This window comes from Hesperophylax consimilis, chromosome 29, assembly GCF_061612785.1.
Source record: "Hesperophylax consimilis isolate HC1 chromosome 29, BYU_Hcon_1.0, whole genome shotgun sequence".
In the NCBI taxonomy this organism is placed as follows: domain Eukaryota; kingdom Metazoa; phylum Arthropoda; class Insecta; order Trichoptera; family Limnephilidae; genus Hesperophylax; species Hesperophylax consimilis.
In genome coordinates, this window is record NC_142864.1 from 7,042,262 (window position 1) to 7,186,440 (window position 144,179).

The 144,179-nt window shown below is 35.8% G+C and overlaps 2 protein-coding genes across 3 annotated transcripts; one reads left to right on the plus strand and one right to left on the minus strand.

Moving 5' to 3' along the window:
* The first annotated feature begins 8,860 nt into the window (after positions 1 to 8,860).
* apolpp (retinoid- and fatty-acid binding glycoprotein apolipophorin) lies at positions 8,861 to 78,332 on the plus strand. The gene is made up of 59 exons (XM_089649088.1): positions 8,861 to 9,092; positions 23,019 to 23,045; positions 23,942 to 24,141; positions 24,860 to 25,024; positions 25,695 to 25,844; positions 26,030 to 26,219; positions 27,023 to 27,183; positions 27,705 to 27,793; positions 28,152 to 28,317; positions 28,892 to 29,080; positions 29,691 to 29,843; positions 30,493 to 30,640; positions 31,056 to 31,176; positions 32,564 to 32,726; positions 33,372 to 33,578; positions 33,857 to 34,036; positions 34,692 to 34,879; positions 35,754 to 36,008; positions 36,519 to 36,784; positions 37,554 to 37,829; positions 39,180 to 39,457; positions 40,425 to 40,548; positions 40,904 to 41,070; positions 42,119 to 42,324; positions 42,407 to 42,629; positions 43,220 to 43,374; positions 43,547 to 43,712; positions 44,386 to 44,610; positions 45,252 to 45,439; positions 46,622 to 46,736; positions 47,172 to 47,331; positions 50,331 to 50,509; positions 51,221 to 51,372; positions 52,750 to 53,010; positions 53,194 to 53,335; positions 54,031 to 54,175; positions 54,304 to 54,495; positions 56,754 to 57,001; positions 57,620 to 57,814; positions 59,090 to 59,239; positions 59,802 to 59,973; positions 60,941 to 61,119; positions 64,121 to 64,341; positions 65,796 to 66,097; positions 66,557 to 66,675; positions 67,624 to 67,752; positions 67,958 to 68,104; positions 68,893 to 69,058; positions 69,881 to 70,086; positions 70,230 to 70,358; positions 71,073 to 71,177; positions 71,890 to 72,107; positions 73,003 to 73,225; positions 74,411 to 74,561; positions 75,140 to 75,405; positions 76,384 to 76,507; positions 76,720 to 76,835; positions 76,998 to 77,189; positions 77,852 to 78,332. The coding sequence occupies exons 1-59, from the start codon at positions 8,861 to 8,863 to the stop codon at positions 77,873 to 77,875; spliced, it is 10,386 nt and encodes a 3,461-aa protein (XP_089505214.1). The 3' UTR covers positions 77,876 to 78,332.
* Positions 78,333 to 85,777: 7,445 nt separating this feature from the next.
* Positions 85,778 to 142,059, minus strand: LOC149409833 (polyamine-transporting ATPase 13A3-like). Of its 2 annotated transcripts, none has more exons than XM_089649269.1 (19): positions 141,479 to 142,059; positions 120,547 to 120,819; positions 118,606 to 118,773; positions 115,990 to 116,054; positions 115,663 to 115,775; positions 114,108 to 114,264; positions 112,472 to 112,676; positions 109,531 to 109,768; positions 108,102 to 108,237; positions 103,759 to 103,924; positions 102,589 to 102,789; positions 101,939 to 102,379; positions 99,088 to 99,216; positions 98,035 to 98,188; positions 96,195 to 96,437; positions 95,526 to 95,677; positions 94,721 to 94,886; positions 93,351 to 93,518; positions 85,778 to 91,756 (listed from the first exon to the last, which is right to left on the minus strand). In XM_089649269.1, the coding sequence occupies exons 2-19, from the start codon at positions 120,673 to 120,675 to the stop codon at positions 90,747 to 90,749; spliced, it is 4,041 nt and encodes a 1,346-aa protein (XP_089505395.1). In that variant the 5' UTR covers positions 120,676 to 120,819; positions 141,479 to 142,059; the 3' UTR covers positions 85,778 to 90,746. The 2 variants fall into 2 exon arrangements, with proteins under 2 accessions (XP_089505395.1, XP_089505394.1); XM_089649268.1 differs by having other exon boundaries at positions 120,547 to 120,885.
* Positions 142,060 to 144,179: the final 2,120 nt, after the last annotated feature.

Sequence of the window (144,179 nt, forward strand, 5' to 3'; positions counted from 1 at the left end):
TCGCTTGAGTAGAATACAAATGAAAAAAAAGAAATTACTCAATAAAAAATATAAATGAAAACTACAAAAAAAAATTTTTTTTCAATAGAAATGTATGAACGCGTAAAGGAAACAACTTTAAAAAAATACAGTGTTATAGCTTAGATTATCTTTGACAGTTTCACTTGATTAACTTTTTTGCATTCTTATAAAATTATTTAAAATAATAAATAAAAACCAGTTTTGTGCTTGAAATTGAACGTTTCTAGACTCCGTGTGTCTGGCGATTTTAACGCCTATTACCTACAATATAAAGTATACCAAGAATAAATAAATTTTTGGCTTGTAGCTTCCTCTTAATCAATATCGCACTGATATTGGGTTTTTCGATCGACTTGTTATGCTAAGGAATCCGAAGTCTTTAGAATTTACGGATTACAAATAGTACTACAAATTCGAAAATCTAAATAATGTTTTAATAATTGATAATATTACCTACAATCGTGAATAATGTTTAAACATAAATGAATACGCATTGTTGAATTAATGATAAAAATACATTATTATGCTAGAACTTTGACACGGGGTGATACAAAGCATTATATATTCAGATAAAGTTTATCTTGATACAATCGTAATAAATGTTAAATGTTAGTATTTTTGCAACAGTTATGTACATAATATTAATATTATATTATGTAGGAATGATTATCATTTATCATATAATAATAATAATCATTTTCTTACGAAAGTTACTTATACACTGTGAACTGAAATTTCAAGGTTTATCCAATATTTTATTTTTACATTTACTTAAATATTAACTCCAGACATGAAATAGTTAGTCTCCAGGGAAATAACTTCCCTCACAGACTATGTCATATGTTGGAATGCTATGTGGAGGGTATTTATTAATGAAAAGTCTTTCCACAGCCGAGCTGTCGAACAAAGGAATTAGACTTAGTAGCGACCCGTTCTCGCTAGCCAAATTAATGTTGGGCGCGCCTTTGGCTAATTTGGGAGGCGGGTATAAGTACCGCCGCCCAGGGGACCATTTATTGGATAACCAACAATTTATGAGAGAGACCCTTTGACCTTTCCAGCAGGACTATATCAACCCTGCACCGCAGTGCGATGTCACTCCTGGACACACTGACTCCAGATTCCTACACACCCCTCATACCTGAATCCTTCCCATAACTTCCTCCTTCATTTCCTTGAAATACCCTCCTTACAGCATCCTAAAAGAGACGACATAAACCCTTAGGGAAATGATTTTCCTCATGGCCACCTGTGTGGAACTAATGTTTAATAGACTATTTACCATCGCCGAAAAGAATTATGCGTGTTCCTCTGAGCATCTTCCATTAAAATACCGCTAAAACAAAGACAACATTCCCACATTTCGTATGTGCTCTAAAAACTCCAATAAAGATAGCCTCCGTGATTGAGTGGTTACTATCGTTGGAGGTCGTAGGTTCAAATCCCGGCGTGCGCAAGTAAATTTTACTTTGTTAATTTTTGCTGTCACAATTTATTTATTAAAATAACATGTTTGCGTCACGTTCCAGAGTGAAATTTGCCTTTTTTTTCTTTATTCGTAAAATATATTTGTATACAGTTTTTGTACATGCTTTTCGACTACCACACTAGACACATGTCCGTATTATGGTAGTCGAAATTTTCATTGCGCTGGTAAAAGACCACTATTTAGAATTGAAACGTCTTTGGTGGTTTTAGTGTAAACGAATACTTGGAGAAGGTGAATGAGTTTGTGTATTTGGAAAGTATGTTTACGAAAGATAGGAAGGCTGATAAAGATATAGGAAGAAGAGTAAATATAGGATACTCCATTAATGGAGGACTGAACGCAGTTGGCGCTAGCAAAAATTGTCCAAAGAAGCGAAGCTAGAAATTCACAATCGAGTGCTGATACCTACCCTCCCTAAAGCATGGCAGTGAGTCATGTAATTGGCAGCGGAAGGATGAAAATAGACTGAAAGATGTAGAAATGAGATCCCTGAGGCGTGTGTGTGGTAAAACCATATACGATCGTGTGAAATGTGGAGCTTCGCAAATAATGCAGGGCTGATGTAAGCTTAATGACCAAGATTATCAAAGGGACGCGTTGATGGTTTGGTCATGTAGAGCGAATGAACGAAGAAAGGTGTGTGAGGAGAATATATGACGCGAATGTAATAAATGCTAGAATAAGTCGGGGACGTTCGAGGGAGACACGGAACGATCAAGAGAACCAAATACTTGAATACTAATTTTTCATTTTTTTTAGTCATTTTCGCTGTTTGTTATATTTTGTTTGTATAAATTAATTATTTTTTTTGAAAATTGTTAAAAACACGGAAAATAATGATACGCATGTTTTATTTTAAAAACATTTTGTATCAGTTAGAAAATAATGAGAAGTCAGTATTTAAGTTTCCGAAAAATGAAAATAATGCATTTTAGTAGCTTTTTCGTTAAAAAAGCGGATAATTTGACATCTTTTCTTCACGCCATGTGGTGACATAATAATATTAAAACATTTTTTTGGGCTAGTTTTGTTATTTTTTTTTTAATTAAACCTAAACTAAGAATCTAAGAACCTATTTTCGTATCATAGGTTTAGTATTTTGGGTTAAGTAAGACGAAATAACTATTAAAATGCATTATTTTCATATCTAACTGATACAAAGTGTTTTATTTACTAAGCATGTACAGGTTGATGACCGGATAAATCATCACAATGATAATTGATCACATCTTTAAAAAGTTATATAAAGTCATGGAAAGTGATGAAACAAAAACTTTATTTACTGGGTTAAGTAGGTTAGGTTAGGTTAGGATAAAAAAATATTTTTTCATCGTTTCTAATGACTTTATATCACTTTTTAAAAGTGTGTTGAATTGTCACTGTGTTGAGTTATCATAGAATCGTCCAGGTTATTTCTAAACTTTGTTTAATTTGAGAGTCTTTTACGGTGATTTATTTAAGGTATGATTTATTTTATTTTATTTTATATATTTTTTTTATTTTTTATTTTATTTAATTTATTTTATTTTAACTGACCGGTCAGTGGTTGAGTGGGCATAGCGCTTGGGTCTCACCCGAGCGTCGCGTGTTCGATTCCTCGGCTGGCTAAGTCCTCCATCACAACACAAGCAAAATTTTCAGCTTTCTGTGGTGGTAGTAGGAGATTTTCAAATATTGTCAGGTTATTCGTAACCCGGGAATGTTTGTCTTTCTTTAAAAAAAAAAAAAATAAAAAATAAATAAATTATTATTAAAAAGCCTACCCACTGATAATTTATTAATACTAAACATTGCTATGTAATTACAACTACTTTCATAGTACCTTTAGTACTTATTTTGTGCTCTTGTTATTATATAAAATTATTGAACTCTTTTGTACACCTCTCTATGATGACTTGTATTTTGTACCTGCGTATATTGTTCATACTGAGTTTATTATGTTATAAACTAACTAACTAACCATCACGCCAGTTCCCCACAGGAATAGGCAGAGAGGACGGACCGCCAATCAAATAGGTCTTGGCACACACTCCTTGCCTCATTCACATTCATACATACTCTTATATTATTCTGACATGGCCCGTTATGAACTATATACTTATTATTATACTCCTGAACAACTTACCTGTAACAATGTACATATGTGTAAAAGCCTTCCAGGCATGAATAAACGGATAAATAAATAGTGCATTTAAATGACAAATGAAATAATAATATTTTTATTCCCAGCTGCATTAATGGATTTCCTTTTCAATTTATCCACAATAATATGGCGACAATAGACTGTAAAAAGTAAGATACAACAAATACAAAGAAGAGAGAAAACATGTATTGATTCCTGACTGGAGTATATAACAAAAAATGTATTGATGTATTGATACCTGACTGGAGAATATAACAAAAAATGTATTGATACCTGACTGGAGAATATAACAAAAAATGTATTGATGTATTGATACCTGACTGGAGAATATAACAAAAAATGTATTGATGTATTGATACCTGACTGGAGAATATAACAAAAAATGTATTGATACCTGACTGGAGAATATAACAAAAAATGTATTGATACCTGACTGGAGAATATAACAACAAATGTATTGATGTATTGATACCTGACTGGAGAATATAACAAAAAATGTATTGATACCTGACTGGAGAATATAACAAAAAATGTATTGATACCTGACTGGAGAATATAACAAAAAATGTATTGATACCTGACTGGAGAATATAACAAAAAATGTATTGATACCTGACTGGAGAATATAACAAAAAATGTATTGATACCTGACTGGAGTATATAACAAAAAATGTATTGATACCTGACTGGAGAATATAACAAAAAATGTATTGATACCTGACTGGAGTATATAACAAAAAATGTACCTATTGATATCTGACTGGAGTATATAACAAAAAATATATTGATACCTGACTGGAGTATATAACAAAAAATGTATTGATATCTGACTGGAGTATATAACAAAAAATGTATTGATACCTGATTGGAGTATATAACAAAAAATTTATTGATACCTGTCTGGAGTAAATAACAAAAAAATTATTGATACCTGACTGGAGTAAATAACAAAAAATGTATTGATACCTGACTGGAGTTTATAACAAAAATCAGCATTAAAAGAAAAAGAAAGGTATATAGTAAATATTTACATAAAAAGTAAAGTTACAGATTATGTGTGATAATGTTAGCGAAACAAATTGTTAGAAATATCTGCTTTAAATTTTAGTAATGGAATAAATAAAAAATATCAACGGAACTGATTCCGAGCCTACGTAGCCTTTGGACTGGTTGTTCTGGCTGAATAAACAAAGAACAACTAAGGAAGTCTCGTTACGATTTGGTACTCGGAACGTTATAAACTTAGTTAGGCCAGGTATATCCATTAGGCCGTTGACTAATTTATATAAAATTACGATATCGCTCATGTACGAGTTCGGGTAAGTTAGGGTAATTAATCATGAAATGAATGGCCATTATAATATTACCATATTTCAACGATGAGCACCAATTTATAATACATTGTAAAATTATTAATTTTAAATATTGCACACAGTATCCGGAAACTATTGGTACAAGCGATGATCGTAATTGACGACAAACTACATTGGGATGCACACATCGAAGGAACCTCAAAAAAGCTAACAAAACTCATATATTTCTTCAAAAAATTACGAAATATTTTGTCAACTACAGATCTAAAGAGAGCATATTATGCTCTATGCCACTCTCTTTTGGAATATGGAATAATAGGATGGGGCTCAGCATCATCAAACCATCTTAAACAACTAAAGAAAACTCAAAATTGGATCATAAAGACCATATCTCCCCGTAAGGACGCCAACTACTGATATTTTTAATCTGTTTGATGTTCCAAGTTTACAAAAAATCTATGCTAAAAATATTCTAGTTCATCACCTAAAAAATAAACCAGAGGCAAACCCCTCACACGATCATAAAACCAGAGCCAAGCAAACAGACATACTAAATATACCTAAATGTAATTCTTGGACAAAGAAGCTCTGAATTTTTAGCAATAAAATTATGTAATAAATTCCCTCTCAACATCAAACAAAGGAAAACGAAAAATAACTACATTAAGGACATCAAATCTTCGCTTAGGGAAATATCGGAAGAAGAACTAGCTAATATATTAAAAACATCATCTTAGTCGCTGAAAACGTATACTAACATATATAGTCCCCCTCAGCACAGGATCTCCTAGTGACGAGGACTTCAATGATCTGTTTTTATTTTGTTTTATTTTTTCATGTGCCATACAAAAATGTACCTAATTATTTAAAAAAGTAACTAAAATAAAATAAAAAATAAATAAAAAAATGCGGGAAACTGGGGAATCGAAATCACAGAGAAAACTGAAAAAACTTTTTTTTAAATTACTTTACTTTAGTGGGGTTAGGAACTATGGGAGCCGGGTCTACGCTTTGACACATTTTAAATTACTATACACAGCTGATAGTAACCCCGTAGCTTTTTATTTTTATTTCAAATTTGACCTAAAAAATTTGGACTTCGGCCACCATGTAATATGGTTCATTTTTCTTAGGGTAGGCACAGCTTTTCAGCAATTATGGAATGCACGCAACTGGTTGGGTTATTCACGTCTGATCACCAAACACGGCTAAAGCCATTTAAAGCCACAACGTTTTGAATCTGAAAGGTGAACTTTCATCAGGAGGAAACTGAAAGTATTACCACACTGCCGGAAAATACAACGTCTGAAAGAACTTTCTAGATTTCTAGAGTGTTTTTATGTGTCGTTGATACTTGTTACGAACGAAGCGATGTTAGTATTGCCCTTTGCGCTCCATATTTCCAGTTCGTTCATCGTTCAGCAGCTTGTCTTCAGTTCAAAGAATCAATTTTGTATCTGCATGTTGACACTGTGATTAGCTGGAAACGGACCCGTGCGCCGATAGATTTCAATTAATCAATATTTTTTAAATTACTTTGTAACTATAAACGATGCGAATACCAGACAGCTAAGTTCCTTCTGCCTGGAACTGATGGGACTGTGAAGGGCCAGCCTTGAGCCAAACAGCGCCTGGCGCGAGTTAAATGTTGACTCCCCTTATCAAAACCAATAGACGCCTAGATAGATGATCACTGTAATCAATATTATGCGGATGTTTTTTTATTTTTGTGTGGCGCCGTTTTTGTGAAAAATAACCTCAAAGCCGATGTGTTAGAACTGTTAGGTTTTAGGTATTATCAGCGCCTGAGCGCCTTGACAGTTCTGCGCCCGGAGCGGATTGCTCCAATTGCGACCGCGAGAAACATAACAATGTAGCTTAGCAATGTCTGAGGTACTACATAATGAGAAACATAAAAATGAAGCACAGCAATGTCTGAACTACACACTACATAATGAGAAACAAAACAATGAAGCATAGCAATGTATGAAGTACACACTACATAATGAGAAACATAAAAATGAAGCACAGCAATGTCTGAACTACACACTACATAATGAGAAACAAAACAATGAAGCATAGCAATGTATGAAGTACACACTACATAATGAGAAAAATAACAATGAAGAACAGCAATGTCTGAAGTACACACTACATAATGAGAAACATAACAATGAAGCACAGCAATGTCTGAAGTACACACTGCATAATGAGAAACATAACAATGAAGCACGGAAATGTCTGAAGTACACACTACATAATGAGAAACAAAACAATGAAGCATAGCAATGTATGAAGTACAAACTACATAATGAGAAAAATAACAATGAAGAACAGCAATGTCTGAAGTACACACTACATAATGAGAAACATAACAATGAAGCACAGCAATGTCTGAAGTACACACTACATAATGAGAAACATAAAAATGAAGCACAGAAATGTCTAAAGTACACAATACATAATGAGAAAAATAACAATGAAGAACAGCAATGTTTGAAGTACACACTACATAATGAGAAACATAAAAATGAAGCACAGCAATGTCTGAAGTACATACTACATAATGTAAAACATAACAATGAAGCATAGCAATGTATGAAGTACACAATACATAGTGAGAAACATAAAAATGACTTTGATTTACGATTCTATTAATAAAAAAAACGATAATGTGTAAATATATTCAAAACTTCTTATGAAAGCTCAATAATGGAACAGAAAGTCTGATATTTACAATAAAACACCAGTGCTTTCAGTTCACTAAAATATTTAATTTTATTTATTCTATGAAACAAGCATGATTGAACCAAAAAAATCAGAATTTAAAAGTAATGCATTGTATCGACCGGTCAGTGGCAGGCGTCGTGTGTTCGATTCCTCGATTGGCTAAGTTCCCCATCACAACACAAGCAGCATTTCCCGCTTACTGTGGTGATAGTAGGAGATTTTCTCATATCGTCAGGTTATTCGTAACCGGGGTATATTTGTCTTTCTTTAACAAAAAAAATGTAAATTTAGGGAATGTGGACATAAATGCTGTGATCAGATACGAATAAAGATTATTGTATAATAAATTGATCAAATTTGAAAAATTGGTTTAATAAAAAATATGCAATTTATCCTTTCCGTAGAAATCATTTCGTGGTTTGAAAAAATGTATAAGAATTCAATAATATCTTATTTTAATATCTGGGCAGTTTGGCGTGCTGAAAGACGAGCCGAACCTTGAATTGTGGAAAAGCGATCCGCTTGAGGTTGGTTCGTTCCTTACGACATTGACAGCATAAAAATTTGAATAATTGATTGGTTGAAATGATTTATCTTACTTTTTTGTAAAAATAGCCATAATGATATCCTCACTTGGATCTCCGGTGCTGAGAATTTCACTTACATGTTATTAAAATTTAGAAGTAGGTATTGACAGTATGAAGTAACTATTTGTAAATTATGTAGTGTTTTTTTCTGAAATAATTATAAATATATGGTTTTGGTGTACGTCTGTATTTGGTATAAGTATATTATCTATTTCTGATCTCCATTTGTTTTGTATCCAGCTTTTTATATTTTTGTTGTAAGTTTTGAATGAGAGTGGGATTTTACTGTAGAATTTAATACCATGCTAAATTAATCTTTTATGTAGTGATCGAATGATAATCGGTTAATTTATATCGCGCTATTTAGTGAAAAAAATACATCATTTACGTGTTACAAAATAGCATATCCCAATAAATTAAAATTTAACAACAATTAACGGGTATTTCATAACATCACGGGAGCATTAATATATTAATATTAATAAGTATATTAATACTCTAAGAAAAAATATTAAAATTTGTAATGCATCGGCGCACAGTTCTGACCCCCCACCGCCAAAAGCAGTATAAAATCGGAATGTCGGACGAATTCGAAGCATTTACCTCCCGAGTTCGTGCGGGAGCTGTCATCGCAATAGCATCTCAGCACACGGAACAGTGCGCCGAGTGTCACGACGAACACATCAAATCAGTTACAGTCCCACCACACGGAGAAGGCGAATACAGAAGAACAATGGCGTCCACCGGCGCTAAGGCAGCCGCCAGATTTTTCATAGTTTTCTTCTTTATCACACAGACCTACGCTAGTGGTGAGTTTAAATATATTTCTATTTATTAAAGTGTCGTAAATTATTATTTTTTTATCAGTGCATAAAAGTGCTTTACAATTTCGTTATTTATACTTTAAACTTTCTTATAGAGCTTTTTACAGTGAACGATATATATTTCTTATAGAGCTTTCGTTTATTTAATTTGTAAAAGCTGTGAAAATAATTTTTTTTTCCGCCGTTTGCAAAATGTTAAGGCGATGCACTACATCGTGTTATTTTTAAGTTATTTGCTACGGTTTCTTCGTTGTTCGTGTTTAAGGCGATGCACTACGTCGTGTAATATTTTAAATCGAGCCGCTATCAATAACACCCCTTACGTATTTGGCGATAAGGTTTAAATTCCCTCTTAACACCATTTTTTTGTTTTTTTTTGTGGATGTTCAGATCATTTTATAAATAACTTAATTTACCACATTATACAATAAAATCATAACTGAAAATGGGTTCGTAAGTAGGAGATTTTGAACTTTAAAACAGTTTTCATAGGACTTTACACTATTTTTTCTGGGCTTATAAAAAGACTTATCTAAAAAATACTCGATTATTTCAAAGGCCAAGATGTTTTCTACTCGCAGTATTTAATTAAAGCATCTGAAACATTTCTAGGCGAGCCAATTTTCAAACCAAAAACACATGATTTTGGATTACTACGTATGGCATCGCCTTAAGTATTCCATAATCAACGACTATCATGTGCGTATTTTTTTCAAATTCAATTCAATTCATATTAAATTCTTCATAAATTGGAAAGTGAAATAAACACGCTGAAAGAGATGATTTAACCGATTTTTCATCACTTTTCATAACTTTGTATCACTTTTACAAAGTGTGTTAAATTGCCACTGTCCTTAGTTATCCGGTAACTAATTTTTTGATATCCAGCGGTGTATTGCTGAAATTAGTAATTTTTGCTAATTAAAAGACAAACCAACTATTATTTTCTTCTGCTGGTGCTTTTCCTATCTGAGGCTAGCTAACATTTTTAAACCAATTAAAAGTAGGTACATTTAAAAAAATATTAAATGGAAAACATACTTTGTAACTCACCACTTTTATTGAATTAATAAATGACAGACAACCAGGTTTCGTTTAACTCAAGATTCATCAGGGATATATTGTATTAATTAGTTAACATAATAAGCCCAGATGAAGCTTGAGATACCCAAAAAACCTAGTGGGCTATGATTTATTAATTCAATAAAAGTATTAAATTACAAAAGGTGTTTTTCATTTAATATACAAGTCCCAGTCCCCACCCCAAAGAATTTGCTTCCTTCTAAAAAAATTACAATTTTTATATCTAGATTTTTTGCATGTAACTCTCCACGTATTTGTATGGAAAACCGAGATTAATTAACAATTTATTGTTATGAAAACTTCTACATATCGTAGAATTATGTGTTTGATATAAAATAACTTTTTAAATCAAATCAAAAATTGTCTAGGATAATGATATATTAAGTGTAGCAAAATAATAATTCCCATTTCTTAATAGATGTGTCTACCCAAAATTGTTTGAGCCGTGTTTAGTGATCATATCTGAATAAGCCAGGAACTTTCTTTTCTTTTTCTGCCTTTCATTTGTTTCCAAGAGCATTCGCCTAACGGGTGCAACGAATTAATAAAAAATGGCGAGAAATCATGAAAAAATATTCTTATCCTAGGCCAGTAATAGCCTTTGGCCTTAATTATCTCCGCTTAACACTTCGGAAAGTTATAGCGATGATACATAATTACACTGTTTATACTTAAACTTACTTTTATCTACATTATCATATCAATAAATGCTGCGTTTTGGTCAACAGTGTCCGTCTTTCTTATCTAAGACAAATAATTAAATATTCCGTTATTTTAAATAAATCATGTTATTTACTCTCGATTTAATTAGCTTTATAAATAATAAAGTCAATACTTTGGACTTTTTGAAATCAACATTAATTTAGTTGTTTGTTTATCTGTCGTAGATAGGAAATAAATAGATCCTGATTAAACCATCCGGTATAAGGTATTGAAATAAACCCACACGTTACCTAGTAATACAGCTTGACATATAATTATGTAACTAGCTGAAGTCCCCGTCGTTGCCCGGGCTCGACGCAGAATTTTTTCTAAATCAGATATACAGTAATAATTTTCCTCTTATTTGGGACGTTAAGTGTGCAAAATCAAGTATCAACAATTTGCTTTAAGGCGATGCACTACGTCGTGTAATATTTTAAATTGAGCCGCTATCAATAACAACCCTTACGTAGATGGCGATAAGGTGTAAATTCCCGCTTAACACCATCCGCCTGTTTTGATTTATGCAAGAAAAAAACATGGTCAAAAAGTGCCTTTTATTTTATTTTGTGGGTGTTCAAGCATAAATATTTAAATTTTTTTCTATCATTTTATAAATAACTTAATTTGCCACATTATACAATAAAATCATAACCGAAAATGGGTTCGTAAGTAGGAGATTTTGAACTTTAAAGCAGTTTTCATAGGCCTTTACATTATTTTTTTCTGGGCCTATAAAAAGACTTATCTAATAAATACTCAATTATTTCAAAGGCGAAGATGTATTCTACTCGCAGTATTTAATTAAAGCATCTGAAACATTTCTAGGCGACTAAATTTTCAAACCAAAAACACACGATTTTGCATTACTATGTAGTGCATCGCCTTAAAGGCCTATTTTACGATCCGTCTCAGCTTCTATCAAATTGTGATCAGCAGACAAACGTAACAAAATGACAGTTGTGTTTTCTGCTGACTTGATATAAACTTTTCAGATGCTTTAAATAAATAGCGCGAGTATAATACATCTTGGCCTTTGAAAGAATCGAGTATTTTTTAGATAAGTTCTTTTATAAGCCCAGAAAAAAATAATTTATAACGCCTATGAAAACTGCTTTAAAAGTTCAAAATCTCCTACCTGCGAACCCATATTCGGTTATGGTTTCATTGTATAATGTGTCAAATTAAGTTATTTATAAAATGATCGGAAAACATTTAAATATTTATGCCTGAACATCCACAAAATAAAATAAAAGGCACTTTCTGGCCATGTTTTTTTCTTGCCTAAATCAAAACAGCTGTATGGTGTTAAGCGGGAATTTAAGTCTTGTCGCCATCTACGTAAAGAGTGTTTGTTATTGATGGCGGCTCGATTCAAAATATTACACGACGTAGTGCTTCGCCTTAACGAGGACAAAAAAAAACAAAATGCCGCTTAGTGACCATATTTGAATTTTTGTTAAACACTCCAACCTTACCAAGTTGCCACGATCTTCACAGATGGCGTTAAGTGACTTAACACAACCAGTTATTTTTTTTAATGATATCCCCTGTTGGTCCTTGAACCAGCCAGTAATAACCCTTGATAATACCACGGGTTTTACCTAACTACATGGTTTCCTTCTTCCGTCGTTTTAAATTACCTTTAGATGTTGGGTCTTTGTATATGGTATTCTGGTTATGGCATTTTAAGCTGTTTGTAAAACCCTCGTTTTAAAATGACATGTGTTTGATTTTGCACCTTTTTTTACCAAAGCCGACGTTAACCATACCCTTTAAAATTCTAGACTTGGTCAAACTGGTTTTTCCAGGCATTTATCTTTGTCATCTGCCACTGTGCAACCGAAATTTTTTTTTTTGCATATCACAGAGCATGCAGCATAATTTTCCACATAACAATCAAACTCACTAGGTCTAATAGCCTGTTTCGAGGTTAACAATTTAAACATTTGTGTAAAGCAATATAAAGTAATCACTACATACACATGAACACAAATACAAGGAGAAAGAAAATACGTGTTACGTAATTGGCCAGTTGGGTACAGTGAGAATGCATTGTAACAATATTTTAACCTTAAATAAATCAATATTCCCGATAAGAAGCAAAGTGAAACTTAAGAACAACTTGGGGGACAATTTGATTTTAGCAATTTTTGGCGCCAGTGAGACATGGGTATTTATGTTATTAGGCTGAAGGTAGTGGGGACGGAAAGATCGGAAGAGGAAGGTGGGAGAGTATCTAGCTATTCATATCTGGTCACCAAAAACGGCTAAAGCCATTTCAAGCCATGTTTCAATTCTGAATAGTGGTCTTACACCAGGGCGATACTGACAGTATTTTCCACTCTGGAACGTGCCTCAAGGATACTAAATATCATTTTAAGTGAAATAACACAAATAATCAACAACAAAAAATTACTTTCGCACGCCGGGAATCGAGAGCCTTTCCTCTCATACAAAATATAATACAAAAATATAGACTAAATAAACAAAATCTTATGAAGGAAAAGAAAAGACTTAATATTATAATCGAGGAGAATATTAAACACTAGCTGACGCACCCGGCGTTGCTAGGGGTTATCCTTAGGAGATAGACATATACCACCACGCACTTTTCTGTAGACCTTTTAAAGATATACAATTCCGTAGTACATTATTTTGATGTATCTCATAAGGTTTAGCCAGGGTTAACAATGTTGTGCCCGAAAATATATTTGAACGACTTGATTATAAAACATCGAATTTTCTGTACTTTCTATAAATATAATATGCATGTATTATATATGTAAACCTTCTGGAAGAAATTCTCTAAATGATAGTAAAAACCTTATCACAATGCGTTTCGTGGTGAAGTCTGATGAAAATAGTTTACTTTACCTATAGATGTTTTTAGTATGTACCCTACCAGCTTACAAGCTTTTAATATCTCTTTGTCCAATATATGTCTATTTTATTTAAAAATATATTTAATCCTCCTGATATTATTTGGTAATATATCGATATAATCGTTATATCAATCTTTACACCTAGATCATTATGACCTAGATTAATTATCGGATCCCTAGGATAACTACTAATGCATTTTATACCGATTTCCCAAGCATTTTATAGTTAGCCAGACCGATTGCTCATGGATCGCACGGAGAAAACTTACTGATATAAAATATTGTTAATTTATTAAAAATTTGGTCAAATTATTCGTTTTCTTGTTAAAAATGGGACTGGAGGCTTAAAATGATTGATTTGACAAATTTCATAACAAACTTTCAGTAAAGCACGAAAATGTTTTGATGAAGTCAGAACACGTGTTCTTCTTAGCATTAAAAATATTATCGTATCTCGTTCATTATATTCATCCGGACAAAGCCACCAGCACGAACGCGTGTTGAGATATAATCTGAATGACTAATATTTTATTAGTAAATGGTCATGCAGTCACATTTTTAAAATTATCTTGATAATGAAAAAGCCGTACTCATTTTTCTCAGTGCGTGCATACGATTTCTATCAGTTCTAAGAGCTTAGTTGGTTCAGCCCCATTCATTAATAAACCAGCTATTTCCCTTGAAGTTTTGCGTCTATAAGTTGTGTTATCCGACACCTTGGAGGCCGCGCTAAAAGTAGCGGCTTTTGTCTACGGACTGTCGGAAATGTATTCTGACCGTGCTCGCAAATATCGCTATCTGACGATAGTTGATGAATTTCGTCAATATCGTAATGACATAGGGCTTTATCGATTGTCCATGCTAAAGCTTCTGATAGAGTCCACACTTTCTAAGAGGTAGCAATTACAATTATGTATAATTAAATTGGCCATCAATTTTATCGGTTATCAGCTGAATGGACCTTCACCTAGCCATCTAGCCAAGTCCTCCATTTGCCATCATTCTACTAACAACTTATAATGATGGAAGTAGGAAACACGGAGTAAACTTATTAACGTATTGCTAATTTACTAAGAATCCCTTCAAACTATTCGTATTCCTGTTAACAACGGGATTATAGGCCATTAAAGAATGAATTGCTAGGTATGATACTAATGTTTTGTCACTCTGTCCGGACGTATGAAGACATCGTAAAAATATTAAGACAAACGCAGTTGGATGAGCACGTGTTTCGATATTATTATGAATTTACTAACACTTTATCAGGAAGCGTCCAACAGGATTATTTATACATTTTTCTCCGTGAAGAGTTGAAATGTTGTCAGGTATTCCTAACACGGGAATGTTTGTGCGTAATTTTATTTTCCATACTCCATTCTTTCGGCTGACTTCCTTAATTGATTCGTCTTCGTTGCGTTCGTTAATTGTTGCAAATTGCATTAAATGGTGGTAAGTGCATCGATCGTTCGTGTTCATGCACTAATCTCGGGTTCAATTCCATCGAAACGAAACCCAACTGAGGTATTACTACAAGACAACAGTGACAGACGAAGTTTTATTGAAAAATTGCTGCAATTATCGAATTGTGAGCGTTCAATTCGTTATTCGAACCCCCTGGCTCTCATATCACCAACACCAGGACAGGACTAAAACTTTACAAATTGGAATTATAATTAATTATTACTTATATTCCGTGATTTTTCTGAGCTTGTCAAACATACTATTTTTGGTTGTCTGTGCGTTAATTATTCCTACGAAGCTATGTACAGAGCATCAGTTCGATCCTGTACGAATGACTTTGAAGCCATATCTAGGGTGAGGAGAAATTGCCTGGCAGCCATCTTGTATGACTAACTTTTGAACTAATTTGTATGCAAAGTGATGCATAATAAACAATTATTATATTATTTTTGTGTCATTAATGCGGTTATAATTTTTTGGGGAGTATTGGATGAGACAAATAATGGGATACGTCATGATTAAATTTAAGTTGGTTTTTGCAATTTTCATTTATCTTTACACTCGCCCCGCGTCTTCAAATTGTTCTCGAATTGCTCTGGGGATTTTTAGGTTCAATGAACTCAAATCTGCTTTGAATTTAAGTGTCATTTTCTAAATCAGTTGTGTGAACAATGACAAGCGTTCAAGTACCTACCTACAATATGATTTTATGATTGAAACTGATTTGTCGAGAATCGAGAATTCAGATCTCGTGATATTTCACCTGTCTGTATTTCAATAAAAAAAGCTGCATCTTTCAAAGTTGTCGTACCAATTTGGGACTGGCAACTGCGCAATGTTCGACCGTACCGTGTAAAAAGGACAAACCCATTAAAATCAATATGCATAGTAATAAAACAGCCTTTTGACGCGTTGACAAATTATTATCTTTTTTAACTGTCGCTCTTCGGGACTTCTTGCGGAAGGGTGATTATTCATTATTAATGGATAGTTAATTAACCCTTTGATTTCCCAGTGATTAAAAGCACTGATTGTAAACATCCATTTTGTCATTCTCGTTCAAAATAATAGTATGTACAAACCTCCTACTAAGTCCCCGAAGGTAAAGCAGGTAAAACAATACACAATGCCACTCGGTTTCGCCTCAGATCCCAACCTTTCCGGCTTTCGAAAATAAATTTAACTACTTATCTGTAATTGACATAAAAAAAATACTTATTGGCTGATTTCACTCGACCGTTCGGAATCTTATCTGTCTGTAAATTTGTTTGTTACGTTCCGGTTCCGTTTCAAGATGGTGGATGAGTTGGATACTTTCTTTATATCCCGCAAGAGTTCCATCTGGTTCAGTTGATCGTGCCAAGCTTTCCTCGGGCGTTCATGGAAAGTGATGAAACAAAAACTTTATTATCTAGGTTAAGTAGGTTAGGTTAGGTTAATTTTTTTTTCGTCGTTTCTAATGAATTCATATCACTTTTTAAAAGTGTGTTGAATTGGCACTGTGTTGAGTTATCATGGAACCACATTCGCTATAGATGCCCGAACCATCTAAGTGTCCCTTTCTTAATCTTACCGATTGTGTAGAATTTGCTTAAATATTTTTTTGATATTAATATTTATTTATTTTTCATGTTCTCCATAAAACGGTTATACACCAATATATCGTGGAGAAGATTTCAAATTAAAAGGTTTACACAGGCAGTTTTACTATTTTGTCACATGCGTTATAAGATAGTTACTGAATTGTCTGTAGGTGACATTGAAAATGTCGATGGCTAATGCAGAATCGTTAAGCAGTTGAGTCGCTCTGTTTATTGGCGCGTTCTGATAGGCAGAAGTCCTCGCTTTCGGAGCATATAAGAGTGCATGGGATCTCCCTCTAGTATAATTGTTAGGGACATAAAAGTTAACCTCTTTCAACATAGGCGGATTGTGTATTGTACCAGAGATTAACTTAAAAAAGTGTTTGCCTAAAAATATTTTTCTCCGGGCTTCTAATGTATTGACATCGAGCATTCCTGTTAAGAACAAGGATGGATACAGGAATGGATATTATGTATATTCCCTCATATACAGGTAACGCATCAACCTTTTTTGTACCTTTTCTATTTCTAAGATATGGTTTTGTTCATAATATGCGTACTAAGGAACTGTCTATGAATAAATCAAATATGTATTAGATCATGGCGTATAAAATTTATACATAATAGATCCGGTTGACGAGTCATTATTTACAAAATAATAATATAAAATTAAACGGAAAGATAATGTTTATTTGTCAGTTCGTTTGTTTTTACATTTGACCGGGTCAAATAAAATCATTTAATATGTACAGAAATAAGTATTGATTTAAACAGCCTTATCTCTATTATGTTAAATTCTAATTTATAAAGAAAGACACCGTAAAATGGAGCCAATTATCAACTTTGAAACTGAATAACTTATTTCATAAATTATGGTCGAAGGGTAACGCTCTCGTCTGTCAAGCCGGAGGTTGCTGGTTCATATCCCGGCGTGCGCAAGTAGATTTAATATGATTAATTTGTGTTATTTCACAGTTTACTCATTAAAAAATATATATAGTATATTTGCGCCACGTTCCAGAGTGGAAGATACTCTCAGTATCACCACCATTCAGAATTGAATCGTTAAGGAGATGCACTACGTAGTAATGCAAAATCATGTGTTTTTGGTTTGGAAATTTGGTCGCCTAGAAATGTTTCAGATGCTTTAATTAAATACTGCAAGTAGAATACATCTTGGCCTTTGAAATAATCCAGTATTTTTTAGATAACTCTTTTTATAAGCCCAGAAAAAAATAGTGTAAAGGCCTATGAAAACTGCTTTAAAGTTCGAAATCTCCTACTTACGAACCCATTTTCGGTTATGATTTTATTGTATAATGTGGAAAATTAAGTTATTTTTAAAATGATCGAAAAAAAATTAAATATTTATGCCTAAACATCTACAAAATAAAATAAAAGGCACTTTTTGGCCATGTTTTTTTCTTGCAGAAATCAAAACAGGCGGATGGTGTTAAGCGGGAATTTAAACCTTATCGCCATCTACGTAAGGGTTGTTATTGATAGCGGCTCAATTTAAAATATTACACGACGTAGTGCATCGCCTTAAGCCCTCTTTAGCCGTGTTTGGTGATCAGGTTGCTAGGTATTTCCCCACCTTCCTCTTCCCCATCTTTGTCCACTCCTCTACTACCACTACCTTCAGCCTCACAACATTCCCCAAGGATGCCATAGTCTCACTGGTTCCAGACGATTGGGAGCAGTTGGTATTCTTTGCGGTTTCACATTTAATTAAAATTGTGCCCGAAATAATTATTTCATAACTAGCTCACTTGTAACCGGTCTTCAACTCAACTTTTCTCTACTTCAATAATTATAATATCCTTGTATTTCTTCCGGAAGAAATTCTCTTAATGATGGCGAAAACCCTAGTTAAGAAGAACTAAGCGCACAAACAGACAGACGCGGATAGTGACTTTGTTTTATAATATTTATAGATACTAATGTATTGTCACGATTACGAATTAAGGCGATGCACTACGTCGTGTAATATTTTAAATTGAGCCGCTATCAATAACAACCCTTACAGCGCCTTTGAGGTGATTTCTCACGAAAACGGCGCTATATAAATTAGCCAAATATTATTACGTAGATGGCGATAAGGTTTAAATTGCCGCTTAACACCACCCGCCTGTTTTGATTTATGCAAGAAAAAAACATGGCCAAAAAGTGCCTTTTATTTTATTTTGTGGATTTTCAGGCATAAATATTTTTTTTTTTCCGATCATTGTATAAATAACTTAATTTGCCACATTATACAATAAAATCATAACCGAAAATGGGTTTGTAAGTAGTAGATTTTGAACTTTAAAGCAGTTTTCATAGGCTTTTACATTATTTTTTTCTGGGCCTATATAAAGATATATCTAAAAATTACTCGATCGTTTCAGAGGGCAAGATGTATTCTACTCGCAGTATTTAATTAAAGCATCTGAAACATTTCTAGGCGACCAAATTTTCAAACCAAAAACACGTGATTTTGAATTGCTACGTATGGCATCGCCTTAACTAAAAGTTTATCAGGAAACGGCCTCTAATGCCGTTTTTAGTTTACTATGATCTGGGATGTTCCGGGATGTTCCCGAACCTTTCAGACTATTCCACAACAATCCAGAATGTTCCGGAATGTTCTCGAATACTTTCGAATGTTCTGGACTGTTCTAGAAATGTCTAGAGGGTGAAACTTCCAGCCCTTATATCTTCAAAAGCACGCCGTTCAGGTAAAAACGGGAACCTTCTTCGTGGATGGGGGATAGAGGGCTACCACACCATATAACTCTCTTGATCGTTCCGGGACTCATGCGTGCGTGCATGGGGATCTAAATATTTAAACTATCGAATATATAAAAAAAAAAATTAATTGGACATAATCTTAAATTGAGTAATACCAAATTTTGATAAACTCAAAGTTGACCTGTAAGTTTTAAATTTAATTTTAAACATGATTAAATTATTTAAGGTTCTTGCCATAGATCTATTATTATATAGAATATTTATTTTAAGCAAGGCCTTCTAATCCTGGCGCGCGCAAGTAAAAATAAATAAATGTGTTATTTCACAAATTACTAATTTTGAAATTATATAAAGTATATTTGCGCCTCTTTCCCGAACGGAAGGATAATCTCAGTGTCGTCCTGGTGTGAGGCGACCATTCATAATTAAAACGTTGCTTGAAATGGCTTTGGCCATGTTTGTTGACCAGATCTGATTATCCCGGTTTTAACCCACCTTCCTCTTTATCCCCTTCCCCTACCTTCAGCCACACAATATACTGTCCTTCTTTAGCCAACATTTCGGACAGCATTACAGAGTCCATCATCAGGGCGTATGTGTGAAAATATATAATGATTCCTAAAGAGGAGGTAGCGTTACACAGCACAATGCCCCAAAAATAAATCACTTTAATACTTTTGGCCGTGGAAATCTCAAATCACTGGTTGTGGAGTTTATTAATTTCAAAATGACTCTAAAAACTCCATGACAGAGAAACTGGGAGAGGAAAAGATGCGTGGGTGAAGGTTGGGAAGTATCTGGCTATGGAGATCAGGTCACTTAACACGACTAATTCTAAGCAATGTTTCAATTCTGAATTACGCTTTTTTTACTGGGGCGATACTGATACTATATATCACTATTTTATTATAAAACTAGCTATACCCCTAGCTATATACTAGTGTTTGGATTTTATGTCAAACAGATGGCACCATATTTGCAAGAATAGCATGTTTGTCCAACAGTTTACGCTGTTTATCAAAAAAGTATGTTTTTCCTGTCACGGGTGACATTATACAGGGTGTATCGGCACGTACCCTACAAACTATAACCAGCTTTTCCTTAGCACATTTGGAGTAAAAAATGTTATGGGCACTTTGCTGTCCGGTAACATTTTTTTTTCAATTAAAAACAAAAAATAAATAAATAAATCCACACTCCGTCACTGTCATTTGCATTGTTTCTCGTGTTCAACAGCTGTTATTAGCAAGTGTGTCAAAAAGTGTCCTCGCTCTTTCGTACACACTAAATAATAATAGTTAAAAATGAGACGAATGGTGCCATGCCATTTCGTTGTGATCGTAAAAGCGCGCTAATGTAGGTACGTACGTATATTATTCAACGAAACTCGAATAAAATATTGCCAGGTGGGTTTTAAAACTTTGACAAAGGATAAAACAGTGGTGACATGTGGTGAAAATATGAATAGTAAATTTTTTATTAAAAAAAATGTTACCGGACAGCAAAGTGCCCATAACATATTTTACTCCAAATGTGCTAAGGAATAGCTGGTTAAAGTTTGTCGGGTACGTGCCGATACACCCTGTATAATATATAAAAACACACACGTATACGAATGCAAAGTTGTGTCAAAATTTCAAAGCAATCTGTGAAGAACTGTCGGAGACTAAACATTTTGAACAAACGAACATTTTTATTTATGTAAATTTGTGAAATAATACAAGTTACATTAAATATAATCCGATCAGCCGGGGATCTTCATACTAATTAATTATTGAAGACAATATTAGCAACCATACCATCTAGGAATTGAACCCAGGACCCAGCCTTGTTGGTGATTTGCTCCCCAGCCCGGGCAAGGCTGGGTTTAATTCCTAGATGGTACCGAATCTTTTTCGGTTTCAAATTTGTGTTCAAGAATCGCTAATATTGTCTTCAGTGATTCAATTATACAATTTGTTCAAGAATCGCTAATATTGTCTTCAGTGATTCAATTATACAATTTGAGGTCTTACTTATTAAGTTATTCCAAAAATAAAATCAAATATTCATACTAACGAAATTAATTCGATTCTTACTCGCCGGTTCAACGTTGGTGTTGTAAAGTCAGCCTCGAGCCAGGTTTAAGGCAAAGCTAAATGCCAAATCACTATTTTGATTAATCTTTATAACGAATTGGTGTACATTATGAATACCAAAAAAATGCTTTAGATAAATTGAAGGTTTTCCTATCGTTTCGCTTGAGTAGAATACAAATAAAAAATAAATTACTCAAAAAAAATATAAATGTAAACTACTAAAAAATTTTTTTTTCAATAGAAATGTATGAAAGGAAACAATTTTGAAAAAATACAGTATTATAGCTAAGATTATCTGTAACAGTTTCACTTGATTAACTTTTTTGCTTTCTTATAAAATTATTTAGAAAATAAATAAAAACCAGTTTTGTGCTTGATATCGAACGTTTCTAGACTCCGTTTGCCAAGCGATTGTAATGCCTATTACCTACGATATAAGGTATACGAAGAATAAACACATTTTTGGCTTGTAGCTTCCTCTTAAGACAGTTTCAACCAAACAAACGTCAGTTTAACAAGTTCTAATCTTATGCGCCGCGTAACATTTACACTGCGTTTATAAGTAGGGGGGTTATTTTTTTAATTATATCAAACCGGTCAAAATTGAACCACGTTAAATATATGACAAATTAAAATGTTCTCAGATTTCCAAAACTCGTATATATTATTTATTAAAAAAAAAAACCGTATAATTTTAGTGTTCAAAAGGTGCCAATTTCATGCCACCCCGGCGCCTTTTGCTTGAGGGTCAGGGCTCCCTAATACGGGACTACATTGTCCTAATAACGTTATATTTGACCTTTATATATCCTTTATTATGCGGAGAAAATTGAGGGTCAACATCAGAGGTCACTTTGGGTCGAAGACTCTTATCTCGGAAGATAACTTTCCAGTTGTTATAATTTACAATTCATATTACTAATTAAATAACATTATATGTTTTTCTGAACAGAATAATAATCATTTTAAATGCTGACTTAAAACTAAATACATTATCGTGAATTACGATTACTTCAGGAAAATGATTTATACTCAGGGAAAACCGCAATAAAATACAGTTTATATGAAGACACGTGTGTAAATTGTTCTTTTACATTTATTGTATAACCAACCCAACATCTCCATCATAGGTCGCCCAAAGAGGTGGTTTCATAAGTCCATCACTCCTGGATTCCTACCCTCCCCTCATACCTTTTTCCTTCCCTTCCTTTCCTTGAAAAGACCCTCTACACAGCATCCCCAAAGATGACACAGTGACACTCCTGTGTTCATTTATTAGTGTATTGTCTATTATTCCGTCATCACAATAAACATTAATGAAAGCCACTATATTAAATATAAAAAATGAAATAATTTTACTAATTATGTTTTGTTCTTTCTTTACAGATATATGCTCAGCCGGATGTCAAGGAGGTAAGTTCTCCACAGAAAACAAACATCCTCAAAATATATTTCTTTTTATCAATACTATCTTCCACGTTTTGACTTGAAACATCCCCTGCTATCAAAGTAACTCCATTTAAGAGTTTTTATTTATTATTATCAATTATTCAGAATGATAAGAAAATACGAAATTATAAAACTAATGTTTATGAGACAAGGTTTTTATGCATAGCACAAAGGATAACATATTATTTTTAAGCAGTAATTATTAACATATAAATTGAAAAAAATCTTCCGATAAAAAATACATGCCGCTAACAGCAATTGAACCCACAGCCTTGTGATTGCCGGTCAGGTGCTCTATCAATATTAAAAATACCAGTACACGTTGAATAATTTGACGCGTTTTGAATAAGCCAACGTAGCGCAATTGGTAGAGCACCTGACCGGCAATCGCGGGTTCAATTCCCGTCAGCGGCATGTATTTTTCAGTTTATCTAGGAGTAAGGCTAATAATCATTGCTTAAAATAATATTGAAAGTATTATGTTTGAATACATATATTGTGTTAGGTAGCCAATTTATTTTCATCGGAACCCAGGACATTGCCCTAAATAAGAATGTTTTCTTTAAAGATAATTTATGAGAATAATAATAATTGCACTCGGAACATTGGAATGGTTTCTTTACATGGGTCACATTAACATGAATCTTTAAATATTGCACTTTTTTAAAAAGTGCATATTTCACACTGGAAGGGTTTATTCTTCATGTGCAGAGTCTATTGCTTGTTGAAGTTCACCTTCGAACTGCTTTTGCAGTCGCGGTCAACAGATATTTTATGAAAATATTAATAATTACACTCAGAACATGGGAATGGTTTCTGAGTGAGGTTCTGGTCCGTAAATCACTTGACCTTTCTTGCAGGATCATCCCCAAAGGATGGCTTCATCAAAGGTAACACATACGTGTACTCCCTCGAGGGAACTGCCACCATCCAACTGTCCGGAGCGGACAAACAAGAGACCACTGTCAAGTTGACGGCTGGTGCTACCGTGGTGGCCCTGGGAAATTGCGCCAACTTGCTGAAAGTGACGTCTCTACAGATCACTGGGAATGATGGTGCTGTAAGTATACATTGATCTTTTTACTATAAATAATGACATGAACGGTTCCATGACAACAAAGACAGAAACAATAAAGTTAACCTAACCTAACCTATTATTTTATTGTTTAGTAGTCATTGTTTTGTTTAACCTGGTTAATGACATGAAAAAGGTGTAACTCTCTCAGATGTTCGGAAGACCTTGACTTTGCGGAGTGAAAGATAAGTGTGCAAATGAATTACTAGAAACATACGTTTTCGTGAACATCTGAGAAAACCTGCATTAATGTATTAAGCCAATTTAGAAGAGTTCGGTAGAGAGAGTTAAGATTTTCAGAAATCATCGGAATATTATAGAAATTTTATACGCAATATTAAAGAATCAGGTTTTTGAAGCTTATTGTTAAAACCAACAAGAAAATGTTGTCACGTGTTATGGAACCACCATAAAATAATTTATTTTTTATGTAGGCACTAGGATGTTTGTTAGTGTTCCTATGTTTAGTATAATTTGTCAGTTGTTCCAAAAAGGCGCTCGATATCTGGCCAATCGAAATAGGTCACAATTTCATTAATCTGGAGCAGCTCAGTCATTTTACATTACTCACTTCTGATACCTAACTCAAATCTGACATATATACTTACAGCAAACTCCCAGACGGTGATTGATTTCTTATAATTTGTTCTTTGTTTAAAGTACCGCAAACCTTTTTTCTAACACTTTTCATATTTATTTTCAGAAATACCAGAAGCCCCGTGACATGGAGAAGCTGATCAGGTTCACCCTGCAGGACGGAGTTCTGGGCTCAGACATCTGCGCTGAAGAGGGAGATTCTCAGAGGTCTCTCAACATCAAGAGGGCTCTGTTGTCCCTTCTGCAGACTGCCGTCAAGCACAACACTGAGGTAAACATCAACAATTACATATTAGGACAATATATTACCCAGTCCATCTATGAGGTCCACGGGGCGACTCCTGAGGTTATTATATTAGGTAGGTGATTCTGAACTCCCATCGTACGAAAGAAGAACAATCAGGTCAATGGTCACTTCATGTTGGACTGCTCCCTGGATTCGACAGGTTCGAAACCTGAAGTGCAGACATGTTTTCACTGGTTTTATTACCAAAAAGAACAATGACATAAAATAAAATTGAAGAAAAAGAACAAACATCAAACCTAACCTAACCCATTACTTTATTATTTTCTTTTCTGACATTTTTATTTTTTATCCACCAGTTAACGTTTGCAACACCTTCCGGTGTGATCGATACCCTCCCCTCAGTATCGTCTCTGAATAATTCACAATCGAATCATTTGCTTAAAATGAAATCAGCCATATTTTTTAAACCAGATCTGAATAGCCAGATAGTTCAATTACTCCAGTTTTCGATACTTGATGTTGTTTAAAATGCGTTTGTCCTACATTTCTTTTATCCACGAACATTCTCCAACGGGCATCAGGTATTCTTCAGGGTCCTGTTGTGAAGACCTGTGCTGTTTTCACACAAAACAATGATCAATAATTCCAGTAAATTTTAGCAATTCCTGAACTAATTTAATTATTTTTCCCGAAGGTCGACGTTTTTGGCATTTGCCCCACCACCTTCTCAGTGAACAAGGAAGGCAGTGGTATCTTGGTTCGCAAGAACAGGGATCTCAACTTCTGCGCACACAGAGAACAAGGAAAGCAGGATCTGCTCACATACATCTACAACCCTCAGTCTGTAAGTACCCCTTTTTACTCTATGTCAATTTTATTATAGATGGATTTATGGATAGATTATGGTGATTCATACATTATGATGTTAATCAATTTCAAACATTTTAGAGAAAGGTTTTTTTGATAAACTGAATTACTATAATATGTAATCGACATTGTAAGAATATTCGTTCTATTTTTTTCTTTCAGGAGATCAAGAACTCCCACATATTGCAGTCTGACTTGCGAGTTGATGCTGTCTTGAAGAAAGGAATCGTTGAGAAGGTCGAAGCCAAGGAAAACTACCTCTACAGACCCTTCTCCGTTGGACAAGCTGGAGTCAAGGGCTCCGTGACCACAAAACTGAACTTGAGGGAGACCAACAAGGGAACACTAGCTTGTGAGTTGATGGCTTTTTAATAAATTGGGACTATGGCCAATTGCGATAGGATTCCAGGGTTCCACAACAGTGTCTCTCGGATAGATACTATAGGATAGATTATGATTTTGTAATCCAATAGTGGATTGGTTGTGCCTGTGATTGTGACTTGTGATCATCTAGCCACGGATATATTGTGACTGACATCCTAAAATACTTGATGTTACTGTTTCAATCTGTTGATAGTGGTTTTTTTTTATCAAAATATGATAACTGGATCATCCTGCAGTGGATACATTGTAACTTCTCCTAGCAGTGAATAGTTTATGAATTATGACCATGTAATCCAATATTTAATGGAAATGTTTTGACTGTGTCATTATGTGGTGGATGGAATGTAATTGTTCAATTCAACTATGGGTAGATTGTAGATGCTTCATCCTGCAGTGGATGTAGGGTAACCATATCATTGGAAGCGGATAAATTATGAATATTTAATCTAGCAGTGGATAGATGTGACTGGATCATTGAGCAATACATAGATTATGACTTTATAATTTAGCAATATTGTTAAATTATGACAGGGTCATCTGACAGTAGATAGATTGATCAAATCAGCCAACAATGGATGGATTGAGTCTGGGTCATCCAGAAATGGAGAGATTCTAACTGAATCATCCAATAATCTATAGATTGTAACTGTCTCAGCTAGCAGTGAATTAATTATGACTGTCATCTAGCCATACTTAGATTGCCACTGGTACATCTGATATTGAATATATTGCAGCAGATGACAGAGAATAATGACCATGTTATCTTTCCAGCCAAGTGTGTCGTACCCAAGTCCATCATCTTTGAGAACCCACACATCGTCAGCACAGAGCACAACATGGATAACCTCAACCTGGCTCTCAAATCTGCCACCCAGGCCCTCAATGGAAACGTACAGGAAAAGTCTGCCGCTATCTTCGCTGGACTCGTCAGGGTATGTAGAACTCTTCTTATTATTTTTCTACCCTTCCACATTATTATGCTTCTTTTGGATAATTATGCAGATCGACCTCCATTTCTCCTGTCTAAGAATATTTCCAACCAACATCAGGCATACCACAGGGTCTTATTGTGGAACTTTTACTATTTTTATATAAAATCTAGGAAATTTGACCTTTATATTCCTGAACTTTTGTACTTACTTTTCCGCAAAGTTAATAAGTAAATTAAATATGCCAGTTTTTGGTGGAGATTCTCATCCGTCGGAAAGATGCTTCATTTTTTAGGTTATTCTGCAAATTTTAGCTGTAAGGGCTTGCTCCTATTTCTCTCATTCATTTATTTATGTATATTGCAAGGAGACACCTAGGATGATTCTTACCATGGCCTTTTTGATATCAATTTATGTGACGAAGTTCTTCATGAATGTATTTACTTGTGTGTACTCCAAACGTTAGTATAGGTGGTGTTCATTCATCAAATAGACATAACTAATTAAACTTCATTTTATTTCAGGTTATGCGAGTATCAAACAAAGACGACATCTCGAACGTCTACAAGCAGATCAAGTCTGGCTCAGCCTTCAAGGATAACAACTTGGCCAAGTAAGAATACCCTTAATTTCCATGAATGAAAACAATTTCTTCTTCAATCATTTGCTCATTGCTGGGGATAGTGCCATCACTTCAATTCCCCTGTTGGACAAGGCTCCTTCACTCCTCGCAGTCCTGCGCCGCGTGGAGAGCGAAAAACACAGAATTTCCAGTCAATATTTGATAATTGATTACTCCAACACATTGGTGATCTTTCTCCAATTCTCGTGTCTTCTACTTAGTCAGTGACCATTAGTTTTTCGAGGCTTGATTTATCAATTTGACGAGCAATGTGTCAAAAGTAACCAAAGCATCTTTCACTTAAACACTGCTCGTACATATTACCTAATACATCATATTGCTCTTCTAGGAAAGTATTCCTGGATGCACTCTTCCGCACCGGAACCGGAGACTCCATCGAGGTCCTTATTCAGCTGGTGAAGAACAAGGAGCTGACACCTCTGCAGCAGAAACTGGTGTTCATCTCATTGAGCACTGTCAGACATGCATCGTCTAACTCTGTGAAAGCAGCTTCCGTGAGTGTTTCTGATTATTATTATTATTCTTCCATGTTTCACCTCATAGCCATTGACAGTAGACCAGACCCTTTAATAAAGTTCTGCAGGGTTCCCAAAAGTTGTTTGGCCATATCTCTGGTTCCACAACATGGTGTTACTAACTAAAACGTCAGGTATCTGATCCTTCTTCCCATCAAGGACATCTTAGATAAATAGCTATTTCTTCATCCTCCTCACATGTAACTCCTGAGGTGGCAGAACCATACTTATAATAATTGTCCTAGTAGCTCTCTCAGTTTAGGCACCAGATATAAATTGCTGTTTCTTCATTATTTGTACACTCCCTGCAGCCATTTATTTCTCTCAACGTTTCTGCTACCATATAGCAATCAATCCTATTCCCGTTTTTATTATTCTCCTAATATGGCAGTATCAAGTTAACAGTCGAGTAGCTCTCAGTGTTGACGCCACAGATAAACTAATACTTCTACATCCTTTCAAGATTTCCTATATCCATTTAAGCAGTTATGTGATTTTTACTATTTGTATATATGTTTTCCACTGTATCATCTGACCATGGATCCTCTTCCAGTCTCTCCTGGACTTGCCTGATGTCTCCAATGATGTTTTCCTCGGAGTGGGAGCCCTCGCCGGTGCTTTCTGCCGAGAGCACTCTTGCCACGGACCTGGTGTCCAAGATCCCGGAGTAGCAGCCTTGACTGCCAAGCTGAGCTCTAAGTTGGGAGACTGCAAGGCTGCCAGCAAGAAGGCTGAAGACTTGGTATGTATTACATATATTTTGTGTTTATTTATTTTCTCATCTTTGTTCAAGAACTGTTGATCAGCTGGTTTCCCAAATTCAAAAATTGCAAATCTGTAATCAAGTTACGTTTATTCTTTTGACAGACAACTTTCAATTATTTATTATAGTTAATGAAATATAATTATTGTGTCCCGTAAAAATAAATATTATACTGAGGTCCATTTTTGAACCGCCATCAAATTTGACATTGTTGCAAATCGATGATCAGCACCATTTTTCACGATGGCTGATCCAATTTTGATCAAATGTTGATATGGGCTGAGAACCGGTGGTTAACGGAGGGCATTATTTGAAGTGGCAACTGAAAAAATATCAAAATGGTGCTGATAGTCGATTTGATGTCATATTTGACTGATATTTTATACGATAAGGGCCGGCCGTGTGGATGCGCAATTGGAGCAGTCACCTTCAGGCCCCGAGCCAAGGAGCCGCTAATAATACCTAACACCTAATACAAAGCCCTTGAGGTTTTTATTAGCGCCAGGAGCCATTTGACTCAGGGCCAGATATACATTTAACAACCAAACACATTCTGGAACATCAACTAACTTCATATTCATCTTTACAGATCGTCACAGTTCTGAAGGGAATCCGAAACATTCAACACTTGGAAGATTCAGTGATCCCCAAGCTCGCCAACTGCGCCGCCGATAAGACCGTACGCCAGAGGGTACGCGTTGCCGCTCTTGAGACCTTTGCTGCCGATCCCTGCACTGCTAAGGTTTGTACTACCTGTAATTTCAGCTAAATCAATACAACACACACTTGGGAGACTGATCGAAATTTGCAGGAGAAACAATACGACAAAGTTTTCAGTCTAAAAGATGAGTAGATGATATGTATATAAGAGAGACGGATGATAGGTTAACGCTTTTTTGGGTTAGATATTGAATAGGATGGTTGGCCATTATAATATATCTGGCTTTGAAAAGGTCAACTCCCTTTATTGAAACGATTAGAGGACTTATCCAAATATAACACATACAGCCAACTTGTTCTATACTACGTATGTACTGGTCCATCACCCATCTCTCTTGCAAACATCACATCACCTACTCCTTTTAAGTCTAACATGCTGATGCATTTTAAGCTTCATTTGAAATTCAAACAATTTATTTATTTCCTCTTTTCCTTATTACGCCAAGAGTCAAATGAAATGAGTGCTACAGATGTTCCACAAGGGATTCAATATGAACCTATCTTATTCAGTCGTTGAATAAATAACTTTCCTTTCTTTCTGCCGTTGAAGTAATATGGCTCAATGCCTCAAAAGTCAAACAATGTTCTTACATTCTTAGCTCTTGCTAGCGGTGTCCCACAAGGGATTCAATGTGAACCTAACTTATTCAGACTTTATTTTGTTCCTGCAGTTGAAGTCCACCGCCCTGGACATCCTGAAGGACAGACAGCAAGACTCTGAAGTCAGGATCAAGGCTTACCTCGCCCTGCTGAACTGCCCAGACACTAAGATCGCTGATGAGATCAAAACCCTTTTGGATACTGAACCTGTTTACCAAGGTACGATTAAAAAGCCAACATACCAAATTATTTATTTATTTTTATGTGATTCCCCTAGGAGCTCCCATTACTTACAGTTAGTGGTAGATACTCTCAGTATCGCCCCAGTGAGACCACCATCCATGATACAGCCTAGTTTTTCACTGCCCTATAAAATCTAGCCATCTACCCACATCAACAGATGGGGCCTAAAAGACTCAGCGATGTGTGAATGCGGTGCGGTACGGACCACTGAACGTGTGATCAACGAATGCCTGCTTCATTAATTCCTCGATGGAATAAATGAGGTCCACAGGGCGACGCCTGTGGCACTTGATTGGCTCGAAGACCTGGAAGTTTCCCTATGACACCAAAGAAGAAAGTATGTATTTTGTTTAATCACAGATAAATAACAAACATATTTCTTATCTTCTAGTTGGATCTTTCATCACTTCTTCCATCCGTAACCTGAAAGCCACGACCAACCCCTCTCGCGAGAATGCCAAGAACACCATCGGTGCCATCAAAATCGTCAGCAAGTTCCCATTGGATGCCAGGTACAAACTTATTCTTGTTATTTGAGTTGTTCATGTTATCATTGAAGTCATCATTGGAGTTACCATTGTAGTTATAACATTAAAGTCATCATCAATATCTCCTATTTTAGCCTTCTGACCAAATGTTTCGACTGTGTAATAAGACAGAGCACATATGCTGAAGTAGACATTTTCATTGATAATTTATACGGATTCAGAAAAAATGTCATGCTATTGCTAAAAAATAAATATGTAACAATTGTTGAGCAAATTATATTATATATCAATTGTGTCTCTCTTTGTGTCTATTTGTATTATTTTACATAATTTTGTAATTTTATTTAGATAATAATATTTATCCTTTGACTAAGTACATTTTTGTAACTTTACCTACCTATTTGTATATTAACTGAGTTTTTGTAACTGGATTGTTTTCACCTAAGGGAAAAGCCAGTATAAACAAATTGATGTGAAGTGTCTATTGAAGTCTCTGTTTTTATCCATTTTTTTTAATTAGTTTCAATGGCAATGACTGAACGGTGGCTGAGTTACATCGCGTTTGGGTCCCACCCATGCGTAGTGTGTTCAATTCCTTGTCTGGCTGAGTCCTCCATCACAACACAGGCAACATTTTCCGCTTACTGTGGTGGTAGTTGGAGATTTTCAAATATTGTCAGATTATTCGTAACCCGGGAATGTTTGTATTTCTTTTTAAATTTTTTTTTAAAAAATGGCAAAATTTGTACATGATGTAGGTATAAACTTGATATATAAGTATAAATGAAGGCCTCAGCACGGGCAAGCCACCCAGTGAGGCCTACATTACTGGAAAACTTAAAATGTAAAAAATATTGTACCAAATAAAAAAAAATAAAAAAAATAAAAAAAAATTAAAAAAATTCAAATGTTTTCACAGTCCTCTTCACTAGGGAGGACTGAGGCTGTAGTTTTTTGAACTTTTGTATTAAGTTTCGTGTTGTCTTTACATCGTCTTCATGTTTGTAAATTGATTATCACTCTGTTCTCTCAGCCGTGTTTTTACTCTTTGAAGTCATCTTTTTGATCAAGTGAATCAGATACTCGAGTCGGGCCATGTCAAGAGTCAGAATAATAGAAGAGTATGTATGAGACAATGTATGAATGTGAATGAGGAAAGAAGTGTGTGCCAAGACCTTTGGCAAGAGTTGTTTGGCGGTCCGTCCTCTCTGCCTACCCCTGCGGAGAAGCGGCGTGATGGTTAGTTAGTTAGTTTAGTCATCTTTCCATATTAAAATACCTCACAGTGCTAATCATTGATTTATTCTGTTCAATCTCTCTTCACATCAATTCTCAATACATATACCACATTATTTCTATAATTTCAATCACGATCACTGTTATATTGTACCATTTTATCCCTTCTTCCCAGGAAATACTCGCAGAACTATGAGTTCAGCTATGAAATCGACACCCTCGGAGTGGGGTCAGCAGTTGATGCCAACGTTATCTTCTCACAGGACTCCTTCCTGCCCAGATCTGCTAACCTCAACCTCACCGCTGAGATCTTTGGCAGACAGATCAACCTTATTGAGGTTTGTAATAATAATCATTTTTGTTTCTTCATGTTCATTAAATTTGTAAACTAGCGTTAAACCTTTTGAAAGCGATAAGTAACTCATGTTTTTTAATACCTAATGATTCTTTAACCTCTTGTTCGCCAGCACATCCTTAAGGATACTATTAAAAAATCTTTTTTTTTAATATAGCTAGCTATTCGCGGAAAACTACTTATGGTATAGTAATTTGGTATATTATCTGGTAAGACAGTACAAAAACATAATTTAAAAAACAAGTACAACATTATGAAAATAATGGTGAAAATTTAGCGTTGGCGATCAACTTAATTAATCAAAAATATACAGCATTTTAACTTGGTATGTATATCTCTCCAGGTAAAGATAAATTATTAAAATTTACATCCAAATGAAAGCCGGCCTTTATAAAAGTAAAAAATAACTATTTGTACTGACAACGTAAATTGATAGAAGTGTTATGTATACCGATTTGATATCTGATGTCGCCAGTTTGCATCAGACTTTTCGACTCCCAGTCCCCAAACAGTTTTATGAAATTTTTGGCATACAATCTAATACATATTGTGTCACTCGTTTTCGAAAATGATGTGTTGGTTTCAGTGTTGGGTTCCATACTTATTACGTTAACATTTTGGTTTCCAGCTCGGCGTTCGTCAGGGCAACCTGGACCGCGTCATTGAGGAGTTCTTTGGTCCCCATGGTGTGATCAAGACCCACACGCCCCAGCAGGCCTTCGATGGCTTCAAGAAAACATCCATGAGCATCATCGAGAAGATCGAGGAGCGTCTGAAGGGATCCTCCAAGAGCAAGAGAGACGTCATGAGGCAGATCAGTGCTTTCGGACAAAAGGTAATTATGATGGATGATGGATTCACACATCCGTCAATCCTGAACACACTGACCCCCAGATTCCTACCCACCCCACATACCATTTTCCTTCCCAGAACTCTCCTTCATTCCCTTAAAAAGACCCTCCACACAGCATCCCCAAGATGACACAGGTCCAGAGGGAAATAAGAACTAGAGAAGCAAAACTTTGATACCATGTTTCAATAGGTCAATAACCCGATATCTAGTAAAATAATTTTCCTCCAATTATCGCCACAATAATGTGATTTTTATTCTAGCTCAAGACCGACGCCCAAGGCTATCGAGGAAACCTGGACATTGACGTGTTCGCTAAGTTGTTCGGAACCGAGAGTATCTTCCTTTCCCTGGGAGACGATCAGCCTGCATCCATCGAATCCCTCATTGATCGAGTGTTTGACTTTGTCGACAGTGGTGTTAAGGATGCCAAAGATTTCTCTGTAAGTAATCCAAATGTATTGATTTATGAACAAGTTATTTTTAGTGAACGAATCTATTTTAATTAACCTTTAGGGATTTATAGTTCAGCGCTGATATTATGGTGTCTGTGAAATTTGTGAGGGTTAATCTCTTGTTCGCCAGCGTATCCTTAAGGATACTATTAAAAATCATTTCTCTGAATATAACTAGCTTTTCTGCGAAAATAATGACGGGAGATTATATACGATTTTTATAAATATATGAACACATTAACTGGTAAGACAATTTACAAAAACTAAGCATTGGCAATCAATCATTTTGCACAGCAAAAATTTATCATGGGCGATCACAAATTTAAAAGTCGTAATTCAGGTGGTTTATTATAAGGTTTACTGCATTTAATAATTAAGATCATAATAGATTTATAATTCAGATATTGGATACATGATACAAGATACACAATATACTCATCCAATGCAGTTGAAAATTCCATGGTTTTTGGATAACAGCATCTGGAACAGTTTCTGCTTTTGGCTCTAGGCGGGGGTTAGTGTATATGTAGTAAATTGTTAGGTACAAGCCATTCTACTTTTAATTAAGTTGAGTGAAGAGTTTTCATTGAACACAGCCAAGACTTTGATGACACATTATTCTAATCGGCCATTGTTTTTACAGCACGAACTTCGCCACCACATCATATTCCTGGACATGGAACTGGCTTACCCCACTGCCTTTGGTCTACCTCTGAAACTGAACCTCGAAGGAGCTGCCACAACCAAGCTGAACTTCGGAGGAAACTTCGATATCAAGAAGATCTTCAAGGATCCCAAGAATGCCAGAATTGAGCTCAAGGTCATCCCAAGGTACCAACAAAACATTTACTTTTACTTACTATGGTTAGGCACGTCAGTCGTGTTAGCATAACATCTAGAAAGAGAGAGTCCTTACTAGTAGGAACGGTGTGCAGAAATGGACAATAGATTTCCGTAGCAACTACTCGATATGGACAGAAACTCGCTGAGGGACCTGATAGGACTACTAACGGGACACTGCCATCTCAGGAGACACATGCAGATATTGGGAGTGGAAAACACCAATAGATGCAGGAAATGTGAAGAGGATGAAGAGACTCCAATTCACCTATGGTGCCAATGTCCTGCCCTGGTGGGAACTAGGCTCAGATACCTGGGGAGACATACAGTAGAACCAGAAGACATAGCCACATACCCAATGACAACCCTGGTGAACTTTATTAAAGAGACTGGGTTGTTGTTAAAGGATTGAGGTAAAATGGGAGATAGCACAATGGGCCTATGGCCTAAGTGCTCACGGAAACTAGATGTAAACCTTCTCCGCTTTAAAAAAAAAAAAAATTCCATAGCGGTATTTGGAGCACAGACATGTGGGAATGCTGTACTTTTTCTACAGGTATTTCAATGGAAGGTGCTTTGAGGAACCAGCGTCATTGATCCCTTCGGCACTGATGCACAGACGGGAAACATGCCAAACACGTGCCTAACATTTGTTCACGGTTGACACTTGTCACATGAAAACAAGCCGATTGTGATCTGCATCTTGGCTGTGGAATGAGTTGTCATCTTGCTTTTCTTTATCCTGCAGATTCACTCCTTCCTTCAAAAAGACCCACCATACTGAATCCCCAAATATGAGATAACTGTGCGGAGTTAAAGAAAAAAAAACCTGACATAAATTTTTTACATTTTCTATTTTTTCCAGTGCCAATATCAAGGTCTCCGGAACACTGGCCATCGACGCAGACGTGGTCTTGCACGGCCTGAAGGTCGTAGCAACCTTACACACCTCCACTGGAACACACCTGGTTCTCAAGACCCTCGAGGGCGGCTTCGACATTCAGCTGGGCCTGCCGGTAGAGAAGCAAGAGCTGGTCACCGCTACCAGTGAAATCTTCTTTTATAAGAGGGAGAAGGGTCAACAGGATGTTGAGACCAAGGTTACCTTTGATTCTGGAAAGTAAGTATCTTTTCTTTACATCTTTCTTCTTTTCTATGGTTCTAACGGGTTTAGAAAGAGAGAACAACAAGCTTTCGGTTTTCATTCAAAGGTATTCCTTATGCGTCCAAAAATTTGAAATTTAAATAAAATATTTCTTAATAAATCTCTAATCTGACGACAGATTGTTTAAACTTAAACAATATTATATTGTTTTCAATATTTTTATAATTAAATTTTTAATTGCATATGTCGATTTTACAAAAATCTGAATGAGTCTTTCATCTGCTTTGAAGAACAGTATTTTATTTTTAAATAATTCAAAAACAGAAAATTTTGTCTGGAATCAAATTTAATGTTCTCTTAACAGCAGTATGTATATTGTAAAATGTCAGTGGGTTTAGGGGTTAATATGACAGAGTGAAAAAAATAGATTCGGGTCAAAAAAAAGAAGTTATTTATCAGTTGATGAAGCCTCCATCAACTTTCCAACGATAGGAAGAAAAATATGATTTTTCATTTTTTTTCCAGTTCAAGAAAGGACTACCACGCATGCTTCGATCAACTGTCCGCAGCCGTCGGTTTGACCCTGTGCGGAGAGGTATCCGTCCCATGGAATGACCTTACCAACAATGGCAAAGGAGGTCCAATCACCCTGAAGCCCACTTTCCCTCTGAATGGTCAGGCTAAGATCTCCTTCAGCTTGGAGAAGGACCAACTGAGTGGTTATCACATTCATGGAGGCAAAACAAATAAGAACGGACAACACCAGTTAGAGCTGTCTCTTGATGCTCAAGGTAGGTTCTTATGAGTCTTCGTCTTATCTCTCCTGGACCAGACTCCCCCATCCTCAGGTCCTTTGATGCAGAGAGAGCAGAGGACACCAGAATGTTCCGATTACCTTTTATCGGAACATCCAGTCCAAAGTATCGGTGATCTTCCTCTGTTTCGCTTATCTTCCACTTTACTATCATGTCAGTAAGCATGAGATTTTCCAGGTTCAAGTTCTCGATTTGGCGAGCAACATATCCAAACTATCTTAGGATACGTTGTAGGCAGATAAATAGCCCATAGAATAATTGACAAATAGCCTCTAGAATAAAAAAGAACACAAGAAATGCGATCGAAAAGTCTGGTCATTCGAACCTTAAATTTCCAATACAGAACTGTGTTCCATCCCTATTGTTACCCTCGTAAACCACATTCCCCCATTTGACATCTTTTCCAGCCTCAAAGATAGATCCCGCATTGTTTGTACAGAATATTGGCACATTGCTAGTCAATCCAAGGGAGCCTGCTATGCAACAATACAAAAGACTATCCCATCAAAACCGTGCTTTCAACAATTCCCCGATTTAAAAAAAAGAATTTTCCTCACTTATTCGAATGAGAATTGGACATTGTTCCATTCTTTCCGCACATTTTTAAAATTCACCTGCTTGACTTCCCAGATTGTATCTGTTAGCCATTCTACAAACACTTTACATGTTTATATTCTGCAGTTAAAATAAAATAACCGAAATTTAAAAAAAAATCTAATTTAACTAAAATGAATATTTTTTCCAGGTGGCAAGAAAGACCGCAAGGTATCATTCCTTATCGACGTATCTGCCGTTCCCCAACTCTACTCCGTTAAGGCCGTCATGAACTCTCCCATCAAATATCTGGAGGCGAGGGCCGCCCTGGTCAACAGCGAGAAGGAGAAATCCATCTCTGCTGGAGCCAAGGTCGATAAGGAAGATTACGGCGTGAAGGTCGGATTCATCCTGGCTGGAGCCAATACCTACAAGCCAGTCCTGGATTATACATTGCCAAATCAACGCTCATCAGTGAGTCTCGAAGGTAAAAATAAATAAATTATTATAATATTTAAAAAAAACATAATATTACAAACTGTAATAGACATGCTGTAGAGATCTGAAAAGTGGAAAATGAAAGACATAGATATACATACATAGTACAAACCCTATTGACAGTTATATTTCTTAAAGACGCTGTCAGATAGTCAAAGGATTTGTTTGTATTTTCGCTTTGCAACAAAATCGAAATGAAGGGAATATTTCTGAATGCATCCAAAAACTAAAATTGTTTTTAAAATGTGATGAAATACGCTTTCAAATATTAGAAATAAACATAATTTTTGACAGTACGTTTTAAATATTGAAGCAAATTTTTTCATTTTAATAAAAATATCACAAAGTTTTATAATTTTTTCTCAAATTTCGATCGAAACCTTTTGTTTCACAGAGGTGTACATTTTAATTCTTCTATGGTTAAATTTTAGAATATAAAGCGTGGTGTTTTCTCTTTCTAACACTGTTCAAATCATATTTCTCACCATGACAGTAAGAGACCATAAGAGCTGTTCTCAAAAGCGAACAAATTTGCCTGAAGAGTTAAAGAAAGCGAGATAGCGAACACTGCAACACAGCCTCCTGGCAGTAGGTCGTCTAATATTCATCTTAGTGTAAGCGAGTAAGCGCAGGGTCCTCTCATTCACACCCATTATGTAGGATATACAATTAAATTTAAATACGAAAATGCATCCTATACCTATTGTGTTCATACATACTTATATTTGTGTGTCTGTCTTTGTCATGTATGAACAAATTTTAAATTAAGAATTTACTATACAACAACCTGATGTAGAACAACAACCCTAGATGTTTTGCAATGTCATCCATTTGAACAAAACACCGACCTTGATAGTTTACTTAGTTTAGCAAAGTCCTATTTTAACTAGACCGTTTTGCATTTCTTTCTGTAAATTTGTTTGTACGTTCCGTTTCTGTTTCAAGATGGTGACCATGTTAATAAAGATTCTTTTTTCAAATGTGATATAGTCGTGTTTGTTTGGACTATCTCATTCACATTTCCTCAATATTACGGTACCCACCTACCTGAATGAAGAAAGATTGAAAAATAAATATTGTTATTGATATGGCGATGTTTCTTTGGATGAATTGTTTAATTCCTTATTTGATTTTTTTTTCAAATATTACCTTATATGGTTTATAATTAAGTAGGTAGGTATTTAAGTACCCGCTTACAAATTTTCCGATTTTAGAGGAAATTTTGAATTTGAAATTAAATAAGAGAAAATTGGAAACAAACTTTTTTGGACGAAAGGTCTACTGTTCACAGAACTTCTAGTTAATATCGTTTCAATGACTGTTTTTTTTTATTCGTCAGGAACCGTGACAACACCTGGAGGTGGCCAGAAGAAGATCACCTTCAACAACGTGTGCCTCGTCTCCGAGCACCATCGCTTCAGCCTCAACGGGTTCATCTCCTTCGATAAGGACATCGTCACTGACCTGAAGGTGACTTCGGGAGAAAACTTCGCCACTCTCTCCGGCAAGTTCCATAATGAAGGCACCGGATTTGACGCTGATGCAGAATTCCACAATGACATCAACCCCAATGTCGACTTCTCGCTGAAGCTGGCTCGCGTCAACGATAAAGACCTGGTGAGTGAGAAAGTAAATTGTTGCCGTGGTTGTGGAGTTTAAGGTTAACTTTATACGTTGCCTTTCCTTTCTTTTTCTGCAGCTTCACAACATATCCCAAATTGCAATTCAGAGCAGTTGGGTCTCTTGTGTGTTCTTACAATACCTCTCTGTCTCTTCAGGACTCAGGTTCACTTCTTCATCCCCAAAGATGACAAAGGTAGGTATGGGAGGTATGGAAAAACTAATAAATAATAACTTCTGTTGAATCCGCAAATTGAGTGCACAAGAGACCCAACATTTCCCAACCTCCTGCAGCTAGTGACTCCATGGATTGGGGCATGATAGAGGGAAAGGGAAGGAGATGAAGGAGTGAAAGTACCTGTCTATTCAAACCTGGTCACCAAACATGGCTAAAGCCGTTTAAGGCAACATTTCGATAGTGGCGATCTTTCACCAGTGCGATACTGAGAGTATTGATCATTCTGGAATATATTATTTAAAGTGAATAAATTGTGATTTAACACAAATTAATCAAATAAAAATTACGATTTGCAAAATTTGTCGTAGCTCAAGCATAAATTATTTATAAAATCCATTTCATTCTTTTTTAAATTCCTTTTTACCCACTCAAGCTATTTTTACCCACTCAAGCTATTTTTACTCACTCAGCTAGTTTCAAAAACCTTTTGATTGATCGCTTGCCATAATGAGCCAAATTTATAGAAATATAGAATAAACGGAAAAATCTAGGTGGATTCATTGACTTTAAACTGCAGTAAGCAGTTTCATGTTTCCATTTTAATATTTAGAGGAATAGTATTAATTAAATAATGTTAAATGTATATATATATATGACACCATTTGCAGGAGTGTTTACCCAATATTCTGTGTCGTGCAATAGTGTAGATCCTTGACCCGTGATCCTGTTATATTTATTATCGATAAATACCACAAAAGTAATTGAATGCATCTTTTTCTGTTTCAGAAAAAAATTGACTTCTCATTGGTTTATGGCACAGACTTAAAGTCACAGACCAACAAGATCAGCCTCTATTCTTGTCTCAAGGGAGAGCTGGACCCTTTCACTCATTACGAATACGAAAATAAATGTAAGTACAGTATTATTTTAAGGTTTTTTTTTAATAAATCTTCCACATAGGAAAAACTAAACCCTTCCACACACTTTTCCACAAATGATCATCTAGTCAATCCACATTATGCAAGTGCATTATGTAAGCAAAATAAATACAAAACAATACAAGAACAACACGTCAACTCACCAGAGATCAAATGGGAAACCGACTCCAGATATTTTCATATCAGAGGGTTTGGCTCGGTAGAACTCCTAACAGGGCCTATAAATCCTACTGATTATTATTATTATTTTATGTGATTTGATCCTTCTCATCCCATCCTACTATTCTATATTCATCATTATCAGTTGTTGATTTTTTTTTTTTGCAGTCTCCTTCCCTGCGCAGAACATTGCCTTTAAGACAAAATCCGAAGTGGAAGCCGGAAAGAAATTCAGCCTCGACCTGGATGGAAAATACGAGAATTTGAAGGGTGAATTCGAGGTTGAGCTGAAGAAGGCCACCAAGAACGAAGGAGATTTCTCTGGAAAACTCAAGGTAATAATTGATTTAAATTACCTACTTAACCTTCATGTGTCTGCTCTTTCATAGATGGCTAATTTAATTATTTTAGGAACAAACCACTTTTTGCAAGATGTGCTTTAAAATATCAAAATGAATTACTAGTTTTCGCTCGTACATATGCAATATGAATATGTATGTAGTTTTTTCCGGATACAATCTCAATTCTTTCAAGAAAGGCATATAAATATAATATTGGATTGAATCACCAATACAATATTGTACTGTACCGGAACCAGTGAAACTATGTTATTTTAATACGTTAAAGTACATTGTGATACACCTTTTTTAGAGAAAATGCTCGTGTTAAAAAGGCGGAGAAACGCGTGTAAATAATAATTTAACATATTTTTTCAGAGAATGTAAAGATCAAAAAAAAAAAAAAAAATTTTAAAATAACAAAATTAAAATTTTATATATAACAAAATTATATCAAATAGAAAAGAGAAAAGGATGTAAAAGAAGGAAAGAGATAAGAATAAGAAATAAGAGAAAAGGATTTCAACATAATAATAATTGAGAGATTATATTATATTTTTAAGTATAAACGATTTTAATATGCTATTGATTTAGTGTTTGGGGTATTTTGTGAGACCGAAGGCAGTGGGGAGGGAAATGATAGGGATAGAGTAAGGTGGGGAAGTATCTGGACATTTAGATCTGGTCTTTGATATATACTACTACTAGTGATACATACTACTCTGAAATGGGTAAAGTATGCTATATGTTATTTTATATGAATTTAATGTGAAATAACACAATTTAATTATATGAATTTTACTTGCATACGTTAGGATTCCAACCCGCAACCTCTAGATTCGTAGTCGACAACCTTACCCGTTCAACCACGGAGGCCTTCAATTAAAAAGCATCCAAACAAACGTATTCCAAAACAGTTCCTGTTTGGCTGATGATTTCATGACGAAGTAGTTTACTTGTGCCACTAACACGAACTGCAACCGGTCAACCTAGAAAGTATTGAAAAATTCGGGAAATGTTATTTATAATTTTATCCTTTTTCCAGACAAAACTGAACGACAAAGGATTTGACACTGAATTCAACTACAATGCTGATTCCGATGTCAAGGGCAGCTTTGACGGAAAGCTAGAAATCATTCCCGGAGGCAAGTACGGGGTGTCCGGAAGTGTCACACACAAGTACAAGCCAGGAGATCTTGACTACGGACTCAACGGAAAATACACAGCTTCTGGAAAGTCCGACGATTACAAGTAAGTAGTGTTGTCGTGCATTTTCTTCTTCTCCTTTTTCCGCTAAAAGTTAATGAATTCTAATGAATATCTTTCCTCCCAGGATCGATGTTGGAGTATTGTCCAACTCCGCTCTCTACAACTCCCACCTGAAGCTCTCGGTTGGAGACAACGCTATTCTGGACTCCGTTGCAAATGTCGTCAAGGAACCAAACCTCAGCGTAACTCTGAAGGTCATCATCAAGGACATCCTGGATGCGCACGGCCAATTCAAAGTCAACCCGGACAAGAAAGGAAACGGTGTGGTCGTTGTTGAACTGGAGAAGGTATGTTGGATTTCATTGGATTACGGACTAGCATTCTACTAACATTCTCACAATAAACTAAAGTTACCAGCTCAGATACGAGGGGTACCGTTGAAGCAAAACTTAATTTCGTGTCTCAAAAGTTGTGTGAATGCACGGAGCTTAAATAGTACCTAGATTACTGCAGATCCATACGTAATTGTACGTAATTTGTACAAGTATGTTCCTTTGTTGAGTTAAGTGACATCTTTGTCATTAATTTACTCCTAGATTCTAGGATTGTAATATTGATTCGAATGATACTATAAAGAAGGATTGTAATATTTGAAACACAACCGTCAAGAGGGAATACATTTTTACTGGTCGTTGTGGGATTAATAACTTCTGCTAGCCTCCAAAGTCCTCAATCATTGCACTGCCACTTTTAGTGCTTGTATTGTGAGTTTTTCAAACTATTGTCAGGTTATTCTTAACCCGGGAATGTTTCTTTCTTTTAAAAAAATAAATTAAAATCATACTTTGTTTTTCATTTGTCTCCTTAAAAAAGTCGTTTAAATGAATCCTAGCTGATATTATGAAGTTCCTTCATATAAATCATTATTGTTGAACAGGTCGGCAAGAGAGTAAAGCTCGAGACGAACTTCCTGGTGGCCGGGCCGCAATACAACGTCGCCATCGATCTCTTCCCCAACTTTGGTAAGGACAATGCCAACAAGATCAGCTTCGTCACCAACAACAAGAAGGTCGAAGACATCTTCGATTCCAAGTAAGTATTTTTTCTAAAACGTTTCTAACAAAGATCCGTCATGACCAGTGGAGCAGCTACCACTTTCACATGTTCGACCCCAATGGGGGGACAAGGGAGAAAAGGAGGGGGGTTTCGAAAATTTATTACAAAGTTTTTTGGGACCTCTACTTACACCACTTTATTTTCCCAGGAACACCCTGACCATCAACGGAGACAAGACCGAGCTGAACTTCAAGAAAGACGGCAAGGAAGGCAAACTGGACGAAGGAAAGTTCTCCAGCTCTCTGGAGATCGTGAGGTCCAATGGCAAGTCTCTCAAGGCGGACTGGCAGAGGGAGTTCACCAACAAGGATGAGGTAAGAATCATAGCTTGTTGTTGCAAAATGATTTCTGATCTGGGATCCGGAGACTACCTCCTGATTGTAGATTTCGCTGCAGGTTGAGTGAATAATTCTCTGGCCAATCTGGTGGCTACATTCTCGTAATTCTTTTTTTCTGGTGCATTCTTCTATAGGAGGTTTGATATCATCAGGGCAATCTTCACATTGCCTGAAATAACTCGGACGAATTGCACTGATATGGTTTAGAAGCCATATAGTTTTTTAAACTCTCATCACAATAACTTTTGTTTTTGGTTTCAATGATGATGTCCCTGTGTCGAGAAATGTAATTTCTTACTCGACTGCGTCCTGTGTCTTCCTACAATCTCTCCCTGGATTATCAGAGAGTAATAATTATGCTCCTCATAATATGACCAAGATATTTGAATTTTCTTTTTTATAATATATATTGAATACAATTTCTCAATTTTTAGCCATTCGATAAAAAATCTACTTCTCATTTGGTTACCATGCCCGACCGGGGTATTTTGTGGATTTATAATATATTTATATATCTCATTTGCCTGTCTTCTGCGTTAACGTGTGATTTAATATACATTTCGATTTAGTTTTTGTTTGGCTTTCTTTCATTCTTTCCTTACTACCTTGTAAAAGACACCAGAACTTATAAAATAATTAAAAATTCCAGGATCTCAAGAGGGTCTTGTCAGCAAACATTGTATACGTGAAAGATTCCGGCAGTCAGCCCCAGAAGCTGGCGTACAACGGCCGCTTCTTCATGAACCAGAAGACCAGCCAGCGCGAAGGCGAACACCACCTCAACGTTCTGAGGGAAGATGGCAAGGATGTCGACATCAAGTTCGCAGCCAAGAGTAGCCGCGGAAAGGAAGGACGAAATAATTTTGAAACCAAGGTAAGAACGCATTCGAACTTTTACCAGAGAAACGATGGTACCTCTGTTTTTCTATTTAATGATGCTACAAACCTAAAGATAAACTAAGTAAGAACCTTTTCAATAACAATGTAATTTTTGTTGAAATGGGTGTAAGGCCTAGTTGGAACATCCCGTTAATTCATCATTTGCTTAGTTTGGATTTGGTTTTGCCTTTACTAAGGTTGGGTTGTTTCAGCCTGGATCACTTTTTTTAGTAATGTGATTACAGATTTATATACATCATCCTAAAAACATGACATAACTTTAAATATTTAGAGTCCTTGCCTAAAATGACTCTTGAAACCTTCAAAGCCAATGCTGAAAAGACTTCATTTAGCAGCACCATACCTCTTGTCATGCTATGCTGAGCCAGAACATCCGTTTTGCTATGTGGAATATGGAGCAAGTTGTGATGTCGACCCTGGTGGTAGTTGTTATCGGTACAAACAATGTATAGCACTCCAGGAGGTGTCATAAGGGTAGTGTACTATCAGATACCCACCATGCACTCTCTCATCCTCTTTCACACAGTCTGTCCATCTCTTCCTCAAGCTGTTTCCACCGGAGCACCCAATCAGTCATAATTCCCATTCCTGATACGCTTTTTGATTTTTTTCCAGTTTGAAGTTAAGGGAGGCCTTTGCAGCGATCCTTTGGTCTTCACAACCAACTCCGACGTCTACTTCGACAGTGATACGATGAGCACATACGACGCCAAGTACAGAGCCAAGGGAACCTACGGAACGAAGACTTCTTTGGATGTGACTGGATCCTACAATATAGTTGCCCCTGATGATGGAGATGCCAAGTAAATTATTTTTTAACATTTCGTAACCGCTCGAGTGAGGCTACCCAAATAATTTTATGTATGGGGAGATATAAATGTGTAAATAAACTACAGTAGTAATACTATGAACAATAGACCCTTGTCTAAAGTAGTAATTCTGTGAACAATAGACCCGTGTCTAAAGAAGTAATACTGTGAACAATAGACCCGTGTCTAAAAAAGTATGTTTTTAATTTATTCTTATTAATTTAAAAATCAAAATAAAAATTTCAGCTTTTGAAGATATTGTGATAAGTTGTAAAGCATAACAATGTGACAGTTGCAATTTTCTGCTGATCACAATTTGTTGAAAAGGTGAAAAGGGCCTAGAATCGGCATTGGATGGGAACACGGAGGAAGCAAGGGAGAGGAGGTGGTATTATGATCATTTCCTTAGAGATTTTTGTCGCTAACTTTGGGAATTTCAAATTGATGCGCCCATTCATCACAGTACACTTGCCAAGTGTTACTCAAATTAGCAATAGATGGCACTAATTTACGCTTTTGAATAAAACTGGTTGTTAAGTGCAACAAAAGAAAGAAACAAATATCTAATTCATAAAATAATATTAAACATGCCAGACGACGCACACTAGATAATAAAATATGTCGAAATCAACATTGTTTACCGTCTGTTTGGAATAACAATGATTCATCTGACAAGCCAAAACTATGCGATTGTGACCTCTTAAGTAACCCATTATCGCATAACATTGCTGAACAAAGGAGGCTGCTACGACAAAATGCATCAAAAATACGTGACAGAAATGCGAACTATTTATTACAAAAATAATTAATGCTTGAAAAGTAATGCCATTCCTGGTTTTTAACTTTCTTCCTTATGGTTTTTACAATATTTCATACTGCATTTGATGGATTAAAGATAACGATTATCGATAACACTTTATAGCTTGTGAAGGAACAGTCTACTTATGCCAAGCGGTGAAATCATACTCACCTAGTAAGCCACACCAGTTCAGTGTGATTTGCCCAGTTTCCCTTCTTGCCTCCATGGACGGGAACCTTTCATATGTCCAGAAAACAACATGGCGCCGATTGGCCATTTGATGACAATGTTACATTTGAATTTTTGTAAAACATCCCATACATCTATCTCTGTGTCGGCAAACAATCCATTTTGTAATACTTGACTCTGTTTCATAGATTTGAGAACGATGTGGTCCTCCACTTGGTCCTGCCCTTCGACAAGGCCCATGATATCAAGATTTCATCTTCCGACTTGTTCGTGATCCCTCATGCTGACGATAAGTTCTTCTCCGTAAGTACAAACCATCCGAATTATTAAATGTTTAACTTTTCCCCTTGGCAAGAACTTTAGGCTAGATCACTTGTTGTATCACCTGTACACAACGTGCGTTTCAGCAGTATTTTGTGTTCAATTCAAAAGATTGGGTGACGTGAAGGGGAACAGGTTTTACCGGCCTATTAATAGCTTGTATTTTGATAACATATATTTCCAATTTAAGATTTATTTCCGATTTTGCACAGACTATCAAAGTGACTACACAATGAAAGTTAGATACAAAAGCAAGGCACCGCTGTGTGTAGATTCAGGCAGTAGTATGGGTGAATGATTTTGGCGACAGACACAATGTTGTGCCTGTCTCATCTCTTCGTCTCCAATGTTTCTATAATTGTTTAGTAATCTGATTAAAAGAATATGTTGTCTTATCATTATTATGTAATTTTACAGCTGGCCTCCAAGAACGCAATTCAAGTTAACGCTGATGCGTATAACTACGATGTCGACCTTGACTTCTCCGATGACCAAGGCAAAGTTAAGATCTCTGCCCATCTTCCCAAGCAGGAGCCGTTCCTCTTTGAGACTTCCTATTCCAACCAAGATTCTGAAGGTAAGTTGGCAAAATTCATCAAAACATCATTCTCCGGTGATCACATATTCTAATTTTTCCCTTTAAGATCTAATGCTAATTCAAATGAACATTGGATTTTCATTAGGATAAGACAAAGCAAGAAAGAATACATACATGGCGTCTGCGACAAACCCTAAATTTTAAAAATATTATCTTCAGACTTCAGACATAGGCGGAAATAATTTCCCTAAGTGTTGTTGAACGAGAATAATAATTCTGTGAAAATATAAAACACATCACCAGTTCGTATCTGGAGATTACAAGTAATAAATCAAAACCCCCATCAAGAGTCCGAGCCCTACTTGTTATGCTTATACCAATTCCCATACTCAGCGAGCGTGTGAGATAGTGAGAGTGAGATGGCTGTGGTTTGGAGATGTCAAGTAATAAATCAAAACCCCCATCAAGAATCCGAGCCCTATTTGTTATGCTTATACCAATTCCCATACTCAGCGAGCGTGAGAGATAGTGAGTGTGAGATGGCTGTAGTTTGGAGATTTAAGCAACTGTTCATATTGTTTACTCGTGAAAGCAGTGATGCCATTCTTACCGAAATTTCGGTTGATTTACTGATTTCGGCAAAAATTTACCGATATTCATAGAAAAATTATCCATATTCATAGAAAATCTACCGAAATTTTATGAAAATCTACCGAATTCAGTTAAAATCCACCGATATTCACAAAAACGTACCAAAGTTTTTGTAACCATGTAGATGTTAACATAGGGGAATGTCAAGTGTTTTTTAGAGCTACAAAAGTGGCTGTAAAACTCAATAGCGTAGTAAATGTCATGTCATCGCAAAACGGCATTCAACAAACGTACAATATTAGAATAAGAAAAGAATTCTTTCGACGCAAGAGAATTGTCCTACAAAGAAAACTGTTTCACCGCTCATAGCAGTACCTAAAGATTATCTCCACATTTATGCGCCTTAAGTCTGCGCCCACAGTTTATTTATTTATTTATTTATTTAAACGCCCATAGGGCTTTTACAGATAATAATGTACATCTTTATTTATTTATATATTTTTTTAATTATACAGATCTTATATCTTATATGATAAATATATGTTATACAAAATAATATAAGAAAATATCCGAGTTAACAAAATATAGGTACAAATAATTGAGATTAAAAATAGAGAATCTGCCAAAATCCTCCAAATCAATGGTAATGATTATAGGAAAGTATAAAAATAGTTTGCAGAGTTGTAGAAATAGTTCGCACATACCCCGTTTAATGTTTGTCAAGTTCATATTTGACATACAGATTTAATAATAATGTGTTTATAGGCTGATAGACATTCAGTACCGTTAGTGTTCACGCAATATTTATTCCCTGCACTGTGTAGTCGGTTCATTACTGAATTTATTTCTGCTTTGGTACCTGCAATGTTACAATGGTAAGGTACCTTCTGACGAACCATTCTACTAGGCACATGAAAGTCCATCAACCTAAGGAGTTCAGGGGAGTCAAACATGTTATTAACAATTTTATAAAGAAAAAATAGATCGGAACATATTCTTCTTTCTTTTAATGTGGCAAGGCCCATGACTTTCAACAGTGAGGTGTAGTTAATGTTTTCAATAGGAATACCTAATCTATAATTTATGTTTCGTAAAAATTTATGTTGGATTCGCTCGATAGATTTTTCATGAATATTGTAAAATGGATTCCAAATGGTTGAGTTGAATTCTAAATGGCTTCTGACAATGGATAAATACAATATTTTTAAAGTTTTTAAATTTTTGAAATCTTTTGAAGTTCTTAATATGAAACCCAACATTTGCATCGCTTTAGTGGTTATATTGTTAATGTGGGAGATAAATGTTAATTTGGTGTCAAATATTATCCCCAGGTCTTTTATTTCGGGTACAGATACTAAGACTTCATTATTCATACAGTATGTGAAAATAAATGGGTTTTTCTTCCTATAAAATTTCATGACTTGACACTTTTTTACATTAAGGGTTAATTTATTTAGGATACACCAATCACAAAAGCTAATGAGATTTGATTGTAATAATAAGCAGTCATTAATATTGTCAATGATTCGGTAAATTTTCATATCATCTGCGAACATCAAAATAAAGACACGTTTAAATACATTTGTAACGTCATTTATAAATATGTTGAAAAGAATAGGTCCTAGATGTGACCCCTGGGGCACGCCGCTTGTAGCTGTAAAAGTGTAAGACAGTTGACCTTTAATGCAGACAGTAAGCTCTCGATTAGACAGATAATTCTTAAACCAGGATAGTACGTTACCGGTTATGCCAATTTTCGCCAGCTTGCTAACAAGAATTTTATGGCAAACCTTATCAAACGCTTTGCTGAAATCAGTATATATAGAATCGACTTGTTGTCTATTAGCAAGTGCATTTGTTATATAATTTTCGTACAGGGATAGATTGTTTAAGGTTGATCTGTTTGAAACAAAACCATGTTGGCAAGTTGTAATGATGGATTTCACGCTGGGGTTTATCTTTAGAAGAATTAATTTTTCAAAAATCTTGGGTATTGATGATTGGATACAAATTGGACGATAATTTTCAATTGCAGATTTATCCCCGCATTTAAATATTGGAGTTAAGTAACTTTTTTTCCAAAGTTTTGGGAAAATTCCCGTTGACAGAGACTTATTAAATAATATGAACAACGGAATGGATAAGCTGTCTGCACAGTTTTTAATCAAAATGGGTGGAATTTGATCCGGCCCGGAACTTAATTTTGGTTCAAGTGTTTTAAGGTAATTTGTAATGTCGGTGATGTTAATATTAATATTTGATAATTGCAAGTTTATATCAGAATTAAATTCCGGAATTTCACAGGACAAGTTGACACAGGAAGAGGTAAAAATGTTCCCTGGCACTACATATTTACAAATGTTACAATACATTAATGAAATGCCCAACATTTGCGTGAAATCGCCGCCAGTTTTTGTCTCTCATACCATACTTATTATATCTTTCAGACTCCCTAACCAGCAAATACAACAGCAACCTGAATGTGGTATACGGAGGAGCTGGCAAACAGCTACAGGTCACCGTTGAAGGAACTAGGCACCAGAGCAAGGAAGGTCAATTCACAATCGTTGTTGTCCTGCCCGATAACCTCAAGGCAAAGAAGATCCTGAGCAGCTTGAAGTTCAAGGTTTGTTCATGAGTTTTTATTTTTGCTAATGCTTCTGATATGCAATAACAAGTGTTATTTCTTGATATTTGAACAGCCAGCGATACACAATTTAATAATAGAGCACACTTGGTCTACAGCTGTCAAATTATGTACCTAACCGAAATAATAATTAGCTTATAATTAGCACCGACCGAATTCGATAGTTTCCGGTTGTTTGGCGTTGGAGGTCGCTAAGGACTAATTGGAGGTAAAAAAGTGCAATCGTTGTTCTCATTTCTTGTCTCATCTATATATAAAACAACCGAATTCTCGAAAAATCAGTTCCTATTTTGAAAATGGCAATTGACAAATTTTGTAAAAATATTTATATACCTTTACTGAACTTTATCCCTTTACTGAATTCTCTAAACCAAAACTTTTAATTAAACTTAAATTCAAAGCAAAATTTCTAGAGTTCATTGAACCGGCGTTACAGACAGGCACAATCGAAATTAGAATTTTTTATTTCATTGTCGAAATGTCATGTGTTATGATGTTTCCATCGCAGTAGACCAGTCCTTAAATAAAGTTCAGCAAAGTTATCGTTGGGCATTCGGCTGTCTCCTGTCAAACTGAGTACCTTCTCTCACCAAGGCGGAACATTTGCACTTAGAAGAACGGGCATTTCTTCCCACTCTTCATATTTCCATTTGACTGCATTTAATAATTGTTTAATTCTTGTTTCCTCAGCGACCAGAGCTAGGCTCTCTCTCCACCGACGTGAATGTGGACATTGACGGAAAGAAGTACGCTTTCTCCTCGGAAATCGACAGTAGCAAGGTCGACAGGACCCTGATCGACATCAAGGCTATTTGCCCCGACACAACAAACAAACCCGCCAGGTAAACTAATCATTCCATACTTATGTCCTTTATAAATATATATTAATAAAGACATAATTACCATTATATGGGATACTAATAACTTTTGAATCGGCGGGTGACTTTCATGGATAACCCCCCATAGAAGGCCCTGGAGGATGCTATGCTGTATGAAGCTTCTTTTTGAGGAAAAGAAGGAGTGAACCTCATGTTGTAGGAGGGAGGAAACACAGAGGCAAGCAAATCGTTCCACAGCCAAACTGTTGAATTCAAGAACGAGTCATAGAAACGACCCATTCTCATGTCCGCACGATTTTTGCTACCTCTTAAATTACTCGCATCTTTTTAATTATTTTTTTCCAGGATGACTCTTGAAAATTAGTATTGTAATGTGAAGAAACCGCGTTACCCTGAATATTAACTCACTAATACTTATTACAGCATCCCTATCTACGAACGCAGGACACTGCGGATCTCCTACTGGTTACACAAATTATTAACCAACTAATCATAGGCCAGCGCCACGCTTCCTACCAAGTGATACATACGTACCACGGACGGTCTATATAAGCGGATGCAGGGCCTTGAACGAGCAGAGATCCTGAGCCAGTTGTAGGCTCAAGACCTGATCCTGGTAGTGAAATGTGTCTTCCCTTCCAGCGAGGTTGAAGAGTGTCTAGAGAAAGTCTTTATCTTTCGTATCTAGTCTGGGTTTGGCGCGCCGTGTCGCCATTTCCGAGAAGTTTGTTATATTCGTTATGACTGTTACATAAAAGCCCAAACGTGAAGCCATGATAAAAAATGTTACAAAAAATTTGTTGTGGTATCAAATTAGTTGAGTTCTAGTTATATTAAAACATTTTGATGATGGTTGAATCGTTTTTTTTATATTTTTTTGACATAGAAAAATGTAAAAATATATTTTATTATTTCCTTAATGATTATAATAGTTTTGTGTGATTTATATACATTGTAAAGTAAATCAGTATATGTTGTTATACATGTAGCATACCTACTGTTGCAATAAACTTATTAAAAAAATGTATATTATCAAATTATTTTTTTTTTCATTAATTCGATATTTTAAACACTATAAATATGGCATAAAATTTTCCAACGCAAAAGTTGAAAATTTATCAGTTACCCCATTTTATGATACCAGTATTTTTACCAGCTTGACAATATTTGAATTCTTTGTACTAACATCATTATAGTGGGAAAATGTTGCTTGTGCAATGATGAAGGACTTTGCTAGCATTGGATTGAACATAGGCATTGACGAAAATTATCTCCATAGTTAATGTAAAAATATATACATATATCTGATCATGTGATGATTGAGAAGATGGTTTGATAGATTTTAAATGTAGGTAATCTAATGGTTTGTGTTGATTTCAGATTATACATCCTGACTCAAAAGACCGGCGAAAACACGTACAAGGGAGACTCCAAGATTGAGAACTTCGGCGACTTTAGCTTGGTGCTGAACATCGATGCCAAGCTGACGGGACCGGAAGAATTCGACATCAAGATTGACGCTGACTCAGCTAAAATCAAGCTGAACAAGATCCACTTTGAAGCCAAGAGCGAACTGGCTGGCAAGGCCAAGAAAATCCAATTCAATGCCAAGGAAAATGGCAAGATTGTTCTCAGCGGAACGTGAGTTTAATGATTAAGTTTAGTGAAAATATGAACATATCGTATCGAATAAATATATTTATACTTTCTTTGTGCTTCTATGGAATATTTGCATGCCTAGCTCGGAAGCACCCCACTTGCTAAACACTTACTACTGTGTTATTGGCTGGATAACAATTTGTTCATTTATCATTTCGTCTCCAGAACCACCTACCAGAGCAGGAACGAAAGCAACAAGTTCATAATGGAAGGTTCCGGCAGTGTAAAGATCAGGGGGGAACAGAAGACAACTAGCTTCCAGTACATCAGGGGCCTCGTGAACGAACCCACCGAGAATGGCCTTTTGGTATTGACATACTTTCTATTTTTTCCTATACTCTCTTCCTTTATTCAAATTATTTTGATTTCGGTCTTGTAACTTCTGCCTTCTTTATTCAAATTTTTGTCAAGTTTTTTCTTCCATCTGCTTTCTTTATTCAAACTATTATAAATCCTGTTTTGCAACTTCTACCGTTTTTCTTTATTAAAACCCTTCCAGTCTTGTAACTTCTACCTTTCATCTTTATTCAAACTCTTCCTATCTTCTAACTTTTGCCCTTTAATTTTATTCAAACTTTTCCTATCTTGTAAGTTCTACCCTCTGACTCTTTTCAATTTGTTCCTATCGTTAACTTCTATGTACCATCTTTACTTATTCAAACTCTTTCTGTCTTTTAACTTCTACTCTCTGTTTTTATTCACCTTTATCCCGTCTCGTAACTTCTATTTTGTTTATTTATTCACACTCCTCCTGCCTAACTTAACTTATATGCTTTTTCTTTATTAAAACTTTTCCTACCTTGTAACTTTTATCCTTCTTCTTTTTTCCTGTCTTGTACGTTCTCCCTCTTCCTTTATTCAAATTTTTGCAATTCTTGCCATGTGTTACACGCCTGTATTTTTAAGTTCTACCCTGTTACTGTACACAAATCTGTCTGGTTTTTTGAGCCACTATTAGCATAAAATAGCTTCAGGTAGAACTAACTGACTTTTTCCCATTAGATTGACTTCAACGTCGCCCTGGGAGAAAAGAACATTGTAATTGAGCACAAGGCCACCAACAAGGAGTATAAGCTGTCCACTGTCTACTGTGAGGAGAAGAAGCAGTGCGCACACATTGAGATCAACACCAAAGTAGACACATCAGGTATGCTTTCTATTGACAAAATGATCCTTTTGAAGAAAAGTTCCGGAAAAATCGGTAGACACTGGTAAAAATGAGGTTATATGTAGCTATACAGAGTCTGTATTTTCAATAAACTTTTTGATTTCTAGTGCCCAACCGAATTGTGACCAAAACCGACATTGGCTTCGACCTGAGGAAGCTGGGTTTCGCGCCCGAATTCGGCTTGCAGACCACCTCCGAGTTGGAGAGGTTCAAGCTGCCAATTCACAGCCTGGACATCCACCTCAACCAGGAGAAGTCCAAGTACCATGCTCAGGTGTTCGCCAAGCCCGCCAAGGGAGGTTAGTACAATTAGGAATACAAGTCCAACAAATTTCTCACTTTCGAGCGAGCAAACTCTGCCACCCGAACAAATCATCAATTACAGAATAATTAATTGAAACAGGCCATTATTTTGAATTGTCCCAGAAGTCCTGAGAAGACCCAAAACGCATCGATTTTACCTAATTACGAAGGCAATTGAATTCCACGAAAACCCCATTAATTTTAATAGAGATAAAGGGGTTAAGCTTAGTAGTTCTTGGTATGCGGTACTTGACGGCTACACCAAAAGTAAACCGCATTGATTTAACCATTTATTATTATACTGAAATACCAGCCCTAAGAGGAATCATACACGCAATTCAGTATCACTTCTACATACATGAACACACACTTAACCTCAATATATACATCTTCCCTGATGATGGACACTGTAATGCTGTCCGAAATGTTGGCTAAAATAGGGGGAAGTGCAACACGGCATAAATACCCAAAAAATAATCAGGATAATCATTTAATTTTATTTCATTTTTGGGGTAATAATTTGTGTTGTGCTTTCTCCTCTTATAGACATCATTTTGGACAGCCTTTAAATTTCCATCATCATAGCAGACATGTAGAGTATTGCCACTATTAATCCTCTTTAATGTATGTAGTTCTTGGCGGTCAGTTATGAAATAACCATCCAATACCAGATACTACAAAGCATTGAGTTAATCTCCCTATTAGTAGGGTTGTGTATCCCTATTAATAGGGTTTAAAAAACATGGGACTGATTTTTTTCAAATTCGACCTAACAAATTACAATTTCAGACTCGAATAACTCTAAAATGAAATATGAAATCAACAGTTAGTTATACCACAAAATTGACTCCAAATTAGATGTATTTTTCCGCTTGTACTATGAGTTTCCGGAAAAGTTTAATTAACACATTTCTGGCCGGTATTTTTTGCGCTGGCGCTATATGCTGACTCCGGGCAAAAATAAAGGTCTCATCCTAATATCTCTAATTTTTTTTAAATCGCTATATCTTCGAAAATAATTAAAATATTTTAATAAAAATTTCCACTTGGTAACTCAGCATACCCAAGCTATAAAACTACCAAACGAGAATCGAATATTAATGCAACTCAATGAACCTTGTAATATACTTATTACGGTCCGCTTATTGGTATTTGCCCATACCTGCTTTCTTTAAACACACCTGACATCTCTCGCTCGCTTTCACATAGGAGTTGAGTGGGTGCAGAACAGAGATAGAGATTCGAATCGGGTTTCACGGTCATAAAAATAATTGAATTATTACAATAACAAATAATATACTATCCTTTTGTTGAAATACCGATATAAACGAAAGATACGAAGATAAATCAACCCACACTAACATCAAGACATCCACAACCACAATTCTCGGAATAACAATAATATCCGCATTCCTCTAATACACACTACGAAATATGGAATAAAATCTCTTAATTATATTGCCTACACACTCTATAACTCTCTTCCAGATTCTTCCAAGTAAAGCCTTAAAAGATTATTTTTTAAAAACATATAAAAATGAAAATATGTAATTCTTGTTGTGTTGTAATTTGTTTTCTTTCTTTCTCTCTCCTTTTCTATCCCCTGTATATGTAATCGAGCATAATCTATTTTTACCAATGTATTAATGGGTAAGTACCTTCTTCTAAATTCCTACCTTGGCTCTGCGCTTATGTGTATATCCCTGTCTGTTTCTTTTTTTGTTTCTTCTTGTTTGTTCTACTTAACCTCCCTTTTTCTATTTGTGTATCATTTCGATTGTGAAACTTATGATGTTGATATCAAAATACCAATGTAAAATTGTACCTATTAACTCCCACCTATGTATTGTAAGTTCCTCTCATCCTACAATGAGTTTTGTAACACATCATATATATCTATATATTTAAAAAATATATAAAAAGAAGACTTGCATTACGATTTGTTAACTATGTACACATAGTTGGAACCTTTACAAAGAGATTGGTATATAATATTCATATAAAAACATTGAATAATTCCATCTTTTCTGCCATTGAAATGAGGCCAGCGCAAAAGGTAGAACTACCCTTCCCGACATTAAGCATCAATCGACCGTACGGGTAGAACTACCTTTCCAGCCGAAATGTGTTAATTTTTCTTTTATTCTTTGCATCTTTAAGACATTGATTCGCACTATACCTTCAGAAATAAATAATAATATTTTAATTTCTGAATGTACAATATTAGCATTAACAATTTTCCATTTTTCCCCAGTGTACCAGACCGCTATTACCTTGACTACTCCTGACCGTGTGATCAGCCTGGAGACCTCGACCTCCGCTCCCGACCTTCAGACCGCCAAGAACCCCTTCCCACTCCAGCATGAGACCGTGTTCTATCTGAACAAGAACAACCCTAAATCCAAGACCTTGTTGCGTCTGGTTGGAGACTACAAGAGGGTCGAAGGCAAGGAAATCTCGACCAATGGACAGCTAGTGTTCGTGGCTCCATCTCTTGGAAAGGTAATTCAATTATTATTACCGTCGTTATTCTATGCTTGTATGTAAAAAATGAAATTAATTGATTGGGTGCGAAAATGAGCAATTTGAAATTCGGTATCAAAGTTCTACACTTTTACAGTCTCCCGTGTCTTCAATGAACAAAGCATTTTGTACGCAGAATGAGTTAGTGAATATAAATCACGCTGTTTGAAAAAGAGAGTACAATATAGTTGTGAATGATGAATTCTTGGAGCAGGTGGATGAGTTTGTGTATATTTTGAAAGGCATGTTCTCGAGAAATGGAGAGACTGATAAAATATCCTGATGTATATGAGGCATGGAACTGGCAGAGGAAGGATGAAAACAGACTAAATAAATGCTGTAGAAAAAATAAATAATAAAAAAATGATATTATAAAGAAAGGGTACAAATTTTGGGCGGCCGGCCCCCCGAGTCGCGTCCTGCCGTTACTTCACCGCATCGCTTCAGGCCACGGACCTACTCACCTACGCCCGGGTTACACGGACATTAATATCTTTGGGCCTAGGTATTCGTAGTAGTGTTGTGCAGCTGTCGTACAATCATTGCACACCGCTTCTTGAATAAAAATACTAATGATTTATTTTGTATTTTTTATAGGATCACGTGATTTCTGGAAAGTCCTCGTACAACATTGTCTCCCATGCTCTCAACTCCGAGTTGGTGTTTGACATCTTCAAGGAGACATCTCAGAAAGTGGTTGCTACTCTTAAGTTCTCTCCGCAAGTCGTCAGGTCCAATGATATCCTCAAGACCCAGGTGTCGTACAACCTCGACGCCAATGTCAACGGAAAGGTAAAAAAATATATTAACGTCTTACAGTAGCAATAAGCAGCCCACTCACCGGGTAGAAAAGTTTTCTCCTTGTTTATGCACCTCTACCCGCAGTTCACATAGTTACAAGGAAAATTGTTAACACATAATACAATAGGTACAAAATATATGTAGAATATAAAATATATACATATTGTAGTCTGTCTAAAAAAGTGTAGAGAAAATGGAGGGCCTACGATTGTTAAAGTTGTTGTAAATGCGACACCAAAATGACTGTCTTCTTCAAATTGACTGTCAAAAATATGGTATTTTTGTAAAAACAGCAATAGTCCCCAAAATTTGTTTGAAAGCTACGAATTATTGGCGCATATCTCCATTAGTTTGCTTTTTTTATTGGAGAAAACACAGATATACAGACAGTGAAAAACATGACAGTAAATAAACATTAATTAGAGAATTCGCCTGCATCCTAAGTATTTCTCACAGATTAACACGGCAGCCTTAACAAATATAATATTACAAAGTAAGTTATATTAACAGTATCAACTAACAAATCAATTAATAATAGAGGGTAAAGTCAATTAATTCTAAAATTGCTGCGTGTCGTTATAATCACTTACTGTTTGACATTTCTGAAATGCTACTTTTCGTAGTAATTATCCATATTATTTTGAAGAAAATCTAGCAAATGTCCAAATCTTTTGTAAAAGCAAAAAACCTTAGGTTACGCCATTATTAGGTTACGCCATTTTTCCTGTCTGTTAAAAATGTAATACACACTGTTTATATTAATGTTAGCATTCTTATTACCAAAAGTATTTTAAAAATGCATTAAAATTAACAATTTTGTAATGTTTTTAACCCTTCAAAGTTTAATAACTTCAAAGCCAAATATAATATTGAAAATTATATTTGAAATAATTGACAGGCATCTACAAAGTCAACGTTTTACTTAGGAATTTTCATGGATAATATTGAAATGCGTTCAAAACTTCTAAAACCTAGCTCTATGCACTGCACATTGCAGTGCACCTGAAGGTAGTCATGATTTCACTCAACTGCTATTGTAGTTGGTCGTATCCTAAGTGTTAAAATGAATTGAATTGAATTTGAATCTACATACACACTTTAATTTGTTGAATAATCGGTGTCACTCAGAATTGCCACAGTTAAATATATAAACTCACTTGACGGAGTGTATCTTAAATGAATCTATTGTTACAATTTCTAGTAATTTTAATCATTATATTATTTTATTATCTTCATCCATGAAATTAATTTTGATTGTACTTTTAGGCTATTGGTTTCGAAGCTCTTTTGGCCGAGCAATTCTTCCTCTCGGCTGATCAAGTCAAGTTCAACTCGGAGGCCTCCGTAGCAGTCGGCAAGAGCCGCAAGACAGCTTCACTACAGCTCGAAGCCACCCCCAGCAAGCAGAAATTTGTGGTGAGTTGATAAATTATACCAATTTCTGTTAAATATTAGTTGTAAGATTATACAGTCTTTACTGTAAGAACTCTTTCCATTACATATATATTATTTGTGGTAGGTGCTACCACAGAATTAAAAAAATATCACTTAAATCATTTCTGGCAGCACTTTACAGCACACTATAGATTTTGCTAATGGCTTGCTGGTTTGTTATTTCCTATCACCTAATAACGTCAGAATACAACTAGACTTGTTATTGTCTCACAAAATTCACACATTGTTCATGTTTGACAAAGATAGACATTCGAATATTATGTGTGTATAAATGAAATAAAATCGGACAGCGTTTTTGTATTCGAAAGTTGCATTGAATACTATATTCTATATCACGGGTGTGACTGAGATGACAAGATATGCTTACTCGTTCGTACTGCTGGTAGGTCGTCCTACTTATACTTATGTGTTGGTAGATCCGCTATCTTACTTTCTCCATTGGCGCTGAAAATCGTGGGGAAACAATTGAAATAATAGAATTGCAAAACAAAGCAACAATACTAATTTGAATATTATCTCTTAGGTCAAGGCACCCAGCACTGAAGTCATCCGCATCGAGAGTGGAAACTCCTACACATCTCCCAACGCCAAGGGAGAAGTGACCATCTGCCTTCTCCAAGACAAGTCCTACAAGGTCACCGGAGAGGTGTCCCTGGCTTCTCCTTACACCGCCTCATTGGTGGCTGGAATTCTGAGTAAGTTGACTGACTATCATCTTGTAAATTTAATCACTCAATGTGTGCTCAAGTGCGAAAATTCCTTATGTAGATCTTTATCTACAATGAACAAAGTATATCATTTGTTTAAATCACCGTCATTGGTTCCATAAAGTTTGAATGGAAAACAGTATCGGAATATCCACCTTCAGTTCGTGCCGTGTTTGTGGCAATCCCTATCTATCTTATCCATATAATAATACATGTTTAAAAATTATATTTGTGATAACTGTTTTTAAGATATGCAACCAGAGATGTGCAAAATGGGTACCCAAAACCAATTGAAATGGATTTATTTGAAATAAAGTTCATCTCTGTATGCAACAGATGGTAATTTAAAAAGGCAATTTAAAAAATAGGTACAAAATATGTGTGAGAGAACCTGTGATTTAAATGTTCATGTCTAAATAAATAAATGTATGCAGAATGAGTTAATGATGAATGTAAGTAAGTAATGGTGTTTGAAAAAGAGAGTACGAAAACAGCGTGCAATATAATTGTGAATGATGAATACTTGGAGGAGGTGGATGAGGGAAGTGGTTAGGGTTGATAGAGATATTGAAAGAAGGGTAAATGCAGAAAACTCCATTAGCATTAGTGGTGGACTAAATGTGGTTGGCGCTAAGTTCTAAGAAGCGAACCTAGTAGTCCATAGTGGATTGCTAGCTTTGCAAAGGAAGGATGAAATTAGAAGTGTATGGTAGAAGAATACAAGGATACCCAAGGAAGATGAGAAAACAAGTGAATCAAATATGTACTTGATTTGGCCATGTTGAGACATGGCCCAAATTGTCTTCTAATCTTCTTTTGTCATTCTAGCTCTCGAGCTAGAATGACAAAAGAAGAGTACGTAGATTGCGAATGATGTAAGGAGTGTGTCTCTGCGGAGAAACGGCATGATGGGTCGTTAGTTATACATACTAATATTGTTTTTGTGGTATTCCAGATGAACCCTCGAAGGTGGTGTTGTCCGCTAAGGCAATTCCACTGAAGTTGGTGGAATTGAAAGCTGAACAAGTCAGCGGAAAGCAGAGCAAAATCCTGGCACAATTTGTGCTCAGTTCCCAGCCCAAACAGATCAAACCTGTGCTGACTGTCAAGACTGAGCAGATTGTTGAACTGGTTGTAAGTACAAATACCCTTAAAATCTTATATAGGATAATGACAAGAGAATAGGATAATAAAATAATGACAATAGAAAAGGTTCTGACCTAACCTAACCTCATGGAATAAAGATCAACACAAGAAGTGCCTTGTGGGATATGGATTTTCAAAACTGTGACTGTTTCACCATGATTACGAAACTCAAATGGAATGGCGATATACAATTTCAGGCAAAATGGTCTAGAACCAAAAAGTACTAAGTCAGTTGGCACATTTGTTTCCATTCAAATTTACACGGATGGCATTTCTAGTCTTTTCTTTATTCTATGCCTAAACTAACCAACCTTACCTAACCTATCCTATTATTTTATCGTGTTCCATTTTGTCACTGTTCTGTTACCAATAGAATCAAAGTATGGAAGCGTGCCATTGAGCTACAACCAAACTGCACAAACTATCAAAGCGGCTATGCAATGAAAGTTAAGCGTTCGGTGTGTAGGTAGAAACTTAGGCGAGATGCCGCTGTGCGTGGATGCTATATAAATCTTTGATCAAGTTCTGCAGAATATTAAAAATTGAGATTACTTTGAAGGTGAAATTAGACTGAAATTCTCCTTATAATGGTGACGAGTGTACTGGACAGTAGGGTGTATCGATTTTTAACTTTTTTTTTGTATTCAAATTCCAAGTTGAGAAAAAGTTGCTACTAGGTACCACAACTTAAAACAAAAAGTTTTGGATTTTTAAAAAAATGTTTAGGTCTCCCGCACAAGGCTTAAAGTTTTAATTTTTTTCAAAAAATATAAAAAAAAATTTTAATTAAAAAAAATAAAATCGTAACTTTTGTGTTCTGAACTCATTTTATGCCTTCTGTAAGAAAATTAAAATTAATTTCGGTGGTTTAAACTTAAAAAAAAACATGGTTCATATATGTACACAAAATTACAATATTTCATCAAAATTAACAAACTTTAGGGCTTGTGCGGGAGACCTAAAATCCATTTTTTATAAAAAAAATCGTTTCTTACTTATTTTTATGCGCTAATATTACTGTTTTTTTTAACTTGGAATAAACACAAAAGTTACGATTTTATTTTTTTAAATTTAATAAAAATTGGATATTTTTTGAAAAAAATTAAAACTTTAGGCCTTGTGCGGGAGACCTAAACATTTTTTAAAAAATCCAAAACTTTTTGTGGTAAGTTGTGGTACCTAGTAGCAACTTTTTCTCAACTTGGAATTTGTAAACAAAAAAAAAGTTAAAAATCGATACACCCTACTGGACAGCAAGGAGGCCAATATCCGTTCTCTAGTAAGTCTCTCTGAACTTGAGATAACCTCTTTTCCCCATTTCCAACTGAAGAACTGGCTTACTACTTTACCGCCTAGTTACTACCAGAGCCATCTATGCCCAACAACGGAAACTAGATCACAATATTGATAGTAGTGTGTATTGAATAACCAGGAGGCCAATGTCCATTCTCTAGTAATGTATAAGTCTCTCCGAATTTTAAATAGCCTTGTATCCCTATTTCCAACTGAAGAACTAGAAATCTACTTTACCGACTAGTTTCTTACTTTATCACCAGAGCCATCTATGCGCGGCAACGGAAACTAAGATCCCAATATTCGTATTATGGTATTAAATCACAGATTATTAATACATAAACTAAAACGCATGGGTGTTCATGGTACCTTGCTAAACTGGTTTTACTCCTATCTAACTGACCGTGAACAAAGAGTAGTATTTGATGGTTATGAGTCAAGAGGATTAGATGTGCCGTCTGGAGTACCTCAAGGGTCCCATTTGGACCCGATCTTGTTCCTTGTTTTTATAAATGATTTGTGCGATGTTATTTTGGATTCTGAAATTTTATTGTTCGCCGATGATTGTAAGATTTTTTAAATTATCCACACATTACTTGATTCAATACTTCTTCAAAATGATATCAACAGAGTTTCTAAGTGGTGCATTGACAATAGAATGTTTCTGAATTCTTTAAAATGTGTCCACATAACTTTTACACGTAAACGCAACTCTATCTCAACTCAATATTTTATCGACGGTACTAAACTCCAGGAAGTCACAACCAGGACCTAGGCGTAATATTTGATAAAAAACTAACTTTCACACCTCATATCGACAGCATTATTTCTAGATCCCTGAAAATGCTAGGATTTATCAAACGAAATAGTAAACATTTTCAGAATCCCAAATCAAAAATAACGCTGTACAATTCCTTCACCCGCAACGTGTTGGAGTACGCAAGTTCTATATGGAGTCCAACCTACAAAGTTCATATTCAGCGAATAGAGCGGGTTCAAAAACATTTTATGTACCACCTAGCGTATTGTGATAAGCGAGCTCGATCACTTCCTCATTACACCGATAGACTAAATTTCTACAATGTACGCACCCTTGAACAGAGAAGACTAAATATTGATTTAAATTTTCTTTTCAAAATTGTTAATGCTCTAATAAACTGCCCTTTCTTACTCTATCAAATTATGTTCAACGTTCCTAGAATTGGTTCCCGACTTATACATTATATTCCGTTACATATTAAAAAATATAAAACTAAGCTGGGGTATGACTCACCTTTACCGAGAATGTGCCGTTATTTTAACGAGACATATAAAAGTCATCCCATTGATTTGTCAATGTCATCATTGGCCTCCTTCAAATCAAACGTAAACAAGACTTAAAGCTACCTATCGTGTTGATCTAAAAAATAATTACTGTTGCTGTTATGAAATGTATATGTAAGTGTATGTATGTGTGTATACATGTATGCATGTAGGTGCATACATGTACATTATTCTTTACTTAAAGTGTTGTGTTCATCAATGTTGTGTTTGTCTGTAATTAGTGATAGTATCAACCAAGTTTAATTAATGTAATTGTATTTCGAGAGCTTTGATATGAATCACTGTTGACAAACCTAAGAAAAAAAAAAAAAAAAAAAATTATGGTGGCATTGTTTGTTATTTGAAAAATACTAATTTGATAAATCTTTTACAGGAAAAAGCCCGCGCTGATTTGCTCAACCTCGTAAAGAAGGGAGAGACCATCTTGAAGAAGCAGACCGAAGAGACCACCTCTGATGCTAATAAGTTGAAAACATCCGTCCAAGAGGCTGTTCCCAATTTCCAGGGAGTTATTTCCGCGTACAAGGCAGAGCTGGAGAAGATCTCCGCTGAATTGCAGTCAGATAAGGCTCTGCAGCAGTTGGCCGACACAATGTAAGTACTTAAAGCTTTACACTTGTTAAATATTAATACCCCGCATTCCGAATTAATACCAATTTAAAACATACTTCCCTTGAACACTTTAAGTTTTTAATTTCTTAAAAACATATATGTTATTTTTGAAGATAATCTAAATACATTTATTTTATTTGCCGAGTTGAAAACGTAAATGAAATTCCCTCGATAGAAAAATAATTTCGCAAAGTACGCACCGAAAATTGTTATAAACACATGTTAAATAACTGTTAGACTGTTATTTACAGACTTGGTGGAACACAATAATTATAACGCGTGTTCCAATATAATGATTTATTAACAATTAAGTGCGGATTGTCTACGTCTTATCTCTGAGCTGTCGGTTTGGGTAAAGAGAGCGAGCAGATGCATCCGTCATCTTTTATACCCCTATCAGTCATCTCGCTCTTACGCATTCAACAAGCAGGCGTACCACCAAAAACCTTTCTTACAACACATTTGTTATTTAACATGTTATTTGCATGAAAAAAACATCTGTAGAGAGATTTTTGCTCTGTTATAAGTCATGTTTTTTAAAAATATATTCGCCAATAATCAATTTTTTTAATATTAAAAAAAATTTATTGCTCCCTCTAACATTCTTATTTATGTATATTATCTTCCTTTAAAATCATATTCTTCTTCTTTTTGAATGCTTGCTATGGAGCCTTAATAAGGGTAAAGACAACAAAACTTTATTAAAAGACGACTGAATGTGGTTGTTAGTAAAATATTGTCTAGTAGGGAAGCCAGCAGTCCACAATGGGTGCTGATACCAACCCTGACTGGCAGAATAAGGATGAAAGTAAACTGAATGCTGTAGAAATGAAAACTCCGAGGCGTATGTGTGTTCACACACACTGTTCTCTTATTCTGACTCTCGGCATGATTCAACTCAAGTAATTGATTCAACGGATCATGTCTTCCTCGCGAGTCCCGGACTTTTGCACTCTTCACTTTTTCTATCCATTCAAACTATCTTTCTTATTCTTGATCATTAAGCTTACATCAGCCTTGCATTCTTTCCGGAAGTTCACATTTCTAACACGGTCGTACATGGGTTTATTAAGCATACGACAAATGCCTCAGCCATTTTAACAGCATTCAATACAGTTCCAATGCCACATCCGTGCCCCTTTCCCTACATTCAAATAATTGTGGGTAACAGCACCCAAAGTGATAGATACTCTCAATATGTAAAGATCACAATTCAGATTCGAAATGTGGCTTGAAATGGCAAGGTGTTTTGTGAGCAGATCTGAATAGTCAGGTACTTTTCAAACCAACCTTACTTTTCCACGTCTCATCTCCTTCCCTTCAATCTCACAAAATATCCATGCTTCCACTGTCTCCAAACAGTCGGGAACAGCTGGTACTCCATTACGAACTGCTAGACTGAAAACTTGATATCTCACCATTTATTTTTATTTCAGTCAAAGCATTGTCAAGTCAATCACAAAGGTAACGAGTGAGATCAGCGAACGCATCAACGAGGTCATCCAGCAAACATCCTCCGTCGTCACGGAACTCCTGTCCAGGATCAACGAGATCTGGACCGACAAGGTTCTGCCGTCCATCTCCAGCTTGGCAGACTCCTCGAGCAAGATTGCCACCCAGCTGTTTGGAGGCGCCCTCGACGTGTTCAGCCATTATCTGGTCTACGTCTCCGAGTTCATGGAGAAACACTCTGCAGAGTTTAAGCCACTTCTGGAAAGTGTCAGCAAATCTATTGAAGGTGAGCAAATATTTATACCTTTTCAAAAATTTGTAAGACAACACAAATGTCAGGGGGTCTAACACGATTGAATCGATAACTTAACAATATTGTATCGAAAGGTTCAACTTACGAAGATTTTAAATCCATATCGCTAGCGCGGTTGCGCTGTTGACGCAAAATAAATAAGAAATCGTTATATGATGGCAACATTGGCGTATTTATTTATAGTAAAATTTAAAGTACTAATAAATTGACTTGTCGAATTGAAATACTAACTTTAATATACGTTGTTGGCAGTCTGCATATATTTTTTGATTGTAGAGGGGAGGGTAAGTAATGGCAAAGAGGAAGGTGGGGGAGTACTTGGTTATTAAGATCTGGTCACCAAACACTTGATAAACTGATGATAGAAAACCTCCAATAGTAGAGGATACCAGAAGAAGAAGGTATTAATACATTGCAAATTTAATGTTCCAGAATTCGCTGGATCCATCGAGAAGCTGATTACCAAGGCCAGACAGGAGTGCAAGGAGTTCCTCCAGAACTTGGGAGAGAATGTTGGAAGTCTGCCCGTTGTGCAGATGGTCAAGAATGCCGTAAGCTTAAGTTTAAACTTTTAATTATTTTTACCAAAACCCCAAATAATTTCCCTCAGGGCCTATGTCATCTTGGGGCTGCTGTGTGGAGGGTCTTTTTTAAAGAGAGGAAGGAGAAGTTCTGAGAAAGTAAAAGGCACGAGGGTTGGGTAGTAATCTAGGGATCAGGGCGTCCAAGAGTGACGGACATAAGAACATATCAGTCTCACTGCATTGCAAGATGATGGGTCCAGAGACCAGTTGGAGAGGTCAAAGGGTTTTCCCAAACCAGCCCCTCCCGATCTGGCACGCCACGCAGGCGCCATTACGGAGCTAGTGAGCCTATGGCATCCCCAATTGGGGTATGTTGTGAGGCTGAAGGTAGTGGGGAGGGGAAGAGGAAAGTAGGGGAGTACCTGGTAATCTGGTCACCAAACACGGCTAAAGCCATTTCAAGTAAAATTTTATTTCTGAATGGTGGTCTTACACCAGTGCGGTACTGAGAATATCTTCCACTCTGGAACTTACCGCTAATATACTATATATTTTTTTTAATTAATAAAACATTACACAGATTCATCAAATAAATTTTACAGCGCACGCCGGGATATGAACCCGCGACTTTTTGTTTGCTAGTCGAGAGCCTTACCTCTCGCCCACGGAGGCCGTAGACTAAAGGACTGAAGTTATACTTAAGTACTGATGATTCGAGAAGTATTTTAGTACTTGCAGTGATTTAGATTGCAGTGGTAAATATTCTCAGCATCCACCATTTTGTTTCAAATGTCTTAAGCTGTGTTTATTGGCCAGATGAATAGCGCCGTACTTCCCAAACTTCTTAGTCTTCTTCTTCTAAGAAACAGGATTCAATCGATGGAGATGCCATATGGAAAATATGTAATTACATATTAAACTAATTAAATAAAAATGGAGCATTGTAATTTCAACATATGTAATTGTTTTTTCCAGCTACAAGAGTACAAAGTTTTAGAAAGCATTAACAATCTACTGAAGGAGGTGCTGAACCAGGTGAAGCACATCAGTCCCACAGATGAACTTCGAGCTTTCTTCGAAGCCCTCGAGACTTACTTGGACAAGGTTAGTCTTCAATCCTAATAAAACCTAACCTATCCTAACTGAACAACCTAACCTATCCAAACAACCATACAAATATATAACTAACCTAACCTAATATAACCTATTCTTTTATCATATTCTGTTTGGTCAATGTTTTGTTTATCCGATAACCCTATATGTATACATTAAGTATATTATAGTTATTATTTTTTTCTTGTTATTGCAGAAGCTCAACGAAAAGGATGTCAACGATTCCGAAGCCCTGAAGGGTCTTTTCTCCAAACTGGTCACCGCTTTCGATAGCCTCATCACCTACATAAGGGAATCCGTTGGCGTAAACACCCCCAATGTCGTGCCCGGAAGTTTCGTTACCGTGAGTTTTGTCACAAGTTTCATTTAAATCGCACTTCAGTAGCTATGTAAATAACTCCTAGCATAACCACCGGAGCTTGTTTGCCCGCGAGCTTAAGTTGGCCGAAATGCAGCCAATTTAAAAAATCATAAAAAAAAAAATGGAATAATTTCAAAAGTTTCCTCATCCTCGTAACTGCATTATTCAGCGAGCTAACAGTCTTACACAGCAATTGGTTTCTCCATTTTTCAATAGTTGTCTCGCATCTCTACATAGTACATTTTAGAGAATGACGTTCTGTGGTTGCATTAAAAATCCCCCTGAATGTTTATTTTACACAAATTCTATTATGTATTGTATATCAATGAATTATTCATTGAATTCTTTGCTTATTAAAGCTATTATATTATAAGTCCTAAAATAAAAATAAGATGTCAAAATGAAGTTTAATTTGCACCTTTCAAAAAAATGATCTTTTTTGGCGCAGCAACTAAATTATAGTTAAATTAAATATCTACAATTCGGTAGCTATACAAATAGCTGCTGATGTGCCTTTTGTCTGATGTAATATTAATTAATTAAAAATTCAGTACTTGAACGTGTATTTCTTTTGTTTAAATTTTACTAACAGTTTTTGAACATCACTAAAATTGACAATGTTTGTTTTTGAAAGGCAAATATATATATTTTTAATATTTTCCTACTTCCAGTTACACATTTCCCCCAATTATGTTCTGTGATTTTTCACGGGTCTGCACTAGTATTAAATAAAAAAGAAATAGAAATTCAATTTTATTTTGTTATTTCAGCTCCCAGTTTCGTTCACCGGTATTCCCCGTTTGCCCGCTGCCCTGCTGCCAGAGTTCAGTTTCCTGAACTACTTGACTCCAGAAACCAACATTGACATCGAGGAAGTCATCAAAGCCTACTGGCCCAAGAGCCTCAACCCGGTGGACCTGATCCCACCATACAAACGTGAGCATCACTGTCTATTGACTCCTATTCCACCATCCCAATATCACAGTAGCTATAGCATTCACACGGGGAGTATTCATCAAATAGCACTCGCCTGTCTTGAACTTCATCTCTTTCTTTTAGGTACCAAAAAAGATCCTCGATACAGCATCCATAAAGATGATATAGGTCCCGAGGGAAATTATTTTCCTCAGGGCCTCCTGTGTGGAGTTATAGTAAAAATATTAATATACAAAAATCGATTAGCAATAACTCATAAGAGTGTAAAGGTATGGGGCCGTTCAAGTATTACGTAAGCAGATTTATTAAAATTATTTACCCCCTCTTCCCCCTTGTCACCAAAAGTAAGCAAAGCTCTTACCCCCCCCCCCCCCCCCCTCCCATGCTTACGTAAAAATTGGTACCTATATGCATTTTTCTGTTAATGTATTCGGTTTTCAAACATAGACAATGTGTGGGTTGCCAATGTGTAAAAAAAAATAACTACTGCTGAGCAGTGCTGACGTAATCACTATCTCGACCCCCCCACCCCCCCATGTCATCAAAAATAAGCAAAGCAAAGACCCCCCTGCCCCCCCATAGTGCTTACATAATACTTGAACGGCCCCTATCTAATAAAGACAAAATAAATCGATAGCAAATAAACCTGTAAAAGTGCAATTCAAAGATAAACGCATAAAAACTACAGCACAGGCAATAACAATACGAGAGTGTGCTACTGAACATTCTAGGTCTACACTTATTCAACATATTTCTTTTTTATTTGACTCGATAGTTATTCATCCAATGTAGTATCTCATAATGATGATTAATTGTTGCTAGTGAGGGGTCTGATTGCCGGTGGCCAGCACATCTTCACGTTCGACAGTCGCCACCTCACCTTCCCGGGCAGCTGCAAATACGTGCTGGCGCAGGACGCAGTGGACGGAAACTTCTCCATCGCCATCACCCTGGACAAGGGCAACGCCAAGTCGGTCTTGCTGGCTGACAAGTCTGGAAACGCAGTTGAAGTCAACGAGAAGGGATTGGTAAGAATTACATGTTCAACTTAACCTAACCTAATATATCTATTTATTGAACACCAGAATAGATAAGTTAATACATAGATATTATTCTCGTGCAGTTCTTAAATGAATAAGAAAGTAACTAACTATTGCTTTTTATATTTCAGCTAACCCTCAATGGACAGAAGTACGGTTTCCCAGTGGAAAAATCTGATATAGTAGCCTGGAAGGACGGACAAACCATCGTCCTAATGACCAACTACGGAGCGTTCATCAAGTGTTCATACAACCTGGATGTAAGTCATTTTATTATACTAATCCGTGTGTATTTCAACTTAAATGTATTAACTTATTACATATCGTCAGGGCCGGCCCTGTGTAGGCGCAATTGGAGCAGTTTGCTCCGAGCGCAGGCTTGCCAAGGCGCCAAAGATCTAAAGAGGCTCTAATACAGCGCCCTTGAGGTTTATACTAGTAAATGGGACTTACCGGATCGAAGTCTTCGATCTATAAATAATGCTTTAAATTATTTCTATGTCATATGTGTGGAAACATTGACATCTGTGAACATAGAGCATAAACTTCAGAGGTTTTTCATTTTTTTATTTTTTTTTATTTATTCTTTAATATATTTGTTAAACAATGGTATAGTATATTGTCCTTAATTAATTACCTACTTTATTTTGGATTCGAGTTCAGCTCCCCTAACCTGCCCCATATATGTATATCAATTTCAAACCAATTCACAGAATGTTTACTATAATATGAAAACTTCAAAGATTCTCTTTGAATAGGTATTATAGATGGCAGCATTTTTATTTGTAGCTATCCTATGGAGTGAGTGTGAACGACAGATAGCATGTAAAATAATAGGGATCAAATTTGTAATGGACAAAATGTAAACCATTTGTGCGTTTTCGCTGTGTAAAGCTACATAATATGAATATTAGTGTTATATATCATTACTTCTAAAGCTAATATGACTAAATTATTGTGTATATTTGTTATAGCTCTGCTACGTTGAAGTGTCCGGCTTCTACCTTGGAAAGCTGCGTGGTCTCCTCGGAGATGGAAACAATGAACCTTTCGATGACTTCAGGCTACCCAATGGAAAGGTAAACAATCATATATTCAAATAACAATGCTTTCACTCCTTCCTTTCCTTAAAAAAGCCCTCCACAAAGAAGATACGAACTCTGACGAAAACCTCCTTCAATCAACCATTTCTTTTTTTAAATATTACATCGGCAACACTATCCTTTATGAGTTAACAGCATAGTTCAGTTTTAAGGTCTCTTCAATAAAGAACGGTCTGATAAATTCCCTGAATTTTATTTAAATGAAACGGTCACATGATGATTTTAATATCTACACTAAAAAAGGATGATGCCACTTTGGTAGTCGGAAGGGTTGGCTTGCTCTGCGGTTATAACAGAAAAAGAAAGATTCTAGGAAGCACATCATATTATCAAAAAACGACTCCATGTTTTCAAATAATAACAGAAAATGATTTTATCCTGTGAGCTTTGAACAGAACATAAATATGTAGACTGATTTAGTCGAGTTCAAAACCTTGCAAATCAATAGCTTAAGAATTAAAGCAACAGTGGTTGACAGTTAATTTTAACACCATCTAAAGCATTGCATTGATTCTAGATGCTATAAATTCAATGTCTCCTGGTCACAACCTGTCTTCCAGGCTTCAGAGCCTTCTTCCCATCAAGGCGGGACATTGTCATAAAAGAAGAATACGTGTTTCTTAAACCTCATCACGTTTCCTACAGCAATTGGTGTCTACACACATTAAACAATCTTTTCTATTAACAGATCAGTACATCCGAATCTGAGTTCGGCAGCGCATACGCGCTGGATGCTGGCTGCGCTGTCGTCAAGACCGTGGACCACTCAGATATCTCCGCCCATGCCGAACACCACGGACACCATGGACACCACGGGGTCGAGTCCTCGGGTATCTGCAACACCCTCTTCGGCAGCAGGTCTACCCTCCGACTGTGCGACCTCTCCGTTGACATCAAGAACTACAGGTGAGAAATTATCTAATTGCTTTCATACTCCTGTCTCCATTAGTACTGTATAGAAATAACAGCTAGATGCAGTTCCCAAGAGTTCAGAAAGATTTCTATCATTTCTCTACATGAGGGAGTATGGCTACAACCCGTGGCTCTCTCCTACTGACTTTTCTTGGACATACTCGGAATGAACCATCTTCGGGTCAGAAGGGATGTAAACATTGCTACACATTTCTTCAGACTGATTTGTGGACGGTTTGAAGACTTGGAGAACATTCATTTCTATGTTCCCGATGGTTACCTCTATTACCTACAGTGTAGACTGTTTTAAACTTACTGGCCCGACACAAGTATTTGATTCATTCGATTGTGCCATGTATTTTTTGGGCGTCCTCTTCTACTATTAACTTCTTGGTTCCAAGATAACTCTTCAAATTGACAAAGTTACATATGTAACCTATTTAACCTAGTTTTTGTTGCATAACTCTATAACACTTTTCACGGGTGTGTTGAATTGTCATCTTGATGAGTTATCTGGTCACCTAACTTCTTATACTCACTCCTTTTTTGTGTTTCCGTCCTACATGCCCAAGCCATCTAAGTGTCCTTTTATAATCTTGTCGTCCATTATGTTTAGCGTCAGGCATCAGCCTTGTATTTTTCCCAATCTCCACTTTTAATCTTTTAGTATGGTTGTTACCATATATATACGTCTTAGGTATATCATTATACAGCATTCAGTCACCGTCCGGGAGATAAATTGACGTAGACGAATTGACAGGGGATCAATATTTCAGGGCACCAGTAGACGGTGCACCGAAACTTGGACACTAATGTATTCGATGAATACAATATATTATTAATTAAATTGGCGCATACCGACCCTTTACTGATAAAATTATTCTTGCAGACAAGCGTGTCAGCACGCCACCGCAACCGGTTCCGAGAAAGATGCCTGCCTGATTGCGCGCGCCTACACTCTCGCTTGCCAGGCAAGCGGCATTCCAATCATGCTCCCCGAAGAATGCGCCACCTGTACTGTGGAAGGAACTGTCTACAAGACGAACGAGGACTTCGAGGTCAAGACACCGACCAAACAGGCCGATATTGTGATCGCCGTTGAGACCACCAAGGTAAAAATAATTTTAAATTTCTCAACTGTTACTGATATTACTTTATAAGTACTTTGAAAATTTGTGATCCTTGCAAATGATCGTAAGTTATTTGTTGTTCACTCCATTGATGAAGTTTTAAACTGAAATAGGTTAAAGCTGAATTGAAGCAGCTGTGAATGCATTCTTCTTCTTCACAACAAAACAAACATAAGGTCAGAACAGTGAAAAACTTCACTTATTATCATGGCATTTGTTTGATTAAAACGGTCTTTAAACAGGCTTGAGGCCAACTTTACCATAACAACGTTGAACAGGAGTGTAAGAATCTAATTGGTAAGACGGTATGTCTTTATTTAGACTAAAAACACTTATAATACCGAGTGTATGACAGCCTGGAGGCTAACAACCTATCTATTATGCTTTCAAAAACCTCACTTTTCCCCTTACCTTGGTATCACCATGGAAGGGCGATCCTATATATTACCGACATCTCTCGGATAAGTCCATAACCTCTATCTATCTATACTAGAGCCATCTATGTCGTTTGGCTAATATGAACTATCACGCAAACTGCGGGATTACGCGATTTGCTTTATCCAGAAGACAGCACTTAATTGATAGTAGTCCAATAACAATTCTCTGGAGTTGATATTGTTCTCTTGAAATCATTTGGCTTTCGTGGTATTTACTTGTATGAAAATATTGTTTCAATGAGAACTCAACTTAGGTATTTTATCATTTTATCTAAGACAATTAAAATCCATGAGAAGGTGCCTTCCAGGAGATTCCGCTAAGACTCCGGTTTGTTCTTGAAGTCTCGAGATTGGACTACTGCAAGAGTTGGTCTGCTTGTCTGCCTAGTATGCATTTGAACATACTGAAAAAGGTGTTAACACAACAGTAATTAGTCTAATATTCAGCGCTACTAAATACTGTCACATCAATCACTCCTCTTCCGTGTAATTGTCTCTCTTTGAGTCAAAGAAGGAGTTTAGCTTACTCAGAGGCAACTCACGCTCAGATTGGTCAAATCTGGCATTGTCGAAGTGCCACATTATTCTCAAGAAATTGGTAAAAAGACCAGATAATTCCAGTATTAGGACAAGTTGTTGCCAGTTAAAGAAATTGAAATATCAGTCAAATACCACAATAGAAAGAAAAATCGTTGACATACCTAACTGATCAAAATTTTCTTTTTCCCAGGCTAACGAAAAAACCTACAAGGAACTGGTGGTGCCACTGGTGTCACAGTTCATCGATGAGCTTAAGAACAAGAAGATTGATGACGTCAAGGTCACCCTTGTTGGAATCAGCCCCAATCTCCGCTTCCCCATTCTGTACGACATTGACAATCGTGAGTAACAAACATTTCACTTTTGCAGCAAGAATTTCCCTTACCACTTAAAAATAAGCATTTAAGTTTTTCACTTGCCACTTAAAATAGTTCCTTTAACTTGACATATAAAATGAAGTGCTTATTTATGTAAAATCCAGCAACTTTTCAAACTTCAAAAAACAACTCTTTCTTTAACTTATTTTGAAGGATAAATTTGAAATATGATATCGACAAATATGAAGTTTAATAAATAGGTCCCAATGGTGGAGTGGGACACCTGTGCCGATAAGACAAGAGATCCTGGGTTCGATTCCCAGTTCGGGGCTTAGGATCACAGGGGCCTAACTACAAAAACTGGTGTTTTGAGAAAAGCTTGGTTTCTGTAGTGCCATAATCATATTTATTAGTGACACAAACCTCTATCTCGTACATACAGCCGTTTAAGAGATATATATAATTTTGCTCTAATGGAGTTCTCAGAAACTGAGCCAAATCTTTGACGAATAATCAAAAGCTTCTTCACTACCTATTTAAATATTTGACAAATAAATGATATCACCGACTGGAAGAAATACCGACTTTTTGTTTCTTCACAGCCAAACTGGCAGGTGCCAAGATTGATTTCAAGAACGAACAACGCTCCAAGAAATGGGAGTCTCCCATCTTTACCGACAATGAAAAGGCCGACAACACCCTCGGTCAGCTGGCCAAGACTCTGCAGGATGTGGTCGGAGAACTGGGGGTAGATAACCTCCACCTGACCTACACAAGCCTGGGAGCGAAGCTGGACTGGAGGCCAAAGGCGGCCAAGACGATCATCATGGTCCACTCTGAATCTTGCCAGGTTGCTCTCGTGCCAATCGTAAGTTGCTATCATGGATTCCTATTCGTATTGGCTTGGAAAAGCAAAAGTAATTCAAATATAACGAGTTGTGTTAAAGACCTTATTATGTAATGAAGTCCCTTTTTAGTGTCATAACGTATATGCGGGCTGCCAATGCATATTAAAGTTAGTATTTCAATTCAAAATTGTTAATTTTTATAAAGGCCAGTGTTGCCATCGTAAAATGATTTCTTATTTATTTTGTATCAATATCGGTTCTGCCATCAACAGTGCAACCATGTTCGGGATATCGATGTGAAATCGTCGCAAGTTAAGTCTATCGATCCGATATTGTCAATTTGATCGTGCTAGAACCGTTTATTTATTTTTTATAACATTACATTTTATGCAAGGAAGCTTTTGACTGTCCAACTAGGAAAGTTTCCCGCTTTAGGACAGTCAAATTAACAGGTTTCAAATTATCCTAGAGGAATACAGGATTTAAGAATAGAGAAAATGAGTAAAAGTGAAGAAACATAAAAAGATACATAAAAGGCGTTTGTGATAAATAATTATCAGATTACATTTTTTAGTAATACTTCGGAATCAGTCATGCCTAGATCTAATAACCATTTTGTTATCTTGGACCGAAGGATGACAATTCACACAGTTTCAGCTGAGAGGGGATTTTGTTATAAATTTTAGGACCGAGATATGAAAATAGTTTTTGATAAGCCGCTCTGTTGCTTGTTGGAACGGAAAGGTCATTCCTTTCTTTACTTCTGGTTTGATGTTTGTGTTCGGCTGTTTTCATTATGTTTTGATTTGTTTTGTATATAACACTGTCGGACATCTAGTACATTAAATTCCTTGAAGAGAGCGTCGCTCGAATATCTGAAAGGTTTCTTTATAATAACACTTAAAATAACTGTCATTAGGAATTCGGCTATGTCTCCTGGTTCTATAACGTGTCTTCCTATGTTTGCAAACACTAACAAAATCTTTATTACTTTTCAGTTCCAGCTTTTGGGCAGCACCATATCTTCTCATCTCCTGAAGCAGAACGGTATTGTGGCCCACCTTATCACCCCCATTGAAGGCCTTTCAGCCGAAGGAGTCAAGAATGCTGGATCTATTATTGGTAAGTTATTTGCAAAATTCTCATTCCCAATGTGTTCATAAACACAAAACAGTTTAATCAAGTCAAATAGCCATTATGCTCATTTGATGAGAATGTTACATTTGAATTTCTGTGAATCACAATATCAACTGAGTCAATTAATAAGTATATTGGCCTGGTTTTGACACCAATTCGACTTTTTTTTTTGTAACAATTTCGTTATTTTTCTGCAGGCTTTAACTCTGATGATGTCTTCATCCTGGGAGACAAGAAGAGAGGAACTTCCAACTCCAAATTTAGGAGTAACCTGGAGTATGACGATGACCAGTGCATCACTTACGCTGACAAGGTAAGTTCATTATTACATACCATAGATAACAGAAGCGAAGGAGATGGGCCATATGAAAGAATCATTATTTGTAAGTGAGGTTACTTCCAAACACCTGGTGACTAAATGCCGGCTCTCAGCTTGATGAAATTATGAAATATTAAATTATTGTTTCTGTTCCAGTCCTTCGGTAACGTCTACTCTTCGACCGCGTTCAAGGCTTGCAACGCCGGCCAGCGCAAGCAGTTCCTGCAGCTGGCCTCGCAGACCCTCGTGGACTCCCTGGCCGGAGTATCCATAGAGCAGGAGTGCTCTTGCACCACCCTGGGCATCCGGTCCAGCGTGCGCTGCAGCGTCAAGTCTAGGAAGAACAATGTAAGTGTAGATTCTTTACACTATACTTTAGAAACGTAGCGACTTCAATGGCAGACACACTTTATGGACACAACTGTGAAGATTTACAGTGAAGAGTGTCTTACATTATGATGTCTGATTGTGAAGGTGGTTTATTTCATGTCTAGAAAGAACAATACGAGTGATTAGCTCCTTCACACTTTTGGGCTTGGAAATGTGGCAAATTCAATTTGCATTTTCTTTACATTAACCCCACACATCTTTGGAAATGCTGTGTGGAGGGTATTTTTAAGGAAATGAAGGAGGGGTAGGTAGGATCAGTGTGTCCAGGAGAGACGGATGAACAAATTATCCCTCTCGACCAGTTGGAGAGATCAAAGGGTCTCGCGACACCAGCCTCCCGATTTTGTGGCATTCCGAGGCATGTATGGCATGTAAGCACTTTGGATTGACTAATATTGTGTCCACACTCTCTGTCCAAACATTGCAAATTCTATCCTTGAGAACGGAAATAAATATCAGGCAAGGAAGGAAGAGTGATTTGTGAGATTTCTAACCAGATTGGATGCTGCTCGTTTTACCAATATCGGCAATATTGTTTCCTATAATGCCGACATGTACAGGAATCCAAATGAATGTTGCTATTGCTACTAAATCTAATTATTCCAAATTTTCCTTTGCAGAAGACGAGCTCAAAGAAGAAGTGAGGAGTCACCATCTCAACAGAAAAGTTCCATCAATACGCTAAAACTTTTCAAGACTTTTACTTTTAAGTTAAAATAATATAACATGTATTCGAAATAAACAGAAAATAATGTGCCTTCATAATAGCATGAATTAATTTATTACTATGATTAACAAATCAATTCTCTCAATAGAAATAATCTTCTAATTGTCACAAAAACTGCATAAAATATTGTAAATATATATTATATACCTATTGTAAGAGAGGCGGCCTTTATTGGCTGTACGAATGTTGGGTATTTTTAAAAAGACAATAATTTATTAATGTAAATTTTGAGTAAATTTATTTATGTAAAAAAATATTATTCATTTTATTTTACATTAATATCTTTATTTTGTAAAAGGTAAAATACATTATGTGTATCTTAGAATGTTGTCATTAGTTTTGTTGTATTAAAAATATTTAAAAATTAAAAATAATATTTTCGTTTTACTTGAACATCCCTCCAAATCACGTTTATTTTCAATGTAATTACCGCACAAGTGTCCCATCTTCCTGGAGCCAGTGGGAACAATGACATTGGAGAGGGGGAGGAAGATAGGAAAGAGGAAGGATGGGAAATACATGGCTACTTAGATATCTGATCACTAAACATGGCTGAAGCAACGTTTCGATTCTGTAGTACTTCTTAATGTACTCTTCCCATCTCCTTCCCGTCCTCACTTCATTCAGCCACACAGCATGCCTCAAATTGGGGATTCCAAAGACCCACTGGGCAATTGGGACTCTTGAGCGGCAATCACATTTAAAAATAGGCTTCCTTCATCAATTGTGACAAGTTTTGCTAGTTCTCACCCATCCAAAGCTGATAATTCTCTTCATTTCGTCAGCCCATCCCATCTGTGGGTTACCTCTGCGTCTCTCTCCCGATGCCATGCAAAAACAGTATAAAAACAACTCAACTGGTTAGTGATTAGTGCTCAAAAAGTCACCTATTCACCTTATCATGGTGGTAGTGGGCATAGTTGAAATCATAAATATACCACTCTCTAGATCGATATCTTCCGGCTTTTTGTATCCAACAGAATTATACAGTACTTAACCACAGATATACAAGCAGTACCTACCGTGCGGAGCAGAGCAGTAGACAAGGTAGAGGAAACTCAAGGCCATTTAAAAAAAGATGCGACCATAGACAACATAATTGCTCTCAGCCTACTCTATTCACTCACTAGCCCAAAAAAACTATTATAAAAATAAAAATGTCCTTGAAGCAGAAAAATGTCGAAATGTTTTCCAAGGGCAAGGTTCATCTGACTAAGAAAATAAACTTTTACAGTGCATTTCCTTAAGATGAAACTTGTTAATCTGAGAAGAAGACACCCAAAATGACAAGAAATTTGCAAAAACACTGAAGAAAATTTCCAAAACATGATTGTCCGACAGTACGACGAAAAATTCCGACATTTTTCAGCCTCATGAACTCATGGTTACATATGTTTAAAAATCTTTAATTTCACCAAAACAATAAGATAATACAGGATAACACTAATCAATAACATGAATAAGTTTATCGATATAATAAATAACATTTATACGTTGTGGAGGAAGACATATGTCAAGTATCAAGCATTGTTCAAAAAACCGAACGAATAACCTAAAACTGTTAATTCACTTTAAACTTGAACTTACGTAGGTAGGTTGAATATAATATGTTTATAACTCGCTAACACTATACTGGCTTATATTGTATTTTTATCACGAACAACTTTAACACGCAATATTTTCGACGGAAATGATAGTATTTCGGCAGCAAATGACAACCCGCGTGTATAAATAAACTACTGTCATTTTGTTTGAATGATTTGAAAACTGTCAAACGGCATAATTCCGTCATCTCTTTCTGTTACACGAGTCATTATGGTAGAGAGCGAGAGATCAAACCAATCCTTCTGTTCTCACCAATGAGATCTGAGCTTTTAGCCATATTATTCGTTTTCTATAAGAATTTTGAGGTGGGCGTGGCGGTTTCAAATGAGTTTCATGGCCAAAGCTTAGTTAAATGCCCCTGGTTGAAATATTGTCAGGTTAGGTTAGGTTAAAATATTTTCAGGTTTTTCGCAACCTAAAAAAGAAAAATTTATAAAATCAAATACTATTGGGAGGCAGGTTTGAGTACCGCCTCCCCGGGAACCATTCATTGGACAACCAACACCTCTACCGTAGGTCACTCCAAGTGGTTTTCTAGTGGCGGAGACCTTTTGACCTTTCCAACTGGTCGCCTTACTTTACAGGGATAGTTTGTTCGTCCGTCTTTCCTCGACACACTGACCCATGGATTCCTTACCAACTCTCATGCCTTTTACTCTCCTTCCTTTCTTTAAGAGACCCTCCACACAGTATCCCCAAAGATGACACATAAGCCCTGAGGGAAATTATTTGGGTTTCCTGTGTGGGGTTAATATAAAAAAACTAAATAAAACAAAAAAATTAATATTAAAAAAGATCTTTATTGGCATGGCCATATTACAATGTACAATAGTTTCATTCAAAATGTGCTAATAGGAAGACAAATACATTTTCCACAAATGTTCCTATAAATCCACTAACATAAGTACCAGCACAATGAAATATTATCAATTCATTTATTCAACAAGTATCGCTTAAATTCACAGAAGAGTACAATACCAGTATTTAAAATAAGATAAATATCAATATCGTCATTCGGTATGCAATACCACCAAATTGTTCGGGAGAGAGAAAAAAAACCATGACACTGTTAGAATGTACGACAATGCGTATATTGCATAGTATTATCCTTGGAAGCAGTGTTATATATTGTCCAAAAAGATAAACATTTCAACACGTATTCGGCATTCTGTGCATGAACGTACTCGGAGAAAATGATTACGAATCAAATGGGATCAAAATACCACCTTTATAAAAATTGTACAAATCAGTACTGAGTCAATAGGTCATATTATATCGACATTTGACACAAAAATTTTATAGAAGTACCTAAACTTTGTGCTTAGCTTTATGAACCCTTTAGGTGCAATATGCCGATATACAGGGTGTATCAGCATGTAGGATTTTAACCATATTTGGAGTTTGAAATGTAGAAGTAATAACATTTGTTTCTAAATTAAAAACAAAATAATATTTTTCTGTTACACGTCGCCATTGATCACACTGCTAACAGTTCAAGTGATACGCGCTCTGTCTCGTCTTTATAGTGCTGCCGGAAGGAGACGGAGGGCGTATCACATGATAAACATGGTTACTACAAGGGGAACATATTATGTCTGTCACCTGTTCATTCCATAATGGAAATAAAGAAAATTACTGTTTTTTGTGTAGGTACCTGCTTCATTTTACACTTTTCATGGAAGTATGAAAAAGCAGTAAATGCACATAAAGAGTTAGAGGTTGAGTTTGAATATCAAACCGACAATCAATGCCATTTTGAATTTTTGACATTTAAATGGCCCTCGTTAAACACCGACTGTCGGCCCGTTTCAGCTTTAGATCAAATTGTGATCAGCTCTTAAGCATTGAATATTTTGACACACTTCCTATGGGAAGAGTATTTCTACCATTTACGACGGAGAAGGCATTGCTGTCTGATGATTTTATATCAATCTCTTTTTAACCTTTCCCTTACTGTGCTAAAAATATCCACGTGTTCCGGTGCTGTTTAGTCAATACATATCTCAAAATAAGCAATTTAATATTGGAAAAATATAAATATTCATAGCTAATTGCTTATGTTTATTATCAAAAGTGATAATAATTGTAATTTAATTGCTGAAAACATGAAAAAACCATTGGCAGATGCTAAAAAAATGTGCGAGGGGTCCACATCTAACGACAGTCCACGACCGACTGGCTGGCGGCTAGCACACACACAGCTATGTGGTCGTAGATATAGATGGTCTAAATCGAAATACAACTGCGGACGTGTGGATTTTTCATGTTCCCGCATAGAAAACTAAAGCGGGACAACAACAGCGTGTCATTTTTGTTGTTTGTTTTTGGGGTGTTATGCCGTGTTGCGCTAACTCCTTCTTTAGCCGACGTTTCGGACAGCGTTGCAGTGTCCATCATCAGGGCAGATCCGGTAGATCCGAAGATGTGTCACATCATGTGACATCACATCATGTGTCACATCATGTGTCACATCTTCGGATCTACCGGATCTGCCCTGATGATGGACACTGCAACGCTGTCCGAAACGTCGGCTAAAGAAGGAGTTAGCGCAACACGGCATAACACCCCAAAAACAAACAACAAAAATGCTTTTGGCCGTGAGAATCTAAAAACTTACCAGCGTGTCATTTCCTCGCACACTCTTCGCTTAGCAGTATCACACGGTTGATTGTATTGGTGTATTTGTTTCCGATTTTTAACAAAAATCTCTGATTTTTAATTGAATTTGAAAACTATGTAAAATTTTATTTTTTAATTCTATGCATAAATGTATAGCGGAGGAATACCTAAAATCTTAACCCAGAATTTATTATATTTATCGAGTTATTAAGGTTATTAGACCAATGTGTAGTAAATACACCCCACAGATAAGGAAAGGTTAAGGGTCCCAATTATATGTATATGTATTTAAGAATGTGAACCAAGTCTTGCCCTTCTTAAAATTCTTGTCTTTTATGTGGAGAAATATTTATTATATAAAGGAAACTGTATTAAACCCAGAAACGGGTAATACATACTTACACGTATCGCAACTGTAGATGCGGAAAATGAAAAAAATGCAATAAATGGCCCAACACTGACTTTGACTTCAATTTACGGAGTCGTATTACAAAAGTAGGCTTTAATTTCGTACAATAATGTTAAAGGTGGGAATGTGGTGAGAACTATGAAAAAAAACATTAAAATATATGCATTATTTTCAAAGATATAGCTGCTTAAAACAAAATCCATTTTCCCGAAAGAGAACCTCGTTTTCGCCCGGATGAAGTGTGTTAATATTGGGAAATTAATATGCGGAATGAAATGCATTAGAAAGAATGTTTTAATATAGGTATTTAATGTTTTAATATAAAATTAATGTAATATTATAATGTGTTGTATAAATATCTGGCAACCCTGGTCACCACTTATATAATAATATATAACATCTTGACACCAGTAAGCTCAATTTGAATTATTTTCTGCTCAAAGTTAATTTTTTTATTAAGAACCAAGAACTATAATGTATTTTCTGAACACATATTGAATGAGGATGATTTTTTTTAAATAGTTTAAGGCGATGCACTACGTCGTGTAATATTTTAAATTGAGCCGCTATCAATAACAACCCTTACGTAGATGGCGATAAGGTTTAAATTCCCGCTTAACACCATCCGCCTGTTTTGATTTATGCAAGAAAAAAACATGACCAAAAAGTGCCTTATATTTTATTTTGTGGATGTTCAGGCATAAATATTTAATTTTTTACGATCATTTTATAGATGACTTAATTTTCCACATTATACAATAAAATCATAACCGAAAATGGGTTCGTAAGTAGGAGATTTTGAACTTTAAAGCAGTTTTCATAGGCCTTATACATTATTCAGAGTGGAAGATACTACCAGTATCGCCCTGGTGTAAGACCACCATTCAGAATTGAAACGTTGCTCCAAATGGCTTTAGCCGTGTTTAGTGACTAGATCTGAATAGCCAGGTACTTCCCCACCTTCCTCTTTCCCTTCCCCACTTACCTTCAGCCTCACAACATCCCCCAATTGGGGATGCCATAGTCTCACTGGCTCCAGGCGGGAGCAGTTGGGACTCTTGTGAGGTATTAACTATAAAAAAAAAAAAAAAAAAAAAATTTTTTTCTGGGCTTATAAAAATAATAAAAAATATTTGATTATTTCAAAGGCCAAGATGTATTCTACTCGCAGTATTTAATTAAAGTATCTGAAAAATTTCTAGGTGACCAAATTTTCAAACCAAAAACACATGATTTTGCATTACTACGTATGGCATCGCCTTAATAGATTTCATTTCCTAATGGCACTCAAATTGGAAAATTGTTCTTTTTCAATGAAAAATTTCTGGAAAATTTTCCAAAAATTTAGATATAATATGATCGAGGTAATATGTATTTCATAACAATGACGCTACAGGAAACGTAAATAAAAAAATAATATTACTATTTATAAATGATAATGGAGGTAGACACCGCCACTTTTATTAATACAGGCCATGCTGTACATATATATTATTTTTTTTTAAAGCGAAGACGGTTTACACGTAGTTCCCGTGAGCACTTAGGCCATAGGCACATTGAGCTATCTCCCATTTTACCTCAATCCTTTAACAACAACCCAGTCCCTTTAATAAAGTTCACCAGGGTTGTTATTGGGTATGTGGCTATGTCTTCTGGTTCTACTGTATGTCTCCTCAGGTATCTGCGCCTAGTTCCCACCAGGGCAGGACATTGGCGCCATAGGTGAATTGGAGTCTCTTCATCCTCTTCACATTTCCTACATCTATTGGTGTTTTCTACGGCCATGCTGTAGAAACTGCACTGACAGTTAAAGATACCTGTTCTCGGACTTCCCTTGGGACTGGGTTTAGCAGATTTTAGTAATAAACCCAGTGCAAGTCCGAAAACAAGTCTCTTTAACTGTCAGTGCAGTCTCTACAGCATGGCTTGTATTAATAAAGATGGCGGTGATGTAGATCATCTATTAAGATTGCATTTTCTAAATTGTGTGCCACTAGGATTCTTTTTGATTTCTCCTTGAATTGAATTTTACCTAACGGTAAAAACTTTAAATATTAAAAGTTATGAGAAATTGGGAATAAAAGTATGTAAAATTTTTCAGAATAACAACAGCCGACAACAGATGTACAAATTTATACAAGCGCTTGGGGACATTCTTATTGCAAGAGTCCCAACTGTTCAAAGGCAGTGGGAGATTATGGCATCCCTAATTATTATTTTTGTGAGGTTCAAAGTAGTGGGGAAGGAAAGGAGAGGTGAAAAGTAAAACTTCTCTTAAAATTTATAAAATTCCCTTACATTACCCTGATTATTTCAGTATTAATATAAATCCCAATAGTTTCTCATTTTCCTTGTTTTACCGATAACTTAGCAGAGATTTTCCTATTTTTCCCAGTCAATGGTCAGTGATCACCCTGCCCTCGTATGTTTAAATATTCTGACACATGTACGAAAAATATCGTTACGTTTTTAATATTCAACATCTTATCATAATTAAAACGATTTCATTGAACGAACTTCACTCTTAGTTCGTTTCAAACACGATACAATTATTTCAACGTAATTAATTTAAATTCATACACCACTCTATATAGAAATTCAAAAGTAATATTTTTATCAAATAACCAACCAGCGCAATTTTGTTTTTTTTTACATTTGAAAGATTTTAGTTACATACCGATTCTAGGTGCGTTTCAGCTTTTGAACAAATCGTGATCAACAGAAAAGCACAACTATGATATTGTTAAACTTGTCAGCTGATCACAATTTGTTCAAAAGCTGAAACGGATCTAGAATTGGAGTGTAACGGGAATATTTCAAATGTTAAAAGAACAAAATGGCACTTATTACCCATTCAATGACAATTTTACATTTGAATTTCTGTATTCCAATTTATTCCCAAGCTATTCAATTGGTACAGAATACTGGGTTCATTTTACTTGGCTAAAATATTTTAAAGGTTTTTTTGGAAATTTAATAAACTTTGCAACTTGCATAGAAAAGCACCATAATTTATATTGGAAGAGTACATTTCAATTCCTGTTTTACAATACAGTTATACACATCAGTTGCTAACATTAAACATTGTATTAATTCTCTCCTAAAATTTTTAACTTCAATCTTCATAACTATCAAAAATGGTTCATAAATTGTTTTTAACAAAACGACACAATAGAATTTTATTTGGCACAAGTATAAAGTATTAATATTTGGTCATGAGTGGAAAACGCTGAAGGGATAAAGCATAGAAATGTGAATTCTATCTTAATACAAAGGAATTATTTTTTTTTTTATATTGAAATTTTATCTTTGACAGAAAACAATTTTGCTGGCCAGATATAACATCTCTATGATTAACAAATTATGAATGTCCTTCTTAAGACTACCTCTAATAAGACAAATTAAATTTATAGCAAAATTATATAAAACCGCTTGTGGCAAATCAGATGAAAATAAATACAATTTATTTTATGTGGATAAAAAAAGTGTTTTGTTTTCCATTCAATTTTTTAATGATTACTGAAGTGGTTGAGGGAAGATATTAATATAATTAAGACAGGATATTAAATTCATAGCAGAACTATACATATTCTATTAAAGTCACTTTAATATAGTACAGTATAATATAAAATATAAAATTTTATTTTATTTATAGATACAAACATAAATATATAAATATGTACATTGAAGCTAATAATAAAAAAACATTTGAAAAAAATCTGACATCTATGGTGCAAAATTGATATAAAAGAGAAAAGAAAATAAAGCTGTTTGTATTTGATGTATTGCAAAAAATATGTAGTGCATACAATTGTTTAGTTAGATGTATCACCACATAATTCGTGGAATGGTGCTAGTGTCCAAGGGTATACAAATTAGTTAGACATATCGCAAATTAATTTGGGGAATGGTGCTAGTGTCCAAGGGTATACAAATTAGTTAGACATATCGCAAATTAATTTGGGGAATGGTGCTAGTGTCCAAGGGTATACAAATTAGTTAGACATATCGCAAATTAATTTGGGGAATGGTGCTAGTGTCCAAGGGTATACAAATTAGTTAGACGTATCGCTACTTAATTCGAGGAATGGTGCTAGTATCCAGGGGTATACAAATTAGTTAGACGTATCGCCACTTAATTCGGGGAATGGTGCTAGTATCCAAGGGTATACAAATTAGTTAGACGTATCGCCACTTAACCCTTGGGACCTTCTAAGACCCAAACAGTCCCAAATGCCGTGCGCGCATTATACTCTCCTAAGACCATATTTGTCCCAGAACGACCGCACATTATTAAAATGGATATATCTCTCTTCCTCTCATCTAAAAATTAATTATTTCTTTTATGTCAGAAAGAGAACGAAATACTGCTTGTTATTGTCTTTGAAAAAATGGAAGCTTGTAGAAGGTTCGATCCGTGCAAATCAACAACGTCTCAAGGGTTAATTCGGAGAATGGTGTTAGTGTCCAAGGGTATACAAATTTGCTAAGTGAATAATTTTATTGCTGAAGCTGTAGGAATACATATTTATGTATATGCCTCAAAAATATTAAAAATAAATTTCAGTTTTGAAAATACCATAAGGGACACATACCAATGATGTTAATTTACACTTACAAGAGTTTGGTGCAACTTGGGGCGCATATGACGCCGTTCTATTTGTATAAAATGATTCACCACTTCATGGAAAATAAGAATCTAGAAAATGAAAAAAAATACCACAAACAATTTAAGTTAAAGTAATTTAATTGAAATAGATTTAATCACTGAATGAATACTGCTTTTATCACACATCAGGAATTAATACTATTTATTCTTTTTCACACAAAACGTATATTTAGATTTGATGCCAAAATACCCCACCAAACTGAAAAATGATTTTTTTAATCAAAATGAATAGTGAATACGTGAAGTCACTTTAAGAATATTACTGACACAATTCATTATCGTTAGACCAGCAGATTATGGAATATCAATACATCTTCAGACTAACCCACAATTTTTACACTTAATTTTACTGAACTAAAGGTATAATATTGTAATTATTTAAAAATATAAAATTAAAAAAAGAGAAATAGATTTTCTAGAACTCTCTTAAAAGGATTATCGGCACATTGTAGGTAGTGAATTGCCAATATCATTTGGGTATCACTTCATTATAACTAAAAACTTATAAAATAGATTATACATTCTTCGGAATCTCGTTTGACAATAATTCTGGTAGCGAAGAATGCAGATGGTTCTTGGTATCGACCAACAAAACCTGGATAGGGCGTGTGTATGTTAAAAATGACACCGATACCAAAATTATTGGTTTCAAAAAATTAGGTTACGAAAACATTTATCAAATAGTGAATTATATCGCAATCAAAAGATTGCAAGATGCATTTTTTTTTATCTTTTGTTGGTCAAGGACCAAATTTGTCTTCCAAGATGTTGTGCTTTCAAAGCGAGGTGACAGATGGGGAGTTTGGATTTGAAATTACTCATAGGAGAGAATGACAGAATTTGTAAGACACACATGTATGTAGTTGATATTTCGATGGTTCTATTATTGATTATCTATGTATTTCAATTTCACATTTTTTTTCAGTAACGAATGAATGCAAATCTTGGAAGCGGAAATTAATCCACTTCCCGACATCCGATTGAGCTGAAACTCGGCAGATGGACTCGTTGTCGATGACAATGCAATCTATTAACTTTTGGTGGAAATTGCACATACCCAACCAGCGTTTGGCGAGGTTGGCAGAGTTCCTGGATAGAAAGGTTCAAGCCTCAGGCGAAACAATATATATATATTTTTAAATCATTTAAAAATAGATGTATTATAGTAAAAGTCGATTGCGCAAGTTTTTCGAAACTGTTCGGAGTACATTTGAATGCATAAAAAGTTAAAGAATGCGGATGGGCCTTTTTTTGAAGTTTTCTAAAGATGTTTGGAATATTTTGGAATCCTCAGAAAACTAAGAAATGAAGATGGCCATTGGGGTTTTTCGTTTTCTTTTAATTTGCGCAAGATTTCGAAGTTGAAATAGGGTTCCGTGTCAATTTTTGAATTAAGAGATGATTGATCTGAATATATGCGACTTAAAAAGAAAATGAGAACTACATTTGATTTATAAATTGTTTTAAATTCATCCAACTTAATAAAACAGACTTATTCGATTTAACCGTTGAATTTGAAGGAAACATTGTGGAAAGGGATAAAAGAATCGTATGTGGTTCATTGAAAGGACCGATGGACGGCTGAGCCTTCTGACACGTTTCCTTTATCTAATACGGACGAAATCGGATAGTCCGTCGGCAAATTTGTTGACTTTTTTTCCTGTTAACCAATCCCCAAAATCCCAACAACTATCATCCGCATTCTCTCGCTCGTCTGAAATTCTAGGTGATAGGTTTAAAAATTACATTTCAATTGAAAAACAATCTAGATTACGGTAAAAATCAAAGACTTTGCGTACGTATTTAAGGAATATTTGAGCAGATGTCACATTTACGGCAGCTGTATCCAACATTTCTCTATCGACGGTTAAGTTAAGTAAAATATTACTAATCTTAAGTGAAGTGTCAGACATTTGGTTGCACCCAACATGTGCCTTAACTTAACGGAATGCTTAAATGACAATGGATACTAAATGGATTCAAAATCAAGCTTTTTAATGATTAATTACTGAGACTTTATGCATGTAAACATTTATACAAACTGAACTGAAGTCAGCACATAAGAGTGTTAATATTATATATGTATATTATCATAGTAAAACCTTTATGTAACTGACGTCTTGAACTTTATTATATTGATAATTCTTCAAACCGCTTGTTCGGTGAGCGGAATAATTCTAGCAAATGGATTACGGATAAGTCAAGCTAGGCCGTGTTGGATACAGCGAATTGTGCACACGGACATGGTTTAGGCCAAATTATAGCGCAACGTTTGCCAAGTTTTAATGGTAACAATGTTCGTTAGATTTGCTTTATACCACTATCATATTAACCCTGTTACGAAAGAAATACTGCAACTTCTTTCTTCTTGCGTAAATAACTAGCGAAAATAAATATCATGAGAAAAAACACAGTAAGATTGAATATACTTTTAGGGTTAAACATATGATAGGTAAATGCCGTAAAATAGGTTAAAAGGGAGTTAAAGTAAGTAAAATCTTAGAAAAGATTACCTAACTAGAGCGATTCGTAAAACAAACGCTTATAAATGAACACAATAAATTTTTTTAGCATATCTAAACCCTAAGCAAAATACAACCGGCTGCTAATATTTTACGTTTTATCACGTGAATTTTTTTCTCGTAATTTTTCTAATGCAGATAATTTATTTTACGTGACCTGTTAAGAGGAACGGCAGCGCGGCCTTTTTCATTTGAGGCCACAATAATGAATAGTTAATTTTTTAATCGAAAGGCAAATATCTAGAATGGATATTTGCTGCTTTATTAATTTGTGTTTTAAATTATTAGTTAAAAGACAGTAAAAAATTAATTTTTTAAATAACAATTATTATTTAAAAAAAATTTGTTTAGCTCGCTTTACTATATAAACATAAAATAAAAATGATTAAATAGCATTTGGACGGGCGTAAATTTAAATCACAAATGATCGATTTTTGTTGAAACACAAATTTGTTGTATTTAAGTGAAAATTTGTACCCAAAAAAACGCTGTTTGTGCAATGTTTAATTTTATTTTTCATAATATTAACACTGCAGATAGGGCAAAAATACATATTTGTCGTCGATTGTTGTCGATAAAAATTGAATTCTTTAATTGCCTCTAGGCATCATAATATAAATCACAAATAAACAACGCGCAGCTATTCTTCTTAACGTGATAAAAAAAATAAAAATTACAAAAAAGGTTTTGTTAGTTTTATAGTTAAAATTCCAACCGAGGTAAAGATTTCTTTTTCACACATATTATCTTCAAAATGATTCATTTCATGAAAAACTTCACAAATTCCTCCAAACAATCAGCTATCAACTAAAGCGGCATTGAAAAAACACTGTAAAAATAGCTCTCGCGTCAATTTTACAGTTCCTAACATAACTTGATAAATACACAACTCTGCGTACAGTAAACGTTTGTACGCTATAATACTTATTTTTCTTACACATAATCTCACTAGTCGGTAGGTTTGTCATCCAACCATATGGTCCACTTTACCACCGTTTAATTTATTGTTACGGATTTTTTTATCGCTGACGACATTCAAAGTATCTGCGCTGCCGTTGACCGAAATCGGGGGCCAATCAGATTGGTTTTCTAATTCTTTTTCAATGCTCTTATGCGTGCTTCCCGCATTTTCGCGCAGAGATTTCGGCACCATTTTCTTTGCCTGCATCAAATACTGTACAATAAACTTCTCGGCGAAAAGACTGCAGACAAAGTTGACGAAAGCGAGTCCCAAGACAATGAGGCGGAAGTTATAATCCGGCGGCATCACCAATTCTAGGAGATTCGCTAACCAAACTGCCGGGTACATCACAATATACACTCCAAGCGCCGCCATTATGAAAAGACTCAACATGAATACATAATTCGTAAAAATAGATTTACGGTAAGGTGTTCCTTGCGAAAACGATATAGCTAGCGTTATGTACTGAAACATAGACAGGGTAAAGATCGCATAGTTTTCGTGACATGCGTACGCTTCGTCGCCTTCGTACTGATGGGGCACGTACCAAGAATACGTCGTTAATAGCATGAAACTGGCAACCTGAAAGATTGTTATGATTAACAACTGCAAAATTAGCGAAACTAGAGGGACAAAACCCAGTAACGACATTCCAGGTGGAATTTTGCACAATTTACCGGGATAAGCTTCGGTTTTGCCGAAGAAGAATGCGAAATTTATACTGAGGAATATATCGACATACAAAAATTGAAAATCAGTCAAGTTTGAGTCAAAGTAATACAGGAATGCGACGCTCAAGAATTCGGCCAGCGAGTAGGCTACCATAAACTTGAACATGCCGAAGGAGGTGGTAAGGGCGGCACGGCCTTCGCGAACGATGAGCGGAACGCAGCCCACATGCCCATCACGCGATGTGAAGGGCGACGCGACGGAGCTCTCCTCACCGGATACGGAGATTCCTGCATGTGCGGCTTTGAGGGCACCACAGTCGTTAGCGCCATCGCCGCACATTGCTGGAAGAGACAAAAATAAATATTAAAGTCATGTTTTTTTGTGTCACATGCGTTCCACTACCTGGCTTACTAGCATATTCGATTAATAAAGGTTATCGATAATGTCGGTACTTGACATCGTTACCGAGCATGACTGCAGATCACCAACGAACAAAAAACAGATCACAACGACTAAGTGTTTTTAATTTATTTAATGTGCACCTGTTGTTCACATGGTAGTGATCTGCAGTAGTCCTCGGGAATAATGACAAGTTATCAATAAATCGTTTATTGATCAACAGTGCTAGATACCCCAGAGGTAGTGCAACTATAGACACCTAAGTGGGCTAAGGATAAGGGTAACGGTAAGGATAAAATTAAGGGTAAAGGTTTTAACATATTAAGAGATTTGAATACTACTCTTCCATAGAAGTGTTAAGTTTAAGGATATGAGGGTAAGGGTAAGGATAAGTCTAAGGATAAGAGGGGCCGTTCAAGTATTATTTAAGCACTATAGGGGGGCAGGGGGGTCTTTGCTTTGCTTATTTTTGATGACATGGGGGGTGGGGGGGTCGAGATAGTGATTACGTCAGCACTGCTCAGCAGTAGTTATTTTTTTTTTACACATTGGCAACCCACACATTGTCTATGTTTGAAAACCGAATACATATTCGGGGATTCCCACAAATAATTAATATGTTTAGGTACTAGCTAAAAAAACAGAATACATTAACAGAAAAATGCATATAGGTACCAATTTTTACGTAAGCATGGGAGGGGGGGGGTAAGAGCTTTGCTTACTTTTGGCGACAAGGGGGAAGAGGGGGTAAATAATTGTAATAAATCTGCTTACGTAATACTTGAACGGCCCCAGAGTTAGGGTAAGGGTAAGTCTAAGGATAAGAGTAAGGGTAAAGGTAAGGGTAAGGGTATGGGTAAGGGTAAGTCTAAGGATAAGAGTAAGGGTAAAGGTAAGGGTATGGGTAAGGGTAAGTCTAAGGATAAGAGTAAGTGTAAAGGTAAGGGTAATGGTATGGGTAAGGGTAAGTCTAAGTATAAGAGTAAGGGTAAAGGTAAGGGTAAGTCTAAGGATAAGAGTAAGGGTAAAGGTAAGGGTAAGGGTATGGGTAAGGGTAAGTCTAAGGATAAGAGTAAGTGTAAAGGTAAGTCTAAGGATATTAGTAAGTGTAAAGGTAAGGGTAAGGGTATGGGTAAGGGTAAGTATAAGGATAAGAGTAAGGGTTTGGTAAGGTTAAGGGTAAGGGTAAGTCAAAGGATAAGAGTAAGTGTAAAGGTAAGGGTATGGGTAAGGGTAAGTCTAAGGATAAGAGTAAGGGTAAAGGTAAGGTTAAGGGTATGGGTAAGTCTAAGGGTAAAGGTAAGGGTAAGGGTTTGGGTAAGGGTAAGTCTAAGGATAAGAGTAAGTGTAAAGGTAAGGGTAAGGGTATGGGTAAGGGTAAGTCTAAGGATAAGAGTAAGTCTAAGGATAAGAGTAAGAGTAAGGGTAAGGGTAAGGGTATGGGTAAGGGTATGGGTAAGGGTAAGTTTAAAGATAAGAGTAAGAGTAAGAGTAAGGGTAAAGGCAAGTGCAAGGGTAAGGAGAAGGGGTACTCACCGACATAGTAGCCGAGGGCCTGCAGCTCCTGCACCAGCTGCTGTTTCTGATCAGAGCTCATGCGAGCAAACACGGCTCCAGCCGTCACCATCTTAGGCAGCAGGTGCGCGTGATGCTCTCGGATGGCGCGCCACGTGGTGCCTGTCATGGCCACGCGGGTCCTGCAACCTGAGGATAAACAAAATACTTACAGTTTGTACATTGAATTTGATTCGTGATTTTTGGGTTTACTATACCGTGTAGTGCTTCTTCCTACAAAACAAAATTACCAGCACTATACCACTATCCATGTCTTTCACACTTATCCACATTCCTATTCCAATTCATCTTTGTAAATTAATTTCCATAATATATAATTCAAATTGTCAACTTTCTATATTCACATATAGGGAGGATGCTCTAACACGATATTAGATCCATTAATTAAAGCTCAAAAATTGATAATGCGGACTATTTACAAAGTACACTATATTCACCCCACGAAGGACTTATTTAACGACTTCAAAGTACTCAACATAAAATCCTTATACGTCAAAAACATATCCTCCTACTATAAATTCAAACATACGAAAAAAAATATTTTTGAATCGACCCATAATACAAGATATTCCAACAAATCCAATTATACTATTCCCCCAATAAAAACCTCAATGGCACAAAGACAATTTAACTTTCTTGCTCCAAAAATATTCAATAATTTAACGTTAGAAATAAAATCAATAGCCAAATACGACAGTTTCAGGAAAGCGCTCGGGGATTTTTTTGATGTGTGATTGTTATAGTGTTAGTAGCCTATTCCAAGTACTCAGATAGAGGTGTATATATTGTTTATATGCGTGAGGATGCGTCATATGGGTGTATGTATACATGTGTTGTTATATTATATAGGTATGTCTGCTGCTATATACACATGTGTGCTTGCATGCACACATATTAAAAATTATATATATAATTATGTACATTTTTACAATCTAATGCTAATTTACTTCTTTCTCCTTTCTAATTTCTATCTTCTACTTTTTATTACAATTTTTCCAAAATTTTAGCTTCATCTATAGTTACTAATTTCATATGTTTACACTAATTTCATATTTCATACAAAGTAATAACACTCAATTGGTCACCATGAAACAGGCAGCCGCCTAGTATGGTGATTCATTATATCTACTTTATGTAAATTTCAAAACAATGTAACATGTATTAAATAAAATAAAAATAAAAAACATACTTAATACTACACACGAAATACTACATACTTAATAGTCACACTTAATACTAAATGCTATATTCTTAATATGTAATATTAATATTTTCATCGATACAGTCTTCCTTATTCATTCCCGTATCATAAAAATGATCAATAAAAATACCTGTAGTACTAGCAGGAACCGACTCCTCAGTGCCACTGTGCCCCAGTTCCGAGGATGGGATAGAGAATGACGAAGAGCTGGCAGAGGGCGGGGGCCACAGGTCGGAGGAGCAGTTTATCCTGGTCAGCGACGGGACGTTGGACGGGTCGGCATTGGACTGTTTCAACTGTTGACAGAAAGCACAGAAATTAGTACAATTTATTTATGTTCCAATGTCACACAGACGTCAGATGGAAACAATGTTCTTGGTCTAAAGGTATTTCAACGGATGATCCTCCAATGATCTTGCGTCATTGATACCATACAGCCAGGAAACACACCAAAACGTACGTACGTTTTTTAAAATGTATTATGTAAAAGCTCATTTGAGAGTATAATATAAATCTAATATATATTTTTTGAGTTTGGTGGGGGTGGCTGAGCGTGGGTGGGAGTGGGTGACGAAAATGTGCTTTGTTATGGGAAGGCCGCGAATACTTCAGATTATTTCAGAATGGGCCCACCGACTGTGTCGCTGAGTCTGGAATGTTCCAGAAAGATCATGAAGGTTCTCGAATGCTCTAGAAGGTTCTGGAAGAAAGAAAAGTTCAAGAAGGTTCTACAAGGTTCCAAATTGAGTGTCGGAGTGTGTCAGTGAGTCTAGAAGGTTCTGGAAGTCTCACAGCAACACGTGTATACTACTAGTAAACAAGTCTGGCATAGAAGAGATGAACTTGTTTGGATGAGTGAAGAAAGGAGTACAAGAAGAATGTTAGACGCGGAAGTGGAATGGTAGGAAAAGTGGTAGAAACTGAATAGGACCAACCCCCTCCACGCTGATGAGCGTGTGTGTGTAGTACAGCTCCGGTGGCGCTCCCTTCTCCTCCGAGTTGACGGCCTCGCACATTACGAGACGTTCGCCATGACGCAGTAAACCGCACTCTGTCGCCACCGATACCGCCGTGTCGAGATTATCGCCTGGAAGAAGCAGACATTATATATAAGTGATTATATTAAGGGGAACGGCTGTGAGGCCATTTTAAGATGAAACTTAAATTTGGATTCGAAGCCATGATACTTGACCAAACTGAATAATAAATAATTATAAGCAATAATTAGTCATCTGAAATACTAGTACAAATTGAAAATATCTCCCGAGTAAAAATAAATGCCGCCAACGGGAATTGAAATTGATTTATTTTTACTCCGTAAATATTTTCAATTTGTATTAGTATTTCGGATGACTAATTATTGCTTATAATTATTTGTTATCCTTTATGCTATGCATAAAACCTAGTCTTATAAACGTTAGTTTATCATAAAATAATAAAAACTGAATAATGTTTTTTTTCATAAGGTAACGCTAATATCTAGTACGGACATACGCTATTTAATTTATTAATATTTTTAGGACAAGCTTTAACTGGAATTGATCAATCTGGGAATGTTTAGTATTTCTTAAAAAAAAATATATATATAATAGAGCATCATTCACCTGTGATCATCACCACTTTGATATCAGCTCCGATCAGCTCCTTGATGACCGGCAGCGTCTCCGGTTTGAGCCGGTTCTCCAGCACCACCAAGCCGAGGAAGGTGAGCCGGCACTCGGCACTCTCCCTGTGCAGCCGCTGTATCTTCAGGATACCCTCTTCTTCTAACTTCCTGCAGGCCAGGGCCAAAACACGGTAACCCTGGCGCGTGTAGTGACGAAGCGTTGACTTTAGGTTTTCTGGAACTGTAATTAATGACATATAAGTTAGGTTAGGTTAGGTAAAGATGGATGTGTGGAAATTTAATTAATAACATTCCAACATAGATTTTCTAGTGTGAATACTGCACAATAGTCCCAACTGCTCCTGAATGCCCACAGTCTGTGGGACTGTGGCATCCCCGATTTAAAGTATGTTCTGAGCGCAGCCTCAGAAGGAGAGAGGAAGGAGATGGGCTAGAGCAAGGTTGGAAAATACCAGACTCTCCATATCCAATTACCAAACACTGTTAAAACCAATTCAAGCAACGTTTGAAATCTGAACAGTAGCCTTTTGCAAGGGCGATACTTGAATATCTTAGCACTCTGGAAGGTAGCGTAAATATATTATTTTTCGGGGCCTATTCTGACAGCCTCCATGGTCGAGGGGTAAGGCTCCGATTAGCAAGCTAAGAAATTTAATTTGAATAATTTATGTTATTTCACAATTTACTTATTTAAAATAATATATAGTATATTTGCGGCACGTTCCAGAGTGTATTTTAGTATGACCACCATCCAGAATTGAAATGTCTTTGGCCATGCTTGGTGACTAGATCTTGTAACGTGTGGGTTATTATTCAATCGACATACAACGGCACATCCCACGAAGCTATCCCAACACTAGCCGGAGTTTGCCGAAGGCGTCCGAACGTTAAGTTACATATAACCTCGTCACAAGCGAACCGAGTCATTCAGGAAATTTTAAATAAAGAGAGATGAGCAAGTGGCGCAGCCCTCCAGTGCGAGCGCCCCGAAGGGGGGAACTCCTCGGAGGCTCCTTGGGGAGCAAGCTTAAAAGATGGATTGTTCTTGACGACTTCGCTATTCCGCACTACGGTGATTGGGATGATGCAGCAAGTTTTTTGGTAATGACGTAGCAACTTTTTGGAAATGACACATCGAGTTGTGGATGATTTCAGAACGGACCTTTCAGACACACAGAGGAGGAAGCCGAGAATTGAGACAAAGAGCTTCAAGACTACAATCGCTGCACTTCCGTTACTTGTCGTAGTTATAAATTTATTAGTTATACTCATGTATTTTAAGTTCATTAAATAATTTAATTTAAGAACTAGAAATTTTCTTATTCATGAATCTATCATCCCATAATCATTTCGAAGAGATCATCATGCTCTACACCCACTACACTAAAATATGTGATATTTGACACCTAACATGTTACATACTATATATGTAACATTTTAGAGCCCAATGAGTGTGTAACACCATTATCTGTTTCATTTAGCGCCCAACGTTGCGTTTTGACACCCAACTTGTTATAATATGTGACAATCTGAAGAGTCAGGTACAATCCCCACCATCCTCTTCCCCATCTCCTTCCCCTCCCAGAACATATCCCAATTGGGGATGCCATAATCTTGGTGGCTCCAGACGGTTGGGAGCAGTTGAGACTAAATAAATTAGTACGTCGCCTTTGGACCCAGAGCCAAAGAGTTTACGGCTCCATCACTAAGATCTTCAAAAATGATGAAATATAATTTTTAAAGAATTGGGTATCGGTACCTACAATAGTATACACACAAAGTTCTTATCTTCACAATGCCTAATTCCCACTACCAACCTGTCTCCGGCAATGATAACGCTGCGATCATCTCGGGGGATCCCTTGCAGAAGACCATGTAGTGGTCCGAGTGTACGGAGCGGCAGATGACGCTGCAGCGCTGCAGGGACGAGCTGAACTGGTACTGGTGGACTATGCCCCACTCCTGGTAAGGCTGGAATATTGAAGAACATTCATTGGATCATTGAAGTACATTCGTTGGATCATTTAAGATCATTAACCTTCTGAACGCGTTAATTTGCTCCGTTTTATCTATACCCGTACGCGGTACATATTTTCAAATACCTATGAACGCAATTAAATGTCAAATTATAGCATTCTGGCATGATTTATTGGACTATATAGACAGAACAGATTATTCTCCACAATGTGAAAACAAATCCTCGTGTGTCAACACTCTTAGATGTTTATAAAAACAAAAACATAAAATTTCATACAAAGACGTACCGCATCTTTTGAATGTGGTCCCGCCATTTACTCGGCGTGTGTGTACTTAGGCCACTGCGTTGATAGACACAAGTGGGACACCATGAACACTTATCATTTTTAGTAATGAAAAGTTGTGAATGACATACTAGTACTAACGCCATCCGTTGACAAAAATGTAAACTAATGGACTAAAAGGCGCGAAGAGGCGCACTTGATTATGGATCTTTTTTTATGAAATACAATTTTATTTTTGAGAAATTCTTGTAGATGTCAGCATCGTGATAGTTCTACAAATATCCAAGTTAGCAAGAAATACATTTATGACGAAAGAGCGCTGGAATATCGGCCGTCAAAGTTTTTGTATCAACTGTTGATACAGCCGCGTGTGAGTATAGACTTTTTGCCGTAACGACAGTTGATACGGCCGCGTGCAAAGAGTTAAATGGAACATTGAAGAACATGCATTGGATCATTGGAAGAACATTCATCGGGTCATTAAAGAACTTTCAGCGGATCATTGAAGAACTTGATCAAAGAAGAATTGCAGTAGCGGTCATGTTCCTCAGCAATGAGGGAATGTGATAAAGATCTCTTCAAACATGGAATCTCCCTTGGAGTATTTACCTGAGAGAGAGAAGAATCATAGCCACTCATGTGTGGGGCAGATTTTACTAGGGTTGGTACGAGAAGATCAAATTTGGAAGTATCTGGAACTGTGGGTTCTTCAAGAATCCAACCGGTGGACTCAAACATCTGGAAGTAAAAAAAAATTACATTCAATTTTATAACGCTGATTAATGAAACAAAATGTAACTACCGTAGACATTGTTTAATTTTGTAAATGATAAGTTCTTAATAATTCTGGATACAGTCGCCATCTATGGATTGTTTGAATAATTGATTATTAGAAATGGTGTGAATCTGCACTAACGTTCTAGAGCTCTAACCATGTCGATAAACAGTTGCTTCTTTTTCATTGTGTATTTCCTGTCTGTCAATGGTTTAGTATTTTATCCTATAAAGGGACTGTTACCAGTCAAAAAGTGTTCTTTCCTTCAGAAATTTATGACAGTAAACAGTTTTTATCTGTACAAGGGTCGGGCCCGTTATCAATAAATTGTTATTGTCAACGTTGATATTATAAAAAGCATGTTTTGTGATTCAAAATAAAAAAGTTAAAATACGCTCCAAGTGTTTCCAGTAAAGTTCATAAACCAGAAAAATATACAGACATTCAAAATGATAGGCGAGCCAATCAGGGAAACGGGAACAAACCAACTTGCTCGGAGCGTGTCAGTCCTACTTTCGGTGATTTGTCAATAAACGAATAGTATACAAGCAACTCGCATTGTAATATCACCATTTGGTCCTCGAAAATAATATCTACTTATGAATTACTGGTCCTTTTGTAAATTTCTGGTTGTGTAAAAAACTTGACTACAAATCGTAAATAGGGTAACCAAAGGTTCAGACTTATTTCCAAAATTTAATATTTTGTTATGCTACGTATAAACAGGACAAAATTTCCGCGAGCCGAGCTGCGAATTATGGGAAACCATAATTACACTTAGTTAGACACTTTTTCTTTGGCGAACTTTACTTTTCTCTGCATGGTCTGGTTATTTCAAGGTGCGCTCTTTGGTGGACAATGTATCTCCTGGTGTCAAAAATATGGTCAAGTGGATTGCCCCCAGAACATAGAAATGATAACCAGATTTCATGTTAGGGCAAGTCTGTCAATTTAAATGTCTATGGAAACTACTCAATATGGATAGAAACTAACTGAGAGAGCTGCCCTAATTATTTGCGTAAAATAATTGTCCCAATAGCAGAGCGGTTAGAGGCATTGTCCGGTAAGACAGAGATCTTGGGTTCGATTCCCAGTTGAGACTGTTACCTTTTTATTTTTCTGTGTCTTGTTCTGTTTCATGTTTCATTTAGATTTGTTAGTATTATCTTCTTCTTCAATAAAATATTCTTATTTTTGTGATGCATGATTTTTCGTTATGCACATCATTGTTCCTAATATTATAGCCGTATCCCGCGTCTTATTGTTTATTTATGTGTTTCAACAAAATTCGAGAGAATTAATAAACCTTTGAAGATATGCAATTCATAAATCTGTCAAGAAATAATGGGTTACAACAGTTTAAAAAAATGAGTTACAAGTGCCGAGTTATATTTTGTGTGCTTCGAGAATGCTGTGAAAAGGTTAAGAGGAAGCTGCAAGCCATAAATGCGTATATTCTTGGTATACCATTTATCGCAAGTAATAGGCATCAAAAGGGCTTGACAAACGGAGTCTAGAAACGTTCGATTTCAAGCAAAAAACTGGTTTTTACTTATTTTTTAAATAATTTTATAAGAAAGCAAAGAAGTGAAACTGTCACAGATAATCTTAGCTATAAAACTGTATTTTTTTAAAGTTGTTTCCTTTACGCGTTCATACATTTCTATTGAAAAAATATTTTTTGTAGAAGTTTGCATTTATATTTTTTAATGAGTAATTTAACTTTTTATTTGTATTCTACTCAAGCTAAGCGATAGGAAAACCTTCAATTTAACTAGAGCATATTTTTTGGTTTTCATAATGTACACCAATTCGTTATAAAGATTAATCAAAATAGTGATTTGGCATTGCTTCGCCTTAACCGGTCAGCAACGTAAGCAGATATACACGATAAAATAACGATAGCAGTCAAGTACAATAAGCGTGTTTACACGTCAACGCGTGTGTTTCCACAAAAATCGTCATAACTCCGTTATTCTTCTAGTGACATCCCTAAAACAAAAAGTAGAATATTCGTATTGAATGAAGCTTCACATCTCTATTCAAAGTTATCCATAGAAACCCGTAAAAAGACCTACTCAGTGGAAGCAAATTTTACCCGCCAAATCGTAAAACGACGCCAAGAAAGCCGTTTGACGTGCCGACCCGCCTCGCAAGTTTAATTATTTTTTTAAAAATATATTTTGTATGAAATGGTCAAAAAGTGAAGTGACAGAATTGTTTATTGTACATTTGTACGATGAAATAAGTGTTTTTTTTTTACATTATCCGTGATTTTAGTATCGTTTTTACATAAAACATTACAGGTGAGTCATTTTTACAATTTTTTCATGTTTCCATTCTAAATTTAAATATTTACAAATGTTAATATTTATTTATGATACAACAATTTGAAAGCCTATTTTGTAACCTTTCTAAAACAGTTTTTACTATTCGGCTCCGTTCAGTAATGTTTCATTTATAGAGCTTTGATTGTGAGGCGGTAATAACACAACGTTTTCGTGAAATTGACATTTCGGTAAAGACATCTTAGCTTCAAGTTCGCGAAAAGTCGGAGGGGTTAAGAGAGCTATGCGCCATATGAAAGATAATTTGGATTTTAATTTATGTATTGATCAATTCTTCCGAACACATATCGATTTATTTGGACAGGAATAAAAAAACACACTCTAAATAAAATTTTACCTTAACGTCCAAAGGATCGCCCGTCAGCTGTCCGTCCAAAATCGTCAAGCTGTGACAAACATTCATCCCGATTTTGAGCAGATCTTCATCGTCCAATGTTCTAGGATCCTTGACGGGCTCCCCCAGGGTGATGTCAACAAGGTCATAACCTACATCGCCCATAGCATCATCACATTCTTCATCGCCCGTGTCAAAACTATCGTTGGTGTATGCTGAATGCAGGTTTTCATCAGATCTGTCAGTCTTCTTGTTTCCTTTGAAGTTGACGACGTCAAGCATTTCTGTTGAGCTGTTCATTTCTGAGGACATGTTGTTTTGATGAAGTTTGGGATTCAGTGACTTTGTTGATGATTTTGTAGGTGTTTTTTTTAGTTTTCTTTTGGTGTTCACAATCGGGACAACACCCCACATGTCCAAGCCATCTTCAGTCAAGGTTCCGGTCTGAAATATTTAAAGGAGGGAAAAATTATAATAAATTTAAGGCAGATTAAATTAAGGAAATCAATAATGACCGCAAATAGTAAGTGACTGGCAGTGAAGACGTTGCTTAGGTCATCACATTCATTGTCGACAATCAGCGCGCAATGGTGACCCAAAGTAAGGATGTCCAGGACTTGATGACGGATGTATATAAGAATGTCTGTAAATACCTTATCGAAGCACACGCATCCGATACTGCCGCAAACATTGATGACACGCGGGTTGATGCAGAAAACGTTGGCGCGCCGCAGTCGCGAGATGGCGTACAGGCGACCCACGGTCATGGCGGCGGGCAGTGCTGGCGGCACCACGATGGTCAGGATATCCAGGGACTTGATAATGATGTCCGATATGGACACGCTCCTTCCCGACTGCAAGTCAAATAAATCAAAATTATTTTTCCAGAACAGCTACTAATATTCAGAAAGTAATTTATTCTCCCTAATTTTACTAAAAAGGTAAAATAAAGAAAAATGAAGATATTTTTCTATTTATTTTGTAGCTGAAGTCCCCGGCGATGCCTGAGCCTTACGCAGAGTAGTGTTCAGCTTGTTTGCCGTCCTTCCTCATTCCAGCTGTTGGACTAATCGCCCTCAGTCTTGTTCCGATCTCCGTATGACTGTTTTTGGGACACTTGCCTCTCCATTCACCTTTGCATTGGAACCTGTAGGCTGCCGCCATCGCCGCCCCCTCTATTTCTAAGTTTAGTGGGGGTAGATTCAGCAGCACTCCCATGGCTAGTATTGGAGTGGTTCGCAAGGCTCCTGTGATTCCTCTGCATGCAAGTCCCTGTATGTGGTTGAGTGTGACCATCACTGTTTTCAGTATTGTTCTCCTCCACAGACCAAGGCTGCATGCATGATTCTTGATTTTACAACGGCTGTATACAGCCATCGCATCATTTTAGATTTGAGTCCCCACGTTCTGCTGCAGATTCGCTTAGTTGCCCACATTAGAGCACATATGCCTTTTTGCCTACAGTTTCCACATGGTTGTTCCAGCTCAGTTTGGCATCTATGATGACTCCGAGGTACTTAACCGTGTCTGAGGGTTCAAACTCCTGTCCAAAGAAGGTTGGATCGCTCCATCCCTCCAATTTCCTTTTGCGAGTAAAGATTACTAGTTCTGTCTTGTCTGGGTTGACCGACAGCCCTGTTTCTTCACACCATTCTTCCACTGTTGCCAGTGTTGACTGTATAAGCAACTCTAGTAAAATGACGGGTGCAAATCTTACGTACCCGGTAGTTAAATATGGCACACTGGAATTAAATGTACATTATAGTTTCTGACATCCATAACAAACATATTGTTTAATTCTCACGATGCGATAATACTCTTACCTTAAGCACGATGGTGTAGATGAGTCCGAGCATAGACAGGAAGGTGAGAATGATGATGAACTTGTAAGAGTCCCGATCAAACTTGAAGTCGGCCGGCAATGGGTACATGATGGATCGGATAAGTTGGCCCTTGGTGGTCTGGAAACCGGATCGGAGCACTACCGCCCTGAAATTCACACATGTAAGCAATTAAATTAAATATTAAAAAGAAATATAACATTAAATATTGACCTTTTCTTTGGCAAATTGACCGTTATACTTCTTAGACATTAGACAAATTTACTATAAACATTACTGTCACCTCACGTTTCATATAAAAATAATCAATAATTAATTTCCAAATTGCGGTTGGAACCTTTAGTTTCATATAGGTACACATTTTCATTTTTCTGTGGTTAACCTTTCCCTTACTGTGCTAAAAAAATCCACGCGTTCCGGTGCTGTGTAGTCAATACACATCTCAAAATAAGCGATTTAATATCGGAAAAATATTAATATTCATAGCTAATCGCTTATGTTTATTATGTTTTATATCAAAAGTGATAATAATTGTAATTTAATCGCTAAAAACATGAAAAAACCATCGGCAGATGCTAAAAAAACGTGCGAGGGGTCCACATCTAACGACGGTCTGCGACCCACTGGCTGGCGGCAAATTTCAAATTTAGAATTATTATCTATTAATTTATTAACGCCCTTTTAGGGGCTTTTTCATATGAATAGTAAAAATTATATACTAAAACAGTACATGTATAGGGTTTTTCCAATAAGAGGTGTTATTTTGATATTCAAAGAAAAATGCCATTTTTTAATATAAATGATCAAATATTTATTTCATTATAAAGAGAAAGGTATGCCGTAAATAGTCAAAAATAACATCAGTCAAATGACCACCCCGACCACGCCTACAGGACCATATCCTTTTCATGAAATTTTCCATAACCAAATCACAAAGTGGCTGCCTTATGTCCTCGATAGCCTTACGAATTCCATCTTTGAGGTCTTGAATCGACGCTGGGCTGTTGGCGTAGACCTTCTCTTTCACGTGACCCCAAAGGAAGAAGTCGCAAGGTGTTAAATCACAAGATCACGGTGGCCAATTGTGATCACCTCTTCGAGAGATAACACGGTCCGGAAACTTTTGCCGTAAAGGATCAATGGTTTCGTTCCTTGTGTAGCACGTAGCGCCGTCTTGTTGAAAGTAAACGTTGTCCAGATCAATACCATCCAATTCCGGCCTTAAAAAATCATTAATGCCTTAATTTATATTCAAAATAACACCTCTTATTGGAAAACCCTATATATTATAGGTAACTAAACTGCATCCGTAACAATATTTTGTATAATAAGTGATAAATTAAAGATGTCCACTGACTCGGTATAATTATTTCCCTCCATAAGTATTCTGGGCAATTAGGATGCATATAGGTAGTTCTGGGTAGTTAGTACCAAAATTTCTAAACTGAAATAAATCCCGACTTCTAGTATTACGTAGTGGAATCCGAAAGCTTATCAGTGCAAGCAATTCTGGACTAACAAATGCATAATTTAGAATTTTATATAGAAATACCAAGTCAGTGAAAATCCTTCTGTCAGATAATTTAGTCATATTCAAATAATTTAAAAGATGTTTTTCTGCAGTTCAACAAAATTGCTGAAATATCCATTTTAGAATGTTTTTAGTATTCTTTCAATAGCTTATATGTGGATATTATAATGTGGGTTCCAGAAGGGAGAATTGTACTGTCGTTGAATTCTAACAAAGGCAAAATATAACAGTTTTAAAATAATTTAATTTTGGTACCTACTTATCGTGCTTTTTTAACAGTTCCGATTTTGAAAAGTAAAAGTTCATTGAGCTTGAATAATTTTACGCAATACACAAGAATATGTATTTTGCATCACGCATGCACGCACCGACAACCGAAATTAGTGTAGCGATCGAAGCTCCTAGAATGTTCCAGAAAGACGGACAGCAAAATGCATGGGCCACGAATTCTCTAGAAGGTTTGCGAAGCATAATTAATCGCGTAATGTAAATACGTACCTGCTACCTACTATCTACTTGCCGCTGCGACGTCCGAACTAACTACCCACGTCAATACAATTGCGAGTTTGACTAGGTACATTACGTGCATCCGCCAGAAGGTCCTACAGGGTGGCCACAAAAAACGGATTTCAAAATTCCCTGATAATTCCAGGTTTTCCAGGGCAGTTTCTATATTTTTCCCTGATATGTTTTATTTGGTATAAGGACATATCGTTCAAAATTTTATTTTTGAAACACGATTTTCATCTACGCCAGAAAATTAGAACAGATACATAAATAAAGGGAATTCCTTCATCTAAAGCATTTATTATTTCCTTGCACCACAATGATCTATTCAAAACAAAATACACTTATTACAAATTTATGATATTTCGCCTGAAGACAATTTGTGTACAAATGAAAAGACCAGACAAAAATAGACAAATAAACAAAATTAAGTACAGTAGAACCCCGATAATTCGAAAAAACGCGTAATTCGAAATTTTCGCCAAAAAAATTTCCGCAGAAAAATTTTTTCATACAAAAATTTTTTTAATTCGAAATTCGTTAATTCGTAATTGGAATTTTATTTTTGTCCGCGCACGAACATTTGTTCGTGAAATTCGAAAAAAATTGATTTTTGCGAAAATAAATCATAATATTTCGTAAATCTGAATCTAAAAGTCAGCCGTGGCGGTAAAACGCCGAAAAATGTATTTTTGCGTAGTTATACATCGTCCCAATTAGTATTATTATTTTGTAAATCTGAATCGATTTACACTGGAATGTTGTTTTATTTCGAATATCCGAGTTTGAAGGGCCGAGAAAATACGTTTTACGCAGAAATATGTCGTAGTTTTACGAGTTTACACCAAATATCTGTATTAAAAGGGTCGGCTGCGAAATTTCGATTTACGCGTAAATGTATCGTATATTTACGAATTTATTTCGAATATTTGAATTTAAATGGCCCGCTGCGACGGAAATCGGCCGCAAAATCTCGATTTACGCGTAAATATATCGTATTTTTACGAATTTATTTCGAATATCTGATTTTTAAAGGGCCCGCCGCGACGGAAATCGGACGCGAAATTTCAATTTACGCGGAAATATATCGTATTTTTACTAACTTTACTTCGAATATCCGAGTTAAAAAATCGGCCGAAAAATTTCGATTCACGTCGAAATATGACATATTTTTACGAATTTACTTCAAATATCTGAACTTAAAAGGCCGGCCGCGACGAAAAACTGCCGATAAAATTCGATTTACGCGGAAATATTTCATATTTTTACGAATTTACATCAAATATCTTAATTTAAAGGGTCGGCCGCGACGGAAATCGGCCGCGCATTCTCGATTTACACGGAAATATAACGTATTTTTGCTAATTATTTTCGAATCTGAATTTTAAGAGCCGGCCGCGACGTAATACAACCGCGAATGCTCGTTTAACGCGGAAATATATCGTATTTTTACGAATTTAAATTCAGATATTTGAAATAATGGGCCGACTGCGACGGAAAATTACCGCGAAATCTCGATTTACGCGGAAATATATCGTATTTTTACGAATATCTCAATTTAAAGGGTAGGCCGCGACCGAAATCGGCAGCGAAATCTCGATTTACGCGTAAATATATAGCATATTTACGAATTTATAGCGAATATCTGAATTTAAAGGGCCCGCCGCTACGGTAATCGGCCGCGAAAATAAAGAAATAATTGGTATCAATACGAATTTAAATTTGATTTTTGATGTCCCGTGGATTTCCGAGGTTCTACTGTATTGACACTTTGTAAAAATGTTGATAATGATGATCTTTAAATTTTATTACGACCGTACTGGGTGTCCGACCCTTTTGACACTTTGTCGTAACTTTGCTAGCTTTTTCTTTACAGATTTCGCACCTACATAGTACCTATAGGGGAAAAACCAAGGCGGGGGGTTTACGACATGATTGTGTTGCAAGGGCTATTTACGAAAATAATAATAAAAAAATACCTACTTATCTAGTTGTCTTTGTCGGCATATCTTTTGTTACACACGCCGCAAGTAAAAGTAATAAAACACAACTTTGGGACTTCACAAATCGTAAATAACGAATTTCGTTTTATTTTTGGAATTCCCTGATATTTTAAGAATATTTTAAAATTCCCTGACATTTCCCTGATAATTCCCGGTTAGGTAAAATTCCCTGATAATTCCCGGTTTTCCCGGTTTTCCAGGTCTGTGGCCACCCTGTCCTAGACAATCGCCTAGGCATAATTGAAGCATTATCGAAGCATATGTTTAATGATTGTGGGACTTACTTGACGGACTCGTTGTTGTAATACCTGGTCTGAATGACCTTGGTACCGCAGTACAGGGTATGGCTAGAGTCCTCCTTGAGGTCATATAATCTGTTTAGACGTGGTAGGGCCGTCTTGGTTACGGGCACGGACTCTCCTGTAACAATAATATTGGTAAGTGATAACGTTTAACTGCTTGAATGTTTTGATATTTAACGTTTGTACACGTCAATGTCAGTGAACGCAATTGCACTTGACTCAATTTTAATATTTTTCTAGCTTGTCGTTTCGTCACTTATTTATTTTATCTGTGAAAAAAATCTTTTGAAGGATTGAACCTTCCGTCCTAGGAACCTAAATCAACCGCACTACTGACCTTGCCAGATGTCGAGCAGGTAAGACCGACATGTATTTCGTATATTAACTGCAGTAATGTCGTCCGATTGCAGAGATATGCGTATATGTTCGCGTGTGTATGTGATTGCCACTAAAAGTTGAAAGAATGAAATGTCACCCACAACAAGTTTATCTTTCGAGTTTCAGCTCCATCGGATGTCGGGAAGTGGGTTAATTTCCGCATCCAAGATTTGCATTCATTCACTATTGAAAACAAAAGTGTAATTCAAATAGATGTATTTAACCGTTTGAGTGCCAAAAAATTCATACATTTGCTTGTAAAATGCCACCAAAAAAACATTATTTTTTATGAAACTATATATTTTTTTAAAACCCCATAAATTCTTTGAATTTTAAAGGATTTCGATAAATCAAAATATGATATTGGTTTAGAATCACGCGGAGGAGGATCCCGAAGTCTAGGCGTTTCGAAAAAATGAGAATTTTCGGTAGAAAAATTGGTTCCGGGAGGTACATTTGAAAATGAGTAATTTCCGGTGTTACTCTCCATTTCTTGGTCACGATCCGAAGAATTACTGGAAATTCGCATCCTGCGGGTGGGAAACACAGGTATGACATCACTGACATCACTCTCATCAGAGCTACTCTTACTCGAACTTGAATTAGAGGAGTGGAAATCGTCACTCAAACTAAAATAAAAAAAATAATAAATGAATCTGAAATTTAAACAGTTTACTACGATCTTACAACTATTAAGATAATATTAGAATAATATTTACCAACGCCGCAGCACCACACCCGACGTACGCGCGAATCAGAACACGACTGACGCAATCGACGGAAATTGACGATCGGCAATCTTCGTTAAAACACGAATCGACGAAAGTCGACGATTGGCAATCAAACGGTTAAAAAGTGTATTGTGTATTAGTCAATGGAAACGTCATCGACATTTCAAAGATGACGTGTGAATATGAATAAAGTAAGAAGTGTGCGACGAGATAGGTAGTGTAGCAGTCTATCCTCTCTGCCTACCCCTGCGAAAAAAAACCGCGTGAAGGTTAGTTAATTATTTAAAATTCAATGAACAAACCGGTAAGCATGCTCTCGTTGACGATACAGCTGCCATGTAGCAGCACCGCGTCCACGTGCATGGTGCAGCCGTGCGCCGGTATCACAATCAGGTCTCCGGGCACCAGCTGCTCAGAGTCCACTTCCTCGCCTTCGTCCCCAGCCGTTCCAGGGTCTGGGGCTGCAGCGGAAGGACTGACCCCGCGGATTAGCGTGACTCGGCCTCGCGACTGGACAGTCGATCTTAGGTTGGTTTGATTCTGAAGTTAGATAAAGTATTCATTAAACAGAAAGTTGGATTATCATTGACAAGGAAATAGTCTACATAGCTCTCAAAAGCACACTAGTCATAGTACTTATTCCCTTGATAGTTGACTATAAAAGGTCAATCGATAAAATCCAATATCAATACGATATTGACTAAATCCGTCATCTACGGTTATCAGGCGGCGTTAAGAGATATGTGCGAGAACGGTCTACAATTAATATAAAATATTCCAACAGCCGGTAGACAAAGCCCACCTAATTAGCGTGCCCACTTTGGTTGTCAGTAAAGCTTCGGTTAACTGTCAATATACTTATTTAATGTATATACATACGATATTCACAAATGTTTTTTACATGCTAATTACCTAGCATATGCAGATGATAAAAAAATATATTTAGTTATTAAATCAATCAACGACTGCATTAAACTTCAAGAGGACCTCAATCGTCTCTTTGTCTATTGCGAACTAAACAAACTTGTTATTAACATCGCAAAATGCAACAAATTAACATTTACACGTAATAAACATAAAATATCTTTTGTATACACACTAAACGGCACACACATCAATGAAGTAAAATATATCAGGGACCTTGGGGTAACACTAGATGTTAAATTAAACTTTATCCAACACACTGATGACATCATTAACAAAGCCAATAAAATGCTGGGATTTATAATTCGCATAGCAAAACCCTTCCACAACATAAACACTCTATATTCCCTTTACACCTCATATATTCGCCCGCACCTGGAACACTGTACACCGATCTGGACTCCTTTATACCAAGCCCATATCGAAAGAATAGAAAGAATTCAAAAAAAAATTTTTAAACACATAAATTATAAACTAAACTTACACTTCTCAAATTATACCGAATCCATTAAATTTCATAATTTTAACTCCCTCCAAACACGACGTCTAATTTTTGATCAAATCTTATTATTTAAAATCCTAAATAATGGTCTGGACTCACCAGAACTTACCAATTTAATAAATCTTCATATTCCGTCTAGATCAACCCGACAATCTGATTTATTTTATCTACCCTCGTGTAGAACAAACATTCGACAAAATTCCCCAATTCCTCGTATATGTGCACAATATAATACAAAATTTTACAGCATTGACATTATTGGTAATAACCTAAAGAAATATCGATATGAAGTAATGCGTACGATTGATTATTAATATAAGAGCATGGAATGTATCGGGAGCATCTCCTATCCTCTTCCTATTTTCCCCTTCCTCTCCCTTTCCTAAAACCAAATTAATTTTAAGATACTAAAACTTCATTTTTAACTCTTTGCACGCGGCCGTATCAACTGTTGTTACGGCAAAAAGTCTATACTCACACGCGGCTGTATCAACAGTTGATACGGCAACTTTGACGGCCGATATTCCCGCTCTCTTTCGTCATAAATGTATTTCTTGCTCACTTGGACATTTGTAGAACCATCACGATGCTGACATCTACAAGAATTTCTCAAAAATAAAATTGTATTTCATAAAAAAAGATCGATAACCAAGTGCGCCTCTTCGCGCCTTTTAGTCCTTTAGTTTACATTTTTGTCAACGGATGGCGTTAGTACTAGTTTGTCATTCACAACTTTTCATAACTAAGAATGATAAGTGATCATGGTGTCCCACTTGTGTCTATAAACACAGTGGCCTAAGTACACACACACCGAGAGTGGTTTATTTATGACGCCGAGTGAATGGCGGGACCACATTCAAAAGATACGGTACGTCTTTGTATGAAATTTTATGTTTTTGTTTTTATAAACATCTAAGAGTGTTGACACACGAGGATTTGTTTTCATATTGTGGAGAATAATCTGTTCTGTCTATATAGTCCAATAAATCATGCCAGAATGCTAGAATTTGACATTTAATTGCATGCATAGGTATTTGAAAATATGTACCGCGTACGGGTATAGATAAAACGGAGCAAATTAACGCGTTCAAAAGGTTAATGCACTTTAACATAAGAAACTTCTGTGGCTCGACTTCAGTTAACTTGTATATTTATATCTATCATTGTATATTATATAAAAGCTGTTTGTTTCTTACAAAATAAATAAATATACACAACTGTTTTTAATAATATTCGTTATGTAAAATTACTAGCTAATTAATTAACAGAGGAAGACTAAAGAAGCTCATAGAATTGAAAAACAGTGCATACGCTATCAATTGAATTGAATCCGTTCAAGCTTAGAGAAATGGAACTCAGAAAGTTGCTCAAAATATCACAAGTTTTGGCCAAAGGTCTCATAGACCAATTAACTCCCTTCCTAATGTCATAAAGAACAGAAATTAAATGTAATTTAGTAAATCAGGGCTGTCTATACTAGCATTTACAATTTTGAACAAAATATTAAGTTGGATATAGTTCTTCGATCTGAGTTTATAATTAATGTGTCTTAGGAAAATGGTTACTCAAAATTTTGAACACGGCATAATACCCCAAAAATACTTTTGGCAGTGAAAATCTCAAATCATATCAAAATATTTAAAGCATTTTCATTCCGTTTCTATTCATTTAATTTATATGGGATATAATGTTTGATTTATAGTCTAAAATGATGCCCAGGTCATTAATTTCTTTGACAGAGGTAAGGGTTGAGTTATTAAGTTCCAATGGATAATTGTTCAGGTAACAAAACCAGTTCTAATGTAAAAACAACCAACCTTCCTGGTCTGTATGACCGACGTGGTGATACCAAACACGCTCATCACCACAATGGCCACGCAGTAATAGTAATAGTTCTCGGAGAGCCACACACCCACACTGAACACCTGGAACATGTAGAACGGGTTGAAAAACTCCAGGACGATCAGCGTCGGGATGCTCTGCACGGGAACGTCGATCTCGTTGGTGCCGTACACTTGCCGACTGAAAAAAGAAAATTGAAACAATGTTAACTAGTAGTCCTGTGAACAGTAGACCTCGCGTCCAAAAAAGTACTTAACTAGGAGCAGGCAGAGAGGACGGACCGCCAAACAACTCGGTCTTGGCAACCACACTCTTTGCTTCGGTCACATTCATACATCGATTATTTTTACTCTTGACATGGCCCAACTCAAGTATCTGGTTCACTTGATCGTGCCTTGTCTTTCCTGGGCGTCACCGACTTCTTCTAACATAACATCCACGTCATATATTCTCCTTACACTCCTTTCTTCATTCATTCACTCTACATGCCCAAACCATCTAAGTGTCCATTTCTTAATCTTATTTGTCACGCTTACTTCAGCTTTGCATTATTTGCGAATCTCCACATTTCTCACATGATCATACATGATTTTACCTCACATACGCCTCAGGGATCTCATTTCTACAGGATTCAGTTTACTTTCATCCTTCCTCACTGCCATAAATCAGGGTAGGTACCAGCACTCCGTTGTGGACTGCTAGCTTCGCTTGTTTGGATAATTTTTTGTTAGCGCCAACTGCATTCAGTCCTCCATTAATGGAGTTACCTGCATTTACCCTTCTTTCAATTTATATATTAGCCTTTTAATCTCTCGTAAACATACTTCCTAAATCTAATTATGATTTTCTCCTATTAATAAATCAACGCAAAAATTTCCTCTGATATTATAAGATTTGTAAGTAGGTACTTAGATACCTACCTACTTAAGTATAAACCATATATTTTAGGTAACATTTTATCGTTATTTTAAATAAGGAATTATACCATTTGTAGAAAGAAACGTCACTCAATATAAAATAACTACAAAGTTGAAAAAATGCAAATAAGAAAGTCCAAATAAACACGACGATATCACATTTAAAAAAATAATCTTTACTGAACCAGTAAAACGTCCGCCATCTTGAAACGGAATTTAAATTTTTTTTACAGACAGACGAAAAGGAAAAAAGTGATATTAAAACAGGACTTCAGTATGCTCAGAAAATAATGTTCAAACAGTGAAATAAAAAGATTCAGAAAAGAAAAATAGATTGATCATTGATTTAAATGGCTTTAGCCATGTTTGGTGACCAGATGTGAAAAGCCAGGTACTTTCTAACCTTTTTCTTATTGTGTGAATACTGCATAACAGCCCCAACAGTCTAAAGCGGTTTAGATTATGAGAGGTTTGCTGAAGGTAGTAGTATAAGAAGGAGATGAACAAGAGGATGATTGAGAAGTACCTGGAAATTCAGATCTGGTCCTTAAACACATTTCAAACAAGACCAGGGGAAGATTGTTAAAGAAATGATAGAGGAAGACGGACGCCAGGTAGGGTGAGGATTGCCCCAATGACAGCCAACCTCCAAGGAGAGGTCACCATAAGAAGATAATGGGATACCGGTACTTACATCCTATCCTGCTGTTCTTTAGGAAAGCCCTGTACATTGTGGAAATCGATGCAAGCCGTGGCCTTCTCCAGACCTACCATCCGCAGGAACCGACTCTTCCCCTCGTCCCATATGAAGGTGGTCTTCTTGCTTCTGAATACCTTGTAGCTGGTCACCTCTGGAAAAATCGTCAGATATTAATGAAAAGGTAAAATAGTTTAAGAGCATACATTAGTTTTCATGATATGAATGTATCATCCCAGCCAAGAACACTCCTGTCCTGGTGCGGCCGGCATACCAGGGCTGCTCAGTTTTGTTAGGACTTGGAGCACATGCTCGGAGGATTGGAAGGAGGTTGGAATTTAATCGACCGGTATACATGACAAACTAATAAGCCAATATTGAAATAGAGCATGCACAGGAATAAAGCCCTTGGGGTGATTTTCTCACAAAAACGGCGCTATACAAATAATCCAATCATTATTATTATTATTAAAGGTACTGATTGAGCATTTTTCCCCCTTGTTTACTTCTTCCTCTTCTTGGCTCTTCCTGGTTTTTCTTGTGTTTTTACATATTTTTGCAAAACTGACATATTCCATCTGAATGATGGAAAATCGCAAAAAAAAAACTGATTCCGGTACCAAAATATGATATCAAATATGTGATTTTATATCTGTGTATTTTATTGTAATAGATTATTTTAATAATTTTCAATTTGAACCTTAAAATATAAACACATTTAAAAGTAATAAGATATATACAATTTATGTTTGGGATAAGTCTGTTTTGTAAGAATAATCCTGTTTTGCAACCAACCGTCTTGGAATATATTGAAACTGATTTTGAAACGCAACTGACAGCAACTTTCATACAATTCCACTAGGCGGCCATTTTGTCACTGTTTCTATTGGCTGAAACGGAATAAGCCATTTTGTCACCGTTTCTATTGGCTGAAACGGAATAAGCCTGTTTTGATAGTAATAGTGGATGGAATACAACTGACGATTTTGCAAGAAACAGTCAGTTGTGAGTTATTTTTCCATAAGTAGCTTTTGCAATATCGTATTGCGAAAATAAATATTGTGTAAAAATATATTATTTTTAATATTTCATTCACATGTGAAATTTGATAAAAATTGGAATAAGTCAGTTTTGCAAAAATACCCCTCTCTTCACGGTTCTTCTTAATTTGACTCTCCAAGTTTCTTGCTCCATCTTCTTAAAAATAACAGTGGCGACATTGGTTTTCATTCTAATCTATATGGAAGGCATAAATAAAAATAATAAACTAACTAACCAACCAAAAATAATTAACTAACTAACCATCACGCCGCAGGGGTAGGCAGAGAGGACGGACCGCCAAACAACTCGGTCTTGGCACACACTTCTTGCCTCATTCACATTCATACATACTCTTCTATTATTCTGACTCTTGACATGACCCGACTCGAGTATCTGATTCACTTGATCGTGCCATGTCTTCCTCGGGCGTCCCCAATTTCTGCTACCACTATAATAAAAATAATCAATCACAAACAATCTAATCACGTGTTTTAAAAATAATAATAATCACCTTTAATAGTTCCATCTTCCAGGTAAAGCCTAACAGAATTGTTAGTCTTGCTTTGTATGTCTCCTTGTCCCCCATTGTAATTTATGTGTTTATAACTAGACCTTGGTTTATCGCTGAAAAAGAGACAAAACGTAATTTAAATTAGGCCAATAATTCATTTATATAGATAGTGCTGATATTTTAGTATTTAAAATCATTTAAAGAGTAAAAAAGAAACTGTAAAACAGAAATTTAAAACAGGTCTGAAACCAAATCCTTGAGGAATTCCTGAATAAAATCAACATATTTTCTATAATCATTACTATTGCATGAAAACGGTTCTCTCACCTATTAACTTGTACTATTTTTACGTCTTTGATATGATACGTTCGGCATTTACTTTGGTATGTTTCCTGAAAAGAAAAAATAAATCATAAATACAATAAAAAGTAATCAACATTTCACATTTTTAACATATTGCTAAAAAAGCAGATTAAAAATATGGGTCAAATTGTATCTTCTCTAATAAACAAAACAAATATAGGAGGCACTACTGATAATACAAAAACTGTCCAAAATATGATACTGTTAGGAAAATTTATGTTGATATGTGCCATATTAAAAATAATGCTTTTTCAGGATAAGTATATATTCGTCATAACACTAATGATATATATTATCAGGTATGGTCAATCTTTACAAGGTCAGGGGCCCGATTTTATTGTTTATTTCGATTATATTATTAATTAAACGCGAATGTTAGAGAGAGCGCGCTAATTTAAAAAAACGATAATAATTAAGCGAAAATGGTGAAAATATTTAATAAAACACAAATCGTTCAGAACATAAATCTCTTAACAAACTCTTAAGTTGAATTTAAAGATATACTGTGAATTTTTTCATGCCTATAACATTAAATAAAATAACAAAACGTGTCTTAAATAATTTTCGGAGATTACTTTGCGATTTTTTCTATCGAGGGAATTTAATATAATTACCGTTTCGGCATAACAAATGTATAGATATTATCTTAAAAAATAACATATATTTTTTAAGAACTTAAAAACTTAAAGTGTTTAGGCGATGCACTACGTCGTGTAATATTTTAAATTGAGCCGCTATCAATAACAACCCTTACGTAGATGGCGATAAGGTTTAAATTCCCACTTAACACCATCCGCCTGTTTTGATTTATGCAAGGAAAAAACATGGCCAAAAAGTGCCTTTTATTTTATTTTGAGGATGTCCAGGCATAAATATTTAATTTTTTTTCGATCATTTTATAAATAACTTAATTTGCCACATTATACAATAAAATCATAACCGAAAATGGGTTCGCAAGTAGGAGATTTTAAAATTTAAAGCAGTTTTCATAGGCCTTATACATTATTTTTTTCTGGGCTTATAAAAATAATAAAAAATACTCGATTATTTAAAAGGTCAAGATGTATTCTACTCGCAGTATTTAATAAAATAACTGAAACATTTCTAGGCGACCAAATTTTCAAACCAAAAACACATGATTTTGCATTACTACGTATGGCATCGCCTTAATTTTATTTATTTGTTTTGAATGGTTTATAATACAGCGCAATTCAGAAGGGAGGTGATTGTAATTTTTTATGGCTCGTTAAATATAATGGTTTTGTGTTTTTTTTAAATTAAGTGTAATAAATTGATTTCTATTTCTCATTAGTTTACAGAATTCTTGATAATCTTTGATGTTTTTTTCAAACGAACTGGACGGAATCAGACGTAAAAGCAACAGGCACTATTGCAAAGACAGACTGAGCCACTGCAGCGCGTGGCGGGGTACAGCTAGTTACATAACACATAATGATTTAAGTATAAAATATGTACATTGGTAACATACAATCCTTACAGTGTCTTTAAGTTTAATACATCTGTCTAGTTTTTTTTTGTATAGTCGATAACAAAGTAAGTAGATAATACACTAATGTTGGAAGGATATTAATAGTTTGCCTAGTGACTTCTGTTATCCCTATCTTGTTTGCAGTTCATAACATTAAATTATTATTATCGGTTTCCTCCTAAGTACATTGTGCATTAAGTGGAATTATTTGAAAAATGACTCAGGCCGTCGTCCCATTGGGTCGGTAATAAACCAAAGACTCTACGCAGAAAAGTCCAACAATGGCTGTGCTGCAAACTGTAGCGGACTTTACTTTTTCTGCACGGGGTCTGTAATACTAGGTTTATATCGATTCCTTACCAGACAGCGGGCTCAGTTTTACAGCGCTTTGAAAATATACATTTGCATAACCCTTCCGTTTCTGGAGTGGAAATCTATCAAACAAACTGTCCGTTTCCGTTTCTGGTGCTTTTTTCAAGAATTTCGGGGTTCCAGTTCGTAAGCTGCTGCAAAATTCAACAGTAGAACGCACATTTGATTTGTACAGGGTCAGCAGTTGTGTACAATCAAAGCATCTGCAGGCCCTGTGTGCACAGTATGCCCAGTCCAGCTTTTGAGAGGCTAACTTAACTCTGGAAGCCGCTTGAGCTGGTCACTTAAGTTTACACCAAGTATATCAATGGAAGGAATGTTGGGAAGATTGCATCCGTTGAAAAAGACCAGATTGTCATGTTCAGTGAATCAGACAAGATTGTGTCTTTAAAACATTAAATTTGACTAGGTTATTCTTGCCCCAAGAGGATACCCTCTCGAAGAAAACGTCCTTTCAAAATCCCTCCGAGCTGTTAGAGTTTGTGTATCCTTTGGGAGCTTGTCAAACAAAAAGCTATCATAGACAGTACTACAGTCATCCACGTAACATTAGTCTGCAGGCTCTGTAAAGTACTTCCAGCCTAACACAACTTTGGCTACGAAAAAGCCCCCGTGCTCGAGCTAGTTACTTAAGGAAACAAAGAGATGGCATATTGGGAAGATTGCTTCTGTTGTCATCTTCATCACAGATAAAGTAACAGATAAAGATATCCACTTACGGCAATGAGCAGTCTGGTGGCGCGGGCGAGCGGGCACCTGGCGTGCGTGGCGAACAGGCGCCAAGTTGGCTTCCAGTGGAAGACGAGTAGCAGTAGGCCCAGCGTCAGCACGCACAGGGTCCAAGCCATCGCTGCCTTCACCCGGGACGCGCGGTATCCGTAGATAACCTACAAACAACAATAATGCATTGTCAGAAAACCTAATACATATTTCGTATAAAATCTGAAAGTATGTTTCAATAAAAAAAAATGTTTGTTTTAATACATTAATTTGTTATGTACGGAGAATTACATAATTGACTTTTAAATAAATAAATATGTCCATATCCGAATTGATTCTGTTCAACAGCAAGATTGCTGTCCCCACCGGCGCGGAATGACCATTGGCTTGTTAACCTTGCAGGCTGGGAGTTAGAACAGTATATGCTGTCGGTCACGGAGATAACCAGCGGGAACACAGAAACGAATGCTCGCCATGATAGCTGAGTTTTCCAACCATCAACGAATCAGTCTGAAGTGTCGTGAAAAAGAATGTGTAGCAGAAGAAGACGGAGAAATTGACAGTAGAATAGGTGCAGCAAGCGGTGTGCTGCATTCTCTCTGCAGAAAGGTGATGCTATAAGGAAATACGAGCTAAATATTGGGACAAATCGAAATGATTTATTTGAGGGCCAGGCATGGGTAGCCTTTCACTGGATAACTAACACCTCAGCCATAGGTCGCCTCAAATGTTTCACTCCGTTTGGTGACTTGGCAGGGGTTCCCGGTCTTGGCGGCAGATGCGTCTGCCCACCAACAGCCAGTGAACCGGAGCGGGAGAGGCTGGCTGGCTGACTCCAACCGTCTTGCACCGCAATGAGAGGGATGAATTCATACGTCTTTCATACGCCGTTCTCCTTCCCAGAAACTCCTCTCCTTTTTTTCCTTGAAAAGACCCTCCACACAGCATCTTCGAAGATGACATTGGCCCTGAGGAAAATTATTTTCCTTAGGGCTTTCTGTGTGGAGCTAATGTAAGAAAATAATAAAGAGCTGCACAATACTCTCAATTTCTATGAAGAAAAGTCGAAATTGAGAATGCCAGAAAACCAAAATCCACTGAAAATAACAAAACTTCTGCGGTTGACTGCGAGAGACTTCCAGTTGGCCGCCTCAGGCAAAATTGGGAGAAGCCACTCTATGGGCTGTGTGAGGAGAGGTTAGGTCTGCTATGGACGAAGACCGCTGAGCCTAGGACAGAAAAGCCTGAGGGACGGAAGATGATGAAATGTTGGCTGTGGTATCCTGACGATGCGCTGCTAATTTCAGTAAGGAAGATCTACAATCTCTCGTGTCTAGATGAATGCAGTGTGTGTATGTAGAGTGATTTAATGGTGGACGTAGGCAAGTCCAAAGTCATTGTGTTTGAGAGAGATATTATAGCTGTGAATGAAGATTACTTGAAGCAAGAGGATGAAGTAAGAAATTCTTATTAACAAACATATATAATATTTTTTAACCCTGGAGAGCTAACGTTCCTCAAAATGACGAGCATCAAATGCAAGTGTACTTGTCATTTTAAAATATAACTATGTTTTCAGGACCCACTTCTCGACACCCGATCGAGTTGAAATTTGGCAGATAAACTCGTTGTCGATACACAAACGTGGACATATACGCATTTCACTGAAATTGGATGACATTAGAGCAGTTAATATACGAAATAAATGTAGGTCCTACCCGTTCGGCATTTGGTGAGGTTGATATAGTTGTCAACTTCAGTTCCTATGTAGGAAGGTTCAATACTCAATCAAACAGCCAAGCCTTCTCATTGGAAGCGACTCGGAGGCAGAACGAAGAAGAGGTGGATGAATTGCGTGGAAGAGGATAGGAACAGGATGATAAGGAGAATGACGAGGGACTGCAGACAAATCCCACCTGTGAAAGGTGAATGAAACAAACCTTTCTTCCGTCGGAAGTGACAGGATCCTCTGCTATGGTCTGCGTATCCAAGACTTCCTGGTATCTCCTCTCCCGTCTCTCAAACAAGAGAGGAGTCTCTTCGTCGTCTACCTCATAAGAAGGCATCATGGTTGATCTTCCACTTCACCTCACTTCTCCGCCACGATCACTCTATCTCTCAAAGATGGAATTTCACAATCACAAATCGATAGACTTCACGTCATAGTGATGTCATATTCATTCACAGCCGCACATTAATATTTCACTTTATCACTTTTTATGAGACAGTATAAAATGCATATTTTAATTTTATGTTACACCACAAAAGAGTCTTAATCTCTGGAACCAGTGAAATGATTTATATATTTATTAACGCCCTACTAAGCTTTTAAATAAAGATCATAAATTAAATTGAAAACAACAGAATGACATAAATAAAAAAGATTTTAAAAATAAAGCATAAAATACAGTAACTTGTTGAGTTATTACCATACTAACTTTAAAAATCCCTGCAATTTATATACGTATAATAAAAAATTCTAAATTCAAAAGGATCTCTTTATAAAAATTCAGCCTGCGTATGTTCGTCATTATATCGCTTGTCTGCCCGCAAGTAGTCGACCGATATCGTTGAAAATTACAAAGTTTCTTCTTATTAGTGCCAGAAATGTTTCTTCCATATTTTTTAATTTTCTTCGACAATTTACCATGTTTAAGCATATTTTTCAATAATTTGATATATTTTAGGAGTATTCACCATGTTTTCCAATAATTATTCATGTTTAAGGACAATTTACCATGTTTAAGCGTATTTTTAATAATTTGATATATTTTAGGATAATTCACCATGTTTTTCAATAATTATTCATGATTTACGACAATTTACCACGTTTAAGCATAATTTGATATATTTTAGGAGGATTCACCGTGTTTTTCAATAATTATTCATGTTTATGGACAATTTACCATGTTTAAGAATAATTTGATATATTTTAGGAGGATTCACCATGTTTGCCAATAATTATTCACGTTTATGGACAATTTACCATGTTTAAGCATAATTTGATATATTTTAGGAGGATTCACCGTGTTTTTCAATAATTATTCATGTTTTACGACAATTTACCACGTGCATAATTTGATATATATTAGGATTCACCATGTTTTTCAAAAATTATTCATGTGGACAATTTACCATGTTTAAACATACTTTTCAATAATTTGATATATTTTAGGAGGATTTCACCATGTTTGTCAATAATTATTCATGTTTAAGAACAATTTACAATGTTTAAGCATAATTTGATATATTTTAGGATGATTCACCACGTTTTTCAATAATTATTCATGTGAACAATTTACCATGTTTAAGCACACTTTTCAATAATTTGATATATTTTAGGAGGATTCACCATGTTTGTCAATAATTATTCATGTGAACAATTTACCATGTTTAAGCATATTTTTCAATAATTTGATATATTTTTGGAGGATTCACCATGTTTGTCAATAATTATTCATGTGAACAATTTACCATGTTTAAGCATATTTTTCAATAATTTGATATATTTTTGGAGGATTCACCATGTTTGTCAATAATTATTCATGTGAACAATTTACCATGTTTAAGCATATTTTTCAATAATTTGATATATTTTTGGAGGATTCACCATGTTTTTCAATAATTATTCATGTGAACAATTTACCATGTTTAAGCATATTTTTCAATAATTTGATATATTTTTGGAGGATTCACCATGTTTTTCAATAATTATTCATGTGAACAATTTACCATGTTTAAGCATATTTTTCAATAATTTGATATATTTTTGGAGGATTCACCATGTTTGTCAATAATTATTCATGTTTAACGACAATTTAACAGGTTTTTTTTTCATTGTTTTACGACGATTTACCGTGTTGAAGCATATTTTTCAATAATTGTCAGTGTTTTATGACGATTTACAATGCATAAGCAAGTTATTCCATAATTTTCAACTTTTTACGACAATCAACAATTTTTCATTAAAATTCCTTCTTTGATGACGATTTGGTGGTTTTAATGTCAAAGAAGTCGGGGACGCCCGAGGAATACTGAACACAATATCTCTGCACCAGAATGAGATACGGAGTCTAATTAAGGTAGATATAATGTAGTTTTTTAACAGTAACATTGTGGTATACAGTAGTGAGTGGTGGAAGTAGTCAGAGACGCCAGAGAAAGACATTGGCAATAGCGAAGCATTCCGCTAGTTAGTTAATAAGAAGGTTATGTAAAATATGATTGCTTACTCGTTATTTACAATTACTAAAAAGCGCTGAACTAATTTGACTTTGAATGTGTCTCCTAGATTTAAAACGAAAATATCAGCGACATCTATAACTTTGCCCATTCAAAACCAAAACGTTGCTTGAAATGGCTTTAACCGTGTTTAGTGATCAATTTGCAACCTAACAAAGATTAACGCTTATATTATGTTATGTTATTCTTCTAGATAATGCTTTATAATTTTCCTCTTGTAATTTTATAACAAACTTTAAAAAAATTAACATAATTACAAAAAACCTGACCAAATTTATAAATCACACACAAGACCACATACAATGTGACCTTAGAACGGGGTACCCAATTAAGGTCACATTCTTTTCAACATACGTAAAAATTATTAAAATAATATTTTATAAAAAACAAAAATAAATTCCCATCTCCTACATCGGTGCCATAGTTCCACTGGCCCCGGTGGCAGTTCAGACTCTCGTGCTGTAAGAATTCACAGAAAAAAATGATGTGTTGCCAGATTACAAAATTTGCAGATATGCGTGTATAAATATATTTATTACTAGCTGTACCCCGTCACGCGTTGCTGCGGCTCAGTATGTCTGTGCAGATAGAGAAACAATAGAGCGTGTCGCTTTTACGTCCAACAGATGGCGCTTTTTTAAAAAGCATGTTTGTACCTGTCACAGGAGACATCTATATAATATAGGTATATAAAAACACACGCGTATTCGAATGCAACATTGTGTCAAAATTACAAAGCAATCGGTGAAGTATTTTCGGAGATTCATCAAATTCACCGAACAGGACATTTACAGAACTTGAAATTAACATTGAAATTTGATGAATTGTTCTAATTCTGTGATTTGAAAAAGATAATATTATTAAATCAAATAGAAACATTTAGTATTATAAACAATGTAAAGACAAATATTTCAGATAATAATTAACATTATCTTCGCTGTGTGATTACACAGATAGATTACTAATTACTTATTAGTAAATATATTATCACGAAAAATACACTACAATACAAACGTATATATATACACATTATAAATTAAATATTTATAAGACTAGTTGATTACTCAAAAATTTCAATTCAAATTGATCGGTTGATAACTATTTGAAATTTAATTATTAATTAAGATTAAGGACAAGGAATTGTCCTTAACCTTAAATTGAATGACTTTTTCAACAATTAGGGCGATTCCGGTTCTAATTAAGGATAAGGGATTGTCCTTATCCTAAAAAATAACTTTTCGCTAACGATTTGAATCCAGTTCTCTCGGATGACAGCGACACAAAATAAATCTAAATTATAAGGTTAAGGACAATTCCTATCCTTAAGTAGAAACGGAATGGTACTTAAGGTTTACATATTGCAAGTTGGCGAATAACTGATTTCATACGCCAATTGTTTTTTCCTTTTTTTCTTAGATTATAAATATTATAGTACACGCGCATTGTGATTTTAAAGTAAAAATATTATATGGTCAGAATGACTGTGCCAGTTTGATAAACAATGTATAATTTTTATTGCTTAATAGAGTGATAATCTCGGCTTTACTACACAAGTAATGAAGTGCATGAATAATAAAGATAAATGTACATAAATTTCCGACATAATTCAAAACGCAAAAACTCTGTAATTCCCGGCGTTATCCCGAAAATTCCCGGTTAACCGGATATGTATATACGCTGATAAATCATGGTTTTTCTTCATTTTTCAGGCTGTGGTCAAAACAGATTAAAAAAACAAAGGGAAATACGGCATAGAAGCTACCGGCTAAACTGCACAGACTATCACAGCAACTATGTAATGAAAGCTATGCGTTTGGTGTGTACAAGGCTGTGGCACTATGCGGGCACAATAAGGAAATTAATAAATATAATATCCACGTATTATATATACAGGGTTTTCCAAAAAGAGGTGTTATTTTGAATAGCACTCTATCTCGGTAGACGTTACTTTTGAAGCTGTCATTTTTTGACATTTGACAAGTAAAAACTACGCCATTAATAAAAATGGAACGATACACGCTTCAATAACGCATTGAAATTATTAAAATTCACTTGAGTGAATCAAATGCAAATCATCTTGAGTGATGAGGCCCATTTCCACCTCGGTGGCTTCGTCAACAAGCAAAATTGTCGCATCTGGGGCTCGGAAAACCCAAGAGTTATTGTTGAAAAGCCTCTCTATCCTCAACGTGTGACTGTTTAGTGCGGTTTATTGTCCGGCGGAGTCATTGGACCTTACTTTTTCGAAAATGAGGCTGGAGCAACAGTTACGGTGAATGGATTGCGCTATCGAGAGATGATTAATGAGTTTTTATGGCTGGAATTGGATGGTATTGATCTGGACAACGTTTACTTTCAACAAGACGGCGCTACGTGCCACACAAGCAACGAAACCACTGATCTTTTACGATTGAATATCAAAATAACACCTCTTATTGGAAAATCCTGTATATATAAACCTTCCGGAAGAAATTCTCTAAATGACAGTAAAAACCGTATTAAACTCCGTTGCATAATTTAGAAGAACTAAGCGCACAAACAGACGACAGACGCGGCTAGTGACTTTGTTTTATACTATTTAGAGATGATTGATGATGATCCAATCCAGGCGCCGAATTGTCAACGATTGATCAACATTGTTAACGATAACTAACACCTAACAGTCCTAACTCCTAACGCATCACCCTTGAGACTATTTTTTTATAAAACCGGCGCTACACAAAAATACAAATCATCCAAATTTAATTGATTAAGTGACAAGGTTTTTATCCAGCGTTAGCGACGTAGTGCCCGAAAATATATTTTTACGTCTTGATTATAAAAAATCGACTTCTCTCTACTTTCTATAAATATAATGTGCATGTATCATATATGTAAACCTTCCGAAAGAAATTCTCTAAATGATAGTGGAAACCCTATCAAAATCCGTAGCGTAGTTTAGAAGAACTAAGCGCACAAACAGACAGACGCGGATAGCGACTTTATTTTATACTATTTAGAGCAGAGGTTCTCAAACTTTTTTGCCCCGTAGACCACTTGCCAAATTTTTTTTTTCCGTAGACCCCCTGCCTGCCGAATATTGAATTTTCCTAAAACTATTAACGTCCCATGTGATAATCATTTATTTTTTTGGTAAAAATATTCCCTTCCCTTGCCTGCCCAACAATCGGGTGGCGGTATACAGGGGCACCCTTGTGAGGTATTGTCACATGATATACGATTCTTCAACGTTCCATTTCCATAGTCAAAATGTCCTCGAACTTAGTTTTGAAGTCTGTGTGAAGTGCATTTAAATGTTGAACGTCATTATTACCCTGGACATTTTTCAAAAACAAGGAAAATTCGTGGTTTCCAATGTGCAATGTTTTGCTTGAACATATTAATTCTGACTAGAAAAGGAACGTAGACTCTATTTATATACCTCAATTAACAATTTTACGAAATACAATTATCAAATAAGTAATTTCTCAGTCTATTATATTTGTGTTAGGTCTATTGTGTCATTTACGGAACTCCTAAATGTTGACTTGAGGTAAATGGGGGTCCGCTCGTATGTACCCCCATTTGAATCTCGTGGACCCCCAAATTTTTTTCTCGCTTACATAAACCCCCAGCATGCCGATATCGACCCCTGGGGGTCCATATAGACCACTTTGGGAACCTCTGATTTAGAGAATCATAAAAAAGTGCTCGATTGTTTCAAAGGCCAAGATATGTTGTTATCTTTCAAGTGTGGTCTACAATCTACATGACCATCTTAGATCATACGACGTACGCCGTGAATACTTCGAGATTAATACACTAAAATTAGAAAGCAATCGATTGATCTATAAAACAAATCCACGGTCATCTTGTTCTGTATTATGTCTAATATTGAAATAAATTTTCTCAATTCCTTGTGCTGAAGATGCATTAGCATGTTTCACATTTTTTAAGAGGAAGCTACAACCAAAAATGTGTACATTCTTGGTATACCTTATATCGTAGGTAATAGGCATTAAAATCGCTTGACAAACGGAGTCAAAGAAACGTTCGATTTCAAGCAAAAAACTGCTTTTTTATTTATTTTGTAAATAATTTTGTAAGAAAGCAAAAAAGTTAATCAAGTGAAACTGTCACAGATAATCTTAGCTATAATACTGTATTTTTTAAAGTTGTTTCCTTTACGCGTTCATACATTTCTATTGAAAAAATATATTTTTTAGTTGTTTGCATTTATATTTTTTTATTGAGTAATTTATATTTTTATTTGTATTCTACTCAAGCGAAGCGATAGGAAAATCTTCAATTTATCTAAAGCATATTTTTTGGTATTCATAATGTACACCAATTCGTTATAAAGGTTAATCAAAATAGTGATTTGGCATTAAGTTTCGCCTTAAGGTGGAAATAATATTGTTGCATTGTAATAAATATTTGTTTCACTTGTTCGTGCCGTGTCTTCCTCGTACGTCCTCGACCTCTCCAAACATTCACTTTCAAGTCATACGTTCTCCTTACACCTCTTTCATTACAATTATTTGATTCTTTCTTCCTCGGGCATTCCTCACTTTTTCTACCATTAAATTAACATTCGCATGTACCACGAAATCCACACTGTTGCAGTTAAAAAAACTACATAATGTCGACTTTAATTCGAGTCCGTATCTCAATCCAGTGCAGAGATAATGCGTTTCTTTTCGAGCGTCCCCGATTTTTTCTACCATTCAAAACACTCCTGGCACTAATAAGAACAACATTTTATATTTTCATCGCTATCGGATGAATGCTGTAGGACCGCGTGCGGAATAAACAAAGAAACTTTAATTTATATGTATTTGTTGGGAAGTAAGTTAGCTAAGAGCTTCACAGATGCACTCATAGATGGCAGTGCATAGAGCTTGCGAGGAAGTCCGCAAGATGGCAGCTAGTAGCCAGTAGTCGCCAGGACCAGTTAGAATGCTCCCAGACAAATTTGGTATTTTCAGATCTCATTTAGCCAGCTCCTAGTTAGGTCGACTATCGAGTCACCATTGTAATACGCGAAGTATTAATAAATCCCTGATTTACACAAAGAACCTATTCTTTATAATCTCCTTCCACGACGAGTTGGAGATATGTTCGTGGGAACACAACAGTATTATATATATAGCATGTTTCATATCATATTATGCTACGTATAGATACGCGAGCCGAACTTCCGAACTGAACCTCAACTTGCAGTTGCTTCGTTCCTTTCCCGTAATCCGTGGCTCGGTTTGCGTTTCGGTTCGCATATGACGTATACATACCATTAGATATCGCATATTTTTACCTTCCGAGCCAAATATGTGTGTCTATATAATAAAGTAGAGTGTGCTGAAGTAGACATTTTCGTTAATAATTTATACAGATTCAGAAAAAAAATATACATGTACCAATTGTATTATTTGTCATTTGAGTGAGTTTTTACATAATTTTGTAATTTTAAGTAGATACCGTGTATATTTTAAATGGGGGGTTTTTTGTAATTTTATTTACTATACCTATTTGTATATTAGCTGAGTTTTTATAGTAAAATTATTTTTGAGTAAGTTTTTTTTTATTTTTTTTATAGTGAATACCTCACAAGAGTCCCAACTGCTCCCGTCTGGAGCCAGTGAGACTATGGCATCCCCAATTGGGGGATGTTGTGGGGCTGAAGGTAAGTGGGGAAGGGAAAGAGGAAGGTGGGGAAGTACCTGGCTATTCAGATCTAGTCACTAAACACGGCTAAAGCCATTTGGAGCAACGTTTCAATTCTGAATGGTGGTCTTACACCAGGGCGATACTGGTAGTATCTTCCACTCTGGAACGTGCCGCAAATATACTATATATTATTTTAATTAATTAATTGTGAAATAACACAAATTAATCAAATAAAATTTATTTGCGCACGCCGGGTTCGAACCCGCGACCTTCGGAATGGCAGTCCAATGCGTTACCACTGGACTATGTCGGCCGTCAGTAAAAAGTGAAAACCCAGTATAAATAAATTTATGTGATTGAATTTTTTCTCCATTTTTTATCTTAGGTTGAATTGAACTCCCACGAATCTCCACTGCTTGCGGTTAGATGTAAACAGAAATATTATAGCCAAGTATGGTGTTAGGTTAGCAACAAAGCGCAATATAAACAAAAAAAGATAAGATTATTTATACAAATATAAGTTTATAATCGTATTATATTATGTGCGGTTCTAAATATTACCACAAAGAAATACACACTAATCGTAACTATCTATTTAAATAATAATGTAAATGTTCGTTTGTTTAAAATCTTAAATCTCCTAAAGTTCTTCGCCGATTGCTTTGAAATTTTGACACAACTTTGATTCAAAACAGCACCATCTGTTGCACTTAAAAGCAACACATGCTATCATTTCTATATCTACACACGCAGACTGATCCACAGCAATGCGTGGCGTGATACAGCTAGTTTTTAACATCTTTAGACCACTAAAATAGGGAATTTACTTAGTTTTGTGTTTAAATAATATTTAGATTAAGACCTTTCAAGTAAAAAAAGTAGGAAAACTACTTGCATATCCCTATAAAAACTATCGAACAGTGAACTCTGGCGTCATATTTTTTTAATAGTTCTCTCTGTTTCTTTTCTGTTTATAGGTTAACGAATCAATTTTCAAATTTCAACGTCATTTCCATGCATAACAGTGGCGTTGGTAGAGTGGGTAGCCGCGCGACAGGCCTGATTTTGTAGGATTCCAGACATGCGTTACGGTACGTGTACATTTGCGTACCGAAACGCGAACCGAGCCACGAATTACGGGAAAGAAACGAAGCAAAACTGCAAGCCGCCTTTCGCGCCATTTGCGGTTGCTTCGTTCCTTTCCCACAGAGTTCGCATGTTAGTGGTTCCCACTGCGAGCTGTCAAATCGGAATAATCAATATTATGGTACCAACTTGCCTGTAGAAAGTTTGAAAAAAGAATTGTCAGTGATATAGTGACATTTTGCTGGGAAAATTATATAATTCCTTTTTTTAAATGTTACATGAAATAAATCATTTCTAATTAAGTACTCAGGTATATAAGTACCTACTTACAAATCTTATTTCACTTCAGGTGAAATTGTGACTGATTAAATGCGAGATATAAATACGATTAGAAGATACTTTTTGAGAGAAAGGTTGGTAAATATACAGAAAATAAGGACACGCTTAATACAAAATTTTAATAGAAAATCCACGGTGTTTAATAGAAACTCCACTGCGTATAATAGAAAATCAACTGTGTATAATAAAAAATCCCCTCTGTATAGTGGAAAATCAACTGTGTATAATAGAAAATCCACTGTGTATAATAGAAAATCCACCGTGTATAATAGAAAATCCACCGTGTATAATAGAAAATCCACTGTGTATAATAAAAAATCCACTGTGTGTAATAAAAAATCCACTGTGTATAATAGAAAATCCACTGTGTATCGATAGGTTAGATTACAATGGAAGTAAGAACGAGTATATATTTCAGTTTCCTAAAATAGAAAATAATGCATTTTAGTAACTATTGCGTTAAAAAAACGAATAATTTGACGTCTTTTCTTCAGGCCATGTTTTGATTAAATAATTTTAAATTAAACCCAAACTAACAATCTAACAACCTATTTTAGGATCATAGATTCATATGTTAGTTTCAATAAGAGAAGAAAAAAACTAACCTTAAAACATTGACATCAATAACAATGGCCGCCAAGTAAAAATCTGTTTTAATTTTAACGAAATAATTATTAAAATGAATTATTTTCCATTTCAGAAAACTGAAATGCTTACTACACATTATTATCTAACTACTAAAAAATATTTTTCAAAAAATATGAAGCGAGTTTGTTTTTTATATTTACTATTTTTTTACATTAACTTCACACAGGAGGCCCTGAGGCCCAATCTTGAAAGCGGAAATTAACCCAATTCCATCCGATCGAGCTGACACTCGGCAGATGGACTCGTTGTAAACGACAATGCATTCTATCATTCTACGATTATTGGCAATCCCGCATATACACGCGGACATATAAGCATTTCTCTGAAATCGGACTGACATTACATCAGTTAAAATCCGAAATAAATATCGGTCCTACCCAATTGGGATTTGGCTCAGTTTTTAGCGCGGTTGACTCCAGTATCTGGGGAGGAAGGTTCAATCCTCAGTCAAAAACAAAAATGTATATTTTTAAATACAACTAAATAAAAGTATAAAAGTAGATGTATTATAGTAAAAAAATGTTTAAAAATCAATCTGGAAGGAAAGGGAAGGAGACCTAGAAGAGAAAGGTGGGGAAGTATCTAGGAATCTGGTCACCAAACACGGCTAAAGCCATTTAAAGCGACGTTTCGCGCTACCGGACAATCCGACTAACCTCGATTTTAATTAAAAGTAAAAAAATATTTAATTTCGTTTGGCTATCGGCGATATGTTGTGCGAAAAAATGAGGTCAATGAATAATGACGTCGCAATAATTGAGAAGAAAAAATTGGTACCAACATATGCGTTAAGAAGTCATCGATTTGTTTATTCAAGATATGAAGAATGAAACAATAATTAATTATAATCAATTTCTTGGGTAAATACAGTTACGTATTTGATTTAGCCATATTTCAGCGTAATTTATCAATAATTAATAGCACAGTAATAGCAAACATGCAACAAGCATAAACGTTGAACAAATTGACTGTGTCTCTAGTGCAGTGCCGGATTTACTCGACTTGCTAATAATGCCCCACTCGCGTAGATAAAATAAATACAATGTTATAGGCCCAGTATATCAGTCGATCCGTATCCTCGCTAAGTGTCACATTCCTCACTCAAATTTAACACATTCTTTGCGGGAAACGAGAAAACTCGTTATACGCCTTTTTACAGTAAGACGCGGGAGACGAGTTTACTCGTTTTGTTGCGCAAAGCGAGGAGCGGGAAACTTAAAAACAAGGTGTTTTAAATAGGTGCGGGGTCATGTGTTTTCTATTGTCGGCGGTACCCGATCCATCTACCTGTCAATACAATGAGTTTGAAACACAAAAAAAATCGTTGTCGCGTATGTTCCGCTCACAAACTACGCAGTGAAACGCGGTACATGTGCAAGTTTTGCAATGTGCCCCTGCATAAAGGAAAGTGTTTCGAACGCTATCACACATTGAAGCACTATTAGGTTGTAGTTTTTTTTATATGTATTGAAAATTTCTAAATAATCTTGTAATTTTGTATGAATAAATTTCGATATGTTATTTCGATTGTGAAATACTGTTTTTTCTATGATTCCCAATAAAGTAGAAAGTTTTTGTTCATAAAAAAAGTAATTACACATACATTGCTAAGTAAATAAATAGAGACATCTTTTTAAAGTAAAACATTGAAAGTTTCATCGAATAATATCAATTAGATCATAAGATATGCGGAAAGTCTAATTTTGGCGCTAAAATTAAAAAAAAAAACAAAAGCGCTTCGCCCCCAATTTGGCGGTAAAATGCCCGTCCACAGAATTGTTCCTATTTTAGACGTCGAGGCGCCAGCAGTAACAATTGTCAAATATGACTTTTACGCGATTAATTAAATACTTCTGTCTCACAGAAATATACGTAAATTGCCTGATTTTATCAGCACGGACTATTATATTCGTAGAGCAATGAGGGATGTTGAGGTTATTAATTGATAATAATCAATCTAAAATAGACAAATAGTCTTAACTACTAACTCGTGTATTCATTGTAGTGCAATTTGTTCGTCATATTTTTTCATGAATAGTGCATTGACTCAAGCAAACAAATACTATTTAAAATTCATGGGAAACTTTATCAAAACATCAAGTCGTAAATTAATCCCGACTTGACAAACATTTGACATTTTGAAAGCTCTCCACGGCTTTAGATCTCCCGATGACAGTATAGAGCACAGACATACCACTCACGTAGACAGTAAGTAAACACGTGTAATGTTACTATTACTTTAAATTTCGTCAAATGCAGATCGGGTAGGACCGACATTTATTCCTATATATTAAATACTGTTAATGTCATCAGATTTCAGATAAATGCGTAATGTCCGCGCATGTGTACGTGTTTACCACCAAAAGTTGATAGAATGCATTGTCATCGACAAGGAGTCTATCTGCACAGTTTCAGCTCGAGCGGATGTCAGGAAGTGGGTTAATTTCCGCATCCAAGATATGCATTCATTCATCACTGAAAACAAAAGTGAAAAAGATGTATTTAAAAAATTAGATAACACCATAGACATATGAATATTAGTAGACCTGCCCTAAGTGATTAAAAGCGTATTATCCCCACTCCCCATACCGGTTCCATTGGAGCCGGCTGGGCTCGCGTATGGCCTCAAGTGAAATTTGAAAACGTGACGTCATCATTCTTGTGCGAACTATGGTCGAGGCATCATCGGTTCATTTTACGAAATAACACGGCAAAATGTTGACTTGTGATATGAAAACTTGTAAAAATAGACGTGAAAAAGAGAATAAACCCAATTGTCGTATTACATTCCATAAGTAAGCATTATTTTACTTTATTTTAAGCTTATTCACACCGTATTATATGGATCAGTTTTAGAAACATATACTATCACATCACAATGTAGCGATTCTCAAGTGTGCTCATCGTTGTTTACTGGGGTAAGTAAATTATGAAACATTTGTAAAAGTGTCTTAACTAAATACTCTGAAACTAACTACGACTCTGCAAACAGAAGAAATTTACTTTGCCGAATTTGGACTTCGCAAATTAGTTCATAACGTGGCGAGTAATTTGCGCTCCCATGTAAAAATGTCTATTCATTCAAAAGCAGATTTTACTTTTAAGAAGTAAATGGTGATATTATAATGCGAGATGCCTATTTACTGTCAGATTGATTTATTGACGAATCACAGTCAGCTTAACCCCCTTCGTTCTTCAACAGTTGATTTTACCCCTCGCCATTATCTTCTCGTCTATTAATTCCTATGTCTGTGGATAACACGAATTTTGCTGACTGAGAATTATTTAATAAATTGCAGTAAAATTTTCACACGTTTTCGCGGTGCCCCCTAAAAGATTGGCGCCCACGGGCCGGTACTCTTGGCCTAGTGATAGTAATGATAGTTTGGTCCTGCTTATATTTACCGTCTATAATGGAATGATTACTCATAGTACTTTCTATTTAAACAAAACTATCTACAACTCATTATCGTTATGATACCGTCCTACTATTGACGAATTAAACAAGTAAATGATTTTGAATAATTGATAAAATTAAGGGAATAGACGCAAAAACATGCTTTCTCTTTAAATTTTTGAAATTATAAATTGCAAACATGTATTTTGAGCGTTACGTCACTATGAAAATATAAATGGGAAGACGTAGTAGGTAGGTACCTAGCTTCAAAAGTCTACGCATTTCAACACTAGACTGGTACGTTATATAGTCCTGAGCAACTCTGGTTCAATTAGCTTTGATTTAAATATAAGTGTAATTTTCTAAATTGTAACTAAGTGTGTAAAGAATTCAGCCACGCGGTAAAGTACCTACCTACACCTATATAATATTTGTGATGTATGGTAAAAAGTTGGATATTCAAGCGATAGATGGCACCAGTCATAAAGCTTACTCCAGAGTCCGACAGATGTCGCTAGAGTGTAGCAATTGCCTGTGGGATATTATTGTCAGACTTCAAGCTTCTAGAAACAGAGAATTACCAACCCTCGGGTAATGAACAGTGCAGTTAAATCCAGACTTATATTTATTGTAACGTAAATACACGAAATAATTGTAAAGAACCTTTTACTTAATCAAGAGTTCCCAACATACAGAAATCTGCTAGTAAGCAGAGATATAACAATATTTTAGGAGAAAATTTTTTCAAATTGGAACTGATTTGTTAAATCTGCGTAGTAAGCGTTCAAAACGAAGAAGAGGATGGTTTGAGAGGGAGATATGTAAATACGAATGTTAGAGGGAGCGCTCTATTATTAAAAACAAAAACAAAAAATGTGAAAGTTAATAAAACACGATTCATTTAAAATAGAAAAAAAAATCTCGCTACAAATAAGTTTCATTAGAAAAACTGCGTTTTTTTCGTTTTTATAACGTGATATAATATAACAGAAAAATATGTTTTTTAATGATTTTCGGAGCATTTTTCGCGATTTTTTTCTATCGAGGGCATTCCATATACCTAATTACCGTTTCGGCATACCAAATGTATTGAGATTTTCTTCAAAACCATGATATGCTAAATCACTATTTTGATTAATCTTTATAACGAATTGGTGAACATTATGAATACCTACCAAAAATATGCTTTAGATAAATTGAAGGTTTTATAATCGTTTCGCTTGAGTAGAACACAAATAAAAAAATAAATTACTCAATAAAAAAATATAAATGTAAACTACAAAAAAAATCCATAGAAATGTATGAACGCGTAAAGAAAACAACTTTTAAAAAATATTAATAGTATTATAGCTAAGATTATCTGTGACTTTTATCTGCTTGCTTTTAGCCCAGTCAATGAAGGTTTTGTGTCGGAACTAATTCCCCGGAAGCTGAATTTTTCACAGATGTTAGAAGACCTTTAGACATGTATTTTTACAAAAGTCCCCGACTTTCCCCCTTGTGCTTCCTTCCCCACCCCCTCTTGAATATATTTTTCAAAGCCTTTCGGAATACGCTAATATTTCCTTAATGGTTTTATAAAATCAGATTATTTATTTTTTGTTTAGTTTTTAATTAGTTATTCTAAAAAATTGTATTCTTTCATTTTTACGAGAAAAGCTATACAATCTCTACAATTTATTAGTAAAGGAAAAATATCAGTTTTTAAAATAGTATTTCAGAATATATTTCCACATAACTTTTTTCTGAGCCTGTTAACGAAAAAAAATAAATCAACAAAACTTGTAGACAATATTTTTAGCTATAAAATAATGTATATAATGATGGGTTTTAACTTATAATAAGGCACGTAGGCTGTTAATAAGGAGCACGGCGCGCGGCGGCTCGAGCGCGCAGCGGTTCGCGGCGCAGCGTAAAATTACAAAAACCTAAGGAAAGTAATGATTAAATTCATGTTTTTTTTTTTATAACAAATTTGTCTAACTTTTAAGAGTTTTATTGTTATTTACCAGTTTTAGTTCGGAGAGAAGGGGGGTAATATAAATATTTTCCCCTGCCCAATGAAGCGCTTTCATTATCCACCAACCGCCGTGCCCCGGTCTGGCTAAACAGTCATATTGTGTTGTATGTTTGTTACTTATTATTTAAATGAAGTTATCTGGGAAATTTATGGGAATTAGTTTACGCGTCCTCAACAGTAACTCACATGCTCCATCGACATGAATATTCTCGGGCAAACAGAGCCTACACTTTAACAGCAGCGTCTCTTGTCCACGTAACGAAGAATACCGAGATATTGATGGGAAATTAAGACAAATAGAAAATATGTATCAAGATTTAGTTACGTGGAAAAAAAGATATGGAGGAGGTTAATAATGATGACAATCTAAGAGACGATTCCATATAGTGAAGCAAGTGAAGACAGGATTAAGGAATCATCGAGTAGGACTGCCAAGTTGTGGCTTTACCTTCTACATTGCATCGACCTCATGCTTAGATTTATATTTGCAGAGAAGTCTGGGAATCGGAAAATGCACCTAAATACTATTGTTGATATGCTTCCATTTTTCCACCCGGCAGGACATTTACCATACGCAAAATCAGCACATATGTACGCTCAAAGTATGTTGCAACTCGAATCAAGAATAACTAAAGAAGAATATAAACTATTCACTGAAAATGGGTACTTTACAATAAGAAGAATCGACAGATATTGGTCCGGTACGTGGACGGACATGATCATCGAGCAGTGTCTCATGCGACCAATGAAGTCAGTAGGAGGTTTGACACTGGTGCGTGGAATCACTGACAGCGCTTTGTCAAAGTGGAAACTTGGAACCACTTACTACGTGAAAGTGCAAGAGAGCATTGAAGAATTCATCGGTATAAAATTTAATTTTACTGAACAGCATGTTGAGCTGCGCGAATCACGGAAGAAAAGGAATGAGCTAGATATAGGAAAATGTACATCATGGCTAAGACAGCACAGCCCGTTCACCAAGCTCTCGGGGGAGCTGGTGTCTTTATCTTAAGGGTTTATTTCAGATAATAGTGTCAATTGTGATAAAGCTTATGAGGTGGGCCTGGTAGCTATGTAAAAAATGAAAGGATTTAATTTTGGAGATATACGACTAAAAAGGAAAGACACGGTGACTACCCAGCAAGATTCAAATCCGTAACTGTTAGGACGAGACAAGTTGCCGTAAATCCCCAGCAGCTATTTAACAGAATACTGTGCATTAGTGATAGTCTTAGCAAGCTTTAGACCTACTTAGGATATGAATTGGCTTCAAGAACCCTTCTATTTTTGATGAAGTCTTCCTTCGTAAAGGAACAAAATCATGTATGGCGAAAGTATTTAGCGAAAGTATTCATGACGAAGTTGACTTGGAAAATGCTGCAATAGTCATCGATGGGGGATACCTCCTACACTCTGTTGTTTGGCAAACCTAAACTACTTACGGAGACATCATTAAATCGTACTCACGTTTCGTCCATACTAAATTTGGCAAACATTCTATTGTCGTTTTCGATGGATACCCTGAAGAACCAACTGTAAAATATGAAGAGCAAAGACGAAGGTCGGCTAACAACTCATCGTGCGATATTGAATTAAATTGCACTACACGTTGTTTGACTAAGAAGGAAGCTTTCTTATCTAATAAGAAAAACAACAAAAATAATGATTGAAGCACTGTGTCATGAATTTAGTGAATCTGGTTTGAAAACAGTCACGGCCGCAGGTGATGCCGATATTGACATTGTACTAAACGGCATCGAAAAACTCAAAATCTTCTCAAAAGTGATTGTTGTTGGCACGGATAGTGATCTTTTGGTATTACTTGTAAGTCTTGCTCCTGAAGGAAAATCTATTTTTTTCTGTAAAGATGTTGGTGGAAAGGCCCCTTCAAGAACTTTATACATCATAGAGAAACCTATAATGTTACATAAAGATATTCGAAAACACATGCTATTTACCCATGCCATTACGGGCTGTGATACGACCCCATCTTTATATGGGTTAGGAAAGATAAAAGCTGCTGACATGATGAAAAACAATCCCGAAGCAAAACGCGCAGCTGAGGCATTTCTGGAAAAAGATGCGACTGAAGAGAACTTGTTGCAAAATGGAGAAAAATTCGCTCTCGCCATGTATGGTCTTGGTAGCTACTCTAATTGAAACGAAACTCGATACTATAAGTTTACCAGACTAACGACAAAATCAGCTTTTAAATCTAAATTTGACTTGGCAAAACTACCACCGACTTCAGAATCGTGTCATCAACATTTGTTGAGAGTTTATTTGCAAGTACAGTTTTGGTTAGGAAACAAACTAAACCCTATAAACTGGGGATGGAGGTATGAAAATGTAAATGAAAATGGTGGAAAGAAGAAATTTTTGAAACCATTTGCTCTTGATGACCTTCTTTCTCTGGTGTCCTGTTCCTGCATGTCTGGATGTGAAAATTACTGTGGCTGCAGAAAATCTGGATTTACCTGCTCTGCCATGTGCTACAACCATAACGGATTATCATGTCTGAACACAACCCAGTATGACGAATAAATGGAAGACTCTCTTTACTAGAAAATTATTTAAATATTTGCCTAATTTCGTCATAGATAATATTGATAAGTATATAATATAATTTACAAACCGTTTTGTCATTATAATATTTTTTGAGGTATATTTTCAGAAGCTTGTTTGAAAGTAAACCATTTTAGATCTATGCACTATTTTAAGTGATTTGTTGTTTCGGTATTTTATTATTGATAGGTGGACATAATAAAACAAGTGAGAATTTCCACAAAAGATTTTTTAGAACTTCGCCATAACATAAGGTCTGCAATATTTTAATGTTGTGAAAGGGTAGTCCCAAGCTGTTGTTGGTATTTTTGGCTTATTTCACATAACTGTATTTAAATAATAAGTAACAAACAATCATACAACACAATATGACTGTTTAGCCAGACCGGGGCACGGCGGTTGGTAGATAATGAAAGCGCTTCATTGGGCAGGGGAAAATATTTATATTACCCCCCTCCCCTCCGAACTAAAACTGGTAAATAACAATAAAACTCTTCAAAGTTAGACGAATTTGTTATAAAAAAAAAACATGAATTAATCATTACTTTCCTTAGGTTTTTGTAATTTCACGCTGCGCCGCGAACCGCTGCGCGCTCGAGCCGCCGCGCGCCGTGCTCCTTATTAACAGCCTAAGTGCCTTATTATAAGTTGAAACCCATCATATTTTATAGCTAAAAATATTGTCTACAAGTTTTGTTGATTTATTTTTTTTCGTTAACAGGCTCAGAAAAAAGTTATGTGGAAATATATTCTGAAATACTATTTTAAAAACTGATATTTTTCCTTTACTAATAAATTGTAGAGATCGTATAGCTTTTCTCGCAAAAATGAAAGAATACAATTTTTTAGAATAACTAATTAAAAACTAAACAAAAAATAAATAATCTGATTTTATAAAACCATTAAGGAGATATTAGCGTATTCCAAAAGGCTTTGAAAAATATATTCAAGAGGGGGTGGGGAAGGAAGCACAAGGGGGAAAGTCGGGGACTTTTGTAAAAATACATGTCTAAAGGTCTTCTAACATCTGTGAAAAATTCAGCTTCCGGGGAATTAGTTCCGACATTGGGTCTTTTTTTCCCTTCATTGACTGGGCTATTTCTTATAAAATTATTTACAAAATAAATAAAAAACAGTTTTGTGCTTGAAATCGAACTTTTCTAGACTCCGTTTGTCAAGCGATTTTAATGCCTTTTACCTAAAATATAAGGTATACCAAGAATATACACATTTTTGGCTTGTAGCTTCCTTTGGGAATGCGGGCTTAAGATTTCCTACTATCTGGTCTGCGCTAGGTATGTAATATAATACAAAATCAAATAGATATTACTTATAAGATAAGCAACAAGCGGTAAAGTGCTTATTTAGCCAGTAGAATTTATTGCATTTTCGCAAATCGTTAGGTCCCTTCCGGGAATTTACCCAAGATAATGGGAGAGATAAAGAAAGTGTCGCTTATAGCAAAGTTCACCCAATGCATATTTATTCCATAATATTATTATGTTCAAACAAACCAAAACAAAGACAGATAACTTCGCGGGGGAAATGAGAAGTCACAGGAAAGAAATGCCATTACAATGTTGACACGACCAAGTACAGGGTTTTCCAATAAGAGGTGTTATTTTGAATAGCCCGCTATTTCGGTAGATGTTACTTTTGAAGCTGTCATTTTTGACATTTGACAAGTAGAAACTACGCCATTAATAAAAATGGAACGATACACGCTTCAACAACGCATTGAAATTATTAAACCTCGGTGGCTTCGTCACCAAGCAAAATTGTCGCATCTGGGGCTCGGAAAACCCAAGAGTTATTGTTGAAAAGCTTCTCTATCCTCAACACGTGACTGTTTGGTGCGGTTTATGGTCCGGCGGAGTCATTGGACCTTACTTTTTCGAAAATGAGGCTGGAGCAACAGTTACGGTGAATGGATTGCGCTATCGAGAAATGATTAATGATTTTTTATGGCCGGAATTGGATGGTATTGATCTGGACAACGTTTACTTTCAACAAGACGGCGCTACGTGCCACACAAGTAACTAAACCATTGATCTTTTACGATTGAATATCAAAATAACATCCCTCATTGGAAAACCCTGTACTTCAATCAGTGAATACTGGAGTCCGACCGACGATAATTTCAGTATCGCCTTGGTAAAAAGCCACCATACGGAATAGAAACTTCGCTTGATACGGCTTTATCCACGTTCAGTTCAGATCTGGATAACCAGGTATATCGCTACCTCCCTCTTCCTTATTCCCCCCAAACTAAATTTAGTAACCTACATGCGTCGGGAGGTTAGGACTCTAATGCTTTGGTCACAAGTCAAATGTCACGAAGGGGAAACTTTGGGAGTACCTTGCAATTCAGATAATATCACTAAACACGGCTAAAACCATTTGAAGCAACATATCGGTTCAAAAAGTTCACGAATTTCGTTGTCTGTGATGTGAGTTAGTATTCCTGTGCGAAATTTGAACCAATGAACTCAAATTTCCTTTGAATTAAAGTGACATTTTTCAAAATTGGAACTGATTATTTGAATTGTCATTTTCAACATTGGAACTGATCTATCGAGAATTCAGAGTATCCCGCGATTTTTCACGGGTCTGCGCTATTAAAGCATGAAAAAAGATAACTTAACAAAAAAAAAAAAAAACATAACAAAAGTTGTAAAAAAAATGATAAAAAAAATAATTAGTCATAATACAATTAATTGAATGTTAACTGCATACTCCTGTGTTGATCAACAAACGACATACGACGCCATCCGCCATCACAACAACAATAACATTTAAAAAAACAACTTTACTAAACTTGTGACACATCTAGTACAAGAAAGAGTGCTAAAAATCGAGCAATAATAATGACAGCTGCTATTTCCTGGTCGAAACTCGAACAAAACCATAAAAAACACTGTTCAAATACCTAAAACTTCACAGAAAACATTTTAATTCTTAATTGTATTGTGTTCTTTGTTCGAAATTTAAACTGTAAACAAAAGAAAACGCATTCGACAATCGAATTACGAATTTGCTAACGCGACGCACGTCACTTCACTTTGACATCTCACGAATACTAAATTTCAAATTACGAATTACGAAACGTAATCGACTAATCTTATTTATTTCCAGTGTTGCCATTTCAAGGTCGATTTTGTTCATTGATATTACGAATAAATTACGACGAAACATTTTGTAAAAAAGTTTATAACGTAAATACGCTGAGGGAATTTTAAATTTGTATGATTTAAGACCTTTTTATATCTGAGTAAAATTTGATAGACTTGCAATATTTTGTGGAGAAATGCGAACCTAACTACCTAAATAAACATCACGCCGTTTCTTTCTTTTCAACGAGATGGGAGTCCCGAAAAGGATAAGGGTTTCCCAACTTCACGGAGAACCTTTCCAAGATCTGAAAAAAAAACATACTTGGAAACATTTTTATGTGGGAGTTTCCCAAATTGCTTAACAAGGTGCGATGAAAACGTACGTACCTAACAGATTCTTCGTAAAGATTAATCTCCCCATATTGCAGTCATGTTCCCTTGCAAATAATTATTAAAAACAAACCTAAAATACATATTTTTCCAACAACCATTATTATAAATACACTATGAAAGAGAAAAGGGCCTATTTGGAGCTTTGAGGATATCTGTATGCCAATGTATCAAGTCACGCTGTTTCTCCTCAGACGGGTTAGGCAGACAGGATGGACCTACATTCTACATTCTCTTCTGTCATCTCGACTCATGACAATATGGCAGTGAGGCATGGAACTGGCAGATGAAGGATCAAAGTAGAATGAATGCTGTAGAAATCAGATCCCTGAGGCGTATGTATCGTAAAAACATATGTGATCGAGTAAGGAATGTGGAGATCTGCAGAGAATGCAAGATTGATGTAAGCGTAATGAATGCATGGCATCAGAATGCATCAGCAGAGTGGATATGAGACGATGTATGAATGTGAATGAGGCAAGGAGTGTGTGCCAAGACCGAGTTGTTTGGCGGTCCGTCCTCTCTGCCTGCCCCTGCGGAGAATCGGCGTGAATGTTAGTTAGTTTTTTTAGACAAAATGATAGTGTTTGGTTCGTTTCACTTGATCGTGACCAGAGATGTACTTTATTTCAAATAAATCCATTTCAAATGGAAATGCAAAATGCAAAATGGGTATTTTCCATTTTGCATTTTAAATGCTTTTCTAAAAACCATTTTGCATTTTGAATTTTAAATGCTTTTCTCAATGCATTTTCCATTTTAAATGCTTTTTTGCAACATTCTTCCTACTATCTCCACTCATCTTTTTTTCATAAGCCCCAAATATCAGTCGGTCCTCAACCTCGCTATGAGAGATAATTTACATTTGTCAAGTTGCTCCCTGGTAGGAGCCCTGGCAATTGAGTGATACCATTACAAAAAATACTGATTCAAATACTGAACATGGGGCCATGACGCTGTAATATTAAATGTTAGATAGCAGTTTCTATGTTTTTACGTTGGCAACATTAGTCCCGCGCAAATTTTTTGTGGTTTCATAATCTGTAGTCGTGGTGTTTTTGGATTTACCATCATGTATAATGTTTGTTCTACATTGATGTCCATTATTATGACAAAATTGTTTAAAAATTTTATAATTATTTTAATTGTTTGACCTGAGAAACCATTTTGCATTTTCAATGCATTTTGAAAATAGGTATTTTGCATTTTGCATTTCAAATGATTTTCTAAAAACCATTTTGCATTTTGCTCTTTCAAATGGAAAAGTTTGGACCCATTTCCATTTTGCATTTCAAATGGTTTTGGGTACCCATTTTGCACATCTCTGATCGTGACACATCTTCCTCGGGCGTCTCCGATTTCTTCTACAATTCACATTCGCGTCATACATTCTCCTGTAAACGTTCAAACCTGTTTGTAATTTTTTATTGTTAACTTATTAAAAAATAATACAGCGTTTTAAATTATAACAGAATAAATATATTGTTTCCTATTTATTCTACTACTCCATGAGGTGAGATCCAGGAGCTCGTGTTTATGGGAGGAGTAAGTATATACAAAAAGAAAGGCGATGTGTAAACAATATTTAAAAACTTAAATATCTACAAACGTAATTCAACATACAAATGAACACAATTCAATATTCAAATTATTGAAATTGGCCTATTTCAGCATATCTATTTATTTATTTAACGCCCAGAGGGCTTTTACATGTGGGTGGTACAATTTTAATGACAGTTTTGAAACATAAGAAAGAAATAATAAAAATAAAATTAAATTTAAAAATAATATATGCAAGAAACAAAATTAAAAATAACAAGAACATAAATTTTAAAAAATACAGCGATTTGACTGGTTTACAAAAATATAACTTCCATTTAGGAATAGTGTTGAAATAAGTCTTTTACGTGATCCACAAAATTCGCAAAGTTAATATTAAATATATCGACATCACCTAAGTATTGGTTTCCCATAGTATAAAACCGTTGCAGTTGTATTGGGGAGTTCGCAATGTAATTGCGCTTGTGTGTGTTGCAGTGGAATAGTGTATCTTGTCGTATCATATCGCTCGACATACATTTACATTCCCATTGGGGTTGTGTACGAGAATATAGCGGGCTAAAGGTA

Coding starts and splice junctions, on each gene's coding strand:
- LOC149409833 (XM_089649269.1), bottom strand. CDS start 120,675: ATGATGCCTTCTTATGAGGTAGACGACGAAGAGACTCCTCTCTTGTTT. Junction 115,776..115,989: donor AAAATAGTACAAGTTAATAG/GTGAGAGAACCG, acceptor TCTCTTTTTCAG/CGATAAACCAAGGTCTAGTT. Junction 94,887..95,525: donor CGCTCATCAGCGTGGAGGGG/GTTGGTCCTATT, acceptor TTCTGTCAACAG/TTGAAACAGTCCAATGCCGA.
- apolpp (XM_089649088.1), top strand. CDS start 8,861: ATGTCGGACGAATTCGAAGCATTTACCTCCCGAGTTCGTGCGGGAGCT. Junction 43,713..44,385: donor AGTTCACCAACAAGGATGAG/GTAAGAATCATA, acceptor TAAAAATTCCAG/GATCTCAAGAGGGTCTTGTC. Junction 46,737..47,171: donor CTGACGATAAGTTCTTCTCC/GTAAGTACAAAC, acceptor GTAATTTTACAG/CTGGCCTCCAAGAACGCAAT.